Source organism: Xenopus tropicalis, chromosome 8, assembly GCF_000004195.4.
Source record: "Xenopus tropicalis strain Nigerian chromosome 8, UCB_Xtro_10.0, whole genome shotgun sequence".
NCBI lineage: Eukaryota > Metazoa > Chordata > Amphibia > Anura > Pipidae > Xenopus > Xenopus tropicalis.
Genome location: NC_030684.2, coordinates 131,445,581 through 131,589,759, shown reverse-complemented (window position 1 = coordinate 131,589,759; position 144,179 = coordinate 131,445,581). Strand labels below are relative to the sequence as shown.

The following is a 144,179-nucleotide window of genomic DNA, read 5'->3' as shown; positions in this document are numbered from 1 at the left end:
CGTAATTTGGATCTCCATACCTTAAGTCTACTAAAAAATCAATAAAATATTAATTAAACCCAATAGGATTGTTTTGCGTCCAATAAGGATTAATTATATCTTAGTTGGGATCAAGTACAGGTACTGTTTTATTATTACAGAGAAAAGGGAATCATTTAACCATTAAATAAACCCAATAGGGCTGTTCTGACCCCAATAAGGGGTAATTATATCTTAGTTGGGATCAAGTACAGGTACTGTTTTATTATTACATAGAAAAGGGAATCATTTAACCATGAAATAAACCCAATAGGGCTGTTCTGCCCCAATAAGGGGTAATTATAGCTTAGTTGGGATCAAGTACAGGTACTGTTTTATTACTACAGAGAAAAAAGGAAATCTGTTTTAAAATCCTCAATTATTTGATTAAAATGGAGTTTATGGGAGGCGGGCTTTCTGTAATTCGGAGCTTTCTAGATAACGGGTTTCCGGATAAGGGATCCCAAATCAGTATCTGGTGCAATGCTGTAATCCTGACTGAGATATCATATGGGATATCATAACCTTAAGTCAGGGGAAAGCCTTTCTGCATTTACAGTGGACATATCTCCTGCTAGACAGTTAGGGCGAAGACATACAGAACAACTAGTAGCAGCTACTTTTTCATGGCAACTAAACACCAGAAAATACCCTGCCATACCCTGATAAAACACATGTAGAGACAATTATCAGTAAATGATCAGCATTGTCTATTTTAGTAACCACGAGAAATAGCTGCTACTAGTAGCTCTGTGTGTCTTCACCCTTAAGCCTTGCAGTCTTCCCATGATATAGCAGAACGGACAACAATGCAGAGGCCCAGGAAGAGCAGATACTTAATCAGGTAACCACAGCAATGGATTTTGGACTATATTGGTTCAAGACCCCATTTAAGTGTTTGACTTTGGCCTCCATTGCATATAATAAGGTTACCTCTATTTCATAGCCAGCAACCCACCTCCAATCTTTACTGTAAGGTCCTCAGACACCATACAGTTGCGGGCAGCCAAATCTCGATGAACGAACTTCTTTGCAGTCAGGTAGGCCATGCCATCGGCTATTTCTCCTGCCATCTGAATCATTCGCTTAAGAGACGGCTGGTTACCAGGGTGGTTATTCTGCAAGTAAGGTTTTTAAGTGTTGAACATATGTTACTCTACAAGATTATTTGCATTCATTTAATCCTCCCATAAACATATATATTGTGCTATTGTGTTGTACATCTTAAGGTGCCCATACATGTGCAGATTCGCTCGCTTGGCGAGGTCGCCAAGTGAGTGGATCTTCACCCGATATCCCCACCTAAGGGTGGGCGATATCAGGGAACATGTAGGCTAAGTCAATCGTTTGGCCCTGGGGAATTATAATGGCGGCAATTGGGCAGTCGGTTCGGGGACCGCATCAATGAGCCAATGCGGTCCCTGATCCGACTGAATCTTTTAACCTGCCCTATCGATATCTGGCCAATTTCAGGCCAGATATCGGTCGGGGATGGCCGTTGTTTCTGCTCCTACACGGGCCGATAAGTTGCCCAATCCGTCCAAGGGATCGATATCAGCAGCTACAATCTGCCCGTGTATGGGGACCTTTAGAGACACCATATTGTTTGCCATGAAAGAGATATCCAGTCCTTTGTGGCAGATAAGTAATAGGCCAGCAGCAGTTTTATATGATCACAATCCTATTCAACGGATATCTAAGGAAGATGCCTCAGAAGAGCCAAATACTATGATAACATTCACTTTTATGAATGATAGCAAAGCAAATATACAGGGCTTTATATTCCCCAGATGGGATATTTTACAAAGGCACTAACAAACACAAATAAGGGAGGTACAACTATATTTCAACTATTGGGCAATGTGTGTCACATGTAGTCAACATGAAGTCAATACCTGCACAAACTCTTCATATTAATCCTTTTACCAAAATGAAAACAAACAAGTAGGATAAAAAGCCATTACCTCCTCATCTGGTCTTAAGGAACGTAGGTAGCTCTTCAGGTCTCCCCTTGTCATCAACTCCATGATCACCAGAGCAGGTTGCCCCTGAGACACCACTCCCAGCAATCGAACCTACAGAATACAAATAGCTTTATTCGAGTCACTGTTCCTTAAAAACAAGGATAGTCAAGGCTGAAACTGCAACATGAACCACATTTATAGAAGCACTGGCTGTCGCCCTTTCAAAACCTACATGGCCCTTTCCCTGGATTGAGTTGGAGCTTCTGCAAGGAACCAATGGAATAGCAGGTAATCTGGTGCCACTGTATCTCTACAAACCTTATTGGTTGTATTTAAAGAAGAGGAACATTAGTCACCACGTACAGGTTATTGACTGGGGTGTCTTACAAACTGGCAATTCCACATTTTTTCGGGTTCCTTGGTTGCTATGGGTTGGTTACATGGGTTACTAGAACTGCTAGAAAATGTTATTGTAAGCTCTACGGGGCAGGGACCTCCATCCTCTTGTGCCTTTGACTCTTACCCTCCCATATAGATTGTAAGCTCTACGGGGCAGGGACCTCCATCCTCTTGTGCCTTTGACTCTTACCCTCCCATATAGATTGTAAGCTCAACGGGGCAGGGACCTCCATCCTCTTGTGCCTTTGACTCTTACCCTCCCATATAGATTGTAAGCTCTACGGGGCAGGGACCTCCATCCTCTTGTGCCTTTGACTCTTACCCTCCCATATAGATTGTAAGCTCTACGGGGCAGGGACCTCCATCCTCTTGTGCCTTTGACTCTTACCCTCCCATATAGATTGTAAGCTCTACGGGGCAGGGACCTCCATCCTCTTGTGCCTTTGACTCTTACCCTCCCATATAGATTGTAAGCTCTACGGGGCAGGGACCTCCATCCTCTTGTGTCTTTGACTCTTACCCTCCCATATAGATTGTAAGCTCTACGGGGCAGGGACCTCCATCCTCTTGTGCCTTTGACTCTTACCCTCCCATATAGATTGTAAGCTCTACGGGGCAGGGACCTCCATCCTCTTGTGCCTTTGGCTCTTACCCTCCCATATAGATTGTAAGCTCTACGGGGCAGGGCCCTCCATCCTCTTGTGCCTTTGGCTCTTACCCTCCCATATAGATTGTAAGCTCTACGGTGCAGGGACCTCCATCCTCTTGTGTCTTTGACTCTTACCCTCCCATATAGATTGTAAGCTCTACGGGGCAGGGACCTCCATCCTCTTGTGTTTTTGACTCTTAACTTATTGCAACTGTATCTTGTATTTATTTGTATTTATTGTTATACTGTGTATTTATCTATTATCTTAATAACCCCCTGTTTGTATTAATGTATTGTACTGTACAGCGCTGCGTACATAAGTAGCACTTTATACATAAAGATATACATACATACATACATACATAGCCGACATTTTTACTTAGCTCTCCCAGACTTACCACATGGTGGCACAGAAATGCTTTCATGACAGATGCCTCATTCAGGAACTCAATGCGCTCCCTCGTTGTTGCCAGTTCATTTACGGTTTTCAAGGCCACTCGGGTTACCGGTTCATTCTTGACAATGTCCTTGGCGACGCCCTCATAAACCATCCCAAAAGAGCCTTGGCCCAGTTCTTTGATGATAGTGATGTTCTCTCTTGGGAACTCCCATTCATCTGGAACGTACACTGTGGTACACAAGACATCTAGTCACACCTTGCATACAAGGAGAAGCCACCATATTGCATTCTATTACATCGCAACATCAACAATCAGTGTAACACTCCTAGTTATCTAGGGTGACTGTATGGTTACAACCTACAAACTACTGTCCAATCAAATTCCTTTTAGAATCCTGTTTGGCTGATCATGGCATCACTTTCACTAGGCTGAAAGCACTGCAATATACTATGGTCAAAAAGTCAATTATAACTCAATGGGGGTTATGGGCAGTGACATGGAGATTGTGGCCAGCCTGAAAGACAATGGCAGCTTAGGCAAGACTAATATTAAATGACGAGCCAGAATGTATCCCTACAAAGGCTGGGGTGGCCAATAAAAATAAAATGGACCCTTTATTATAAAGTAGTTACAACAGAAGCCATTTTTAGTGGTGAACAAGAATGCCATGATTCATAACTTACTGTCAGAAGCACTAAAATACTCTGGATTTACAGAAGCATATAATGTTCCATTGGGGTATCCATTGTTGTTCCTGTTAGGGAAAAAATAAACATATGATGTCAACATGTATTTATACAATAACTGTGAACATTCCACCTATGTGGCTGCTGTATACCCAGGGCTGTATGTTTGTATCTCTGCCCTAGGCACCGGGCTGGATCAGAACCTGTCTGAGGAACAAACAGAGCCATGCAGGAAGATGAAAGAACTATCAGTAGAACCTACAGGCATTGGGACTATCTTTATATATTCATCCTACACCTTTTGTTAGTCAAATATATATATATATATATATATATATATATATATATATATATATATATATATATATATGTATATAACAAGGTTTAGTTTCCCCTTCATACGTCCCAGTGTATGGAATGTGGAGAATTCAAAGACTTCCCAAACCAGACTGTCTGCAACTCAACAAAAACAGCTCAACATATTTAGAATTTTTACAATGTATCCAAAAACACAATTAAATAAAGTGTAATAAAATTTAAAAAATTTTTTTTTGAAATGTCAAGGTAAGAATTTGGCTGAAGACCAATATCCAGACTAGCATTCCCATTAATTTCTAATTACAGGTATGGGATGCCATATATGGAAACCCATTAGAATTACAGAAAGGCCATCTCCCATTATAAGCAAATAATTTTAATTTTATAAAATGATTCCTTTTTCTCTGTAATAATAAAACAGTACCTGTACTTGATCCCAACTAAGATATAATTACCCCTTATTGGGGGCAGAACAGTCCTATTGGGTTTATTTAATGGTTAAATGATTCCCTTTTCTCTGTAATAATAAAACAGTACCTGTACTTGATCCCAACTAAGATATAATTACCCCTTATTGGGGGCAGAACAGCCCTATTGGGTTTATTTAATGGTTAAATGATTCCCTTTTCTCTGTAATAATAAAACAGTACCTGTACTTGATCCCAACTAAGATATAATTACCCCTTATTGGGGGTAGAACAGCCCTATTGGGTTTATTTAATGGTTAAATGATTCCCTTTTCTCTGTAATAATAAAACAGTACCTGTACTTGATCCCAACTAAGATATAATTACCCCTTATTGGGGCAGAACAATCCTATTTGGTATTCAATATTTAAATGATTTTAGCAGATTTAAGTTATGGAGATCCAAATTACGGAAAGATCCCTTATCCGGAAAACCCCAGGTCCCGAGCATTCTGGATAACATGTCCCATACCTGTACTATATTATTATCATTAGTATTTTTATTATTATCTCTAGGTTTAAGCCCAGTGTTGGATTGGACTGAATGAGTAGGAGACATAGCAGCGACCCGAAAATAGAACACACAGATCCATCTCGCTATGACAAAGTCGGAGCGGGCCGGTCTGCGCTAGAGACATGGCATTTCTCTGTACCTTCCTCTCCATCTGGCAAACCTGTCCCTATTATTTTCAGAAAACGAAGGAGCTCTTAGTGTAAACAGCCCTTGTTTGTTTTCACTTCAGAATTGATTGAAGGTGCTTTATGGGCCTCTGAATTGGCACGTACACACTTATTAACCCCTCGCTGAGCAACGTGTATAGGGTAACACCTAGAAACCTGGATCTAAAGCTCTATAAGGAATGTGATAATAATAATAACTACTTATATTCATGTATACATCCTAAGTTGATATAATTTCTCTGAAAATTCAAAGAATTTTCTCAAGGTTGTGAAAATTGTTTCATCAGAACAAGCTAAGAAAACCCTATGAGAATATGTATTCGCCTAATGGTAAATGCATGAAAAAGTATAGCATGTAGTTAAATATATAAAAAAGATCTGCAATAAAGAATACCAACAATAAATAGGTTTTAAACACATTGGCATATAGTTGAATGTCATAAGCCAAGTTATTTGTCTTTGATGGGTTGTATAACAGGAGGCGTTATACTTACCCTTTTTTATTATAAAAGAATATGAATACGGCCAGAAACGCAATGACCACCAAAAGAATAATGGGCAAGACTTTGAGGAGTAGATACAAGTTTTCAGATGGTTCCTCTGCTTTTAAAAAAAAAAGAAAAAAAAGAGAGAAGAAATAGATTCATTATAGGCAAAAAATCAAAAATTATTATTATTATTATTTATAAAGCACCAACATACCCCGCAGCGCTGTACAATAAGCGGGTTCCATACATTGGACATACAGAGTAACATATAAAGCAATCAATAACCGATACAAGAGGGGAAGAGAGCCCTACCCAAAAGAGCTTACACTCTACATTATTATTATTATTTATAAAGTGCCAACATATCCCGCAGCGCTGTACAATAAGTGGGTTACATACATTGGACATACAGAGTAACATATAAAGCAACCAATAACCGATACAAGAGGTGAAGAGAGCCCTGCCCAAAAGAGCTTACAATCTACATTATTATTATTATTTATAAAGCGCCAACATATCCCGCAGCGCTGTACAATAAGTGGGTTCCATACATTGGACATACAGAGTAACATATAAAGCAATCAATAACCGATACAAGAGGTGAAGCGAGTCCTGCCCAAAAGAGCTTACAATCTACATTATTATTATTATTATTAACATTTATTTATAAAGCTCCAACATATCCCGCAGCGCTGTACAATAAGTGGGTTACATACATTGGGCATACAGAGTAACATATAAAGCAACCAATAACCGATACAAGAGGTGAAGAGAGCCCTGCCCAAAAGAGCTTACAATCTACATTATTATTATTATTATTATTATTATTTATAAAGCGCCAACATATCCCGCAGCGCTGTACAATAAGTGGGTTTTATACATTGGACATACAGAGTAACATATAAAGCAATCAGTAACCGATACAAGAGGGGAAGAGGGCCCTGCCCAAAAGAGCTTACAATCTACATTATTATTATTATTATTATTATTAACATTTATTTATAAAGCTCCAACATATCCCGCAGCGCTGTACAATAAGTGGGTTCCATACATTGGACATACAGAGTAACATATAAAGCAATCAGTAACTGATACAAGAGGTGAAGGGAGCCCTGCCCAAAAGAGCTTACACTCTACAAGGAGAAAGGGTTGAGACACAAGGTGTGGGAATGGGCATGACCAGAGGTGTGAGAGGTGGGGCACAGGGTGTTGCTAAACTAGATTAGGGTAAGCTTCTCTAAATAAATATGTTTTTAGAGATCTCTTGAAGGCAGAGAGATTGGGAGAAAGTCTGACAGTTTGTGGGAGCGAATTCCAGAGAAGGGGGGCAGCCCTTGCAAAGTCTTGAATGCGAGCGTGTGAGGGGGGAATGAGAGAGGAGTTGGGGAGCAGGTCAGTAGGGGGGTAACAAGCGGGTTGGATGGTACCTAGAAAAGTTCAGAGATGTAGGGTGGGGCAGAGAATTGAGAACTTTTAGGGTGCCAGGGGTAACCAACTTACCAGGACCAAGAATGAAAAATACCATTGGTTCCGTCCACGATCCATTCCCAGCCAACGAGGTGGCTCTGATACGAGCCGAATAATTTCCAGGTTGAAGCAATGTGAGATGGACACCTTTATACCGCTGGAATTGTTGGCGGGACACACACACCACAGTTGGAGGCCCTTCCTAAGAAGAGATAGCTGCTTAAATGTGTGTGAAAGCACAAACCATATTCCCTTTACCAGTGAAAAATTAAGCAAGGCTCCCCTTATTATGCTACTGTGTCAGGTAAAGAACAAGAGGAGTCCTAAGACCCCCTTGAAGTGTCCCCGGCATGTAAATGTGGTACCCAGTCCTTACCTCATGATCACGTTTGTACTTGATCTCGTATTTTAGGATTAGTCCGTTGGGATTTTTTGGTTCTTCCCACTTCATCAGGATAGCATTTTTCGCTGTGACCTCCCAAGTGATATTCCCAACAATGTTATCAGCGAGAGCTATTTGGAATTGAAAAAAAAAAAAACATTCTAGGGGTAGGTCCAGAAAATACAAATTTACACTCATTCAATGTCCACAAAATGGATTAACCTAACAGGTCGCTTTCCTCTGTACTTTCTCTATTTCATTACTGCCCCCCCTTATATATATTTATATATAGTGACCCCCCCCCCCTTAACTGCCCCTTCCCCAGTGTAACCAATCCCAACTGGGCCAGCCTTTCCCCATAACTGAGCCCATTCCCTTTATCAGCTTAGTCGCTCTTCTCTATACTTTCTCTATTTCATTACTGCCCCCCCCTTATATATTTATATATAGTGACCCCTCCTTAACTGCCCCTTCCCCAGTGTAACCAATCCCAACTGGGCCAGCCTTTCCCCATAACTGAGCCCATTCCCTTTATCAGCTTAGTCGCTCTTCTCTATACTTTCTCTATTTCATTACTGCCCCCCCTTATATATTTATATATAGTGATCCTACCCCCCTTAACTGCCCCTTCCCCAGTGTAACCAATGCCAACTGGGCCAGCCTTTTCCCATAACTGAGCCCATTCCCTTTATCAGCTTAGTCGCTCTTCCCTGTACTTTCTCTATTTCATTACTGCCCCCTTATATATTTATATATAGTGACCCTACCCCTCCTTAACTGCCCCTTCCCCAGTGTAACCAATCCCAACTGGGCCAGCCATTCCCCATAACTGAGCCCATTCCCTTTATCAGCTTAGTCGCTCTTCCCTGTACTTTCTCTATTTCATTACTGCCCCCTTATATATTTATATATAGTGACCCTACCCCTCCTTAACTGCCCCTTCCCCAGTGTAACCAATCCCAACTGGGCCAGCCATTCCCCATAACTGAGCCCATTCCCTTTATCGGCTTAGTCGCTCTTCTCTATACTTTCTCTATTTCATTACTGCCCCCCTTATATATTTATATATATTGATCCTACCCCCCTTTAACTGCCCCTTCCCCAGTGTAACCAATCCCAACTGGCCCAGTCTTTCCCCATAACTGAGCCCATTCCCTTTATCAGCTTAGTCGCTCTTCCCTGTACTTTCTCTATTTCATTACTGCCCCCCCTTATATATTATAACCATTATAGCATCTCATTAAAATGTCTAGGACAGTGAATAGGAATGCCCCCCTAAATTTCAATTTAGCTGGCTTTTAGGCTGGACCTCCCTGTAGCAACAGCACTGTGTCCCCTAGGAGGGAAGCCCTGCAGTTTGGTAACTACTGAACTGTACTGTTTAGGGATATCAGATTTGGGGATGTCTAGTGGATGCCATATTTCTTGCCTCAGGAAAGGCATTCTCCAAAGTCAAACTGTCACTTTATTGGGCTGGTTATCAAAGTTATGGTAGTATGATGAAACAGATAACAGATAAGATGCCATGACAGATCAAGATCTAATATTGGTTGGTCACAGACTGTTTTACGTTGGGTGTTCTATCTGGATAGCTTCTCCGCTCCACATTACAAACAATTCACTTCCCCAGCTCACATTTTCATCTTTCCTAGACACCTTCTCTATAAACTAACTTATAATATAGATCTATTTCATGCCCTTTAGAAACAGCAATGGTCAAGTAGTTCAGTAAATTTAGTAATAGACCTTCTTTCAAAAGAAGGTGGTCTTTGTCTAGTCATAGACCTTCTGCACAAAACCAGTTTTTAACTAGCAGATCAGGATTATGGGTAGTGATGCAAATATTCCTTTACAAAAATAGTAAATGAAGATATGAAATAGGAAATTTCAACTATTGCTTTCAGATCAGTTAGGAATAGAGAATATAAAAGAATACATACGGTCCTGCATGGTTCTAGCAAACACAAAGGTGGCTGCGCTGCACCCGACAATCTCTGCAGCGTGGTTGCAGGCATGAATATCGATCCGATACTCGGTGAAGTGTCTCAGATTTGATATGACCATCCTATTTAGAAAGACCTTGTCTTTGTAGGAATAGGGTTTCGAGTCGACCCCTGTGTGGTTAATGGTATGGCTCACAGTTCCTTCTGGAAGGGAAGCGTTGCCAAGGACTTCGGGATTCATTCCTGGCACATCTCTCCGTCTCTTTGGAGCCCTGGAATGTTGGAGCAGAGGATGGTTATTAGTAAAAAAAAAACAGGGGTTTTCGGGCTTCTACTAATAGATCCAAGGATCCTGTTCCATTTATATAAACAATAGGTTTATAGAAAACATTGAATAAGATAAACGTTTACTGGGTTCTTTTTGTTTCTATTGCCAACAGGGCACTGGGTTACACAAGATACAAATTAATGACCCTTTACTGTTTAGTGACTCAAAGGAAGCCCCAAATATCTTATCACACAGCACACCAATAGCCTAAGCAGCATTTTGATGTGGGTTAGACATACCTGCAGCGAATAGTAACATAAAGTTGAGAAAGAGCAAGAATGTCCCGAGACAATAAAAGAGCTATCTAAGAGTTCATCTAAGTGAATGATGGGCTTAGATAGACTGATCTGAACCTTTAGCAATGGGTAGACTGTCGCAGTAAAGAGAAGGTAAGAAATGTAAGTACAGGTATAGGACCCATTATCCAGAATGCTCGGGACCAAGGGTATTCCGGATAAGGGGTCTTTCCGTAATTTGGATCTCTATACCTTAAGTCTACTAAAAAATCAATAAACCATTAATCAAACCCAATAGGATTGTTCTGCCCCCAATAAGGGGTAATTATATCTTAGTTGGGATCAAGTACAGGTACTGTTTTATTATTACAGAGAAAAGGGAATCATTTAACCATGAAATAAACCCAATAGGGCTGTTCTGCCCCCAATAAGGGGTAATTATATCTTAGTTGGGATCAAGTACAGGTACTGTTTTATTATTACAGAGAAAAGGGAATCATTTAACCATGAAATAAACCCAATAGGGCTGTTCTGCCCCAATAAGGGGTAATTATATCTTAGTTGGGATCAAGTACAGGTACTGTTTTATTATTACAGTGAAAAAAAGTGAAAAAATTATTTGATTAAAATGGAGTGTATGGGAGCTTTCTGTAATTCGGAGCTTTCTGGATAATGGGTTTCCGTATAAGGGGTCCCTTACCTGTATAATTAAAAGCTTCTAGGGACAAAAACATTTACTACTTCTGTGTAGTTCAAAAACATCTATTTATTTGGAGGGAAGGGGAGCAGAAAACTAACCTATTGCTAAGCTCGGCTCTCTTGTACCTTGAATTGATAGTTATGGATTAGGTGTTGTTGGTCAGAAAAGGGTGGGGGCACATCTCTGTTAAACCTTATTATTACTGAAAAAAATGCATCTGGCCTATCATAGCCACAAATCATCCCAAGACCACCATTGCCACCCCATGACCACCATTACTCTGGTAAAGAAACCCCGATACTGACTATAGTAATGACATAAGAGGGAAAGCAAGGGAAATCCTTTCAGGATGCTGAAATACCTTTCATAACATGATATTTTACAGTTTCCAAGAGCATTTTCTCATTTAGACCCCCCTCTGACTTGTCCATTACCCCTTAAGTATAAATATTCAATTGCAATGTTTATAAACCACATTTTACCACATTTTTTCCCATTTCAGAGACTATTATATACAAAAGAATTCAGTAAAGACTTAAACATATCACTATATATTTTTTCCACCCAAGACAATTCAATAACCATTGTGGAAAGGTTATCCATTAGAATGTAAGGCTAATGCCAGATGTGGCGTTTTTATGCTGCGTATTTTCTCCGCCTAAAAACGCCGCACAAGCCACACAGCCCCTGACTATGGCATTTTTCAGCCTAGTACTGGTGACGTAGCAAATCCCGTTTCCATGGTGCTTATAGTGCGAAATAGTAAAAACCGCTGCGTATTTCCTGCTAGGTCTGGCAGCTGCCTTTGTGTATACATAGGAATAGCTTGCTGTGCAAATAACGGCGTATTTCGGCAAACGCATGAAAAGTCCGTGGTAACGCGTTTTCTAGCGTATTTACGCATAGTGTGTTTTCCATCGAGACTGTTTAAGTTATTTCTATGGACGATGATATTGTGCGTTTTTCAGCCGCCGAGAGAATTCAAAAATACGCAGCATAAAAACGCATTGTCTGGCATCAGCCTAAGAGGTTACAAAAATCTCAGGATAATAACCCCTAGAAAATATAATCAGATATACAGCAAGGACAAAATATACTGAGATAACATACAGCGTTCCCAGAAAGCAAAGGCAAGCAAACCCATTCCAATCCATTGCAGTCAAGCACAGCGTGGTTATTAAGCTTATAATATAATTCTAGCCACCAAGTACTTCCCCCAGTTCTGCCATTTTCAAGATATAGTCAGATCCCACCACAAAAATGTCCCAGATCCAGAGTTGGAAGAGGCGTAGCGGTGTGTGACTTTCCATATGTCATCCTTTTCAGAGGAGACCATTTTGGTTACAGTAAAATCTGAGGGTCTGCACTGAAACATACTTCAGTAAACACCATGTAGTCCAATAAGTATGGAAATAGTTAGGAATCACCATACTGCACCTCTGTGGCACCTATAATACATAATAAATTTTGACCAAATCCATCATTTTTTGATTTGGCTGCATACTAAATGTTCCACAACATATTTTTGTAAAAAAAAATGTGTTGGTCAGGCTTGTAAATTATAGACAACAGGACCGACCCTGTTGAGCACTCAACTGAAGCACAGTTCCTCAACATGATCTTCTCCTAGGTTGGGGTGGAGGTGGTTTAGATGTGTGCCCAGCTACTTCTACTTATGCCACTGGATATTATAAAGCACCATGAGAATTGTATAGAGCTCGTCTTTGAACAAACACCAGAGCAGCAGGGCTAGAAGCAGAGAAGCAGCATATGGAAAATGGCAGAAGCAGAAGAAGAAGCAGCAAGCCATTAACCAGTGGGTTTAACCGTTTCTCTTGTGGTCAGGATTCCATAGGATGAATGGATATACCACAAGTGAAAGAGTTAAGGCCACTTGATATGCAATATCTGTCTCACCTCTGATTGTCCTTGTTGATTAATGTCACTTTCCAGGGTGGCCTATAAGCAAATACATACACAATTATAAATGGAACCCCTGGGGCCAAGGACTATGACCCTTAAAGGGGTTCTGTGCACTGTTGCTCAACTGTCTTTACTATTATTGTTGCTGGCCTACAAATCCCTGTAATACCAGCAACATCATGGTGGTATTCCTTAAGCAATATTGCTTGATAAAACTTTCCTCCCGTGCCGGTGACACCATTTTAAATGCATACAATGCTAAAATAAGTATTGGGGGAATCTGGCTCCATGTTCTAGGCTCCTGCAACTGGAAGAACATGTTTCTATCACAAAACGACTGAACAGTTCTTCCCTCTGATGTCTGTTTACAACGTAATATCATAAAGCCAAATAATCTCCATATGTAAGATAAAGTAAAGTGGCATAGGGCTAGTAAGTAGAATTCTCATTGGTGAATTCTATGGCATCTGGAATCATGTTTAGCTCTTGTCCTAGTGGAAGAGTTTTATAGAGTGTTAAGAACGTCAAACGTTCAATGGAGGTGTCCAGCATGTTGGCTTTGAGACCATACCCTTGTCTGTTTCTTTGGGAAACGTCTTCTACTGTGATACATAAACATAAATTGGGCAAGTTTCTTAATATTATTAATTTTGACTGATATTGACTGAATAAACCAGCATACAACATTTGAAGAGAGAAAAAAATCACCAGAAATATGGTATTTTGGGATTTTTTTTTTCTTCAGAATTCTTTTAGGCCACTGTAAACAATATCAAGGACACAATGACATATTACGTTGATAGGAATTTGAAATTACAAATGGAGTAGAGATCTGATGGAGATGTTCTGCACTTACTTTGGGATGAAGATAGTGTTCCGCAGGAAGTTCTCAAACTTTTTCTGAAAAGAGCCTTCATCCATCTCGGGGTGTAGGCCTCCATCCTTCTGACATGGGCAACACTTATCCTCTGTGTCCTGGTTGGGATCTTGATTGCCATTGTCATCATTGTCAAATCTGGTGTCGGCACTGCTGGTTGGCAGCTTCAGACCTGCAGGAAAAGGTGTTTGCAGAAGACCTCAAAGTGACACCATCAGAAAACTAAAAGCTAATGTTAGCAGAAGTAGCACACTTGGCCGAACATGGGCATGAAGCTTCTCTTACCCCAACAACTCCAGGCCCTCCTGGCCAGACCCACAGTTTGGTAACTATGGGTCTGGCCAGGAGGGCCTGGGTTGGGGTTAGGCTAAAGGTTGGTTTGGAGGAGGTACGGAAAGAATGCTTATTTGATCTCATAAAAACCCTGAAAAGTGCATTTTGAAGTTCAGCTAGAGTGATATTTGTGGCTGGATGACTGATACACTGAGTTAAAAGGGAACCTGGTCATGTGTTGGACCTTTAGGGTGAAGACACACAGAGCAACTAGTAGCAGCTACTTTCTCACTGCGACTAAATGCCAAAAAATCCCCTGCCATAGACAATACTGAGAATTGCCTCTGCTAAAACGCACGTAGACACAATTATCAGTAAATTATCAGCATTGTTTATGTTTGTAGCCATGACAAGTAGCTGCTCCAATTGCTCCATGTGTCTTCAGGCTTAGGGTGAAGACACACTCGGCTACCTGTAGCAGCTACGTTTTCAAGGCTACTAAATTCCAGAAAATCCCCTGCCATAGACAATACTGAGAATTGCCTCTGCTAAAACACACGTAGAGACAGTTATCAGTAAATGATCAGCATTATTTTAGCAGCCGTGACAAGTAGCTGCTACTAGTAGCTCTGTGTGTCTTCACCCTTAAGAGGGGCTTATGTCTAACAGCCCTTTATCTAAAATGTCCTGTTTTTAAGGTGGGTGGGGTAGTAATATGTGTTGATAGGTAAACCCATTATAATTATAACTCCATGCTATGTAATTTTGGTCTGTTGCTGTTATACACGAAGGGGCTATTCCAGGCGAATGGAAACAGAACAGCTGGGAGGGAGATTTGTTTAGGCATCTAAACTTGAAACCTTATGTTTCACATGTAATCATGGCACAAATATTCTAACCTATAAATCATTGCCTCTCAAAGTGTTTTAGCATGTATTTGCTCTAAAGAGGCCTCTGTTATTTTGGAAACAAATAAGAGTAACTATTCTTGGGTACAAAACATGCTCAGCGGGAAAGGGACAAACTAGCCAAGGTAATATAGGCAGGGTTTGCTCAGTAGGCTCAAATGTATACCAGCCCATAGTAGCCTTGCAGTCAATGTTAGGGACTCAAATTCACACACTGTAATGTGATATAATATCCCATTAGATTAAAGGTATTCACAAGTACACTCTGCTGTACTGTGTGCCTGACCAGGAGACAACTGGGCACCTTGGGGGTCAGAGCCTCTGATACCACTTGGTTAGGGTTCAGCCACTAACTTGGGTTGCCAAATAGAAATTTCACCATAAAAGTTAAATCTTAGTACCGGTATAGGACCTGTTATCCAGAATGCTCGGGACCAATGGTATTCTGGATAAGGGGTCTTTCCGTAATTTGGATCTCCATACCTTAACTCTACTAAAAAATCAATAAAACACTAATAAAAAAAAAATCGATAAAACATTAATTAAACCCAAAAGGATTGTTTTGCATCCAATAAGGATTAATTATATCTTAGTTGGGATCAAGTACAGGTACTGTTTTATTATTACAGAGAAAAGGGAATCATTTAACCATTAAATAAACCCAATAGGGCTGTTCTGCCCCAATAAGGGGTAATTATATCTTAGTTGGGATCAAGTACAGGTACTGTTTTATTATTACAGAGAAAAGGGAATCATTTAACCATTAAATAAACCCAATAGGGCTGTTCTGCCCCCAATAAGGGGTAATTATATCTTAGTTGGGATCAAGTACAGGTACTGTTTTATTATTACAGAGAAAGGGAATCATTTAACCATGAAATAAACCCAATAGGGCTGTTCTGCCCCCAATAAGGGGTAATTATATCTTAGTTGGGATCAAGTACAGTTACTGGTTTATTAATACAGAGAAAAGGGAATCATTTAACCATTTAATAAACCCAATAGGGCTGTTCTGCCCCCAATAAGGGGTAATTATATCTTAGTTGGGATCAAGTACAGGTACTGTTTTATTATTACAGAGAAAAGGGAATCATTTAACCATTAAATAAACCCAATAGGGCTGTTATGATCCCAATAAGGGGTAATTATATCTTAGTTGGGATCAAGTACAGGTACTGGTTTATTAATACAGAGAAAAGGGAATCATTTAACCATTTAATAAACCCAATAGGGCTGTTCTGCCCCCAATAAGGGGTAATTATATCTTAGTTGGGATCAAGTACAGGTACTGTTTTATTATTACAGAGAAAAGAAAATCATTTAACCATTTAATAAACCCAATAGGGCTGTTCTGCCCCCAATAAGGGGTAATTATATCTTAGTTGGGATCAAGTACAGGTACTGTTTTATTATTACAGAGAAAAGGGAATCATTTAACCGTGAAATAAACCCAATAGGGCTGTTCTGATCCCAATAAGGGGTAATTATATCTTAGTTGGGATCAAGTACAGTTACTGGTTTATTAATACAGAGAAAAGGGAATCATTTAACCATTTAATAAACCCAATAGGGCTGTTCTGATCCCAATAAGGGGTAATTATATCTTAGTTGGGATCAAGTACAGTTACTGGTTTATTAATACAGAGAAAAGGGAATCATTTAACCATTTAATAAACCCAATAGGGCTGTTCTGATCCCAATAAGGGGTAATTATATCTTAGTTGGGATCAAGTACAGCTACAGTTTTATTATTACAAAGAAAAGGGAATCATTTAACCATGAAATAAACCCAATAGGGCTGTTCTGCCCCCAATAAGGGGTAATTATATCTTAGTTGGGATCAAGTACAGGTACTGTTTTATTATTACAGAGAAAAGGGAATCATTTAACCATTAAATAAACCCAATAGGGCTGTTCTGCCCCAATAAGGGGTAATTATATCTTAGTTGGGATCAAGTACAGGTACTGTTTTATTATTACAGAGAAAAGGGAATCATTTAACCATTAAATAAACCCAATAGGGCTGTTCTGCCCCCAATAAGGGGTAATTATATCTTAGTTGGGATCAAGTACAGGTACTGTTTTATTATTACAGAGAAAGGGAATCATTTAACCATGAAATAAACCCAATAGGGCTGTTCTGCCCCCAATAAGGGGTAATTATATCTTAGTTGGGATCAAGTACAGTTACTGGTTTATTAATACAGAGAAAAGGGAATCATTTAACCATTTAATAAACCCAATAGGGCTGTTCTGCCCCCAATAAGGGGTAATTATATCTTAGTTGGGATCAAGTACAGGTACTGTTTTATTATTACAGAGAAAAGGGAATCATTTAACCATTAAATAAACCCAATAGGGCTGTTATGATCCCAATAAGGGGTAATTATATCTTAGTTGGGATCAAGTACAGGTACTGGTTTATTAATACAGAGAAAAGGGAATCATTTAACCATTTAATAAACCCAATAGGGCTGTTCTGCCCCCAATAAGGGGTAATTATATCTTAGTTGGGATCAAGTACAGGTACTGTTTTATTATTACAGAGAAAATAAAATCATTTAACCATTTAATAAACCCAATAGGGCTGTTCTGCCCCCAATAAGGGGTAATTATATCTTAGTTGGGATCAAGTACAGGTACTGTTTTATTATTACAGAGAAAAGGGAATCATTTAACCGTGAAATAAACCCAATAGGGCTGTTCTGATCCCAATAAGGGGTAATTATATCTTAGTTGGGATCAAGTACAGTTACTGGTTTATTAATACAGAGAAAAGGGAATCATTTAACCATTTAATAAACCCAATAGGGCTGTTCTGATCCCAATAAGGGGTAATTATATCTTAGTTGGGATCAAGTACAGTTACTGGTTTATTAATACAGAGAAAAGGGAATCATTTAACCATTTAATAAACCCAATAGGGCTGTTCTGATCCCAATAAGGGGTAATTATATCTTAGTTGGGATCAAGTACAGCTACAGTTTTATTATTACAAAGAAAAGGGAATCATTTAACCATGAAATAAACCCAATAGGGCTGTTCTGCCCCCAATAAGGGGTAATTATATCTTAGTTGGGATCAAGTACAGGTACTGTTTTATTATTACAGAGAAAAAGGAAATCAGTTTTCAAATTCTGAATTATTTTATTAAAATGGAGTCTATGGGAGACAGGCTTTCGTAATTCAGAGCTTCCTGGATAATGGGTTTCCGGATAAGGGATCCCATACCTGTATGATGAAGGCAATAGAGATCGAAGAAAAGTTTGATTTTTTTTTTTTTAGTTCTTGGTTAATAAACTGGCAATTAAATGAAGTCCAGACGTGGCTTTGGAAACAAACAGGAGATTCCATGATGGCATCAATCATGTGCTCCAGTCACAGTGACCAATAGCAAAGTTACACAGGTCAGGGCTTGTGTTTGTCCTATTGAGCAGTAATCAAATATGTTATTTCTCTGTTATATGACGGCAAACATTTTGACTATTATTCACACCTTATGTTGAGTATTAGATACCTTGAGTTGAAAACAGACCAAAATGTTTCCAGTACCAAATGCGTTTTTCTTATAAAGAGGGACAAATTGCCACCGTAATGCTAACCATGGAACATCTGCCTTCCTATTCGTTCATGCCAGATCTGTAGCTCAGAGTGAGATCAGGAAATGCACCGTAATCTGGCTCAGTTCCTGCAATTAATCTAGCTCAACCTGAGCAGGGTCATTAACGCTATTTATTCATTTAATAGCAAGGAGAAATAAAGCTAACTGAGAAAAAGATTACCAGTCAATGTCATTAGAAGGCATTGTATTCACATTTATTTCAGGAAAAGCAATTAAAACAAGAGGGTTGGTTGGTAACACGTACCATGAACTATCTTAATTCAAATCCACCAGAGACCAAGACCCGTCGCAGGATATTTACTGACCTTTTGTACAATAGTTATTCAGGTAAAGTTCCTTATCCTCCACCATCTGCTGCCACAGCACCAAGTAGTAGGTGAGGTTCCCATTGCGCTGAGTCGGCGGCTTCCATCGAACGATCAAGTGTGAGGAAGAGTTGGACATAATCATGACGTCCTGAGGGACAGTAGGGGCTGCAGGAAAGAGATGAAAAATGTAGACATTTTAATAAACATCTCATTTGGGCTAACTTGTGGTATCTCAGAACCTTTGGTTGTCAATGACCTATCTAGAATAAATAAATGTCAACATGATCAACATGGACAAAACCGAGCTGGTCATCTTCCCACCCTCCAACCCAGTTTCCCTGCCTGACATCACCGTCTGTGTGGAAAATATTAATATAACCCCAGTTCCACAAGCTCACTGTCTAGGAGTCACATTTGACTCTGCTATCTCTTTCCCACATTCAAACACTCTCTAAATCCTGTCGGTTCCACCTCAAAACATTGCACGCATTCGACCTTTCCTCACTCATGAGACTGCCAAAATTCTCATCCACGCCCTCGTCATATCCCGCTTAGACTACTGCAACTCACTGCTCTGTGGGCTTCCCCTGTCTAAATTGACCCCACTCCAATCCATCATGAACAGTGCTCATACACCTCTCCTCCCGCTCCACAAGTGCCAATCCTTGCACTGGCTGCCTGTCATGTACAGGATTCAGTTCAACATTCTTGTACTCACCTTCAAAGCACTCACTGGTGCCGCACCCCTCTATTTAACCACCCTAATCCCCAAGTACACCCCCAGACGTAACCTTCGCTCTACACACGACCTCCTTCTCTCCTCCTCACTCATCACCTCCTCTCACTCTCGCATCCAGGACTTCTCACGCGCTGCACCCATCTTCTGGAATGCTCTTCCCCGTCCCATTAGGCACTGCCAGACTCTCCAAGCCTTTAAACGGTCTCTTAAAACTCACCTTTTCACTCAAGCCTTTATCTAAACCCCCAAACATTCACTAACCACTGGCTTTTACCTCTCACTCCTCACTTACTGTCACTTTACACACCTACATGAACTCCAACGCCATGCTAGTTACCCTGGCCTTAAGTCTCAGCCCTCCCTTTTAGAATGTAAGCTCTTGCGAGCAGGGCCCTCCCCCTAGTGTCTCCGATCCTCATCCAATGTAACTGCAAACCATTTTTGTGAATCGTTTATATGTACATGTTAACTGTTATGTCTTTTGTACCCCTCTATTCTGTAAAGCGCTGCGTAAATTGATGGCACTATATAAATAATAATAATAATAACCTGTAGAAATTAATTGACTTGCTCTAATCTACAGATGTAGCATGAAGTGTTGCAAATAGGCTTGCCATCAAATGTTTACCACGTCACGTGACAAGCTTATTTTTAAAGATGACCGTGCAGATAAAAAGCAGCAGTAGGTCAAATTAGGCAGAATAGAATATTTGGCCATCACATCAAGATTGGGTTACACAGAGGACTCATGCAAAGTCAAAAGCCGCAGATTAAATTCATGATCTTGAGCAGTAGGACTTTCCACTCCATTTGACGGATACGTGAGCATCCAATCAGATATTGACCACAGAGAAAATTGATCAAGAGATGCCAGGTTAGCAGCCAATGTCTTCCAGTTTATGGGCACCATTAAACTAGTGTCAATCTCATGGTCTGGTCACAACATAGAACAACATGACCAAAGTATACAGTAGTCTAATGGTCACACCTAGCATAGTGAAATATGGTATTAGGCCATCTTCACCAAGAGCCGCCATTGCCAGGGCATTATCTAGTTTAACTCCATCCGTGTAAAAGTTTGAAGGGATAGCCTTAGCCAATCATGAGCATAACTAGTATCAAAAGAGATGATTGGTTCTTAGAATGAAGAAAGGATCATCTTAGGTAAAGCGGATACTGGACTCTGCTTGGTGTCCTGCCCATAGTATCAATTATGGGCCTCTGTTTTTATGTTAACTATCTCATGTCTAGATGCTATCGCTACAGTACAACTCTATCTACACATACTGTAGCTTGCTATATCCTGAGCTGCACCCTACATCTAGCAGTTACACCACACTTCATTAGAGCTATATGTGTTTATTGAGTGTTAATTGGCTTTCAACAACTGCTCTCCTCTTATCTTAATTGATTATTTCCCTTCTCACAAGAGAGAAAGTATGCTTCCACTGCATAAGTAAGAGGAATGTCACCACTTATAGGGATGTTATAATGACCAGCTATCGATCCTGAAAGAAATGAATGAGGGTGTGGATCTCATTGCAGTTGAAAATAATGGCACCCCTTTAATATGAGATAATTAGTTGGTTTATAAGAAATACAAAAGCTCCCGCCCATACACACAGTCAAATTGTATAAGACACATGAAAAAAATTAATTGTACCCCAAAACAATGTAAAAAAAAAACCACCCTTGATCAATTATAAACTGCCCAACTCTCACAACAGTTCATGTCACTTTGCTCCCAAGCCATTTATATCAAGTTAAATGGAAAGTACCAGCTTTGAATACCACTCAGAGGCAGAGGCTCTTCATAGAATCTAGGAAGGCACAGAGCAGTTAATGATGGAATGTTGGCTGAAAGCTATTTAGGATGAGATATGGGAGTATATGCTCCCCTTAATGTCAACAGGATTGAGATTTGGGTGCTCCCTTTAAATACAGCAGGATAACTGATCCAGCAAGGATGTTTAACCATGATGGACCACAAAGTGGTCCCAAAACATTTATTTAACTACAGCTCTAATGATGTAACCAGTCTTATATTTACTTACTACTTACAATCTGTCAAACTATATCTGATTCATTGCCTACCCTGTACTACATCAAGTTTGCAACAATTGCTGTGCAACACCCCTCCACCAGTCTCTCTATAGCTCCTGGTTTCCTAGGAATGTTGGAAGTTCTTTGTAAAAAAAAAAAAAAAATAGGCTAGAAGGTATAGTAGAGCATAATAGCAGCAGTAAAGCTAAATGGTGGCATAAACACTGAGCAAACCTGACAAATTGGGTTTGGGAACTGTCTATAGACTGAATAGTCTTAGTTTTATCAAGTGATCACCACAGCTGAAGACAGAACTTCCCACTGACTATAACCATGGAGAAGCATGAAGTAGGACTGGGTTTTTATTTATATAGAGCAGTGATCCCCAACCAGTGACTCAGGGCAACATGTTGCTCCCCAACCCCTTGGGTGTTGCTCTCAGTGCCCCCAAACCAGGGAGTTATTTTTGAATTCCTGACTTGGGGGCAAGTTTTATGAATGAATAAAAACAAGATTTCCTACCAAATAAAGCCCCCTGTAAGCTGATAGGGTGCATAGAGGCCCCTAATAGCCAATCACAGCCCTTATTTGGCTCCTCCATGAACTTTTATGGTGCTTGTGTTGCTCCCCAAGTCTTTTTACATTTGACTGTGGCTCACATGTAAGAAAGGTTGGGGATCCCTAGACTAGAGGATACGACAAGAAGCTAAACTGTGTTTGCACATTCCAGAAAAGCACAATATATGCCAGTCTCTACAGTCAGATACAATAACTGTAAATTGGAACTTTATAAATCTGTATAAAAAAAAGTTGTCCAAAGATGTATTTGCACTACTCATAGGTTGTGCTCTTAGTAATCCTGGTGGGAGTAATATAACACTGTCTTGTTTCTTGCTGTAATAAGCTATTGGAGATAAAAGTCTCCTGTTCAGGAGGTAAAGAGTGCATTAAAACAACGGTGGCCCAGTGGACACATTTCCACATATACTTGTCAATGTAAGTGACTTTTAAGTACAAAATCATGATAACACTGTACTTCTCATGTTTACCTGAAGATATTTCATTTTCTACAAGCGTTTATTCTTTCCCTACCTGCTGGCCTTGTTCGAATATAGACAACATCACTTTGTGCCCCAAACTTCCGCCCATTCTCTTCTGCGGTTAGAGTAATAGCTCGAACGTATATGGCATATTGGACCCATGGTTTGAGGTTTGTCAGGGTAACGCTGGGCTCTTGCTCATTGTTTAGCGGCAGCTCCACATCAACTACATTCCAACTGTTGGCCCCACAGGCATCTTGTCCCAGGTACTCTGTTATATTCTGGAATGGCCTAGCACAAACAAGATTTCCATTTTTATGGATATAACAGACAATGCTACAGCAAAAGGAAAACTAATATCTTGCTTACAAGTCATATTATTTATTATAACAGTTCATCCTTTGTAAGGTCATGTGAGCAGGGTCCCCTGGTGGGATTTTTATTCTGTAAACCTCTTTGTTTGTTATATGTTGTGGAAAAGGCTTTAGTGGCAAACACAATAGATCGGGTTATGAAAGGGTTTGATGCCAAGAAGGTAAAAGTCCACCTGAACTTGATGGGTGATTAAGCGACTGTCCTGGTTGCCATTTTGGAGGCAAGAAGGATTTGTGTTCCCCTACAGGAAGATAGTGAATTCAGTAGATACTTGATGATGACTTACGATTCTTTGTAGTGTACGACAAAGCTCAGCAAGTCATGGCCAGGAGGCTGATAACGTTCCCATTTTAGGTTGATCCGATCAGCTTCTGTCCAGTTGCTGACAAAACGCAGAGGGCGAATGTTGCCTACAAGAGAAAATCCGATCTTGATTATTCAATCATTCGATTGGGGCCATAAAAGAAGAACTAGATTAGAAGGTTAATGAAAGTCTTGTTATTTAGTGAGAGTAATCTCCCTTAGTGGATAGTAAATTTTAACTGAATATGGTACTTTGGCCAGTGGAAGGGGCAGAAAGAGTCGGTTTTGTTAACATGACTCACAGGAAGCCTGATCTCCATTGGTGCGTGGATTGATATCAGCTTTGTTCTGCCTTCCCCTGGTTCCAGTGATCTCTTCCATGTGGTAGATCTCAGACAGGCACAGCTTTGGGTTGAAAGCAAAATACAGTTTTCCAACAGGGATCGAAAGACTCTCGGGGGTCCAAAGCTGCAGAAGATTTTGGTTGTCCAATATATACAAAGTGTAGTTCCTGGGAACAAAAGAATATTGTACATTGTACAGAAAAGACTATTATAAACATGCTGCTCCTTGAACCACTGTCTAGGTTATTCCCAGTAACACAAAGCATAAAACCCAGCCGAAAGCTTAGGAGTTGCCACCATGGCAAGAGAGCACCACTCTTTCAACCATCTTTCTACCTCATATCTGTGGTGCTCCCCTTGTACAGCCAAAGCCCATCCCTTTATTTCACCAAATCTAAACCCATCTAGTTGAAACTTTCCAAAACACTTCATGACTTAGAGATAGCACCAACACACCACTACACATGGAAACCTATATTTTGCTTTTTCTGATTTAAGGTCAACAATAAAGGGCTATGGCTGCCCTTCAGTCTCTTACCCATCTACCATGGTGTCCCCTCGGATCAGCTTTAGGTTTTTAAAGAAGGATAAAGAGACAAGAGCAAAAGAGTGCTTTATCTTCAGAAAGCCAGTGATGGTTTCAATGAGCCCCAGACTCTGTTGCAACTCAGAAGCCAAGTTGTCTGAAAGCAAAAGAAATGTTAAATGTATAGATTTAAAATCAATAAAGAGTGGTTATTCTGATGTGTAGACTATAGGCCTCCAGAATATTGGGTTCTACAGTTCTACAGGACGGCATAGTTTGTGCCAAGGCACAATAACAATTTAGTGGCAGGGGCGGGTTTAAGCACATACAGGGTTGGCTACAAGCCTCTACTGTAGACCATAGATTGCATATTGGTGGTAACCCCTTGCCAATTTCATTTCTTTCTTCTTCTATGCCTTCATCATTTATTATTATTACAGCAATAAAACATGAGAAATACGTACGTCCTCTGCGAATGTTGAGAATCAAGTTTCCCTCAATGTTAGTGCAACCAGTCAGCTCTTTTGCTGCTTCAAGGGAGTCTATAACTTTGTTCCCAGCTTTACACGTCTTCGGACAAAGTCCCTCACACTTATGGCAGAAGATACTGCAGAAGAAAAAAGGGGAGATGCAACTCATGGCTTAGGGGACAAAACATGCAATTACAAAATGCTTTCATGATGGCCTTGCTACAATACGCAAACATGAAATAAACCCAAATAGGACTGTTCTGCCCCCAATAAGGGGTAATTATATCTTAGTTGGGATCAAGTACAGGTACTGTTTTATTATTACAGAGAAAAGGGAATCATTTAACCATTAAATAAACCCAATAGGGCTGTTCTGCCCCCAATAAGGGGTAATTATATCTTAGTTGGGATCAAGTACAGGTACTGTTTTATTATTACAGAGAAAAGGGAATCATTTAACCATTAAATAAACCCAATAGGACTGTTCTGCCCCCAATAAGGGGTAATTATATCTTAGTTGGGATCAAGTACAGGTACTGTTTTATTATTACAGAGAAAAGGGAATCATTTAACCATGAAATAAACCCAATAGGGCTGTTCTGCCCCCAATAAGGGGTAATTATATCTTAGTTGGGGTCAAGTACAGGTACTGTTTTATTATTACAGAGAAAAGGGAATCATTTAACCATGAAATAAACCCAATAGGGCTGTTCTGCCCCCAATAAGGGGTAATTATATCTTAGTTGGGATCAATTACAGGTACTGTTTTATTATTACAGAGAAAAGGGAATCATTTAACCATTAAATAAACCCAATAGGGCTGTTCTGCCCCCAATAAGGGGTAATTATATCTTAGTTGGGATCAAGTACAGGTACTGTTTTATTATTACAGAGAAAAGGGAATCATTTAACCATGAAATAAACCCAATAGGGCTGTTCTGCCCCCAATAAGGGGTAATTATATCTTAGTTGGGATCAAGTACAGGTACTGTTTTATTATTACAGAGAAAAGGGAATCATTTAACCATGAAATAAACCCAATAGGGCTGTTCTGCCCCCAATAAGGGGTAATTATATCTTAGTTGGGATCAAGTACAGGTACTGTTTTATTATTACAGAGAAAAGGGAATCATTTAACCATTAAATAAACCCAATAGGGCTGTTCTGCCCCCAATAAGGGGTAATTATATCTTAGTTGGGATCAAGGGATAAAGGCACTGTTTTATCATTACAGAGAAAAAGGAAATAATTTTTTTAAAATTAGACTTATTTGCTTATATTGGAGTCTATGGGAGACTTTTCCTGGAGTATATAAGGTCCCTAGTACTTCTCTTGCACTCTCCTAAGACTTATTGGTGGATCTGTGAATCCAGAACTGTTGTAGGTAGGGTCCTATTTAATGGATAAGGAACTTGTACCTCATAAGCCTAGAACCCTATGTTGAGTTGCGTCTTTGAGAGCAAATTATGTATTTACATGGCAAATGAATTACACCAGGATCCTTCTCATACCACTAATAGTAAATGCAGTTAACAACTGCAAAAAAGCCTTGTAATAGGAAAGGGAAGGGTTAATCATGTTGAACACCAGTTTTACGCAATACGGATGTTTGCTGATCTATTACAATTGTTTGCTCTGGCTATTTTGGTCCCAGATCAGGTAAGTCCTAGATAAAAATAGAACATAAAATGTGACAAGTGTTATTTTTATTGGCTAAGCGTGCCAGAACTTGGCTTTAGCTAGGTAAATAGGTATAGACACACACAAACCTGCTATCGTTCCTTGTGTACCCAGATGGGCACTCGGACAGGCACCGGTTTTCGAAGATGACAAACTTTGTAGACTCGGAGTTCTCAGACTCCTTGAGCAAGTTGCCACAATAAGCCTCTTCGATGCAGCGCCAACCTTCATACTCAAAGGTTCCAGGTGGGCAAGAGGGAAGGCACTGATCATCAATGTAGAAGTTACGGCAAGCCACACAGGCACGAGGATCTCCAGCCTTGTTACAGCCACCCAGGCACTCAGGGTGGCAACATTCGCCAGTGTTGGAGCAGGCAATGTCTTCTTTACAAGGGCACACTGGGAAAACAAAAGCATGATGTCAGTCAACCAATATATAGGATATATAGGATGTGGCCTTGAACTCATGGAAATATTTAGTTAAGTCATTGGTTATTATGGAGGAAAGTCACCCAAACATGGCTCCCAGCAGAGCTTCATATACTTATCTAAGGTTCTGGATGATGTTTGTTCTTTGAAAGATTACCGATGGACCAGGAGTAGCTCCACTGATATCGGAAGCAATGTGACACTAGTACTCAACTCTATTCAGGCCTGAGAAAAGCCCACTGGAACTCCTGGGGGACCCAAGACTTTATCACCAAAGAGTGATGAGCTTATGCACCCCAAAAATGGTTACATCAATACGCCAAAGGTCTATACATAGTTTCGTCACAGTGCAGCTCAGTGACCAGAAGAGTCTTTTGCAAATATCCTACAGAAAAGCAGAGGAAGGTATGCCGCTTCTCTGAATGGGATATTTCAGTAAATTCTTAATGAAGCAGCAAAGACAACCTTGAAGGCCTGGATCATTATTGTTCTAAGGGCGTTGAACCAATAGGCTGGAACTAGGGTCCGTTTTCGAACTGGCCAGTCCAGTTTTCACAAAGGCTGTTGTTAGTTTGAAGTGGACTGGCTGGAATTCAGAAGTTTGAAATCCAGTCAGGACTCTATTAATTTACATGGCAGTCAACCAATCATTGGGCACCACATCATATCCCACCACCTGACGCCGCAAACCCGCCCCGTAAATGCCATCATCTCAGCCCCCCAACCTCATTAGTGCCCCCTGATATCACCCACGTAACGTTCAGAAGGGGATAGTTGCCAACCCAACAGGTACAGTAAGCTCAGTATATAAAACAAAGTATTTCTAGCCATATTTTTGTTTTAGACTTTAATACTAGGCACACTACTTATGGCATGAAAATTATCAATGTTCAGAAAAGAAATCAGATGTTTCGGCCTTTTTGAAATCCTTCATCAGAGCAAGAAATAGAGATACAGACAGACAGCCAGGTAGATATTTAAGATAGATAGATATATAGATAGATAAAGATAGATAAAGATAGATATAGATAGATATAGATAGCGATGGATAGCTATATAGCTAGATAGATAGAGATAGATAGATAGCGATAGATAGCGATATAGATAGCTAGATAGATATTCTGTAGATAGCGATAGATAGCGATATAGATAGCGATATAGATAGCGATATAGATAGCTAACTAGATAGATATATAGATATAGATCGATAGATATAGATAGATATAGATAGCGATATAGATAGCTAACTAGATAGATATATAGATATAGATCGATAGATATAGATATAGATAGATATAGATAGATATAGATAGATAGCGATAGGGATAGATAGCGATATAGATAGCGATATAGATAGATGGCTAACTAGATAGATAGATAGATAGATAGCGATATAGATAGATAGCTAACTAGATAGATAGATAGATAGATAGATATAGATAGATAGCGATAGGGATAGATAACGATATAGATAGCTAACTAGATAGATAGCCAACTAGATAGATAGATAGATAGATAGATAGATAGATAGATAGATAGCTAACTAGATAGATAGCTAACTAGATAGATAGCTAACTAGATAGATAGATATAGATAGATAGATAGATAGATAGATAGATAGATAGATAGATAGATATAGATAGATAGCGATATAGATAGCGATATAGATAGATAGCTAACTAGATAGCTAGCCAACTAGATAGATAGATAGATAGATAGGATAGATATAGATAGATAGCGATATAGATAGCGATATAGATAGATAGCTAACTAGATAGATAGATAGATATAGCGATAGATAGCGATGATATAGATACATAGCGATAGATTGATACATGATAGATAGATAGATGGACAGATGGATAGATATAAGAGTAAGAGAGATCAACAAGTTGGTAAAGCCCTGACTTCAACTTAAATTTAGGTTTCCCTTCCTCTCATAAGTGTAATAGAATGTAATATTCCTGCTGGCCAGGATGCGTGTCCATGGAAATAGACTAGTACCCATTTATTTTATCAGAACCAGCTCAGACTGAAGGTGATCAAACATTGACACAGGCTGTGCAAACTCCCCGAGGCAATTAGATTTGCGTTTTAAGTCGGCAGCAACAGAAGGATTCCATCATCACCCGGAAAGCAACTGAATCTACAGGGCCAGAGCAAAGCGTTATATGGCATCAAAGAGGAATGAACCCAGAAACCTTAGGAACATCTGCTGGAAAGCTGTGCCATTATGAGAGTGTTGGAGAGTGAAAATGAATGAAAGTGAAGGGGGTGACTTGCACTATTTCATAGTTAACTAGAGGCCATTTATTAATACTTCCCATACATCAGACTGGGAGCATTTGGCTCAACAAGTTCTCTTCCAATCCATGAAGTTCCAAGGAGATACAGTAAATGAGATTACATAGCCATACTTGACACTGACCACCATACTAAAAATGTAAAATTTATTGGCTGGTACTTGTAGGTAGATTGTAGGTAGATTCAATGGGCCGATATCAGGAAGAAATTGAGTAGGCGTGGCCTATAAGAAAGGGCAAATAAATAAACAAAAACAAGTCCTATGGATGCAGTATCATATGATGCATTATAATCTGAAGATACAGAAGTCCCTATCTATGTATACTGTATAAACACATATATTTACTCCAGCCAATAAGCCTATAGTACAAGCTCTGTTCACCTTTGAGGGACTCACTATATTATTGGAAAGAAGGTTGAAACTGTGTAACTATATTCCTCTATTCCCCAGAGGCGGTTGGACTGTTTTACTCCAAGACCCCCCTTGGAAGTTTAGCCTTTGGTAAGGGCCCCTTTTAGCTCATAACAAGGTTACAGATATAGGAAAACACTGGTCATTGGAAAAAGTCATAGCTATAAGAATATATAAGACAGCAAAATGAGATTTCACCCAAATATCACTATAACTGACCTTCAAATTGGGCTTTCAGATGTATCTAGGAGAGTATACAGGCTTCTAACACTAAATGGCCCTCAGGCTGAGCCCCCTACCACTGCTCCAAGCCAACCCAGATCCACATTTTGGGAACCACTGCTCCATACTAATATCTTTTATGTTCAGGGTTGGACTGGGCCAGTGGGAACAAGGGGAAAGAACCTAATGGTACCACTGACCCACACCTGTTCCCACCTGCAAGTGTGGTTGTTGCCCAGTTGCCATCGCTCCCCTGCCGCCCTCCCTCCCCTATCATTGTGACCATAGCATAAGGTACATGCGGGGGAAGAGGCGAGTGGTGGGGGGCCCTGGGTTAGAGCCCCGGTGGGCCATGCATACCCTGGTCTGATGCTCTTCGTGTTATAGGCCTTATGCTTATCACATATTGTTCCATGTTGAAAGAAATTTACTGTACAGTATTTACAGTTAATACTTTATCATAATTACTTGATATTTGAGAAGAAATTTTTAAATCACAGAGGACAGATATGGGTACAGGAATTATTAGTGTTATTAGTGTATGGGAGAAGGATTTGGAAATTGGGGTATCTGGAGGAGGAATCTCCACCTACGGCTGATGCATTAATGATTTAATATTGTGGGATAGAGGAAGGGTGGAAAGGACTTAAATATAACAATATATAAGAAGATGGGATTGTCTTTTATAGATTGTATTTCAGAGGAGAGGACCAATATCTTAGATCTGCCCAGTACACAAAAAGAGCCATATTATCACATCTACACATTTTAAATCTGATCCATTCAGTATGGCTCCTATAGTTAATAGTGGCTGAGCAATGTGCCCGGAGTCAGTTGATAAGATGTAGAAGGAAAAACTGTGCTGAGCGGAATTTTCCCTATTGTTTTAAAGTTGTGGTTCAACCTTAAGCTAAGTTTTAGTATGTTATTGAATTACCTATTTCTAGCATCTTTACAATTGGTCTTTTTTTTATTATTAGTTTTAGTTTTTTCTTCTCTTTCCAAGTAGATTGTAAGCTCTACGGGGCAGGGACCTCCTTCCTACTGTGTCTCATACCACATGGCACTTATTCCCTGTGTATTTATATATATTTATTGTATTTATTTATTATAACACTTGTCCTCCCTGTGTGTAATTGTGTATATTGTAAGATTGTACAGCGCTGCGTACCCTTGTGGCACTTTATAAATAAAGTTATATATACATACATACAAATGGGGGTCACTGACCCTGGCAGCAAAAAAACTACTGCTCTGTAATGCTACAATTAGTTTCTTTTGCTTACTTTCTACTTAGGCCTTCCTCTATTCATATTCCTGTCTGTCTTTCAAACAACTGCCTGGTTGCTAGGGTAAACTGGACCCTAGCAACTAGAGAGCACCTGATTTTCCAAACTGGAGAGCTGCTGAACAAAGAGCTAAATAAATCAAAAACTGCATATAATAAAAAATGTAAACCAAATGCAAATTGTCTCAATTAGTACTCACTAATTGAAACTACAAGTGAACCCGGCCCACAATAGATTTTTAATACATAGACACCTGTCATTTCCTGTACTACATAGTGAAACTGAAAGTACAGGTATCAGACCCCTTATTCAGAAACCCATTATCCAGAAAGTTCCGAATTACGGAAAGGCAATCTCCCATAGACTCCATTTTAATCAAATAATTCACATTTTTAAAAATGATTCCCTTTTCTCTGTAATAATAAAACAGTACCTGTACTTGATCCCAACTAAGATATAATTACCCCTTATTGGGGGCAGAACAGCCCTATTGGGTTTATTTCATGGTTAAATGATTCCCTTTTCTCTGTAATAATAAAACAGTACCTGTACTTGATCCCAACTAAGATATAATTACCCCTTATTGGGGCAGAACAGCCCTATTGGGTTTATTTCATGGTTAAATGATTCCCTTTTCTCTGTAATAATAAAACAGTACCTGTACTTGATCCCAACTAAGATATAATTACCCCTTATTGGGGCAGAACAGCCCTATTGGGTTTATTTCATGGTTAAATGATTCCCTTTTCTCTGTAATAATAAAACAGTACCTGTACTTGATCCCAACTAAGATATAATTACCCCTTATTGGGGGCAGAACAGCCCTATTGGGTTTATTTCATGGTTAAATGATTCCCTTTTCTCTGTAATAATAAAACAGTACCTGTACTTGATCCCAACTAAGATATAATTACCCCTTATTGGGGGCAGAACAGCCCTATTGGGTTTATTTCATGGTTAAATGATTCCCTTTTCTCTGTAATAATAAAACAGTACCTGTACTTGATCCCAACTAAGATATAATTACCCCTTATTGGAGCCAAAACAATCCTAGTTGGTTTAATGTTTAAATATTTTTTTAGCAAACTCAAGGTATGAGATCCGAATTACAGAAAAACCCCTTATATGGAAAACCCCAGGTCCCGAGCATTCTGGATAATGGCTCCCATACCTGTACTTTCCAGCATATTATTTTGGAAACAAAACATGGGGCTAGGAAGAGGCTATTAATTAATTTACCCTTCTCAGTTAAGCCCATACATAATGGATTTTTCCTGAACTCAAGGAAGGGAAGTGGAGCTTGTTTATATGGAGCTCATTATGTCTATTTAAACAAACTCTTCTGATTACAGGGGGGGAAGAAGGAAGTAGTAAGTATGTCTATGAAGATTTTCATTCATCCAGGTCATGGTATATCTAGTATAAATAAATTTAAAGCAACGGGACTTGTTTGGTAATAGTATAGTAAGTGTGAAAACAATGATCGGTTAATTTTCTACAATAAAAACAAATATAAAAAGTATGTTTTTTTTTAAATTAATAGAATAGGCAGAAATCCATTTTAGTTTTTTCATATGTAACATAGATGCATATATATAGGTGTATATTTCCCCTTTAGCCTTTACAATGGCAGAAGGGTCGATTATGTACTTTAGAAACACAATGGAATTAGGATTTGAAAAAAGCAAAAGAATTCCAAGGGTTTTAAGCAACTCCATACACAGACATATTCAGAACATATGTCACCCCCGGTCCTATAATAAAACTATAGCAAAACCTTCCCCTCAGTGTGTGAAGAGTGCCGCCAGGTCTGGACTGAGACCCAAAATAGGTATTTCCACTACACAGAGGCCCAAACAGCCCCCCCAGCCCAATAAATAGTGACTGTTTATGGCATCTAACAGCAGCCCCTCTGGCATTTGCCAGAATTCATAGATTGCTAGTTTGGACCTGAACGTGACTCTGCAAAACCCCCATTGCCCCAGGTCTACTCTATGCTGGGATTAAAGCTTAATTCACCTTGGTGTAAGAGTTCTGAAAGGTCATTCCCATGACTAAGTAGCATTACGTGCCTAACGCCTGGGAAATAAAGGAGAGAGAGAGGAAGGCTTGGCGTGTCCTGGTGTGGATATCCAGATAGGTAACACATTGCAGAGAAGCCAGTAGTACCTTATAAACCCATTGCAAAAAAATGACCCAGAGAACTGTATAGAGCTCCATGCAATGGCGTATGGTACATGTACTACGGCAGTGCTACATTGAATTAGTGTTATATTGGGGTTAAATTTCCCACCAGGAAACTCTAGACAAGGGTGGCCTCTAAACTCTCTACTATTTTATTAATGGACTTTCTTTTCCGTTGTACCTCAGACACCCCTCTGCCCTTCTGCTAGACAGGACTTTTCCTGTGGCATCTCTCTGGCCGGAAGCCTCCTATCACTAGCCCTGGTCCCATCACTGTAACCCTCACTGCGGTACAGCCACGGCTCTAAGCCAAACAAACTCCTGGATGGGGTTCAGGCTACCCATATTCACTGGCGTGCCTTACTTGTACACCTAGTGCTCGCTTCACTCCAGCTATCTCTATCTCATCCTACCTCTATAGAGAACTCCTGAGCCAGGTCCCTCCAGCCTATGTTCATCTGAAAGCTGAAATATCCCTGGACCCCAGCCTTGGGCGGGGGGTTCCCCCTTTTATACCCAGTTAACTCTACTACCCCTAGTAGCCAGAAACTATAATGCACCCATTAACCTATAACTCAACTTACTGCCACCTAGTGGCCTAATTACACTATAACATGTTATCTATAATGATTATTCCTAACACTTATTTAACCCTATACTGGGGAATTACCAATAATTTGGGCACCCTTACAGTCCATTCCCCCCTACAGGCTCCTAAAATGCAATATATAGAGTACTTCAGTAAGCCACAATGGGCCCTAACATTCTATTTATTTTCGAGTGCCACTTCAGCAGAGTACCAGGCTATACATGGAAAGGGGGTCCTAAGGTGAAACCCTTTCAGTAGCCTAGCTAAGGAGCCATACTGTTGGCAGGGACTTGGATTAGCGGGCGGATTTTTTAATACATGTATATATATCCCGGCCTGGGATGACTGTCCCGCTACTACTAGTTTAAAAGTGATGCATCCAGGTGTGAGCTACCATACTGTGAACTGCTAAATAGATTTACAGAATTGCTTAATATGAAACTTATCCATGCTAGGCAGATATGTACTGAAGGGTAAGTGATTAAACACTTTCATCACATCTGTAGTATTTTATGAGCATTTCACATAGATGAGCTAACAAAGAAAAAACTAATCAAAAGCTAAATAAAGCACTGTAATATCCTATTTGCTATGTAACCTTGCTCAGTAAGCTGCTGTATGTGTAAAGAGCCACTAGGGGTCGCTGTTCCCCACTGATGTTTCCCCGAAAATAAACACACGATTTGAATAAACTGAGCCCGGGATAAGCTGATGGCCCTAAATTTATACTCTTGCTTTAAGGTAGGATTGGTACCTTTTCTGGAAAAAAATATCAGCATTCCTATATTTTTCACTTATTTTCCCTATTAATAACATTGGCATCAAGCATCATTTTTACTGGCCAGGCCAGTAAAGTACCAGCCAGGTGACAAACCTACTTGAAGGTAAAGCATAGGATGGAACTTTTAGTGCCCAACACAAGGGGCCACATTTACTAAGACCTGATTTTTTTCTGGGCTTAATGGTATAAATTCGGAGTAACCACGATCATTTCTGAAGTTCTAAAATGTCACGAAAGTGCTTTTATTGTTCGTACGAAAATATCGCAATTGTGTTCCGAAAGTCACAATATTTTCGTGCTGAAAAGTTTGTTATGCCACAAAAACCTTTCTGGCTTTGGAAGCCTTCCATAGGACTCAATGATACGCCACAGATCAAACCTGGCAAAAAGATAGTCCCAAGGAAAGGGTAACTAAATCGTTTTCCACTTTGGGAAATCCCGAAATGTTGTATTCTTTGCACAAAGTACGTTTTTTTCGTGGAAATTTAACAAAAACCACGGAAAACTCGTGGAATTTTAACAAACTTTTGACATACATTCCAAAATGTTCTATAAGTTAGAAGAAAGTTAGAATACATACGAAATAATCTCAAAATTGTTTAGTAAATGGGCCCCAAGGTGTTGCTATGAGAAGCACTTTGTGCCACATGCAGCGGGCAAGGTTCATAGCTGGTTGCTGTACAGCAGTGGGTCTCAAACACTTTTAGTTCAAACTGCCTTTGGATGCTCAACCTTTGGTCATGACCTCCCACGGAAGGTCCAACTTTTGGTCAGGTTTCCCTTAGCTCATGAAATGGGTTCAGATATAAAAATATGAGTTTATCAGTTTTTCAGTCATAAATACAAGAATATCTAGGGCATCCAATACATATACCTATTACACATACATATTTCCCCAAGATCTCACCTTCTAACAGGCTTTTCAGGTGTATGTAGAAGGGTAACGAACCATTATCCCTTATTCTGGTTTTCAGGCTGAGCCCCATTTTCCACTGCTCTAAGCATCCCCCCCCCCCACCTGAGAGTGCAGCCCCACAATTTGGGAACCACTGATCTAGTGAGACCCTATGTGACTGCTTGGATCTAAGCCCACCCTCTGTTCCATACACCAATGTTCCCTGCAGACCACAAGAATAAGTACTGGGCTCAGTTCCTTCTGTTTACTTAATGACATTGTATATAGTGTAGTATCATATTTGCAGATGACACTAAACCAGCTGTGGGTATACTTGCTTAACTGCAGGCATTGCTGAATTATAACTAGCACATCCACTGATAGATAAAGGCTTTCCATGGATATAGAAGAAACTAGAGGGTAGCAATTTGTCCATATTTGGTTTCTTACAAGCGATCACTCTCATACATTGTTGACAGCACCAAGTGGCTTACCTTAAGCTTTCTTACTATTTGTACCTCAAGGAAACACCCTTTCTGCTGGTAGGATACATCCACTTCATGTAGGGTTGGCAGAGGATGCAGTATGGCAGCTTCTACATATATGGATGCTTACAGTAGAAAGTTCTCTGTATTGCAGTTTGAGTGGCCATATCTAATGCAAGTTTCTCTGGTGAGGAGGCAATTAAGCTCCATGAGCTCTAGCACTAAGGTGCGAAGGGTAAGTGAACTCCCAAGTGACCAATAACACCATGTATAGTCTCATTCTCTCATTGGCTGCACCAATGGTGGATTCAAAGGACCCATTCAATAACCCATCCTGTTATGCTACCAATCTGCTCCAATCATTACATCCCTGACAACCCCAATTCCTCTAGGCCAGGGGTCCCCAACCTTTTTCACCCAAGAGACACATTCAAATGGAAAGAGTTTTACTTCTGTTTAAAGTCTACGGCTTGGAGAGTCTTCTAGACCTCTTCCCCATAATGTATGAGTAAAACTGGCCATACAAGTAGGTGCCCCCTTCAGACCCAGTCAGCAACTTATTGGCCCGTGTATAGGACCATCATCCATATATCAATAGGGCAAATTTGAAAATCTCATCTGGCTAGGCGGCCTTGTCACATTGATGTGGTCATCTTTTCACAGGTCTCCACGGCCTCCATTATGGTAGGCAAACCTACTGTCAGCACAGGGTTTTTGATTGCTACAGCTTTCCCTGAGAAGCCCATGGAGTTAAAACAACCTGGCATACTGTGCCATTGCCTCAGGCTTTAAATAGCAACAAGAAAAGCCAATTAGTCCCTATCCACCTTCAAAATATTTCCCAGTCTGCTCTTCTGTTCTTTGCATGGAAACAGAGAAGACACACAAGCCAATAGATTTAATGAGGTGCTTTCATTAGTGCTAATTGTGTGCTTATTGCACAAACACTGTGTTTTCTGAAGGTCCAGTGGAATGAAGAGAGAAAACAGAGACGGAGAGATAAGACCTCGGTGTTTACAGTAAACACCAGAAGCACGATCGCGGCCATTTTCAGTAAACACCTAACCTGCTGCCTGGATGGATCATATTACCAGGTCCCGTCCATGCAGCAGGAAAGCAGTAACTTATTGCTGTTTAACAGTGTGAATATACGGGACATACAACAGCAACATTTACCGGTTACACCAGCCTCCGAGGCTGATAGAACACTTTCATGTCTAGTGTTTAAAAGGAATAATATCAGTGTCGGACTGAGATGCCAGGGATCCACCAGAAAACCTTGGACCGTAACCTCCTCCCTCAACCTCTTTATTCTCCTATTCTCTTTTCTCCACGTACTATACTCTATTCTAACATCTGTTAAGTCTTTGTTCCCATACAGAAATATGGAATGACCATTAAATGGCCAAATAGAAGCAAGAGGGCCCACTGACAACTGGGCCCAACAGGGGTTTTCCTGGGATCCCGGTGGGCCAGTCTGACACTGAATATCATATTAATGTAGAGTTTATTTACCTAGGATCAGGCAGTATTCTATAAGAAAAAAGTTCCTAATTACGGAAAGGCCATCTCCCATAGACTCCATTATAAGCTGATAATTCTAATGTTTACAAAAGATTCCCTTTTTCTCTGTAATAATAAAACAGTACCTGTACTTGATCCCAACTAAGATATAATTACCCCTTATTGGGGGCAGAACAGCCCTATTGGGTTATTTAATGGTTAAATGATTCCCTTTTCTCTGTAATAATAAAACAGTACCTGTACTTGATCCCAACTAAGATATAATTACCCCTTATTGGGGGCAGAACAGCCCTATTGGGTTTATTTAATGGTTAAATGATTCCCTTTTCTCTGTAATAATAAAACAGTACCTGTACTTGATCCCAACTAAGATATAATTACCCATAATTGGGGCAGAACAGCCCTATTGGGTTTATTTAATGGTTAAATGATTCCCTTTTCTCTGTAATAATAAAACAGTACCTGTACTTGATCCCAACTAAGATATAATTACCCCTTATTGGGGGCAGAACAGCCCTATTGGGTTTATTTAATGGTTAAATGATTCCCTTTTCTCTGTAATAATAAAACAGTACCTGTACTTGATCCCAACTAAGATATAATTAATCCTTATTGGGGGCAGAACAGTCCTATTGGGTTTATTTCATGGTTAAATGATTCCCTTTTCTCTGTAATAATAAAACAGTACCTGTACTTGATCCCAACTAAGATATAATTACCCCTTATTGGGGGCAGAACAGGCCTATTGGGTTTATTTAATGGTTAAATGATTCCCTTTTCTCTGTAATAATAAAACAGTACCTGTACTTGATCCCAACTAAGATATAATTACCCCTTATTGGAGGCAAAACAAGCCTATAGGGTTTAATCAATATTTGAATGATTTTTAGCAGACTTAAGTTATGGAGATCCAAATTACAGAAAGATCCCTTATCCAGAAAACCCCAGGTCTAGAGCATTCTGGATAACAGGTCCTGTACCTGTAGTATTAGGAAATATCTTATTGTGTATCCAGAACATTCCTTCTCTGGATGATTGTATTTTATGATACGCACAAATGAGTTGGATTGTACTCTAATTCTAATTGTCCTTTTCAATGAATGGATAAGGCATTGGTAGTTCTTTTAATTTCCCCATACACGGGCAGATTGTAGCTGCCGATATTGGTCCCTTGGACCGATTCGGCAGCTTATCTGCCCGTGTAGGGGCAGAAACGAGCGGGCTGGCCGACCGATATCTGGCCTGAAATTGGCCAGCTATCGGTCGGCCAGGTTAGAAAATCCAGTCGGATCGGGGACCGCATCGGCTCGTTGATGCAGTCCCCGAACCGACTGCCCCAGTGCCGCCTACATAATCAACGATCGGATTATTATTTTTTTTAACTTCAAGCTCCCCGATATCGCCCACCCGTAGGTGGGATATCGGGGGAAGATCCGCTCGCTTGGCGATCTCGCCAAGGGAGCGGATCTTACCGTGTATGGGGACCTTAAGTGTGAATTGATACAGTACCACAACTTCCTATCAAGTGTTGCGTGGCCATTTGAGTAAATGGCTAAATCAGTTTGAGAAAGCTGTCCTGTGTATGTGCAAAGCCAACTAGCACCTTAATCATTTTCAAGTTGGCACATGTATGGCCTTTTCAAGCCTGCCCCTGCCTGGGTACCTTTAGACTTTTCTGCATTATTCCTAGTAACTAGTAAGCAGGAACCCATCTGAACCACTAAAAAAATATACAAAATTATTACAAACTGCACCCACAACAAAACTTTTTTACCTTTCTGGCAGGAGGTGGATGTCCAACAGCGAGACTCCATGTTTCCATTGATAGGGGTCTTTATACAAGATTCCCCAGAGTCACGTATTCCGGGACAGACATCAGCGCATTCCTCTACAGGCTTATTTCCTACAATGTAGTTGTTCTCCACCGACTCTGACAACAGGCTCCAGTCTATGGTGGAAATGTGACACAGTTCTTGGTTGCGTTCAATGCGCACAGCCCCATTCAGGATGTTTGTGAGGCTATGGAGGCCAATGTCTCTTAGGTGGGGCATCTCAAAGATCACCAGCGAATAATGAAAGAAGAGATCTGTGCCTCGGATGATGGACAGGTTGGGGAAGAGGTCCCGAAGACTCTCCAAGCCATAGACTCGAAACAGAAGTAGGTATTCGGTGATCATGGTCAGGCGTTCGAAGCGTAGGCCACGGAAGTCTTCAGGTTTGGTGCTAAACATGAGCAGGATCTGCAGGTTTCCCTGGATGACCGTACAGTTCTCCAGCTTGCGGAACTGGGACACATCGTTGCGGATGTCCATGCTGCCACAAACTAATGGAAAGGAAGACAGAAAGGAACATGTTTAGAAGATATTTAGGTCTAATTCTTTTTTTATATTTTCATTTTTTTTTTCCAAAAAAACAAATGAAGAAAATACATGTAATAAACAGTTCTTTTTATTTGTTTTTATATACATAGCCAGGACAATTAACAGATAGGATCCAAGAGTTCTGCATCATGCAGGGAAGGTGGAAAGGAGGTGACTACACTAGGAAGAATAACCAGGGACACTATAGATAACAAAAAGATGATCCCTAACCAAAAACTAACAAGAATAAGTCTACCATGGAGGGCAATTACAGTTGAATTTGGGTTGATATTTTAGATATTCTTGGAGCCACAGCTTTATGACTGATGACACCAGAGTTTTTCTATGTCATGAGCTGGTTATGAGCTTTGGGTGGCATTGACCAAAAGTTGACCATCCAAGGGGAACTTGATTTGAAAAAGACAGCTACTGCTCTATCTGCAAGTCTCAATCTCAAAAGGACTGTACAACTCAAAGACCTTGGGCCTGCTTTTATGGCCCTCAGACCTATCAATGATTCTACTGACTTCAGCTTTACAAAACAGATTTTTTTCCCCTTTGAAGTCTAAATGAAGGAGCAACATTTCTAAGGAAGCTTTGGATCACACCAATTCTTAAAGACACGTTTCCAATCTCACTGTAGCCAAAACAATAAAAGGAGGTTCAGGACAGTGGGTAACAGAGCATGCAACAGGGACTTAGAGATCAAGGTGTCCTAAGCAGTAATGACATAGTAAGCTAATAATTAGTTAGAGCCGAGTATTACCGTAAGATGACGTTATTGAATGAATCATTATTAGTGGTGCTTGCGAAGCAAAGCATCACTATTATCTCACAGGCTTATTATTATTATTATTCTTCCGTACAAAAGTTTGGCACGGAACTTGCCCCGCACGGTTTGTCGTAGACCCATGAGTTAGGTGTCAAATCGTGCGGCCTATTCGGGAATGGGGTGCTATGTCTTTTCTAAGGGGTTGGCGGTTAATTGCCCCTGCAGGGGGCAATTAACTGGCCCAAAAATCCCATAGACTTAACATTGAGGCCAACTTTGACGGATTGTAGCGCAGAGAGGGAATTTTTTAGAAACGTGAAATTTACCACATTTTAAGAGGTTTGCAACCTGTGTCAGAAGATACCCCGCAGAAGGGTATAAGTTTTACCCCCGGGGCAAGAGAGGTCCCCAAATTTGCCCCATTGACTTATAATGGGGATTTTGGTAAATAACTAGTTCGTCGTAGACCCATGAATGAGGTGTCAAACCATTCGGCTTATTCGGGAATGGGGTGCTATGCCTTTTCTGAGGGGTGGGCAGTTAATTGCCCCAGCAGGGGGCAATTAACCACCGTTTGTTGTAGACCCATGAATGAGGTGTCAAACCGTGCGGCTTAATCGGGAATGGGGTGCTGTGACTTTTGGGAGGGGTGGGCAGTTAATTGCCCCAGCAGGGGGCAATTAACCACCGTTTGTCGTAGACCCATGAATGAGGTGTCAAACTGTGCGGCTTATTCGGGAATGGGGTGCTATGCCTTTTCTGAGGGGTGGGCAGTTAATTGCCCCAGCAGGGGGCAATTAACCACGGTTTGTCTTAGACCCATGAATGAGGTGTCAAACCATGCAGCTTATTCGGGATTGGGGTGCTATGCCTTTTCTGAGGGGTTGGAGGTTAATTGCCCCAGCAGGGGGCAATTAACCAACATTTGTCGTAGACCCATGAATGAGGTGTCAAACCGTGCGGCTTATTCGGGAATGGGGTGCTATGACTTTTGTGAGGGGTGGGCGGTTAAATGCCCCAGCAAGGGCAATTGTCACAGAGAACTGAAGAAAACATTGTAATATTGGGGCACGAGTTTTGCCACGGCAAGCACCACTCACATTTTCTTCAGGAAATGTACCTCTCTAGTTCTGTTTATTATTTACATGTATCTTGTATAAAAGGAAGTCTCGAACCCATTCAACCATCTGTTTGTATATATGGCAGGTCCTACCCACATTTCTAAATAAAGAATTACAGAGGAATGTTTTGTGAACACCATAAGCAATACTGCACTGGCTAAGGCAAACAATATGGTAGCACAAAGTAAGCGATACTCTCATATAGGCTCATACTGTACCATCATACTGTACCATCTATAGCACCTCCACCCATTTGTATATCTATTTTACACACACATATATAATAAAGTTGTGCTTCAATAAGGACCCTGTTAGATTCATATGGAAAATGTTATCAGTTGTAGAGTCAAGAGGCATGCAAACAAGAGGCAGTTACAATTACTCACCAGAGATTGGTTACAAAATTTGCCTAATAAGTATTATTTTACAGCAGTTACTCATACCCAATCTTTTCCTATTCATACAGATCTTTACAGGTTACCAGACTATTGTGCTTTCAGGTCTGTAGCTGATGGAAACTAAACATTGTTTATAGGTGTCCTCTTGGTATCATCCAAAGAAACATTCAACATGTTTTTGCCACATACATTGAGTGGAGGGGTTCTGGGTAACAGGATTTGGGCTTTTTAATCAATTAGCCATGATGGTCCCTGTCTTGAGGCTTTGCAGTTGAATTTGACCACTCTAACTGCAAACGTTCTTCTGTTCTCCAATAGAACATCCTCCTAAGCACAGTCTGAGAGCAGGAGAAATTTCTGTTTGGGGTAGAACAGTGCAGAAGGAAGCACTGATGTTTCTTATCATCCTGTTCTCTTTTCCCAACACCTCTGGCTCACATTCCTACTATTTACTTTTATTATTTTCCATGTTATTAACTAGACAACCATTGGTCCTGAATTTTACTTGGAGACACTAGGGCATTTATCAACATAGGAGATAAATTGCAAAAGAGCAGTTGGAACCAGCTTTGAAAAGGTCACTACACGTTAGAAAATGGTCGGATTGGCTGCTATGGGTAACTGCAGCAGGACAAGTTAGTCCCTATATTCATGAATCAGCCCTACTGTAAGCAAGGAATATATGTAAAGATACTAACATATGAAATGTATTGGGTTCATGTAAGGTGGCCCATTGGTCCCCACCAATATTCTTGTACTATGGATATCAGTTAGTTTAGGGATCAGCCATGCTGGAAATCTTTTCTACCAATATACCATATCTGCCAGTAAAAGGTGTAAATGGAGCCCTGGGCATGCCATGTTCGGCCCCTCATATGGTATCTGTCTGTTCATCCCATGGCCTGCTCAGTTGGATACCTATGATGTTCGGCCTGTATGGCTGCACAGTTAAAAGGCAGTGCACAGGAACAAACCCTGCATCTATACCCTGGAGAACACATAGACAACTTGTAGAAGAGTCAGAAGGTGGTTCGAGTTAAGTCTATGACTTTTGTCCCATATATCGTGTTATACTGGAAAGGTTATGCAACATGAGGGGCAAATTGAGCTTAATGTTATGTCAACCTATGGGAATTCTAAGGTCAAGAATGCAGTTTGGTCATTACTACAGAGGTGTCATTTATATTTACTATATGCTCCAAATAAGGCATCTCTACCGGCTTGTTTATATTGCTACTAACATAAGTTATTTTTGTGCCTATTTTTATCCATCTTTTAAACCAAATTTTTCATATTTACTCCCAATCAGTAACTTTACAAGCATCGACATTATCTCCAACCTTCTACAATGTATTTAGCCCCAAAACAAGACATGGACAAAGTGTCAAGATTCTTGTACTATGGAGAAATATTTACAGTAAACAAGAAAGTGTATTTGGATTGTAACCTGACGTTGAACCTCACACTGGACTAGAATTCTTAGCCTTCACCCTTATCAGAAAGGAAATTCCACACAAACCATGTCCTGGGTCTTTACATATTTACAGAACCCCTCAGAGACTTCTAATATCCTTATCATTTACAGTAGGGGTACATTATCCCCTATAATACATGAGTGATACTCAGAGTTCCCTGTATAACTCAGCCTGCAGCCTTGTGCCTTTATATGGTCTCAGAACCCCTCAGTGACTTCTAATATCCTTATTATTTACAGTAGGGGGTACATTATCCCTTATAATACATGAGTGATACTCAGAGTTCCCTGTATAACTCAGCCTGCAGCCTTGTGCCTTTATATGGTCTCAGAACCCCTCAGTGACTTCTAATATCCTTATCATTTACAGTAGGGGGTACATTATCCCTTATAATACATGAGTGATACTCAGAGTTCCCTGTATAACTCAGCCTGCAGCCTTGTGCCTTTATATGGGCACACAACCCCTCAGTGACTGCTAATATCCTTATCATTTACAGTAGGGGGTACATTATCCCTTATAATAATGAGTAATACATAAAGTATGATGCCGTGAAACATATTTCCTTTTTGTTTTTCTGTTTTTATCCTCACACCAGATCTGTTATTTTGAGTAAATATGACTAAAAATACAAGCATAAGCTAAAGTTTCTGAACCTAATTTTTAGTAAACACACACAGTGACCTGCAGAAGTATCTAGACCATTGATTGAAACCGAAACATTTTTTTTTTAAATTGGGAGAATATAAAATAAGAAACATATATAAAGAGAAAGCTGATGCTGGCATAAGCACAGTACTCCCCACACTTTAACAGAAAGAAGAAGCCCTATTATTCCCTAAGGTTGCTGTTCTCTTTAGGGCTCAAGTCTTGACATGAGAGCCTTATGCTCCAGGCTTCCACCATAGCCATCCATGGTACATGGTGAAGACCAAAAAGTCTACATAAAATATGGACAGAAACGGGTTACTCTATCCCTGAGCCAATTGGGAAATGTCCCCCTTTACAGACTGGGGACTTCCAGAGCAGTAGGGGAGTTTGGATCCCCCAAATGGAAAGTTCAAGCTGCAAAAGATCAGCAGGACAATGAGCCCAAACATAGGGCCAAAATAACAATGAAAGAACTTTATGAGCTGATTGTTCTGTCAGGGCTCCAAACAAGCAGATCTTAAACCAATTTGGCCACCAACACGCTGGACCAAATTAAGATGATCTGATCGTTCAGCTCCTGGGCAATCAATTAAATCATATAAAGGACCTCAACACCCATAAAGCAATAACATTACCCTTTCCCTCATTTAGTCATCCCTGTGACTCTCCTCTTGGGTGCATTTAGGTTCTTCTCTGCCTCTGGTAAAGGTTAATTCCATAAGGCTAAAGGCACAAATCCACTTTCAATAAACTTTATCTTTCAGAGGACAGAAGAAACAGAGCAATAAAGCCTCACTGATGTGGAACATACCATGGTGTTGGGGGTGGATAACAGGTGGTTCACCTTCTGTCTAACTTTTAGTATATTCTTTACCTGACAACTTTGTAATTGGTCTTCATTTTTTATATTTTATAGTTTCTGAATTATTTTCTCTCTTCTACTGACTCTTTTCCAGCTTTCAGCTGGGGGTCACTGATCCCGGCAGCCAAAAAACTATTGGTGTGCGAGGCTACAATTTTATTGTTATTGTTACTTTTAATTATTGATCTTTCTATTTTGGCCCTCCTCTATTTATATTCATGTCTCTCTTTAATACCACTGCCTGGTTGCTAGGTTAAACTGGACCCTAGCAACCAGATAGGTGCTGCAATTGCAAACTTTAGAACTGCTGAGAAAGGTAAATCATTAAAAAACCACAAATAATAAAAAATGAAGATGAATTGCAAATCATCTTAGTATAGCACTCTACATTATACTAAAAGTTATTTTAAGATGAAATACCCCATTAACTAAAGCTCATAGTTTCTCTTTTGGGTTGAAGACACACTGAGCTACTAGAAGCAGCTACTTTTTCACGGCTACTAAACACCAGAAAATCCCGTGCCATAGACAATACTGAGAATTGCCTCTTCTAAAACACATGTAGAGACAATTATCAGTAAATGATCAGCATTGTCTATTTTAGTAGCCACAACAAGTAGCTGCTACTAGTAGCTCCGTGTGTCTTCACCCTTAACAGGCATTGCACTTCAAGTATGTGTTATCCCTTCCTGATGCAGCAGAATCAGGTTTCCTTCTGTTAATTGCCTGGCTTCTGCTACACAGTTTCAGGAGTCAGAACCAGCAGTGCAAAGAAATCTAAACAGCATCATAAACATATAACAAAGGAAAATGATCTTAGAATCTTTATGATGGAAGCTAAAACAACCCAAGGCCATCCCTGATGTTGGAGACACCTATGGACACAACAGGCTCCCCCCACACCAACGCCTGCGACACGTATAAAGGCCTGCGTTTATTTCTACTAAAGGCGAAAAGTGTTTTTCACTTGCACAAGCAACTTCTATATTTAGAATTGTAAGTGTAAGTACACACATTAGCAGTGTCCTTATGTCTGCTCATGTCCACATCGCCAGGCCGGGCAATCTCTATGCAAAGCGCTGACCGGGTCAAATTTGGCTGGGCTGCAACCCCCAGCGGCCCATAGCTTAAATTCCAACATCAGGAGACTCAGTCTGTAACAGAGCTTTATGTTAACTACAGCTAGGAGCCGGTCAGCCAGAAGAGCAGAGTAGCACTCATGTATTATAAGGGATAATGTACCCCCTACTGTAAATGATAAGGATATTAGCAGTCACTGAGGGGTTCTGTGCCCATATAAAGGCACAAGGCTGCAGGCTGAGTTATACAGGGAACTCTGAGTATCACTCATGTATTATAAGGGATAATGTACCCCCTACTGTAAATGATAAGGATATTAGAAGTCACTGAGGGGTCCTGTGACCATATAAAGGCACAAGGCTGCAGGCTGAGTTATACAGGGAACTCTGAGTATCACTCATGTATTATAAGGGATAATGTACCCCCTCCTGTAAATGATAAGGATATTAGCAGTCACTGAGGGGTTCTGTGCCCATATAAAGGCACAAGGCTGCAGGCTGAGTTATACAGGGAACTCTGAGTATCACTCATGTATTATAAGGGATAATGTACCCCCTACTGTAAATGATAAGGATATTAGCAGTCACTGAGGGGTTCTGTGCCCATATAAAGGCACAAGGCTGCAGGCTGAGTTATACAGGGAACTCTGAGTATCACTCATGTATTATAAGGGATAATGTACCCCCTACTGTAAATGATAAGGATATTAGCAGTCACTGAGGGGTTCTGTGCCCCCCATATAAAGGCACAAGGTTGCAGGCTGAGTTATACAGGGAACTCTGAGTATCACTCATGTATTATAAGGGATAATGTACCCCCTACTGTAAATGATAAGGATATTAGCAGTCACTGAGGGGTCCTGTGACCATATAAAGGCACAAGGCTGCAGGCTGAGTTATACAGGGAACTCTGAGTATCACTCATGTATTATAAGGGATAATGTACCCCCTACTGTAAATGATAAGGATATTAGCAGTCACTGAGGGGTCCTGTGACCATATAAAGGCACAAGGCAGAGTTATACAGGTCTGGTAGCTCCTAATATTTTTATATTTTAAAATCAAAAGCAAATTATTTCTTATCCTACACATTTAATGAATCATGTAACTTCATTAAGCATTGATATTTAACCTGACAAAGAGAAATATTCTTTTTATCTTCCTTCAAAAGCAAAACATGTACCTTTTTATATTTCTCCCCATTATAAATACAAAAAAAAAGACAAAATCCTATTAGATCAGTGCCCTCAGTATGTAAGCTGGTACTGTATATAGCAGCGCAAGTGTACACAGTACCTGCCAAGGCATAAACACAAACAGCAGCACAGTTTCTATACATCAAAGATTTGAGAATTAAATGTAAGGGTTCAGAATTTCAGGACATAGATTGCAATGAGGTTCCTGTTCTGAAGAGCTTACGATCTCTAGATCACTGGCAATTCTATATTTTTGAATACCAGTTTCCATTTAGATAAAGGGCAACTAAGCCTCTCATTTCAATACTATTCCTTTACACTGTAGCAAGAATCAGGTTCTTGAAAGTTATAAATATTACCCAGAATTCTCTTTGTGGTTCCCCTGTACAGATGCTTTCTCTTTGGTTAATTAAGGTGTAATTAAGGCACCTAGCAGGCAGGGATAACCCCCCCTAGTGTAGCAGCTAAAGGGGCGAGGGTTCCATTCTGATTTGCCATGGGCAAGTCTAAGGAGGTTCTAGGAGACTGAACTGTCGCAGGGGCCCCCCGAGGACCAGCACTGGAATCAACTATATAAAATCTAATAGAAACAATAAAGTCAGACTTACAATGCGTTGCGTCTCCGTTAGTGTTAAATACAAGCAAGATGAGCAGCACTCCCTTTAAGCAAGAGGGGACCAGGAGGGAACCTTGTCTGTCCATGATAAGAAGATGCCAACATTAAAAAAAAAATCCTCAGAATATACAAATATTCTTATAAAAAAGGTACCAATTCAGGGCTTTATGAGCACGACTGGTAACGATAAAAGGGGGCCTGTAGATCTGGGGTACATTCTTTATGGCACAAGTGTAGGCTAAAGGCAGAGGCTTCAGTGCATTACAGGCAGCAGCACGTCCCTGCCTTGCAGTGTTAATGAATAGCAGTCAGGGCTGGGGGAAGCTTTCTGAGCACCTGTGGGAAGGGGGAGGGGCTTAGCTAACCTAGGGCCCCATCTGAGACAGCAGGTGTATTGCAAGCATGCCAGGCAAGACACGCCCTCTGCATTTCTGATTGGCTGGGAGATTGGATGGGAGCCAGCCCCACGGCTTTCGGTAACAAGCCCATGCTGCTGTGCAATGCCAGCTCTGGCTATGATCAGGGTATGAGGCAGCTACAAACTTGGTGCCATTGTTAGTTGACCCTAAATTAGTGGAATTCAATTAGAGGCCCCACATGGCATTATATCTGTACATTCCTTTAATGAACTGACAGTGTGGAATTGTGAATGGGGGCTTTTTAAATCTCCTTAAATCTATGTGGGCACAATATGGTCACAAAACCCCTTAGTGACTGCTAATATCCTTATAATTTACAGTAGGGGGTACATTATCCCTTATAATACATGAGTGATACTCAGAGTTCCCTGTATAACTCAGCCTGCAGCCTTGTGCCTTTATATGGGCACAGAACCCCTCAGTGACTGCTAATATCCTTATCATTTACAGTAGGGGGTACATTATCCCTTATAATACATGAGTGATACTCAGAGTTCCCTGTATAACTCAGCCTGCAGCCTTGTGCCTTTATATGGGCACAGAACCCCTCAGTGACTGCTAATATCCTTATCATTTACAGTAGGGGGTACATTATCCTTATAATACATGAGTGATACTCAGAGTTCCCTGTATAACTCAGCCTGCAGCCTTGTGCCTTTATATGGGCACAGAACCCCTCAGTGACTGCTAATATCCTTATCATTTACAGTAGGGGGTACATTATCCCTTATAATACATGAGTGATACTCAGAGTTCCCTGTATAACTCAGCCTGCAGCCTTGTGCCTTTATATGGGCACAGAACCCCTCAGTGACTGCTAATATCCTTATCATTTACAGTAGGGGGTACATTATCCCTTATAATACATGAGTGATACTCAGAGTTCCCTGTATAACTCAGCCTGCAGCCTTGTGCCTTTATATGGGCACAGAACCCCTCAGTGACTGCTAATATCCTTATCATTTACAGTCGGGGGTGCATTATCCCTTATGATACATGAGTGATACTCAGAATGGCTCTGTATAATTATGTTGAGTATCACAGTACTGTGAGTGACCCTGCCGCTCTGTATAAAGATGGCGAGTATCACAGTCAGGGTCAGACTGGGGGGTACAGAGCCCACCGGGGCTCCCGCCCCAGGGGCCCTGCAGGTGCCCCCGCCGGCCATGTCCCCTAACCCCCCCCCACTGCAGGGGCCCCCCTAACCCTTCGCAGGGTCCTCCACCGATGTCGTCCCCTGAGCGTGTGTACATTTAATGCGTCAGGGGAGGAATGGTCGGGCAGGGGAAGTGCCGGCAAGGGTCTTGGCTGGGCAGCCGGGGCCCAGTCCGACCCTGATCACAGAGTGCCTATGCTGCCCTGTATTATTTAGTACTTCCCCAGGCAGAGCTGTATTTGGCAGGGGGGCAGGTGTAGAAGGCAGGCACGTGCCTCTTGGGACGGGGAGGCAATTGGCCGAGTGCCAGGACACTGCTGGCTTTGTAACATTTTTTCCGCACAGCCTTGTTTTGGGTATTCCAAGCCTAAATATTTACCCTCTAAACTCTGACTGTAACGCATTTTTCAGGGCATGTCAAGCACCCAGCTTGTTTGTAAAATAACACATTAGGGAGACACCCTCGGGGCAGAACAACAGCCTGTATATACATACATTTCTACTTCCTCTGGAGGAGCGAGAAGCCAGGCAGGAATTGACTGAGGAAAATGTCTGCCTCAATCACTTTTCCAGTGAAAGCGCCTATAAGTTAATAAGGGATGGGCAAGATGGTCCAGTTCTGAATGGTGGTTTTGTACTCTGACATTTTAGTTTGACCATGGCATTATGGTTACATTTAGTTAAAGAGGTGGTTCACTGTCAGGTTAACTTTTAGTATGTTACAGGATGGCCTATTCTTTACAGCTTTTCAATTGGTCTTCATTTTTTATGTGTTATAGTTTTTGAATTATTTACCTTTCGTTTTTGACTCTTTCTAGCTTCTAAATGGGGGTCACTGAAACCAACAGACAAACAACTATTCGTCTGCGAGGCTACAATTTTATCTTTATTGTTACTTGTTATTACTTTACATTCTATTTTTGGCCCTACTCTATTCATATTCCTTCCTGTCTTTCAAACTACTGTCTGGTTGCTAGGTTAAATTGGATCCTAGTAACCACATAGCTGCTGAAATTCCAAAGTGGTGAGCTGCTGACAAAATTCAAAATAATAAAAAAAGCGCAAATAATAAAAAATGGAGACCAATTGTAAATTGTCTCAAAATAGCACTCTCTATATCATACTAAAAGTTAATTTTAATGTGGACTACCCTTTTCAAGAAAAACTATACTCCTTAATAATGTAGGTCTCTATAAATATATATCTCGTCAAACAGCCCATATGTAAAGACCCTGCATGTAACTATTCAATTTTTCATAAAAATATACTTTTTTCATTAGTATGTGCCATTGGGTAGTGATAAATAGAAACAAGCCAAAGGGAACGTATACATGCTAGGCCCCATCAGCCAATGAACGGGCAGAGTTCTGCCTTTTGCTCCCACACGACTTTCTGTTACAGTTAGAGCTGCATTATTTCTGGTCATGTGATCTCTGAGGGAACACACAGCCCATCACAAAATGGTGGCTTAAGGGAAAAGATGTAAAAGGGCAATATTTACTGATATATATATATGGTATGAGTCTTTAATAGGCCACTTAATATGATATAAACCATCTATTGGTTTAGTATTCATTCTGGGGGTATAGTTTTCCAAGAGAAAGTACGAAATGAAAAGAAAGCAGAGACATACACTTTCCTCCAGTTTTTTTTCCCAGAATTCTTATTTTTCCCAGCATGGCACCATATTTGCAGGATATAAGCGCCATATCAGTGCAATTTGCCTGCAATGTGTAGGTGGAGGGGGGAGAAAAGCAGTAGGGCAGGTTTAGGTGTATGGATGCAGAAGGGGGAAATAGTTTTGAAAGGCAGTATTTACTGTAAACAGAGCTGGATATGGACCTTCTCCTTGTCTTTGCCTGGCAGGGCTGGAGAGCCAAGGCATGTCACTTACCGTGGAGAGACATGTTCCTGCAAGGAGACATCTGGGATTACATCAGGGAAGGGATAGTCCATCTCTGGCTCTCTAGGAATTTTGGGAGCTGCAGTTTAACAAGCAATTGGAAGGTCTCATCCCACTGGGCTCCAAGGGACTCAGATCTTCAAGAATCTCTGTTGGCTTTCTCACAGCCAACCAGGGGAGAATATAGAGGTAAAATCTCCCAGAATCCTGCAGGGGATACTCTGGTTCATTGCCTGGGTTTCATAATGCAGATATTTATTACCTTGGAGTCTTATCTGTCAGCATATGTTTGTTCAGCAGGTAAAAGCACAGCCAGCAAGAACATAACATGGGACACTTACCATAGAAACCATGCCATTGTGGTCATTTATTAAATTGCACAGTTGCACATACCCCCTCAATGACTGATGCAAACTCGGGGCAATATAAGAGCCCTCGCCTATGTAGAAAATACGACCCTGGCTGGAATCAAACTCCGGACCCCAGCATTATTGCAGCAACATATAATAGTAGGGATGCACCAAATCCTGGATGTGGTTTAGGATTCAGGCAAATCCAAGTCTATTTCTGAATCCAAACCCTTAAAATGTTGTGACTTTTGGTTGCGTTTTTTTTTAACCCTTCCTTACCCTTACCATTTATTATGGTGAGGAAGGGCATATGCGAATAAGGGTTCCGATTTGGTTCGGGATTCAGCCAAATCATTCATGAAAGGTTCAATATTCAGCAGTGGCTGACTTGGCATACACGTATAAGGCAAAACCGACCAAACTGCTGGACCAAATCAGAACACACATATATACAGTATATATTGCTTTCTGTATATACTCAGTACAAATCTATTGGCACGTGGCGCAAGTGTAAAGGGAAGCTAAAGGAGTGCTCTGTGGGTGGCTTGGAGGGAGACACAATTAGGAATAAATACATGATTATATTCCTCCCATCATAATTATTTTATAATCCAAAACATCCTCACAATATAACAACATAAAACACTGTAATGTTAATAGGTGCTTTAATGTGCCCTTTAATGCCTTATACTAGGTGGAAAACTCAACCTGTTGTTGTTTCACCTTTGTTTTTCTCTAACATTTAGTAAGATTTATTATAAATAAATGCGCCCAACAGTCACTCTCGCATCGCTGATCAGCAACTTCCTTATCGGTCACCTGGAGGCACCTCTGCGTCGTAAATCAGTCAGGCACGGCAAAAGGAAATATCACATGCCTGGCTTGAAAGGAAAGTATAACGGAATTATAAGCAAAATTTACATTCCTTTTATTGTCAGCATGTGACCCTGACAATGGCTGTACACACAGAGATATTGGCTGATAGAGAGATAGATAGATGATAGATAGCTGATGATGATAGATAGATAGATAGATAGATAGATAGATAGATAGATAGATAGATAGATAGATAGAAGAAAATAGTAACAGCAATGTAACTAGAACCTCCTGGGCCCTGGTGCAGGGTGTTCGGCCGGGCACCCCACTCCATCATGAATGCATGTTTTCTCTCTTCCGGAAGATGAGGCCATTAGGGGGCATGGGCCCAGGTGTAATTGCACCCCCTGTAGTAACACCCCTGAATAGTAATAAGTGGCAGGCATTGAGAGAAAGAGGGAATAGGAAGAGAGTGGAAGAGAGACATTATGGCTGTTCCAATATAATATGTTAAATTTAGCCACTAGTGGTCTCACTGTGGAGATAAACTCTGGAGTATTCAAGCAGAAGGAATTGTGGGATAGAAGGAGAGGAGATGGGGCATAGAAAGGAAAGGGAATTTAAGGATAGAATGGCAGTGGGTTGGAGGATAAAACAGAAAAGAAGTTAAAAGAGTTGGAGTATAGAAGGTACAGGAATTAATGGATACAATTTGATGGGACAGGAGGATAGAAGAAGGAAGCTTTGGCAATATAAAATGGCATGGGGAGAGAGCAACAAAGAGATGTGAATAGCGGAGAAAGCAGAATGGTTTGGGGCTGAGGGGAAGAAGAGCAGGAACATCAGGACAAAACGAGAATGTAAAAATAGAGTGATGCTAGAAGTGGGGTATAGGGACTGATGGGAAGAGACTGAAGATTGAAGGGAAGAGTCTAGAGCAGGGGTGTCAAACTCAATCACATAAGGGGGCCGAAATCTAAAACACAGGCTAAGCTATTACTGTACAGTCAGGCACAGTCACTGCAGTCAGGCGACTGATGCTGCACAGTCAGGCACAGTCACCAGGGGCCACATAAACAGCCAGAAGGGCCGTATTTGGCCCACATGTGGTCTAGTGGATAGAAGGACAAAGGTTTGGAGTAAAATGGAGAAGGATCATGAAGGATAGAATGGTGAGATGTTATAAATGGCGAAAGGGTTAGGGAAAAGAGTTGGAGAAGGGGGGATTGGATAAAGGAAGGGGATTTTGAGGCCAGAGGTCAATAGAATATAATGGAGCAGTAACAGAGGGCAGAAGGAAAAGTGACCAAGAAAAAAGGAAAAATAAGGATGGAAAATAGAATGGCAGAGGATGAGGGGGACTGGGGGATAAAAAAAAGCAGAGAAGGGCAAAGCAGAAATGGAAGGGTTAGGGAAAATATCAAAAGTAGCTGGAGGAATGAAGGGGAAGGCCCAGACTGGCAATATGTGGGTTCTGGGAAATGGTATGGTGCCATAGACAGTCACTATTTATTGGGCCTGTGGGGGGCTGTTTGGACCTCTGTGTACTTCAAATGCCAGGGCCTATTTTGACTCCCAGTCTGGGCCTGGGAAGGGGTTAGGGGAAAGGCTTAGGAAAGGGTCTGGTCGATAGAAGAGGCTGAACTATTAAAAAGATGATTCTGAACAATAAAAGAGCCAGGAGATTGGAGAGTAGGAGGGGATAGGGAGCCTAACAGGTGCAGGGTTTGAGTGATAAAGGGTGGCTGCTTACTGGCAGATACAGAGGCACTGTCCGAGTGAATAAAAAGGGAATAGCCTGGAACATAGTATATATATATATCCATGTACTAAGGGGTTAAACTGTACCAGAACAATTACCCAAAGCAACCAACCCATGATAAAAATCAGGGGCACCTCTTATAAAAGCAAGTTGCCTGGCTGCATTAAAGGGGAACTCCACCCAAACACAACTTAAGCTTTATGAAAAGTAAACCTAATTTTAAGCAACTTTGCAATATCCATCAGTTAAAGAATATGCAGCCTTTTCATAATTTTTCATGTAATAATATGGTTTGGAACAGTTCCCTAAGCCCCGCTTGGGGTTTTATCTGACGGGCGTTAGGACCTTGTGGCTCTCTGAGCAATGGAAAGGCTCGCTTGGAACCAGAACCGTCTGTGTTTGTTGTTACATGATTATCAAGTCGTTTATCTGGACTTGGGCTGATGTCTGACACGTGATATAAACGCACAAAGTAAATAATAACGCTCTCTGCACTGCTCCAGTTACATATTAGGGCTGATGGGTTTTGGCTTAAGCCCATCACTGAGGTCCAACTTTACTGTCAGGGTCCCCCTTGCCTCATATCAAGCTTAGAGATTCGAGAAACCATTGTTGTATCAGCCATTCCGTCACAGCGTCAAGTATCTATAACTGCAAAGAGGTGATAGGCTGAAATTCTTCCCCCCCACCCCCAGTCTAACCAATTTCACCCCAAAACTAACCAAATACGAACTCAAAAGCAACATAAGCTGAATTGGGTCTTCACATTAGGTTCATTTATATCTCACTGCCTCCCTCTAATGTTCTGCTTCAGTCACTGCAGGAACTGCAGCAACGGATAAGGATACTGATATTAAAAAGAACAGAATGTTTACTTCCTAACATCCTAATAACAATATCAGTGCATAATTAAATGGCAATAAAAAATATATACAGGCATGGAAAGTACAGGTATTGGACCCCTTATCCGTAAACCCATTAGAACGTTCCGAATTACGGAAAAGCCCTCTCCCATAGACTCTGTTTTAATCAAATAATTCACATTTTTAAAAATCATTTCCTGTTTCTCTGTAATAATAAACCAGTACCTGTACTTGATCCCAACTAAGATATAATTACCCCTTATTGGGGCAGAACAGTCCTATTGGGTTTATTTAATGGTTAAATGATTCCCTTTTCTCTGTAATAATAAAACAGTACATGTACTTGATCCCAACTAAGATATAATTACCCCTTATTGGGGGCAGAACAGCCCTATTGGGTTTATTTAATGGTTAAATGATTCCCTTTTCTCTGTAATAATAAAACAGTACCTGTACTTGATCCCAACTAAGATATAATTATCCATTATTGGGGGCAGAACAGCCCTATTGGGTTTATTTAAAGGTTAAATGATTCCCTTTTCTCTGTAATAATAACACAGTACCTGTACTTGATCCCAACTAAGATATAATTACCCCTTATTGGGGCAGAACAGCCCTATTGGGTTTATTTCATGGTTAAATGATTCCCTTTTCTCTGTAATAATAACACAGTACCTGTACTTGATCCCAACTAAGATATAATTACCCCTTATTGGGGCAGAACAGCCCTATTGGGTTTATTTAATGGTTAAATGATTCCCTTTTCTCTGTAATAATAAAACAGTACCTGTACTTGATCCCAACTAAGATATAATTACCCCTTATTGGGGGCAGAACAGCCCTATTGGGTTTATTTCATGGTTAAATGATTCCCTTTTCTCTGTAATAATAAAACAGTACCTGTACTTGATCCCAACTAAGATATAATTAATCCTTATTGGAGGGAAGGTAGTGGATTTGAATTACGGAACTACCCCTTATCCGGAAAACCCCAGGTCCCGAGCATTAGAGGTGCATAGAGACCCCTAATAGCCAATCACAGCCCTTATTTGGCTCCTCCATGAACTTTTATGGTGCCCGTGTTGCTCTCTAAGTCTTTTTACATGTGACTGTGGCTCCCGAGTAAGAAAGGTTGGGGATCCCTGGGTTAAGGGATTCATTTGCCTTTCTCCCAACATAAACCCACCGAAATATAAGGAAATCCCAGCTAAAGGCCAGACAGCAGGTACTAATTCTTATTACGAATGTGGGTGCTTGTCTCAGAGTGGCGTTTTGGAACGCAGATCACCATGTTTTTAACCCAAAATATAGTTTTTCCCCAGTTAAATTGGGAATGCACCAATATGGACACAAAAGGCTTAGGGGCACATTTACCAAGCAATTTTTTTAAAAAATGACGATTTTTTTTCCCTCAATTTTTCCTAAATTGTTTCTTGAAAAAGTTTTTTGGAGGTTTTCCCCCAAAAATTCGATTTTTTTTTCAAATAACTCCAATAGTTTGTGATTTAGTAATTATTAGTTAACTTTTTTTTGGCAAAAAAAAATCAGCAGGTTTGATCTGTTCATTGAGTCCTATGGAGGCTTAGAATAGTAGGGGAATAGAACAGTCAGTGACAGCCTGCCCTTGACACATATTCAATTTTCATTATTTTCTGTTTCACCCGGTTTCAAGGGGAAGTTAAGCCCATCATTGTTTTCGATTTCATCCAGTTTCAAGTGAAACTTAAACACATTATTGTTTTAGGGCCAATAGTCCTTTTTCCAACGTATTTATGGGCTCATGTTGGCTGCAATGTGACAATAAGTACCCAACATAACATCCGTTTCGGTCAAACCATTGACTGTGTTTCTGTGCATGCAATTTCTGATGTATTAGTGTTGGAATAGTGGCACTTCTGTTGGGCAGCATTGGCCACATTATCCTCTCATTCACTTGGCGCAAGGCAGTGGTGGCCATTGGTGAAACGTGATTTCCCTGTGTCAATACCTGTACTTACATGGACATCACATCGGAGTATGCTAAATGGGTGCACTGGTGCTGACTCCCTGCAGGTTGCTAAGGAGCAAGTATGGGTGCAAATACCTTTCTGAGTGTGCTGCACCCAGCTATTGGTTCCTGCATCATAAATGAGCCTTCTCATGTGTGAAGTTAGCTTTCCCTTTAAAATAAGACTATATCTGCTACATCTAATACGGAAACACAGAGAATGAGTAATGACATAGGTTCTGCTCCGACAAACCATTAGAAAACAAAGAGATGGAGATATGACGTGGGTTCTGCTACGACACCATCATGTGTTTAAATCTTCCTCTCGGTCAGGTGACAGCTTTTTGTTTGGAACCACCCTTGTTTCTTTACCGTATAAATATTTCTATAAACAATTATACAATAAATCTAAAATCTCGCCAAAAGCAGCCGCTCTCTAATCTCTAATGTAAATGGAAAAAGTGCCCCAGTGGGACCTGCACCCCCCCCCCCCCAGTCCAACCCTGATGGTTTCCAAACCCATTATTTTACATTAATTTTTGTTCAGGTTTACTTATCCTTTTAATGTAATTACACAAGTATGGATAAAGCCCCAACCTACTCCTCTTGGATAATAAACAATAAGAACATTATTCATTTATTTAAAGACATATAATTAGGAAGATCACGCAGCAAATTCTCTTTGCAACAGTCTTCATTATCTGCCATAGGTATGTCCTTTTCTCTTCCCTTGGAAACTGCTGGGTGGGCACAGGAATTCCTTTATCTTCTCATTGGATATTAAAGTCATGTGACCTGTGACTAATAGGCAAATTACTTCAGGGCCCATGGAAAGATTAGTCGTCCACGGTTAAATGTTCTAATGCAAATTCTTTCAGTGTAGCGCCCCAAAGAATTTGCACCACTGCAGTTCTAAAATTGCCCAGTAGGTGGCAGGGGACCCCATTATAAAAGGGAAAGCCCACATGTGCTAGAGGTCTTTCCTGGGACCTCACCGGGAGGTGGTTGTAGGTCTGTGTAATAGCGAGTAGTCACTTTAGAAGTGTAAGTTAGGTTTAGGGGAAGTTAGTCGCGCAGTTGATTGCCCCACCGAGGAGATCAGAAGGGTTAGTACCCTGCAGTAATTAAATTGCCAGAGTAGGGATGGAAGTGGGTGAGCTCCAGGGCAGGTAGTTTGCCAGGGAACAAGACCCCCCCCCCCCGCTGAATTGCCTGCATTGGGAATAAAGCCATCTTATGGACGTGTGTGACCTCCAGGGAGGTGTCTTATTCGATACTGGAGGTTGGATCTGGCCATTATTATCCAATCATTTTGCAATCATTTTTTTCAGGTTTACTTATCCTTTTAATGTACTTACACAAGTATGAATAAAGCCCCAACCTACTCCTCTTGGATAATAAACAATAAGAAGATTATTTATTTATTTATTTATTTAAAGTCTTCATTATCTGCCATAGGTATGTCCTTTTCTCTTCCCTTGGAAACTGCTGGGTGGGCACAGGAATTCCTTTATCTTCTGATTGGATATTAAAGTCATGTGACCTGTGACTAATAGTCAAATTGCTTCAGGGCCCATGGAGAGATTAGTCATCCACGGTTCTAAAATTGCCCAGTAGGTGGCAGGGGACCCCATTATAAAAGGGAAAGCCCACAGGTGCTAGAGGTCTTTCGTGGGACCTCACCGGGAGGTGGTTGTAGGTCTGTCTAATAGCGAGTAGTCACTTTAGAAGTGTAAGTTAGGTTTAGGGGAAGTTAGTCGGGCAGTTGATTGCCCCACTGAGGAGATCAGAAGGGTTAGTATCCTGCAGTAATTAAATTGCCTGAGTAGGGATGCAAGTGGGTGAGTCAGGGGCAGGTAGTTTGCCAGGGAGCAAGACCCCCCCGCTGAATTGCCTGCACTGGGGATAAAGCAACCTAAGGGCGTGTGTGACCTCCAGGAGGTGTCTTATTTGATACTGGAGGTTGGATCTGGCCATTCTTATCCAATCAGTGTGTCATATTATTGATATTGGTAGGACAGCAGCTGCTTGGAAGTTACTAAAGAAGTTTATATGGTTCTCATAAAACATCCAATGGTCCTGGTCATTTACTCAAAGTGCAAGACTCCAACCGCCCAGAAGGTTCCCTCCCAGATGGCAAAGTTAAAGGTAACAGGGTGGGGCAGAAGCTGGGAGTTGCTCCATAGTGGCCAGTAGTCAGAGGCCTGTTTGGGATAGTTGCACACAGCCCCCACACACACACATTCGCTTCACCTAAGCCAACACCTAAGGGTGCGCTACATCAGCATTCGGATTATGGTTTCCAAAACAGAAATATTCTATATTTATTAAGCACAAAAAAATTGAAAAACTGATGTAACCCCTATTTGGCTGTAAAACAGTCAAACCATGGCTATGCCTTAACAATGGCCCTATGCTGAGGCAACAGTGCCTGTATGGAAGGGTACTTCCAGCTACTTTCCTCGGTGGAGCCGAAACTGCTCATGCTTCCTTCCCTCTCTATCTCACTTTCCTAGAGAGTAATCTACAAGGGTAACTATCTAATTGGTCCTCAATCATGGGGTCCCTGTCCCCGACTTCTCTAGAGTCAAGGATGGTTTTTGTATTTTTATTTTGAGAGTTGAGCGCATGATACATGATACGAGTTTTTTACATTCAAATTTGTTTTTATAAGACATTTGGGGATAAGGACCCGACATAGTGTCCGTTTGGGTTGCTGACGTGCAAGTTGCTGAGCCGGCAGTTCCCACTCTGTATCTGATCCATCTGACAGCAAACAAAGAGAAGGAGACATGACGCGGGCTCTGCTCCGACACCATCACACTTCTTTCTTTACTGTATAAATATTGCTATAAATGCTTTGTGCAAAAAGGAAGAAATAAATCTAAAATCTTGACAAGAGCCGCTGCTCTTTAACCTATTGGTTTGCTGGTTGGAATACAGATGGGCTAGTTTCCTAAGTGAAAGCGATTTAGGTTAACTATTTTTTTTCAGTTTCAGAGCTATTTAAGTTTTTATTAACTGCCAATAAAATGAATGTTGTAACAACGGCACCACCTACTGGTCATTTGCTGTAACTGTACAGACAGAGAGATTTCCCTTCAGAAGTAAAATAGAGGAGTGTTTGGATGTTGCTCTGCTCAGGAAAGAAATCAGAAGCCTCAGATGCCCTTTCCCATCTCCTTGCTGAGCAGAGCAACGTCAGAACTCTTCTCTGTATTCCTTCGGAAGGTATATCCCTCTGTCTGTGCAGTTGCAGGAACTGACCAGCAGGTGGTGCTGTTGTTACACAATTCATTATATTGGCAGTTTAAAAAAACTGAAATAGCTCTGAAACCGAAAAAAATAATTCACGTAAATTGCAAAAGTGCTTGTAAAGAACCCTAAGAAATTTTACATTACATTTTTTAAAGGTTTACTTTACCTTTTAAAGTTTCAGTTGAAGTGAGACCTAAAAAAGGCTTATAATGCTTTTGGATAACAAGTAATATGTATATAATGTTAACGTAAGGTTATTGTAACCTTATGTAAATTGCTTAACTTTCACAACACGCCCGGACCCCCTTCTGAAGCAGATTTTCATTGGGCCCGGCACAACAGCCCCTCTCTCCTTCCCCTGATGTCTTATTTAAAGGCATATATTTGCAAGGTCCTCACATCAGATTTTCTTTACCTGTTACCTGTGCTACATACGTCCCTAGACAGGGTCGGACTGGGCCACCGGGACACCGGGAAAATACCTGGTGGGCCCCAGCGGCCCAGACTCGACCCTATTGCCGCTCCCTTTGGCCTCCAACGTCCTCCCCTGACGCGTTTCACATACGCGTTTTCAGGGAGGACGTTGGACAGGGGCCCCTGCGGGGGAAGGGGGTTAGGGGTGAGCGGCGGCAGGGGCACCTGCAGGGGACGCGGCCGGAGGAGGCACCCCCCAGTCCACCCCTGTCCCTAGAGAAATTTAATTATCTTCTCATTGGGCGTTAAAATCATGTGATCTTTAATAGTCACACTGCTTAGAGGCTGCCTGTGTTGCTATAGCCATATTTAGAAGCCAAATAGCACTCAGCAGTATTTGTATGACTTTGGGGGCTCATTTATTGAGACCCCGGATGCCAGTGCAAGTACCAAAGGGCATAAAAACACCTTAGTACTCAGTAGCAACCATAGAGCAGCAGCTGGTAACTACAGGGCTCCATAGCATCCTGTGACCTCCAGCATGACTGAATTAGGGGGTGAGGGGGGACATTATACCAGTAGACCTTGAGCTGGTTACCAGTACAGCCCAGTATTGTCCACGAGCAGTTCGTTTAGATCATTCCTTTGTTTAAAATTAATTTCAAATTGAGTGTTATATGTGCGGTGGCCTAAATTGGGCTGATCATCTACTGGCCCATCAACCTGCCGATGTGCTCCTTGTATAAAAAGATTTTCTAACCTGATATCTGGCCAGTTGGGCAGGTTCATTGGTGGGACCTATACACTGGCAGAAATGGCTGAAGGGGATAAATAGGTATCTTAAATCTGTATGTGCATTTACTGAAGAGGTTCCGTTTAAATATTGGGAAAGGAATTGTTACTGTGAGAGCTGTGAGGTTGTGGAATTCCCTCCCTGAACCAGTCGTGCTGGCCAGCAGTTAGGCAGGTTATATATAGGCATTATGGTTGAACGTGATGGATGTACGTCTTTTTTCAACCTAACTTACTATGTTATTTTTAAATGGAACAAATCTAGAATTTACCACATCCCACTACTTTTTGATATGGATTGGGTGGAATACATATGTTTCACTGAGCCAAATTACAGGTAGATGATAAACTGGCCAATAAAAACTGCCAGCTTGATCCCGGTAGATAGGGATGTAGCAAACCTCAAAAAAAAAGTTCGCGAACATGTTCGCGACCTTACGCCAAATATTGTGAATATTCGCGAACTTTGCAAACCCCATAGACTTCAATGGGAAGGCGAACTTTAAAACCTAGAAAAGCCATTTCTGCCCAGAAAACTGATTTTAAAGTTGTTTAAAGGGTGCCACGACCTGGACAGTGGCATGCAGGAGGGGGATCAAGGGCAAAAATTTCTCTGAAAAATACTTTGTTGACACAGTGTTGCGTAAAACCGCAAAGGCAGCTGGCAGACCTAGCAGAAATACGCTGCGTTTTTTGCTATTTCGCGCTATTAGCACCATGGAAACGGGATTTGCTGAAAAACGCCATGTGTGGCTTGTGCGGCGTTTTTAGGCCGAGAAAAAACGCAGCGGAAAAACGCCACGCGAACCCAAATTGCGAACATACGCGAAAAGTTTGCGAACTTGTGAACTCGCGAACACCCGATGTTTGCGCGAATTAGTTCGCCGGCGAACAGTTCGCTACATCTCTACCAGTAGACTGAGTAGCTTATTGGCCTGTTTATAGGTCCCACTGCCAGGCCAGATATGAGTGCCATTGTACGAGTTAATCTGGCCATGTATGGCCACCTTTAGACCCTTTTGTGTACACAAGAGATGCTATATTTCTGATTGCACTCAGATCTGAGCATTCACATTATGATTTTATCCACTGTTTGGGCGCCCCCTTGGCAGTTTTAGGCTATCGATGTGCAACTGATAGACCCACACACACCATATTTTCTTAGAAAATGTTAACTTTTACTGTGAATAAGAGAAAAATGCAAGTTTCACATAAAAATAATGGCTTATAAAAACCACCTGTTTCAGCAGAAATAAAATAATTGTAAAAACTCAGGGGGAAAAAAAAAACAAACCACGCTTATGTATCCAGGAGGAGGATAACGTCATTAATAAAATAAACTCTTTATGAGGAAGGAATACTGCTTTCCCCCTGGAAGATTTGGTAACATGCAGCTGTCACATGATAATATATAATGTCACTGTATTAAAGTAAAAAGCACTCGCTCATATATTCCTGTCCGGACGCCGTTTGCCATGCTGCTGTTGATGAAATCAAAGACGTCTGCCCTCAGGCAGCAAAGGGTTAAGCCATGCCACAAACTCGGATTTTGCATTCAGTTAATTAACCTGGTAAAGTTACATGCAGGTTCTTAGGTTTGGTGGGGGGTAAGTAGGCGGCCCTCTGCCCCCACTTGGCTCCCTCTAGCAGCAATGGATCTTCAGGCTTCGTGGTTTCTCCATGGGGCCCATCTTTGAGGGGCTTCCTCTAGATTCCTTGGACGGTGCATGCTTGAGGATGGAGGTGCTACTGAGTGCAGTCAAGAACAGCTGCTCAAGCGTCTGCGTAGAAGTGTCACGGGTTTGGTTTTCTCGTCCTCTTGGTCACTTTCACACTGCCTCTGAAACAACATAACACAAGGTATTGTAAATATCAGCCCAAAGTCAACTCAATGTATGTTGTGAGCCAACCACATATTGTTTTTGTGAGGTGCAGGGCCACCATTTTGTTTCTTTGGGCCTCCTTTTGAGCAGTCTTCTTTAATACAGTTCCTCATGTTGTGGTGACCCCCAACCGTAAAATTATTCCTAAGACCATCGGAAATATATGTGTTTTCCAATGGTCTTAGGCGACCTCTGTGAAAGGGTTGTTCGACCCCCAAAGGGAACCCGACCCACAGGTTGAAAACCGCTGATCTAGGTCTTCCTAAAGGAAGGATTGTAGTGTATTTCCAGGCGACCACGCCTGCTGATGTGACCTGAACTTACTCTGGTTTTGTTGGAACGTTCTGTCAGTGGAGATGTTGGTCTCAGAAGATCCCCACTGTAAAACTAAGTTTAATACAGAAATGTGTGCAATGAATTAAGTTTCCATTGGTTGTAAAATATGATCCTAGGGTCTTATAGAGCGAGAAAGGGAATTCCAAAAACTGTCACTGCATTGGAGAAGTCCTGAAGGCCTCCATGATATGATGTTATGAAAGTAAAGAATATAAATATATAGTATCTGTATATATAATGGTGTTATCAGAATAGAGTTGGTACTGAAGCCTAAGAGATGGGTTCCTTAGATATATGTGGAGGAGGGGAGGCTATTAGTGAACCTTTTGCCCCAACAGACAGGTCTAGTGGAGTGGAAAGTACCTGAATAGGAGATACTGAGTGTGTAGTTGAGAGATAAGAGGACAATTGAGAAATAATACATGTTTAGAAGGCATCACAAAGGTCAAGAAAAATAAACCAAAGAGAAAAGTCCAATAGATTTTGCAGAAAGAATTTAATTGGCCAACTTTTGTCAGTGCTGAGTCAACAGAGTGTTGGAAGTGGAAACTAGATTGTAGCAAGAACATCTGCATTTATGGAGTGCAATTATTATTGTTCAAAGGATAAAACTGTTCTCAAGATGTGTTACAGCCCAGTTGGTCACTTACCAGTTCTTCCTCATCCTTCATTGGGTTGCACAGCAGCTTCATACGACATAGCCTATTACAGGCTGATACCATGTTGTAGGAAAGCTGTATGGAGAGGCAAAGAGATCATTTTAATATGAAGTGCCCTAATCTAGATGACACTGGAAGGGTTAGGATGCTGGGAACTGTAGCTAAAAACAGGTGGAAGGTTAAAGAATAGGGTTTGATGGAAAGTATGAAAGGAATCTCTCGCCTAGCACTATCACTTGGAGAAACTTATACAGATAATTCACTTTTGGCTTGGCTATGCTCTACTTCTCTCACCTTCCACTTCCGTCTAGCATTAAATTTCTTAAAGTTCTTCATGTTGATAGATGAGCGGCTCCTGTTCACAGCTTGCTTCCTGTTCAGTGGCTGTGGGGAGGGACACAAAAGGAACTCTAGTACCAGTCATGATATATTTCCCTCACTGCAGGGAGAACTTTCTATAATGTCTTCCCATCCTTACATCATCACATTCTGCAGCAGAGTTCTGTTATAGTGAGATTGAATCTGTAGCTCATCTGCCATACGGGCTAATGTTATATCAAGTGCGATGTTTGCTCCTGGTCTTAGCAACCAATTAGCAGGTAGCATTTACTACTGGTTATACATGTTATTATGTAAACTCTGGTGTCCACAAGCTTCAAATAGAAAGAAGGAAGAGCTCTTCCATCATTCTGTGCTGAGGCTGTTGGATTGGATTTGGCATAAGAAGACTTTGGGGTTCAGGAGAATAATAAAAGGGGTCAGTGGGTAGCCATGCTCAGTGAGGTGAAGAAGGGACAGTGGATTATATTTTAGATGATTATTCAGCCAAACTTTGTAGGTATCTACTGCAACCAAAAAAGACACCATGGCACGTGTTTTATTTAGCCCCCCAAATAATGGAATTCACACCTAAGCACCTTCATGGCCTACAAATGAGGGAGAAAATTAACAAATTTTCTGGTGAGATGTAGGTACCCAAAAAAGCAAAAGAGTATTAAGACTAAACCTGGGACATACCTATGCACAATGTAACAATATCACAAGAGCAGGGTCGGACTTGTGGGCCCCGGTCCTAGAGGGCCCCGGTGGCCCAGACCCGACCCTTGCCGGCGCTTCCCCTGTCTGACTGTTCCTCCCCTGACGTGTAAAATTTATTTGCGCTGGGGAGGACGTCGGGTGGGGGACTCTGCGGGGGGAGTTAGGGGACGCAGCACACATGAATCTTGTTTATGTAGGAGAAACAATTCAAAAACATTTCACTTGGCCATACATGTCCCAAGCCAACTGAGATTCCAGGTAATCGACTTTTTGTGGATCTTTTTTATACATATTGGGGTACACTAATTGGATTGTAACCTCTATGGGTGTTGTGCTTCGGGGGAAGGCCCTGGTATAGTACACTCCCTCCCAGGAGCGTTTAAGTATTTTTCTGCATGTGATTACCAGGCAGGCTTGAGAAAGGGCAGGAGAAGAGCCAAAATGGTGCCTGGTCTTTGCCCTAAATAAAATACTTTTCACCTTTGTAAACGGAAGTGCCGCAGCATCATTCTTTCTATATGTTCTGTTACCCCCTGGCAAGGGTCCAAGCTGCCTGAAAACCCATCCAACAAGGACAAGTTAAGGTGGTTGATGCTCTCCTGATCACTAAAAATTCAGTATATTAAACCAAGGCTGCAAGTGGTGTAAGCAATAGAGCACCACCCTATTGCTCTGAATTTGAAACATTTTTTGCCGTGATACTTCCCTCATTTCTGTTCAATATACTTGAGATATACAATATACTTGTTCAATATACAGATAAAAACCAAAGAAAACGGCATATCTGTCTAGGGAACACTCACCTTAATCCATGGGTGGATCAGACACTCTACGGCGGTCATTCGGTCCCTACAAAAAACAACATAGGCATTTCACTGGTAACCTCAATATGTCCACTCCCAGATGTACTGAAAGAACATAAGAACCCATGCAACCGAAGCCAACATGTATGTTCAGTTGGTGGAGGATGCGGGAAAATCTCCCTATACCAGTAATTCTCAACCTTCCTAATGCCGTGACCCTTTAATACAGTTCCTCATGTTGTGGTGACCCCCAACCATAAAATTATTCCTAAAACCATTGGAAATATGTGTTTCCGACCCCAAAGGGGTCGCCACCCACAGGTTGAGAACCACTGCCCTATATGATTAATCACCAATCACCAGTCATTTTGGAAGAAGCTTGACTTAGTGGAAAGTATATCTTAAGGTCCATCAAATTAAACTACTATTAAACTTTGTTGAGATAGATGTAAAACAGTGTACAAATGAACCAAGAAATGTTTGGTCATACCCCATACCTAACTTCCGTTCATAACAAGCCTTTATAGTCATAAAGACTAGAAAGATTGTAAGCTCTATGGGGCAGGGACCTCCATCCTCTTGTGTCTTTGACTCTTACCCTCCCATATAGATTGTAAGCTCTACGGGGCAGGGACCTCCATCCTCTTGTGTCTTTGACTCTTACCCTCCCATATAGATTGTAAGCTCTACGGGGCAGGGACCTCCATCCTCTTGTGCCTTTGACTCTTACCCTCCCATATAGATTGTAAGCTCTACGGGGCAGGGACCTCCATCCTCTTGTGTCTTTGACTCTTACCCTCCCATATAGATTGTAAGCTCTACGGGGCAGGGACCTCCATCCTCTTGTGTCTTTGACTCTTACCCTCCCATATAGATTGTAAGCTCTACGGGGCAGGGACCTCCATCCTCTTGTGTCTTTGACTCTTACCCTCCCATATAGATTGTAAGCTCTACGGGGCAGGGACCTCCATCCTCTTGTGTCTTTGACTCTTACCCTCCCATATAGATTGTAAGCTCTACGGGGCAGGGACCTCCATCCTCTTGTGCCTTTGACTCTTACCCTCCCATATAGATTGTAAGCTCTATGGGGCAGGGACCTCCATCCTCTTGTGTCTCTGACTCTTACCCTCCCATCTAGATTGTAAGCTCTACGGGGCAGGGACCTCCATCCTCTTGTGTCTTTAACTCTTACCCTCCCATATAGATTGTAAGCTCTACGGGGCAGGGACCTCCATCCTCTTGTGTCTTTGACTCTTACCCTCCCATATAGATTGTAAGCTCTACGGGGCAGGGACCTCCATCCTCTTGTGTCTTTGACTCTTACCCTCCCATATAGATTGTAAGCTCTATGGGGCAGGGACCTCCATCCTCTTGTCTCTTTGATTCTTAACTTATTGCAACTGTACCTTGAATTTATTTGTTTTTATTACATACAAGTATTCAAGGCAGACAATGAGGCTGCTTGTGTCCACTTTGAAAATTGTTGATATATCTGCATTAATCCATCAGCCAATAAGAGGTCAGAGTGCTTTATATGCTTGCTGTGTACCTTGGATCCTTCAGCAATAGCTGCCGTATGAAGTCCTTGGCCAACTCGCTGGTCTGTTTGAAGATGCGGTCATCGAATTCATAGCTCCCTGCCACGACATTCGTCAGTGTCTCTTGGTCTGTCTCACCTTGAAAGGGCGACAAGCCGCTAAGCCTGGAATGGGAGATACACATGGCTAAGCATTATGGGTAAAACAGCACAGTCTCCAAACTGAAGGATCAATTTCTAGGAGGTTGCCCAGTCTGAGGGCTAGATAAATGGTTGAATGGCTGATGTTTTCATATGTCTGCCTCCTTGTTATAATGTATGGCAGACCCTGGGAACATGTTGTCCTTCAAATGGTGCCTGAACCCTGAACCACCTAAGTCCCAGCAAAATGTCCGCATTAGTAACCAAAAATAACAGTATAATACTTACAAGATATATGTGATGACTCCGATACTCCTATGAGACAAAAGAAAGAAATAAGGACTTGAAAAAAAAACATCAGATGATTCAAATATTCTAAAACCATATCTGTCCCTGAAGGTGGCCATACATTGGCTGACTGGGTAGTTATTGGCCAATTTGTTAAGGCCAATTATGATTATGGGGCATATTTATTATAGTGTCTAAGCCTACATCCAACAACCAATTAGATTTGAACGGTCACCTGCAAATTAGAAAACCACAGCAAAGATCTGATTGGTTGCTAAGGGGAACGACACTGGTGGTGTTGGTTTTTACTAGGGATGCACCGAATCCCGGCATGTTTTTAAGGATTCGGTTCTGGCCAAATCCGCGGTCCCGGATTGAATTAGAATTCAAAAAGGGTTAAATGGGCAGGGAAAAAATTATCGCCAACATTTTTAACCCTTTCTGATCCTAATCAGCATATGCTAATTAGTATTTGGATTCGGTTCAGGATTCGGCCGAATCCTTCTGGGTGGGTTCGGGGGTTTGGCCAAACCCAAAAAAGTGGGTTCGGTGCATCCCTAGTTTTTACACACTATAATAAATATGTCCCTATGAGGAGAATCTGTGGTGTCTCTCGCTAATGTGCAACCCATGTGCTGAGGACAGGCCCCTAGGGGTGATATAAATGCCCAGAAGGTTGGGCAGTGTGGTTAACATGAGGGGAAACTGGCCAATCAAATCTGGGCATGCATGGCCAGCTTAATCATAGATCTAAACATAAGAAGGTAATAGATACATACATGAAATAATGAAACCACATGACATGCTTGTTGACAGGCATAGCCTTAAGGTGGCTATACAGGGGCCGATTGTAGCTGCCGATATCGGTCCCTTATCGGCCCGTGTAGGGGCACAAACGACGGGCCTGCCCGACCAACATCTGGCCTGAAATTGGGCAGATATCAATCGGGCAGGTTAAAAAATTTAGTTGGATCGGGGACCGCGTTGATGCGGCCCCCGAACCGACTGCGCCTATTACCGGCATCCTAATTCGTTTGGCTCCAGGGCCAAATGACCGAATTAGCCTGAATTCGCCTGATATCACCCACCCGTAGGTGGGGATATCGGGAGAAGGTCCGCTTGCTTGGCGACATTGTATGTATGGAGACCTGTATGGCCACCTTTAGGCATTAAATGGAAGAGATAGTAGACTGGTACTTACCACATGTCAGTTGGGGGACCTAGTGGCTCGTAGTTTATGACCTCAGGAGCTGCAGAATTAGGACACCAAGTTAGTTACAATAAGGGTCAAAATAAAAGGCACTAAGTTTGCCCAGGAGCAATAACCCATAACAACCAATCAGCAGGCAGCATTTACTGGTCACTGTTAAAAACCAAACTCCTTATTGGTTGCTATGAGTTACTGCTCCTGGGCAAACCTTTTATTACATATGGGGGTATAAGTTTATAGGTGACTGCAAGTGTTTCTCAGTTGTGAACCAAATAAATGCACTCATATTTAACCTTTCTTTCCAGAAATGATTCCTGAATCACCAAAAGTTGAGCCTTGAGCTATGTTATATAGGCAACAGGACCCATTATACCTGCAAGCGTATACAATCATATGTCATTCATACATTGCTGCTCAGTCACTTGCAGCAATGTATGAAAAATTGCATAGGTTTAACCCTGCTTTATCTAAATAAACCTAAATAGAAAAATGCCATTTTATAAATTAAGGGCCGCCTCCTGGATTCACGATTACGATTCACAGTGCACACAAACAACCAAGGGAACGTATACATGCTAGGCCCCATCAGCCAATGAATGGGCAGAGTTCAGCCTTTTGCTCCCACACTACTTCCTGTTACAGTTAGAACTGCATTATTTCCTGTCAGCTGATCTCTGAGGGGGCACACAGCCCATCACTAAATGGCGGCTCAAGGGAAAGGATGTAAAAGGGCAATATTTACTTATATATATATTCCAGTTTGGCAAGATTCTTTAATAGGCCACTTAATATAATATAAACTGTGTTCATTCCGGGGGTATAGTTTTCCTTTAAAGCGTAAGAAGGCATACAAAGGGTGTATTTACTCCTCTTATAGCAGGGATCCCCAACCTTTCTTACTCGTGAGCCACAGGCGAATGTAAAAAGACTTGGGGAGCAACACAAGCACCATAAAAGTTCATGGAGGAGCCAAATAAGGGCTGTGATTGGCTATTAGGCAGCCTCTATGCACACTATCAGCTTACAGGGGCTTTATTTGGTAGGAAATCTTGTTTTTATTCAACCAAAACTTGCCCCCAAGTCAGGAATTCAAAAATAACTCCCTGGTTTGGGGGCACTGAGAGCAACATCCAAGGGGTTGGGGAGCAACATGTTACCCCTGAGCCACTGGGTGGGGATCCCTGTCTTATAGTATAGGAAGTGCTGTACCATATAAACCCCTGCTTAACTGTTCCAACACCAATCATAGTTGCACTTTAGAACTACTGATCCCATCATCCCTAGCTGGGTCTTTAATGGTTTGGCACCTTCAGTGAGTCCCTGAGCAGCCGTACCTATATATTGGGGTGTCCCACACAGGCTTTTAAACACAGTCCCATCTTCAATCTTCTGAGCCAAGCCGAAGTCTATGATCTTGATCTTGGGATGGGGCACGTCTTTCTGCAGCAGCATAATGTTTTCAGGCTTGTTGGTGAGAGAGAAAACAGAATGCAGGTCAACGGCCGGATGAAAACATTGTTACCCATAATTCATATACCTGGGCTTTCATTGGCGGTGCCAAGGGGGCTTTTCTGTATGCAAAAGTAAGATTCAAAGGTAGTTGCATAAAGATGAAGATGAGGAATATTGTTTTTTTAATGTATAATATTATATATGCATTAGAGTGCATGATATTAACCCAGGGAAGCTGAAAATACTAAATCACAAGGTGAACTCTTCCTATTTGTATTAAATTTAGCCCCTCATATGAGCAATGCCTATACAGTATATTATTGAATTTGTAGTTTATTCACCTGATAAGTCACAGAACTCTTCAATGATTTATAATATCCTTATCATTTACAGTAGGGGGTACATTATCCCTTATAATACATGAGTGATACTCAGAGTTCCCTTTATAACTCAGCCTGCAGCCTTGTGCCTTTATATGGGCACAGAACCCCTCAGTGACTTATAATATCCTTATCATTTACAGTAGGGGGTACATTATCCCTTATAATACATGAGTGATACTCAGAGTTCCCTGTATAACTCAGCCTGCAGCCTTGTGCCTTTATATGGGCACAGAACCCCTCAGTGACTGCTAATATCCTTATCATTTACAGTAGGGGGTACATTATCCCTTATAATACATGAGTGATACTCAGAGTTCCCTGTATAACTCAGCCTGCAACCTTGTGCCTTTATATGGGCACAGAACCCCTCAGTGACTGCTAATATCCTTATCATTTACAGTAGGGGGTACATTATCCCTTATAATACATGAGTGATACTCAGAGTTCCCTGTATAACTCAGCCTGCAGCCTTGTGCCTTTATATGGGCACAGAACCCCTCAGTGACTGCTAATATCCTTATCATTTACAGTAGGGGGTACATTATCCCTTATAATACATGAGTGATACTCAGAGTTCCCTGTATAACTCAGCCTGCAGCCTTGTGCCTTTATATGGGCACAGAACCCCTCAATGACTGCTAATATCCTTATCATTTACAGTAGGGGGTACATTATCCCTTATAATACATGAGCGATACTCAGAGTTCCCTGTATAACTCAGCCTGCAGCCTTGTGCCTTTATATGGGCACAGAACCCCTCAGTGACTGCTAATATCCTTATCATTTACAGTAGGGGGTACATTATCCCTTATAATACATGAGTGATACTCAGAGTTCCCTGTATAACTCAGCCTGCAGCCTTGTGCCTTTATATGGGCACAGAACCCCTCAGTGACTTATAATATCCTTATCATTTACAGTAGGGGGTACATTATCCTTTTTCACACATTAATACTGTAATATGGAATAGACAACAAAGAGCTTTGCGGCTGCAGCTCAGTGTAACATGTATCAGATTCTTTTATAGAATGTTACTAGACTTTCTGCAGCCACCAGGTGGCAGTACAATACCCATTGCTGACAAAACCCAATATGGGCAAAACATGTGTTTCCAGCCACACAAATAATTCAAGTAAAACAAGACATTCTACCTTCAGGTCGAAGTGAGCAATGCTGCGGGTGTGCATGTAGGCCACTCCTTTCAGTATCTGCTCCAGAAACTCTATGGCGTCCTCTTCCGACAGGGCTTCCTTCTCAGCAATGAAGTCGAAGAGCTCGCCGCCTCGGATCCTGCACATGGAAACCATTAGGGATTAATTGTAGTCTCTACCAAACTATTAGCCTTGGGCAAGGCGGACAACTATTGCCCGTTATGAAATTCTGTAGCTCAGTCTAGAGCAGTGGTTATTGGACTTTTTCAGTTTAAGTTTCCCTTTAGTCAGGTCCCCCTATAGTAACTTACAAGGATATAGATATAGGAAAACATATACAGTATCAGTCATTCAGCCACAGTTCCAATAATATCTAGGACACCCCCAAATCTCACTGAGGAGATGGGGCGGGGTTAATCCTCAGGCCACACCCACTACATTAGTTGGGCATCATATAAAAGAAAACTGTCCTTAAATGAGCTAATATGTCACGAGACTGTAAGTTAATTAATAACGATATTACGTGAGAGAAGTACCTCTTTTTCTAAAGATTCACTTCAGCATTAAAGTTCCCCTTACTGTTTGTAAGAACCACCAGGGGCCCGAGTGATTGTGAAGGTTCAGCTTGGGAACCCTTTCCCCACCCCAGCCGGGACAGAGAGCAGCTAAAGACTACTGAAAAAACAGTGTTACCGTTGCTTAGAATACATTAATCGGCAACATATTAAAAATGGAAGTTGTACTTCCCCTTTAATTTCTATGTCGGAAGGCAATACATTTTTTTGCACAGTATGTTATCATGTACTGTAAGTGCAACCCTACATATAAATAGCCCCATGCAACAAATCCACCATGCTCGCATTACTTTTGCCTTCAACAATTACAATTTATTTTCCCTGTAGTTTATACCAGACCCCACAAACAGATTCCAGCTGCACAAACACCCACCCACCCATCCGGCCTGTTTATTTACATCATTCAAAGCCAAAAAGAAGATCAGTGTGTGAGCATATTTTAGAAATTTCCTTGCTTTGTGGAGCAGAAAATAAACTGTGCAATGGGAGAAACAGCTGGCGCTTAGCAGGGCAAGAGGCCTTGATCCGACACCGGAGACATTGTGGCTCATTTATCAACAATGGGCAAATTTGCCCACGGGCAGTAACTCCTAGCAACCAATCAGTGATTGGCTTTTTTCAGCCAGCTGCAGGTAGAACAATAAATGAAGTAGTTTAATTGGTGCCATAGGTTACTGCCCATGGGCAAATTTGCCCACTCAATGACCCCCGTTCCTTTTCAAAAATACTAATAACAATAGTAACCCAACAATAGTAACCCAACTTACTATGATATCTCTGAAGGATTTGGGTGCTTCTCTTCTAGCTGAGAGAGCAATGGTGGAGAATGCCCCTCCATGAGCTTATAAAAGGGCCCTTGGATTTGAAGGGGGAGAGGAGTTGCCATAGGTTACTGCCCATGGGCAAATTTGCCCACTCAATGACCCCCGTTGCTTTTCAAAAATACTAATAACGATAAGATATTTCTGAAGGATTTGGGTGCTTCTCTTCTGACTGAGAGAACAATGGTGGAGAATGCGCCCCCATGAGCTTATAAAAGGGCCCTTGGATTTGGAGGGGAGAGGAATTCCTCATTCATTAGTTAGGCATGCCCCAGGGAAGGCTGGGAGCTTCCTGTAGTCCAGGGATGTCAGGTAATTTCCAAGTTAAATGGGAAGGAATGCCAAGGTTCAGCCTCTTTGTACCTGACTAGCAAGAGGGGTTGGATGGTGATGAAGAACATAAAGTAGGAGGCCTCAAGGTAGGTCAGGGATCCCCAAACAGTGGGTCAGGAGGAACATGTTGCTCCCCAACCCCTTGGATGTTGCTCTTAGTGGCCTCAAAGCAGCTCATTTTTGAATTTCTGGTTAGGAGGCAAGTTTTGATTGACATTACACTAGGTTTTTATGCAAACAGAGCCTTTTGCAGGCTGCCAGTCCACATAGGGGCTATTAAGTAGCCAACTACAGCTCTTATTCCTACCCCCAGCAACCTTTTTTTATGCTTGTGTTGCTCCCCAACATATTCCATTTAAATGTGACTCACAGGTATAAAAGGTTGGGGATCCCTGAGGTAGATGAAGAGCTGCAAGGAAGGACTATTGTGTATGCTAGATCCTGTAACAACTCACTTAAGTAGTGGTAGATAGGACTAGGGTAGTAAGTTGAACACCCAGAAGCTCCACCGAGGATAGTAGAAAGGGTTAGGACCCTAGTCATCACCCACCAGCTTAGGAATCAAAGTTGATTGGCTCAGAAATAGAGAGATTCCTAGTGCAGCATTACTGTGAGGGCCTTATACTCTGGGGCTTGACTAATAGTGAGTGGACCTACCTCTGGCTCTACTGGGAGTTGCCGACTGCCAGGTCTGTGACAGGTATGGGTCAGCAGCAGTGTGCCAAATGGTGTTACATATATATATCAAGGGGAATATGGAGGATGATAATGTCCCTTTAAGAGAGAGAGTACAGAAAGGAGAGGCGTATGGGAGAGATGTCCCAATGCTCACAAGCCCAGGAATAGAACACGGAGGAAACATGATCGCATACAACTGCCAAACCAATCAATAATGCCTGCTGGAACAGCTCCTTGCTCTCCATAAAATAATTTGCCATTCAGATCATCTCCAGTATGCGGATTTATCTTCATACAATATTGATTAGAGGTCCTAACCATTCGTTTTATGGCCGCTCTAAAATAAGCCTGGCATCCCATAATCGCACACTTACGGCATGTTTGCGGACACACGGCTCACTCGGATAAACCAAATGTCACACTGCTCGAAAACGGAGATCGATTTCTGTGTTACATTTGCAGATGAGGATGATGATGCTCATTCAGCCTCTGGCTGGATTTCAAAGACCTAATCTGACCCCTCTTTGATTCAGTAGCCCTACAGTAGCCTTTCTGAGAAACTTCCGTGGGACACCAATATCTGTATATGGGTCCAAAATGATGGCACCCCTTACCAATAATGATATTGATGAGGACAGTGGTCAAGGACCATATAATCGGATGTGTCTGGACTGGCTCACCTCCTAGGTTGCCAGATTAGGAAAAAGATCTCCTTGTTTGGTGACCTTGCCAAACAAGTGGATCTACCTGTGAAGGGCTAGATTTAGTTATGTACAACTGGTCACATGACTCCCAATCCTCTGAGTTTGCATTATTTAGGGTACTGCCACACGGGGCAGATTCTCAGCCTGTGGATAAAAGCAGGCCGATAATCTGCCCCTATGCTCAAAAAAGCTAATTGATGTGCCTGCACTTGGAGCCATTGCGTTGACCCTTCATGTGTCTGGCCCAATGCAATGGGTCTGGGTCAAGGGTCCTTGCCTAGGGTGGCAGCTTGGAATGGGGTGATCCTTGGATGTCTCAAAACTAAATTTTAGTCCAGCCCTTCTGTGAAATCTGGCTGCTGAAGGGGAGTATGATGAAGAACAGTGGGTACCACTTACAGTTCCAGGATCAGCACCATCTCGGCTTTGCTTGCAAAGACATCGTGAAGCCTCATAATGTTCGGGTGTTCCAGCTGCTGCAGGATAAACACCTCCCTTTCCACCTGGTCCCGGTCGAGACCTAGGCGGCTGCCTTTACATTTCCGTGTCTTTATAAACTTTCCGGCATAATAGGTCCCGGTGCTTTTTTCCTTGCATTTCTTCACCTCTCCAAAATGACCACTGGAAAGAGAGAAGGGATCAGAACTGTGTATTGAAGTGTATTGAAAATGAATTGTTAGAAACCTGAATACAGATTTTGTGCAATAATATGGTCTAGCTGTACATAGACTATCCAGGAGGTCCAGCTTGGTTGCCAAATAAGCAGATCTTTGCCCAATTTTGCCACATTCTAGGCTAATATAGGCCTACGCAGATTTGTCAGTTGGACAATGTAGTTGCCCGTTAGATATCTTAAAGCTTATTAAACAGATATTGGTTGGGCAGGCTGTCAGTCAGTACCCATACATGGGCCAATAATGTGCCATCTAGGGTTGCCACCCAGCCAGTATTGGACCGGCCTAGCCAGTAATTTTCCAGCTATGGCCAGCGCCGGTATAACAAGTTTATCAGCAATATAGTTGCCAGTAAATTTGTAAGGGCGGCAAGCCTTCCTATGGATCTCACCTTTCCCTGATCATCGCCCTTTTAATCTAGAAGCCTGCCTCTGCCCCGCCCAGCCTGCCCGTCCCTCCCCCCCCCCCCATCTGCCAATTCCCCATCATCACTGCCCCTCAACCTAAAGACCAGTATTAATGGGGTAGAAAGGTGGGAACCCTAGTGCAATCTTCGGTCTGGAGGAGCAGCTTATATTGGTCATGCATGGCCAGTTTAAGTGAGAAGACACACGGAGCTACTAGTAGCAGCTACTAAGAGTTGCCTCTGCTTAAACATGTAGAGACAATTATCAGTAAATGATCAGCATTTTCTAATTTAGTAGCCATGAGAAGTAGCTGCTACTAGTAGCTCTGTGTGTCTTCACCCTAAGTGTGAAGACACACTGAGCTACTAGTAGCAGCTACTTTTTCAAAGCTACAGCTGTAGCCACGGTGGCAGCCATTGAAGCACAGGCTACACAGTTGATAACAGATCCGCTGTGCATTGTATACTACAGAGTTTATCTGTTACCTGCTATGTAACCTGTGCCTTTTCTCCTTTTTTCAGCTTTGAATGGCTGCCCCCGGGGCTACACAGCAGCTTGTTTATATAATCTATAGTAACGTTTTGGAAGCAAAGGCACCAGTTTTACCAGCTATGGGCAACAGTACTTTACATTTTAATTACTTTGATATTTTGGTGTTACTGTGCTATGTGCCAGGTTCAGGCTGCATCCACTTAATAGATATAATATATTTATACATGTAATTTACTACTGAAAGTCATATCTGTCGGCGCTATCCACTTCACTGCTTGCCTGACAACAGAAGCTATGTTTCAGTTCAATGCCTTGCACACTTCCGTTCTTCTCCTTCTGCTCGGGCCTATTAATCACATCGAAACGGCATTGTGGAAATGGGAGCCGTGGCTAAAGAAGAGCCGACTATACAGAAAGCCATTTCTGTAGGTAGCTAATAATAATCATCAGGCACAGACGGGTCTATTTAATATATTCTGCATCTCAGGGCCTAAGGCACCATGCCCAGCACCCAGACCACGTGACTGCAGCAGGTTAGGAGCACAGGAGAAGTGGTTAGCCAGTGAGTGAGTGTGCAACAACAACAGGAATCTGAAGAGAAACATTTCCTGTTTTTTATACCCCCCCCCCCCCATTGTTAGTGAGGTTTCCCATCTGAGAGGTTTTATCTGTACAACATATAGAAAGAATATTCTCAGTCTCCAGAAATCCCCCCCACTGCCCCTCACTGCTGCTGTCATCACTAAACCTGACTCTCTGCAAATCTAAAGGCCTGTCTGAATAGCATGAGATATGCTTTATCCCCCCACCCCCCCATCGACTATTCATAGCAGATTATTCAGAGGCTGCCAGACTGCTGATCAAAGACTTCCAACTCATAGCATTCCAGATGTGGTTGGAATACCACCACCTACGTCCATGAGACTGTGATTCTTTAACTGTAGGATTGCCTCCAAAGGAAGGGAGCCAGAGCCAAATATCTTAATATTTCTAATATAGTTAGTTAGGCAAAAATGCAATCTATAAAGGCTGGATAGTGTAACATAATAGCCAGAACACTACTTCCTGCTTTCAGCTCTCTAAGCTCTTAGTTAGTCAGTGACTTTAGGGGGAGGCACATGGGACATAACTGTTTAGTTAGTTTGTGAGCCCGCATGTCAGATTCAAATGCAAACTAACAGAACAGTTATGTCCCATATGCCCCACCCTCAAGGCACTGATTGGTTACTGACTGCTAGGAGGAAGGCGGAAGTAGTGTTCTGGCTATTATGTTAGACATCTGCCATCTTCAGCCTTTATAGATTACATTTTTGCCTAACTAACTATATTGAAAAATGTTTTTATTATGCACAGTCTGTCTATTTTACCCAGTTTCATTTTTACACTGAATTGTTCCATTAAACCAGTGGCATAACAATAGAAGAAGCAAACTTTGCAGTGGAGGGGAGGCCCAGGAAACAGGGGACCCCGGGCCGTGGGGTCAGCTTTCTCTATTGTTGTGGACAGGGAGCTATATGCGAGTGGATTGGGGGGATGAGAGACAGTGAGTGGAGGGAAGGGGCTGGTAGGGTTTGCTACTCTGTGCCGGCTCCTCCGAAGATTGTTTTTGCAGGGGAGTTAGCCCAGAGTAGTTACGCTGCTGCCTAAGGGTGAAGGCACACGGCCTACTAGTAGCAGCTACTTTTTCACAGCTACTAAACCCTGCCATAGACAATACTGGGAATTGCCTCAGCTAAAACACATGTAGAGACAATTATCAGTAAATGATCAGCATTGTCTGTTTCTGTAGCCGTGACAAGTAGCTGCTACTAGTAGCTCTGTGTGTCTTCACCCTTAAGCAATAACCTTGTTATTACTTTGTCTATTACCTGGGTCTGACCAGGGCCTGAACTAGGGGTTGGCAGCATAGATGCCCATGGTGCAGCGGAGTGGGGGGCACAGGGTGGAACTGAGGCAAAAAGAAAGGTATGTGGTTGCAAGGGGCTTGTGAGTGACATGAGTGGTGGGTTTGTGAGTGTCAGGATTGATGGGTGCAGGGCCTTGGGTGCCAGCAGAACGTGGTCTGACCACGAAAAGGGAACCTGAACCTGAAAAGTCTGTAGATTTCTCGTTTAGTGGGTGTGAAATATAAAGTTCAGCAGCTGCAAAAGGCAAAAGAGGCTACAGAATCACGAACAATAGTTCTGTTAAACCATTATTGTTTGGAAGAAAGGGAAGCCGAAAATACCTGGCAGTACAGTTATAAATCATTACAGGGAAACCATTGCCAAGACCTAGTTCCCGTTAGAAGATGCTCTTTTAGGGAAAACACATGTGGGTTATATTCTATCCTCATAGTTATGTGTTTAGTTAGTACAGGGAGGTCATAAATCGCCCCTCTCTGGTGTAGATCATTTCCATGTTTAGTACTACTGAGCTTTGGTTATGGGGCTTTATCTGTTTTTTATCCTGTATTTTCCATTTGTGGTCTGGTTTGTGCCTACTTCCTCATCTCTATGGTTGTCAATCATCTCTATAGTATGTCACGTGACCTTCCTGATGCTTTATAAACTCAGACCTTTATTGTTGGATCCACAGTCAGTATGTAAAGCAGCAATAAATGTGGGGTTCCCCGTCTGTACATAGTCCCGCCATTTTGTCCCACTTCCTGCTGCTTTCTTTCCCACACTGCCCTGTGGAATAGCGACCAATCAGCAGTTAGGCTGACCTGAAGCCTGTCTTTGCTTGTGTGACTGCAGAGCTGTGATTGGCTATCCCTGCTTTTGGCAGGGATCATTAGGACACACCCACCCCTCATTTGAAACAGGGACAAGGACCATAGCAGATCTATAGGGAGCTCCAATAAAGGGGCCATTTTATAAGATAATGATCATTTTTAGCCCAGAATGAAACCAGCACCATATATTATTCATTATTGCCTTCAAGACTTTCAGTTATGCTATCTTTGACTCCAGAAACAATGTAGCATATGCAAGCTGATTAACTAATACCTGGATGAGAACGGACTTCTGCTACATTGTTTAAGGGTGAAGACACACTGAGCTACTAGTAGCAGCTACTTGTCACGGCTACTAAACCCCAGAAAATCCCCTGCCATAGACAATACTGAGAATTGCCTCTGCTAAAACACACAGAGACAGTTATCAGTAAATGATCAGCATTGTCTATTTTAGTAGCTACGACAAGTAGCTGCTACTAGTAGCTCTGTGTGTCTTCACCCTAATAAGTCAGAAAACAGTAAAGGATAAACAAATACTGCTTTCCGTTGCAATTACATAACCATACAACCACTGGACACTTTAGTTAATATGTACCCAGACGTTACTTAGAATCACACTATGAAAAACAACAGGTTTCCACGCATGCATGAATATTATGCCGTACAGACATAGGATTTTCCATAGGATTTTGGCTGCGGGTGAAGCTTTGGCCATTAAATAATTCAGCTCCGAATAAATGATTCATATGGATTTTCGAGGGAAGAATGTTAACAAGTCTCTGGGCTCAAGAGTGCTTAGTAATAGGAGCCAATTGATTTCATTCGCATCAATATGTATCAGCGCTTCATTCTGTATAATAGTGTAACATTGTCAATGAGGAGATATATACTGTATAAATCCCCATTCATGCTGGCAGCTGTGGCTTTGCAGCTGTCAGCTGCGTATTCTTGGTACAGGGAAGGCATGATTTAGTACAGACCATTTCTGCCTGCCTCATTCTATTCACCTGCTTGAGGGTAGTCCCACTAAATTATTGGGGGTGTGGGGGCTCCAGCAACTGTGCCCTGGGCTCACTGGCCCAAAACACACAATAAACAATGCCCTTATAAAATGCTTTCTAACATAAACTTCATGGCCAGCCCACCCAAATGTATACAAATATACAGAGAAGGAATGTTCTCTGTGCACACAAAGGCATCCATCAGCCTGGAACTTAACCTGGGGATTTTGGCCCCTCCTCTACCCAGACCACACCCCTCCTCTGCCCAGACCACACCCCTCCTCTACCCAGACCACACCCCTCCTCTACCCAGACCACACACCCCCTCTACCCAGACTACACCCCTCTTCTACCCAGACCACACCCTGTTCTACTCAAATAACACTAAGGGGCTGATTTACTAAGACACGAATTTGAATCCGAATTGGAAAAATTCCGACTGGTAAACAAACTTTTTGCGACTTTTTCGTATTTTTTTTATTTTTTCGTTGCCTTTACGATTTGCGCAAAAAAAACGCGAGTTTTTCGTAGCCATTCCAAAAGTTGCGCAAAATCTGCCGATTTTTTCGTAGCGTTAAAACTTGCGCGAAAAGTCGCGCCTTTTTCGTAGCGTTAAAACTTAAAAATCGCGGCGTTTCGCGCAAGTTTTAACGCTACAAAAAAATCGCCAGATTTTGCGCAACTTTCAGAATGGCTACGAAAAACTCGCGTTTTTTCGTGCAAATCGTATTGGTAACGAAAAAGTCGCGACAATTTTCCGAAAAAATCGCAAAATACCGATCATTACGAAAAAAAACGCAATCGGACGCATTCGGCCCGTTCGTGGGTTAGTAAATGTGCCCCTAATTCTCCTTCAACCACACCCAATATACCTGTCACCCCCTCATGTGGTATTAAAATAGATAATATAGATATTATTCAGGAGGGTAGACTGGTCTGCACACAGTAACCTATACCCTCATACTGAATAGCAATATGGCAGCTCCCCCATTAGGCATTCCCTATTGGTACAAATGTATTTCTCTCCGCCATTGTTCCTCACCTGCCCAGCTTCTCCAGCAATTCATAGAGGTCCTCCACATTTTCATGCTTAAATGAAGTCATATTGGGGTTGAACACTTCGTCTTCCAAGTGGATTATATCCTCATATTCCTCCCCCTGTGAAGACTTGGGAAGAGAAGGCAGAAACAGATGAGAATAATAAAAGCTCAGCGAGTGGCTCTGATCCCTCAGTGCGGTTATCTGGCGCATCTCAGCCATTAGGCCATTAGCTATAATTGCGGGGCTTTAGCAATGACTCTCACAGTACATTCAGCCTGGGATTAAAGAGGCCAAACAAATGTGTTTTGTTCCAAACCCCCCATTTCTACATGTGACACACACTAATCTCTCGTACGTTTCCTGTTTTCCATTTCAAAGGCCGAGTCCGGCTCTTATCTCCCTCTAATTATTTGTACAGATCCCCCAAACAGCAAAGCCTTCAATAGCAAACACCCAAGGCTAAAAATGCTAAATAATGTGAGTTTACTAGATCATGTAAAAAATCCTGAGGCTCTTTGCTGGGCTGTTCTGACTGCAAAGTAATTGCACGTAAAGGGAAAATAAACTATTTTTTGACACAAGCGTGTTCACTTGGGATTATGTAGGAAAGGAGCATTAGCACTGTATGAACTTCCAGTAGTAACTATTATTATCATTATTATTAACATTTATTTATAAAGCGCCAACATATCCCGCAGCGCTGTACAATAAGTGGGTTTCATACATTGGACATACAGAGTAACATATAAAGCAACCAATAACCGATACAAGAGGTGAAGAGAGCCCTGCCCAAAAGAGCTTACAATCTACATTATTATTATTATTAACATTTATTTATAAAGCGCCAACATATTCCGCAGCGCTGTACAATAAGTGGGTTACATACATTGGACATACAGAGTAACATATAAAGCAACCAATAACCGATACAAGAGGTGAAGAGGGCCCTGCCCAAAAGAGCTTACAATCTACATTATTATTATTATTAACATTTATTTATAAAGCGCCAACATATCCCGCAGCGCTGTACAATAAGTGGGTTACATACATTGGGCATACAGAGTAACATATAAAGCAATCAATAACCGATACAAGAGGGGAAGGGAGCCCTGCCCAAAAGAGCTTACAATCTACATTATTATTATTATTATTAACATTTATTTATAAAGCGCCAACATATCCCGCAGCGCTGTACAATAAGTGGGTTACATACATTGGACATACAGAGTAACATATAAAGCAATCAGTAACCGATACAAGAGGTGAAGAGAGCCCTGCCCAAAAGAGCTTACAATCTACAAGGAGAAAGGGTTGAGAGACAAGGTGTGGGACTATAAATGTGTTTTTACTCAGAAATGCCACAGATTGAAAGGAAACCATGTTACTCTAAGGAACCATTTCCCAGAATCCATTAGGCTCACAGTGTAAGGCAACACCTCCCTCACCTAGTTTCATTGTGAAGTGATGGATTCTGGGACTTGAAGCACCTCAGCCTTACATAGTGGTTGGTGTATAGATTCTCTGAAAAGACCTAATAAAAGGCACTATGTTTGCCCAAAAGCAGTAACCCCTAGCAACCAATCAGCAGGTAGAATTTGCTGGTCACCTGTTAAAAAAAACCCATCTAATTGGTTGCTATGGGTTACTGCTCCTGGGCAAACTTAGTGCTTTGTATTACACATGGGGGCCTAAGTCCCAAAGTCCATTACTTGATAATGGGACAAGGTGAGGGAGGGGTTGTATTATACTATGAGCTTAAAGGTGCCCATACATGTTAAGATTCGCTTGCTTGGCGAGATCGCCAAGCGAGTGAATCTTTACCCGATATCCCCACCTATGGGTGAGCGATATCGGGGAGCATGTAGGGGGGGCCCTGGGGCTCGTTGTTGCGGTCCCCGAAGTGATTGCCCCATTGCCGCCAATATAATTTGATCGTTTGGCCCTGCGGCTTGAGTTGCCCATACATGGGAAGATCCAGCTCGGTGCCTGATGTAACGGCCGGTTCTGTCTGATCGGATCATTTGGCGGTGACACCACCACACATAACAAAAGGCCATAGAAAGTCACTACAACCACTTCCTTCTAAAAGTATCATCTCATTTCATTCACTCCAGTAGGAAAATCCCAGTCCTACCTACTTTATTGATTTTACTTTACATTTAATTTGATAAAGTAATGCTAAGGAAAGGGTCCAAGTGAACATATGAAGGACATATGAAGGTATAATGTATAATGCATTTGATTGTACAACTGATGTGACCATTCTGAACACCAGGGTGAATGACATCAGGGGCATTAGGGACCCTCATTGCGATCCAATCAAAAGGCATATATACAGCCAACTGAGCAAAGGTTAAGAACCACCCTGGGAACGTACTGAAGCCAAGATCAAGCCTTCAATCTCAGATGTTCTCTATGAATGCCAAAGCCTCCAACCTCATCATGAAACACCCAGGATGGCAATATACACCTACTTTAATCTTCAAGCTCAGAGAATTCTCATTGGCAGCTGATAATACACCTACCTTAGAGCTGTTGCTATAGACTGTGCTACTCAGTCTCCAGAGAATACAACTACCCACTCAGAAGGAGGTTCGGAGGTAGACATGTCCAATCAGGCTTTGTATCCATTTCAAAACAGATTCAGGGCTCCTAAATGGAACCTAATGATTGGACTATTACTCCAGACACCTGCTTAGTCCTCCGAGAGGAAAGTCCTGTCCTCCAAAACAATGATGAAGCACCAAAAGAGCACCCCGGATCAACATCTGAGATATTCTGTAGAAGGACTGAGAGAGAGCTGCTTCTTTTATTCTCTGAGTTCATGAAATGCTCTTTGTGTTTCCTGGTCACACCTGGATCCTTTCTCTCCATCTGATGGTGGGGAATGGGTGTGGGAATCCCCTACGGGCTACTGAAAAGTATTTCTTAGCTCATCATCAGACCAAAAAACACCCAGTTCAGCTTTCAAACTAACATGGCGACGGGGTTTACTGAGAACCATAAAAATAAATTTACAAGCTTCACAGCTTCTTGTCTGCCGGGAGTGCGTGTCATTTACTATTACTGACTATTTTCTTCCCATGCAAGATATATATATATATTCTGGCACTAGCAAAAGCTTCCCATTCTAAGAATGTTTTATCTGTTTATAAGAATAATACTTTGGAACGGTTGCCACAATTTTGCCCCTAGTTTATAATGGTAATCGCTACCTTGGGGCTGGTCAGACAGTTTCGGTTGAAGAACCCCCAAAGGGAAAAATGAGAAATGCTTTAGTAAATAGTGTATTGAGAAACCAGGTACATTCTTTCTTTATGAAACAAACATGTGACGGGCATATCAAGTGTGTCTGTGGTGGCCCAATTAAAAATATCCTTGCGGGACTATACAAGGTACCAAAATCTAGAACAAAACCCTAATACACTGCCCATTACAATGAAAAAAAGAACAGATAGTAAATTAATCCTATGAAGAAGACAGCTTTTAGCAAATCTTCCCTAAAGGCCAGAAGAAAACCCTTGAAAACTGAGTACGCCTAATGAAAAACCTGGAGAACCTAAAATATAGGTGCCCATACACATGAAGATCCTCTCGCTTGGCAAGGTCACCAAGCAAGCAGATTTTCACCCTACGGGTGGGCAATATCGGGGAACATGTAGGCTAATTCGATCGTTTGGCCCCAGGGCCAAACGATCAAATCATAATGGCGGCAATGGGGCAGTCGGTTCGATCCAGGCCAGATATCGGTCGGGTAGGCCCCTCGTTTCTGCCCCTACACGGGCCGATAAGCTGCCAAATCGGTCCAAGGGATCGATATTGGCAGCTACAATCAGGCCCTGTATGGCCACCTTTAGGTGAAAGGAAAAAGGCTCAAACATTTTCGAAGAGTGATTTTTGGACATAAGGGACCCCGGAATACCCCTGAATAACAAGCTGTAAAAGTCTGAGCAGAAGAACAAGGGCCGACTGTGAGTCAAGAACAAAGAATCCAGGCCTGAATGAAAGAAAAGGCTCCTTAGAATGTGAAGGAACTGGAAGAATGTCTGATTAAAGAAAAGCACTTGGGGGAATCATCTGAATCAGACAGAAATTCTGACCTTTTTGTTCAGTAGATACAAGTCGTGGTAGTAAGTCCCCATGTTGCTGTGTTCTAATAACTGTAATTTATATTTTTGCCAGATTCTATTAAGGAATGGTGCTCAGGTCCAGACCGGGACACCAAATAGGCCCTGGCATTTCAACGCACAGTAGCCCTAACAGCCCCCTTACAGCCCAATAAATAGTAACTCTTTAGCTACAGATGACCAGTCTGGGCCTGATGGTGCTCCTCATTATAACAAGGCCTTTTATCCATAAATCCCCATGTTTAGTCTAGTGCTTCAGAGTAAAAATAATATTTGTGTTGCCCAAGTAATACTGTCCTTCTAGCATCTATTAGCAAATTCCATAATTTCGGCGTTCCTTCTTTAATAAATTCACGGAATGTCTCATATGCATCTGCTTTGACTGCCATTAACCGTGAATGTACTCCAGCTTTCAGTGAAATGAGCTCTAAATGATGCGCTAAATGATGCGTAATGCACCTGCAGCGGTGTATGAGATAGTAGGTGAAAGTACAAAAGGCAATTTATTTACACAGTTACCTTTGGTGATGGGCGAAATGGATTTGTGGCGAATTTCTGCGTTTCGCCATTGGCGGATTGTTTAGTGAAACGGATGAAAACATTTGCCGCGAAAAAATTCGCCGCACGTCCAAAATTTGTCGCGGGCGCCAAAAAAATAGCTGTGCGACAAAATAATAGCCGCGGGCGACGACATAATAGCCGTGCGACGACATAATAGCCGTGCGACTAAATAAAAGCCCGGGGCGACAAAATAATAGCCGCAGGCGATATTTTTTTGCCACACAACATTTTCGCCGTTTCGCAAATTTTTCGCCATTCCGCGGATCTTTTAAAAGATTCGCAAATTTTTCGGCGAAGCTAAACGGATACAGATTCGCTCATCACTATTTATTACTATTCTTGTAATCCCATTCAACACTGAGGCTTTTGATGCAGGTAAGCTCATAAGGGTGGGTTGAGTAGGACCTACCTTGGCAATGCCCATAGTTACTGTAAGGTAGGGAGATTTACCCCACATGGGTTGGTTATGGTGACCATCTCTACATTTTCTAAAGCTACAAATCAGGATAAATGAGGTTTCACCCCTATGGGGAATGGTTCCCACTGTATGAACATCATTGCAAACATCCAGTTTACTAACCCGTGGGGGATATTTCTAAATTGGCTTCATTTTGTAGTTTCAAACATACCGCACTAGATACTGAACCCTAATGTGTGAAATGCCTGAGCCGAAATCATCAGTTATAAGTCATTAATACAAATAATGCACACTTGAACAGATTGAAGGTTGGACATAATATAAGAAGACATAGTTCACTGGAAAAGGCAATTATGCTCTGAAAGGTTGAAGAGAAGCGAGGAAGAGCAGCAAGAAGATGGATGGCAATAATCATGACTATGCCACACAGAAGACCCGATGAGAAGACATTCTGGAGAAACATTATTCATTGTGGGGACATTTGTATCTCCTGATTATTCTGTTGCCTAATAGAGTATCTATACTCTATGGTTTCTACAAGTGATTTTTAAGACAAAGCAGTCACATAGGGTGATACAACAGCATGCAAATGGTGTCCGAGCAGAGGCAGCGAATCAACAGCTGCACTGGGAGTTGAGTGCTAGCAGAAAGGTTTGCCACTCAGCTGGCAAGATAGAGCAAGGCTGGGCTTTTTTTTCCCCAGTAAAGGCAACCCTACTGCCAAGGTGATGGTATAAGCCATGCCTGCAATTACGGGAAGGTTGGTGCATGTGTATGGGACAGTGCATCTCAGCAAGATGGTGGCATCTCCATGCATTCATCTGCCCATCCCATAGCTACGTAGATAGGGCGACCAACAGTTTTGACAAGTACCAGGCCAAACTGCTGTAAATAGAATCAATATCTACATCAATGATCCCCAACCAGTGGCTCAGGGGCAACATGTTGCTCCCCAACCCCTTGGATGTTGCTCCCAGGAGGCTCAAAGTAGGTGCTTATTTTTGAATTTCTGTCTTGGAGACAAGTTTTGGTTGCATAAAAACAAAGTATAATGCCAAACAGAGCCTTCTGCAGGCTGCCAGTCCACATAGGGGCTATTAAGTAGCCAATTATTGCCCTTATTTGCACCCCCAGGAACCTTTTTCATGCTTGTGTTGCTCCCCAACACTTTTTCCAAATGCGGCTAATGGGTATAAAAGGTTGGGGATCCCTGATCTACATGGTAAGAAGTTGGGTCATTTATAGTTGTATGTATAGCATTTTACATTAGGGTCCAGTGAGTCTGACATATTATTTAAACCAATGGTGCAGTCATATACACCTGGACCTGTGTTAGAAATATATTTTGTCTACATTAGGCAAAATGAAAACCATGGTCTATTTGCACTTTTTTTGAATAAGGGCAAATACACCATTGTTTTTATAGAAATCAGTATTTGTCTGTCCCTTTCTGCGCTACTAGTTCTGGTTCGAGGAAAGATCGGCTGTCTGCAACACAGGAATGGGCCCTCGGGGCAGAACTGAAAGTATATCTGTCATTCCAGAGGCAGAGGCTTTAAATTCTTTGACAAATACAGGGCCCTAATGGTGGTACTGGGAATGTTGGGAGCTTTATGAGGAAAGAGTAGCCACGTAGTATCGCAACATGGCATTAACCTCTCTGCTGCTGCTTAGACATAAAACTACATAGTGGGCAATAAATAAGCAGCAGGCCTACTGCCCAAAATGCCAGGTGCAGTTTAATGTGAGTTGGCACTTGGAACAGATTTGCTGTAATGGCTTTTATTGATGCCATAAAGTCACCAGATGCCCTTTCATGTACAGCAAGGCCGTAGGGGAATCTCAGTTATCTTGATCTCATTGCTGGAACGTGGATGTCAAAGGACTTAAAATTCCAGACGAGGTGCTGGGAGGCCGTGCATTTGTTGAAAGGAAAATATATCTTGTTTTCACTAGCGGGGTTTAGTTTCCCTTTGGTTACACTGAGAACTTATCTGTTCAGTACATTAAATTTCAGACATATAAATAGGACTTGATATATTGCTTTCCATCAGTGAGGTATTAAACAGACAGCTACCATCTTGGGTGCTCCTCTATGGCTATTACAAAGAATGGATAAGCCTAGGCAAGCAATATTCATGTATAAATACAAATACATGTAGAATAATACGATGTGTGTGTTAAGTTTATTGTAAAATAAATGTTTGGTATCTTGTAGATCAGGGAGGTCCAACTGGAGGACCATGACCCTTCCTAGGGACCCCATCTCCTGCATGGAATCTTCTCTTTATTAGAAACCTTTGGGCCTGTGATATTATGGATAAATGGAAAATTTTGGCTAAAATGTTATTGTTGGATCTTTCGGCTTTATGGTCGTCCTTTCTACCGACCGGAAAGTACAAAGACTCTCTGGTCAAGAAAGTGATGACAAGACAAAAGTCTTATTTCTATTATTATTTTCAATTACTTTTGTTTTCTCCCAGTGGACAGGGAATGGGTCTATCATTCAAGAAAGGGCCCAAATTGCACATTGAAAAGAAATAACCAACTTCAAATTCTTGTAGAATTTCACATGTTCACTGTGAGATTAAGTTCTCCATAAGAAATATTATAGATGACACTTAGCTCATCAGTTTGCTTGATGGTGTCCTGGTATCTCTATTAGAACCCAAATAAAGATATATAGAATAATTGGTACTAGTTCAAAGGCCTTTTCTGCTGAATAAAAGAAGTTTGGCCCAACTTTACTTTACTGCCTAATACAGTAGTTTTATTCATGGCTTTCCTGTATGGTAGCCTCATTGCTAACCAGTAGAACATTGTTGGTGGGTTGGCACCTATGTTATCCAATCACGTTGAAGAATAACTGTTACTACTTCAAAGGCCTTTTCTGCTGAATAAAAGAAGTTTGGCCTGACTATAGGGGCATATTGACCTTTACTGCCTGATACAGTAGATATTTTTCTTCATGGCTTTCCTGTCTGGTAGCCTCGTTGCTAACCAGTAGAACATTGTTGGTGGGTTGGCACCTATGTTATCCAATCACATTGGTGTTCCAATTCATCCAAAAATGTTCAGTTGGGTTATCACTCCAAACTAATCCCTGTATTTAGATCTAACTCCCAGCATTGGTTCCTTCCCCAGTAACAGTAATCATTGGATCAGCAAGAGGAGCAAACACAGCTGGCAGCTAGAGATATCATGCACAGCAAGCGATAGAGCATGTGATTAGGGCAGCCCCCCCTATTTGTTGCCAAAGGAATGCCTCCCTGCCAACAAAAGGGTTATCCAAAGCAGTAATCAATCATCATGAGCGATGCCCAGCCAATAATTCCGTGTTGTAGGAATTGTTCCTTAAGGAACACTCTCACCTTGGAACCTCCATTGGGGCTTCTCACCCCCATGTTGGCAGGATCTGGAGCCCTGCCACTCTCTGCCATTGGCTGGAAATACAAAAGACCCAGTGTTAGACCACCTAACCATCCGGTGATGGTAATTAAACTTAGGGGGCTGTTCCTGCTGAATTGTGCTTAGTACAGGGGAATCCCTATGCTGCCATAGTTTTATGGTATCTCTCTGTACAGGCTATGAGCAAACTTAGGGGGCTGTTCCTGCTGAATTGTGCTTATACAGGGGAATCCCTATGCTGCCATAATTTTATGGTATCTCTCTGTACAGGCTATGAGCAAACTTAGGGGGTTGTTCCTGCTGAATTGTGCTTAGTACAGGGGAATCCCTATGTGCCATAGTTTTATGGTATCTCTCTGTACAGGCTATGAGCAAACTTAGGGGGCTGTTCCTGCTGAATTGTGCTTAGTACAGGGGAATCCCTATGCTGCCATAGTTTTATGATATCTCTCTGTACAGGCTATGGGCAAACTTAGGGGGCTGTTCCTGCTGAATTGTGCTTAGTACCGGGGAATCCCTATGCTGCCATAGTTTTATGATATCTCTCTGTACAGTCTATGGGCAAACTTAGGGGGCTGTTCCTGCTGAATTGTGCTTAGTACAGGGGAATCCCTATGCTGCCATAGTTTTATGATATCTCTCTGTACAGGCTATGGGCAAACTTAGGGGGCTGTTCCTGCTGAATTGTGCTTAGTACAGGGGAATCCCTATGCTGCCATAGTTTTATGGTATCTCTCTGTACAGGCTATGGGCAAACTTAGGGGGCTGTTCCTGCTGAATTGTGCTTAGTACAGGGGAATCCCTATGTGCCATAGTTTTATGATATCTCTCTGTACAGACTATGAGCAAACTTAGGGGGCTGTTCCTGCTGAATTGTGCTTAGTACAGGGGAATCCCTATGCTGCGATCCCTGTATAGGCTATGAGAAAACCTAGAGCAATTGTGCTCTATAATGAGGGTTAATTTGGCTGCTTAAACCATCATGTCTGGGTGTTGCTAGACCATGTCCTATGTTGATGTTTTGTAATGGAAATGTAACATATTAAGAGGGCTATGGGATTAAATAAGGGAGATTGTAGCCAGTCTGCCAGCAAAAAAACAATGGCTACTTAGGCAAGACAATGCTTTCATTGATGCTTGGGAGAATAAAAATAATTATAAACTAAGCCCAATAAAAATGAGGGTACTATACAGTGGGCCATTAGGCATCATTCCCAGTGCTATTCTCATTTGCTTTGCATCCTCACTGCCCTAACAGTCTGTGCCATGTCTCCCAAATATATAATTGCCCTTCCTTGGCGCATCTTGTCTCCATATCCCTCATTATATATTAGTTCTCAGATACACGACACTAAGCTATGAATCCCCCGGAGGCGATGGCAGCCTGGTATCCAGTTCCAGCAGAACCCGACGGCTCTTATGGCAGCAAACAGAAGGCAGACAATTAGCTGCGAGTGAAACCAGTAAAACATCCAATTGAGCAATTCAGCAATATACTCACGCTTCCAACTCCGCTGCCACTTTCAGAACATGATCACGGGGTCCCCGCAGCTCGGAGCCAGCACCGCTCAACTGATCTTAATATTCTGTGTGCCAGTCACGCTAATCTGAAATCTGGGGGGAGAGAAATAAAGTGCATCACTTCTGCCCTAAGGCCACCCCAAACAAAAGCCTCCCTAAAGCAATATCCTATAACAAACTGGATGGTGCTGCCTCCCCAAATACAAATATTACCCTCCCTCTATAAATAATAACGGAAATGATGGAAAGGCCATCTCTCATAGACTCCATTATAAGAAAATAATTCTAATGTTTAAAAATGATTTAAAAGGTAAAACAGTACCTGTACTTGATCCCAACTAAGATATAATTACCCCTTATTGGGGCAGAACAGCCCTATTGGGTTTATTTCATGGTTAAATGATTCCCTTTTCTCTGTAATAATAAAACAGTACCTGTACTTGATCCCAACTAAGATATAATTACCCCTTATTGGGGGCAGAACAGTCCTATTGGGTTTATTTAATGGTTAAATGATTCCCTTTTCTCTGTAATAATAAAACAGTACCTGTACTTGATCCCAACTAAGATATAATTACCCCTTATTGGGGCAGAACAGCCCTATTGGGTTTATTTCATGGTTAAATGATTCCCTTTTCTCTGTAATAATAAAACAGTACCTGTACTTGATCCCAACTAAGATATAATTACCCCTTATTGGGGCAGAACAGCCCTATTGGGTTTATTTAATGGTTAAATGATTCCCTTTTCTCTGTAATAATAAAACAGTACCTGTACTTGATCCCAACTAAGATATAATTACCCCTTATTGGGGGCAGAACAGCCCTATTGGGTTTATTTAATATTTAAATGATTTTTAACAAACTTATGTTATGGAGATCCAAATTACGGAAAGATCCATTACTCGAAAAACCCCAGGTCCCGAGCATTCTGGATAACTACTACTAATAATGATAAATGTGATTTGTTAAACTCTTCTACTTTTGGTACGTCTGACTTTCCCTCCATTATTTGCTCAGCACAAAATGATGGCTTTTAGTAAAAATTGTTCAGCTTCTCAGAAAAAGCAAATGATTCCCCAGAAACAGCAAATGCAAAAAAAAAAAAAAAAAAAAATACAAAATATGGAAGAAAAATTAATTTCCCTGGCAATGATCTCTGTGTTTCGGTACCATGTATTTTACGTTTCCAGTTTCCACTTTTTATACGGCGCCGTGTGTTTACTGGCAATGTAATCAAAGACACTCGGCATGCAAATGGTTAAAATAATGATTATTTTGTATGAGTAAAAAGCATTCCTCTAGCATCCATTCTCTCTATGGAGTCAGAATCCTCTTGTTTTCTGGGCCTTAAGTAAATATGCAGTCAATCATCCATGGGATGGCCACTCTGCACTACTCCCATTGGTTACTGGAGGATTACAGATGGGTGTTCCTATTGAATGTTAAAAACATTTACTGCAGTATCTGGCACAGCCTGAAATACAGTGGCTTGCAAAAGTATTCGGCCCCCTTGAACTTTTCCACATTTTGTCACATTACAGCCACAAACATGAATCAATTTTATTGGAATTCTACGTGAAAGACCAATACAAAGTGGGGTACACGTGAGAAGTGGAAGGAAAATCATACATGATTCCAAACATTTTTTACAAATAAATAAGTGCAAAGTGGGGTGTGCGTAATTATTCAGCCCCCTTTGGTCTGAGTGTAGTCAGTTGCCCATAGACATTGCCTGATGAGTGCTAATGACTAAATAGAGTGCACCTGTGTGTAATCTAATGTCAGTACAAATACAGCTGCTCTGTGACGGCCTCAGAGGTTGCTAAGAGAATATTGGGAGCAACAACACCATGAAGTCCAAAGAACACACCAGACAGGTCAGGGATAAAGTTATTGAGAAATTTAAAGCAGGCTTAGGCTACAAAAAGATTTCCAAAACCTTGAACATCCCACGGAGCACTGTTCCACCGATCATTCAGAAATGGAAGGAGTATGGCACAACTGTAACCCTACCAAGACAAGGCCGTCCCCCTAAACTCACAGGCCGAACAAGGAGAGCGCTGATCAGAAATGCAGCCAAGAGGCCCATGGTGACTCTGGGGGAGCTGCAGAGATCTACAGCTCAGGTGGGGGAATCTGTCCATAGGCAACTATTAGTCGTGCACTGCACAAAGTTGGCCTTTATGGAAGAGTGGCAAGAAGAAAGCCATTGTTAACAGAAAACCATAAGAAGTCCCGTTTGCAGTTTGCCACAAGCCATGTGGGGGACACAGCAAACATGTGGAAGAAGGGGCTCTGGTCAGATGAGACCAAAATGGAACTTTTTGGCCAAAATGCAAAACGCTATGTGTGGCGGAAAACTAACACTGCACATCACTCTGAACACACCATCCCCACTGTCACATATGGGGGGGCAGCATCATGCTCTGGGGGGGCTTCTCTTCAGCAGGGACAGGGAAGCTGGTCAGAGTTGATGGGAAGATGGATGGAGCCAAATACAGGGCAATCTTGGAAGAAAACCTCTTGGAGTCTGCAAAAGACTTGAGACTGGGACGGAGGTTCATCTTCCAGCAGGACAACGACCCTAAACATAAAGCCAGGGCAACAATGGAATGGTTTAAACCAAAACATATCCATGTGTTAGAATGGCCCAGTCACAGTCCAGATCTAAATCCAATGGAGAATCTGTGGCAAGATCTGAAAACTGCTGTTCACAAACGCTGTCCCTCTAATCTGACTGAGCTGGAGCTGTTTTGCAAAGAAGAATGGGCAAGGATTTCAGTCTGTAGATGGGCAAAGCTGGTAGAGACATACCCTAAAAGCCTGGCAGCTGGAATTGCAGCAAAAGGGGGTTCTACAAAGTATTGACTCAGGGGGCTGAATAATTACGCACACCCCCCTTTGCAGTTATTTATTTGTAAAAAATGTTTGGAATCATGTATGATTTTCCTTCCACTTCTCACGTGTACCCCACTTTGTATTGGTCTTTCACGTGGAATTCCAATAAAATGGATTCATGTTTGTGGCTGTAATGTGACAAAATGTGGAAAAGTTCAAGGAGGCCGAATACTTTTGCAAGCCACTGTATAAATCCCTTTACTGCAGTATCTGGCACAGACTAAAATATAAATCCCTTTACTGCAGTATCTGGCACAGACTGAATTCAAATGTCTTAACTGCAGTATCTGGCACAGACTGAATTCAAATGTCTTTACTGCAGTATCTGGCACAGACTGAATTCAAATGTCTTAACTGCAGTATCTGGCACAGACTGAATTCAAATGTCTTTACTGCAGTATCTGGCACAGACTGAATTCAAATGTCTTTACTGCAGTATCTGGCACAGACTGAATTCAAATGTCTTTACTGCAGTATCTGGCACAGACTGAATTCAAATGTCTTTACTGCAGTATCTGGCACAGACTGAATTCAAATGTCTTAACTGCAGTATCTGGCACAGACTGAATTCAAATGTCTTTACTGCAGTATCTGGCACAGACTGAATTCAAATGTCTTTACTGCAGTATCTGGCACAGACTGAATTCCAATGCCTTTACTGCAGTATCTGGCACAGACTGAATTCAAATGCCTTTACTGCAGTATCTGGCACAGACTGAATTCAAATGTCTTTACTGCAGTATCTGGCACAGACTGAATTCAAATGTCTTAACTGCAGTATCTGGCACAGACTGAATTCAAATGTCTTTACTGCAGTATCTGGCACAGACTGAATTCAAATGCCTTTCCTGCAGTATCTGGCACAGACTGAATTCAAATGCCTTTCCTGCAGTATCTGGCACAGACTGAATTCAAATGCCTTTACTGCAGTATCTGGCACAGACTGAATTCAAATGCCTTTGCTGCAGTATCTGGCACAGACTGAATTCAAATGCCTTTGCTGCAGTATCTGGCACAGACTGAATTCAAATGCCTTTCCTGCAGTATCTGACACAGACTGAATTCAAATGCCTTTCCTGCAGTATCTGGCACAGACTGAATTCAAATGCCTTTGCTGCAGCATCTGGCACAGACTGAATTCAAATGCCTTTACTGCAGTATCTGGCACAGACTGAATTCAAATGTCTTTACTGCAGTATCTGGCACAGACTGAATTCAAATGTCTTAACTGCAGTATCTGGCACAGACTGAATTCAAATGTCTTTACTGCAGTATCTGGCACAGACTGAATTCAAATGCCTTTCCTGCAGTATCTGGCACAGACTGAATTCAAATGCCTTTCCTGCAGTATCTGGCACAGACTGAATTCAAATGCCTTTACTGCAGTATCTGGCACAGACTGAATTCAAATGCCTTTACTGCAGTATCTGGCACAGACTGAATTCAAATGCCTTTGCTGCAGTATCTGGCACAGACTGAATTCAAATGCCTTTGCTGCAGTATCTGGCACAGACTGAATTCAAATGCCTTTGCTGCAGTATCTGGCACAGACTGAATTCAAATGCCTTTGCTGCAGTATCTGGCACAGACTGAATTCAAATGCCTTTGCTGCAGTATCTGGCACAGACTGAATTCAAATGCCTTTGCTGCAGTATCTGGCACAGACTGAATTCAAATGCCTTTCCTGCAGTATCTGACACAGACTGAATTCAAATGCCTTTCCTGCAGTATCTGGCACAGACTGAATTCAAATGCCTTTGCTGCAGCATCTGGCACAGACTGAATTCAAATACTTTTACTGTAGTATCTGGCACATTAAACATTTTAAATGCCTGGATTGCAGTATCTGGCGCAGGTGCAGCCTAAAAGAGCCATATAAAATTGCAAATATGATATTTAGAAACCCCAGCCCTCTCACTACAATAAACTATAACTCCCAGCATACTCATTGTGCGTATATTGCAATTTAGCCCATCTGAAGGTTATTACAGCAGCACAATTGGTGACTCTCATTCCCTCAGCCAACAAACAGCAGCGTTATCTCCCAGAATCCTTCAGTGTATTGAGGGTCCCGCTCCCCAGGGCACCGTGACAAGAGGCTCTTGTGTCCCATCTCTGCTCACTTGACTGCTCTCTTTGTAACCCTCACCCAAAGCTGGCACCATCCCAGACCTCACGCCCCTGCCAAGGGCCGGGTATAAATATCCCCACTGGAGCATCTGCACAATAAAGCGTCTCAGCTTTCCCTTTATCTGGGATATTTTTATCTAATGGAACCAGATGCAGAGCAGAGTCTGGCAACGCACACAGACACGGACTTCTTTATTATATCCCTTTAGGGCCCTTATACACAGGCACCACTGGGTCCCTTTCTCTTCTAATAGCAGGGTATCCGGGGACCTACCTCTCACTGTCCCATAATATACAGACACCAGGGCACCTATATATTCTCTTCTTCTAATGTATACAGATATGAGGGTACCTACTACTTTCCTTTTAATATACAGACACCAGGACACCTATGTACCCTGTGTATCCTTCCACTTACTACACAGATATGAAGGTGTAGTAGGAGTAAGGATTTCACTTTCTCATATCGCACATATATTAGGGTATGTAACATAAAGACTACCTTTACCTCCTCTTAAGGCACATACATATATCAGTGCACCTACCACCCTGTTAATAACAACATACAGATTACAGGGCACCTACCTATTCTATCTCTTCCTCATATCCATGTATCAGGTCACCTACCTCTTGCTGGCAAAAACCTCTCCACTCCCCTAATACAGAAGTATCAGTGTACCTACCCCTCCCCATCTCCTAATACACAGATAATAGGGCACCTACACCTACTAATACACAGATATCAGGATACCTACCTCTTCTAAATACACAAGCATTAGACCATGTCATCCCACTTCTAATACACCAACATCCGGGCACCTACATTCCCCCTTTTATAAATACACAGACATTACAGCACCTACTACTCCCTTTCGTACAACACAGATGTCCAGACACCTACCTCTCACTCAGTTACTTACCTCTCACTCAAACCTGAAGGATAACTTCATTCCTTTCATTCACAAACCAGCAGATTAGGGTCACCTACCTCTAACTTTTTCCTAGTTCCCAGCCAAGGGACAGTCATTGATTTTCCCAGCAGAGAGCAGATCCTGTGCCTCCCTAGGGAGCAGCTCCTGAATGTCCCATATCAGCACTGACTGTTCTCACACCCGTGGGAAGGGGGTAACTAGAAACCTAATGCCCCAGGCAATTCCGCAGCCCAGTAATACACAGAGGTGACTGCTGAACCTGAGTGTATTTGCATGGGATGGGCCGGATATATTTGTTTTATCTGCCCGCAGGCGCCTGTTTGCTGTCAGCTTTCTGACAAACCTGTTTGACCCCTGGTTCTGTTTATATATATATATATATATATTTTTTTTAAACATTACAGTCAAGAGATAACCCACAGGGCATCAGATAAACATATTCTTTATATCAATATCATTTATTTCTATGTAATTATTATCAAATGTATTTATTATCAAGACCACCAGATGGCGGTGTTGTGACTCTAGTCTATGGGGAACGTCTCAGCTGAGGATGGTAGCGCCCATATTTGTTTTTTTTCACGCAAAAAGGGTTTAATTTGGGTATTTTGGGAGTGGCCACAATTTTTGTGATGATTCCAATGAAATTGCAGGAAGATGTGAATGTATAACAGTATAAATGCACAGGCAGTGATGGTAGGCATACCCTACATTGCGTATTGTGCCCCCTGAGTTGTTACTGTATGCACTGTACACAGCCATTTGTCCCTGTTTAGGCCAGCCCTAATTATAAACAAAAACAACATGGGTGGAGCTTATTAGAAAGAGGGCATGGTTTAAGGGAGGCCAAGGGTGCAAGGTAGGTGTAACAGGATACAGTTAAAGTAGAATGGGGCATTGTTTTTGCACTTTTGTAGGTTCTGTAGGGCCATGTTGTGCAACTGAAAGTCAGCCCCAGTTTCCCCAAAGGGCTCAGCATTTGTATGACATCATCATGCAGTCATGACATCATCATGATTTCAAGAAAGACTCTGGTGGTCTTGGACTGAGGGAGGTGGAAAACCCAATTAAAGAGCCCATCACTTCAGCCTCACCCCGCCCCTTCCTGCCAGCTAAGGGCCCACTGCTCCCCATAAATACCAGCGCCAGTACAGTTTAGTATTGCGCAATGCATTCTGGCCCCCTGGCCACATCCCAACGTAGCCCAACAGGACTACTGGTGATGTGGCCATTATTTATAATAATAAAACCAGTGGAAATGTGTACTAAAGATATGCTGGGAAATTGCTTATATTTCATTTCAATAGGCAAAAAACAGCTCCCCTTTAAAATCATGACGGCCTCTCCCATGCCCCTTGTCTCTTCTGTGCCCCAAATGCAAGATTTTACATTTTTTACATTATATTTAATATATATATATATGATATATTTCCCCACTAGTTTCCTATGGGCTGGGCGTGATGCTTCCTGCCGTGCAGATTAACATTTCTGGCACTAAATAGAACAGTTTCTTCCTGAAGCCACGGAAATTATAGATAAACATTTTTCTATAGAAATTATAATGCGATGAAATGAAAGGGGAGATGTTGTCACATAATGTTCCTCTGTTCAGGGCATAGACGATAACAGAATTAAAAGGATAGCTCTCCAGTTTTTGTTGAACTACAAATCCCATAATGCCCTGAAGGCCTTCAGCTGTTGCTGGGTGCTTGGACTATCCCTAATATTTTTCACTCTTCCTTACTACAGCTGCTGCCACACTAGGGATTCCCTATGTTCAAGGCCCAGAGAACCCCCCTTATTTTAACCCTGGTACCTTAAACCAGCTCTGTAAGTGTCTGTGTGTGTCTATGGGAGAGACCGCTTCACGTAGGCCTCTGGGAAACCAAGCATAGTGTGTCCCTGTGAGATATGGCTCTGTGGGTGTCCCTAGTAGGGATTCCCCCTCACCCCTTTAATACTAGCCACATATAGAATCTGCATCCTACATGGCTAATTAGCAATTAATCTATATGCACGCTGCAGACTGAACTGCTTTATGTGCAGCCATGCAGCATGGATTTAAACTAGACATGCAGGATTAGGGTTTCCACCTCTGCCGGCATTTGTCTCCGGGCAGGGGGCGTACAGTAATGTCATAGTGCAGGGAAGAAGCGGCCCGTTACATCATGGGGCAGGGAAGAGGCGGGACCTTAACATCAGTGGGTGGGGCTTTGATACGACCTGTCCGGTTTTCCTAATTATGAAAGCTGGCCGGACAGGTGGAAACCCTATGCAGGATTTGGATTCAATAAGGGATAAAGTGGCAACCCCTATTATTATTATTATTATTAACATTTATTTATAAAGCCCCAACATATCCCGCAGCGCTGTACAATAAGTGGGTTACATACATTGGGCATACAGAGTAACATATAAAGCAACCAATAACCGATACAAGAGGGGAAGAGAGCCCTGCCCAAAAGAGCTTGCAATCTACATTATTATTATTATTATTATTATTAACATTTATTTATAAAGCGCCAACATATCCCGCAGCGCTGTACAATAAGTGGGTTCCATACATTGGGCATACAGAGTAACATATAAAGCAATCAATAACCGATACAAGAGGTGAAGAGAGCCCTGCCCAAAAGAGCTTACAATCTACATTATTATTATTATTATTATTAACATTTATTTATAAAGCGCCAACATATCCCGCAGCGCTGTACAATATGTGGGTTACATACATTGGACATACAGAGTAACATATAAAGCAATCAATAACCGATACAAGAGGTGAAGAGAGCCCTGCCCAAAAGAGCTTACAATCTACATTATTATTATTATTATTATTAACATTTATTTATAAAGTGCCAACATATCCCGCAGCGCTGTACAATATGTGGGTTACATACATTGGACATACAGAGTAACATATAAAGCAATCAATAACCGATACAAGAGGTGAAGAGAGCCCTGCCCAAAAGAGCTTACAATCTACATTATTATTATTATTATTAACATTTATTTATAAAGCGCCAACATATCCCGCAGCGCTGTACAATAAGTGGGTTACATACATTGGGCATACAGAGTAACATATAAAGCAACCAATAACCGATACAGGAGGGGAAGAGAGCCCTGCCCAAAAGAGCTTACAATCTACATTATTATTATTATTATTATTAACATTTATTTATAAAGCGCCAACATATCCCGCAGCGCTGTACAATAAGTGGGTTCCATACATTGGACATACAGAGTAACATATAAAGCAATCAATAACCGATACAAGAGGGGAAGAGAGCCCTGCCCAAAAGAGCTTACACTCTACATTATTATTATTATTAACATTTATTTATAAAGCGCCAACATATCCCGCAGCGCTGTACAATAAGTGGGTTACATACATTGGGCATACAGAGTAACATATAAAGCAACCAATAACCGATACAAGAGGGGAAGAGAGCCCTGCCCAAAAGAGCTTACAATCCCCCTGTTCTTAGGGACCCACTTTGTCCTAATCCCTCCAAGAGGGAATCTCTGAAACTACCAAAGCTGTAATGATAAACTCACTGTGCCTCGCCCTGTCACCTCCTACTAGGCCTTGTAGAGTGCAAGCTCTTGGGACACACTCACACAGAGACTCTCTATATCCTTTCCAACCAAGCGTAAGGGTTAAACACTATTGGGCAGCAGGAGCTGGCCCTTATCTGCTGTCAGATTCAAGGCCCATGTGTCAGAGCTGGCACCGGGAGCCCCGGAAGGAGAGACAAACGACCGCAACCAACAGAACTAACAGAGGCCATTCTGTCCTGCGTCCCTGAGCCAGCGCTGATAGGAAATCAATAGCCCGTGTAGCTTTGTGGGAAGCAGCTGATAAGCCTCCTATCTGCCCGCTGCATTCATTCCAGCTGCTCCTATACCCTTACATACACTTACAGATGCTAAAGGGTAAGTATCACTAAGGTTATATAGAAATAGAAACCACTACTCTGCTTTCAAGATCAACTTTTCATTGACTTAATATAACTATTAAGGAAAGAATAGATTATGATTTTTCCTTTTGCTTTGTGACTAGTCGTTTTGCTTGCAGATTCAGCCTTGCATAAGCTGCTTTTGTTTCTAAGTATGTCTGGCTAAAAGCTTATCACCTCCCATAGCCCTCCTATTATGTTATAATTCCCTAGCATGACCCTTACTTTTCCCCTCTGTAGCCCCCCATAGCCAGAGCAAAGCAAGTCAAGAGTATAACCAAAAGTAGAGGTCCCACAAGATATTCCCACACTCCAGCTTTGGTTGGCACTATGGTGCATGGTCAGGCCTAAAGCAGTTAGAGATAATAAGGAAAGTCACGGTTTTTAGACTTTTTTTGTTCAATCACCCCAACACTTGGCCAGGGCTCCCCATTTCTCATAATAAGGTTACACAAATATGACGTAATAGTATCAAGGATATTCACGGCAGCAACAATGGTGGCCATTATATTTCCTTTAACCTTCAAGCTGGGCTGCCAGGAGTATATAGACTTCAAATACATATTTTCCCAAATGGTAACCCAACTGGCCTTTAGGGGGTGCCTTTCTGACCATTGCTTCAGTCCCCCTTTGAGGGGACAACCCAACAGTTTGGGAACCACTGCCCAGACTTTAAAGTAAGTGATAATGGGGCTCTTTAAAGTAAGTAGCATAGTAACATAGTAAGTTGGGTTGAAAAAAGACATACGTCCATCAAGTTCAACCATAATGCCTATACAGTATATAACCTGCCTAACTGCTAGTTGATTCAGAGGAAGGCAAAAACCCCATCTGAAGCCTCTCTAATTTGCCACAGAGGGGAAAAAATTCCTTCCTGACTCCAAGATGGCAATCGGACCGGTCCCTGGGGCAACTTGTACTACAGCTATCACCCAAGTATGCTTGTATGATGCCTTTACTTGTCCTTTAAACATTTTTTAGACGTTATTGCTCCATATTCTATCTCCAGAAGACCCCAAGACCCAAGCATTATGGATATTAATGTGCTATACCACCATTTAAATTAGGCTATAGCTTCCAACACATCTCCTTGTAGATTGTAAGCTCTTTTGGGCAGGGCTCTCTTCCCCTCTTGTATCGGTTATTGATTGCTTTATATGTTACTCTGTATGCCCAATGTATGGAACCCACTTATTGTACAGCGCTGCGGGATATGTTGGCACTTTATAAATAAATGTTAATAATAATAATAATAATGTAGATTGTAAGCTCTTTTGGGCAGGGCTCTCTTCCCCTCTTGTATCGGTTATTGATTGCTTTATATGTTACTCTGTATGTCCAATGTATGAAACCCACTTATTGTACAGCGCTGCGGGATATGTTGGCGCTTTATAAATAAATGTTATTAATAATAATAATAATATCGTCTTGTAACCCAGCCAAACCGTATAACTGTCTATGGAATCTATTTCTGTATTCTCAGCCTGTTCCCTGTATCAGCACAACGTGATTTTTTTGCTTTGCCTAAAAGCTCTTGGAGATAAAGTGTTAGCCATTACTTGGTAAAATCCCTTGAAAAAAAGCCATTTCTGCAAATATAAAGGATGTTTCCTTGCACAGAGCGGTGGGAAGCGAGTATGTGACAGTCTGTGAGTGAGGATGAGTAGGAAGTCCATTTGTCAAATGCATTTCCTTGTTTGGGAAACGTGATATAGAAGCTTGGGTAACAGAACTTTCCTACCGGGGGCTGATAATGCCCACTGCTCTGTTATACAGATAGCTAGAATCTCAGCCATAAAGCAGGGCAGGACTGCTGCTTACAATGGGGGGATCAGATAGGATCTGTGCCACTGTGACAGAATGCTCTGTTATACAGATAGCTAGAATCTCAGCCATAAAGCAGGGCAGGACTGCTGCTTACAATGGGGGGATCAGATAGGATCTGTGCCACTGTGACAGAATGCTCTGTTATACAGATAGCTAGAATCTCAGCCATAAAGCAGGGCAGGACTGCTGCTTACAATGGGGGGGATCAGATAGGATCTGTGTCACTGTGACAGAATGCTCTGTTATACAGATAGCTAGAATCTCAGCCATGAAGCAGGGCAGGACTGCTGCTTACAATGGGGGGGATCAGATAGGATCTGTGCCACTGTGACAGAATGCTCTGTTATACAGATAGCTAGAATCTCAGCCATAAAGCAGGGCAGGACTGCTGCTTACAATGGGGGGGGATCAGATAGGATCTGTGCCACTGTGACAGAATGCTCTGTTATACAGATAGCTAGAATCTCAGCCATAAAGCAGGGCAGGACTGCTGCTTACAATGGGGGGGATCAGATAGGATCTGTGCCACTGTGACAGAATGCTCTGTTATACAGATAGCTAGAATCTCAGCCATAAAGCAGGGCAGGACTGCTGCTTACAATGGGGGGGATCAGATAGGATCTGTGCCACTGTGACAGAATGCTCTGTTATACAGATAGCTAGAATCTCAGCCATAAAGCAGGGCAGGACTGCTGCTTACAATGGGGGGATCAGATAGGATCTGTGCCACTGTGACAGAATGCTCTGTTATACAGATAGCTAGAATCTCAGCCATAAAGCAGGGCAGGACTGCTGCTTACAATGGGGGGATCAGATAGGATCTGTGCCACTGTGACAGAAGTCTATAGAAAGGCACAGTGTTGATGGCCTAAAACTAATGCCACGTGAGAAGATATGGTAACCCAAGACACAGATCACTGGAGGTATCACCAAACTACATCTGGAAGGACAATACACACAAGCATGTTGCAAAGGTATTTTGCTATCCACGATTTTGAAAGGATAGTAATTGCTGTCATCACTGGACTAACTACTGAATCAGCCCTACTAGCCCTGTTCCCTTCCTTCCCATATTACACTACTGACTCCATCTTGCCTTGCATTCCTCTACTCATACCCCTACCCCTATAGCAGCACAGCTATCTAACCCAACCTGAAGTACCTGCTGCTTTGCAACTTGTCTGGAAAGGCTGTAGAAACCCATACTCCTGATATAAACCTTACAGTTGGAATTGATATTTATAAAGGTTAGAAAGTACATAAGATTTAGCCCTGATATTTTCATCTACAGGTACATTGTCTGGTCTGTCTCTCCTGGGGCTATGTGAGGACACATCAAAAGATCCAATAAAATCACGTACATCTACTAACTTAACTTATTTAACTAAAAAAACTCAGAATGATATCTGATAAATAATCTTAGCATTGCATTGGATCATAATTCAGCCATCATTATTACAATGGACCATATTTCACAATTTACTTGATGTATTTAGTTTACTGAACCTAAAACCCCAAAACCCCCACCCCAATCTGGTGCCCAAGAGCCCAAAAACTTTTTGATCACTAACACCATCTTGGTGGGGTAATATGTAGGACTGTTTTGCAATTTGCTATGATTGTAAGCTCTATGGGGCAGGGACCTCCATCCTCTTGTGTCTTTGACTCTTACCCTCCCATATAGATTGTAAGCTCTACGGGGCAGGGACCTCCATCCTCTTGTGTCTTTGACTCTTACCCTCCCATATAGATTGTAAGCTCTACGGGGCAGGGACCCCCATCCTCTTGTGCCTTTGACTCTTACCCTCCCATATAGATTGTAAGCTCTACGGGGCAGGGACCTCCATCCTCTTGTGTCTTTGACTCTTACCCTCCCATATAGATTGTAAGCTCTACAGGGCAGGGACCTCCATCCTCTTGTGTCTTTGACTCTTACCCTCCCATATAGATTGTAAGCTCTACGGGGCAGGGGCCTCCATCCTCTTGTGCCTTTGACTCTTACACTCCCATATAGATTGTAAGCTCTACGGGGCAGGGACCTCCATCCTCTTGTGCCTTTGACTCTTACCCTCCCATATAGATTGTAAGCTCTACGGGGCAGGGACCTCCATCCTCTTGTGTCTTTGACTCTTAACTTATTGCAACTGTACCTTGTATTTATCTGTATTTATTGTTATACTGTGTATTTATCTATTATTATCTTAATAACCCCCCGTTTGTATTAATGTATTGTACTGTACAGCGCTGCGTACATAAGTAGCACTTTATAAATAAAGATATACATACATGCATACATACTTCCCTAACAAGGAAGCTGAATGCCTTCAGATGATCTAGTCTAGGTTAAGAGAAGGTCAGTGTCCTTGGGTAAAGTACCAATGATGCTTTTTTTAAAAAAAAAATATACATTACAAAGGTCTGTTTAGTAAACATTAGTCACTTCAACACCTATTTATACATTTTAGGCTGCTGAACTGGTTTGTCGGCCTTGGAAGCTTGAACAATGGCCAAAAACTCATCTAAACCATCCAGAGGAGTCACTGCCTCGCCCTCTTCATCATATCTGCTTCACCCTAATGTAATGATCAGGGAAAGTCCAAATGACCATACAAACCAGGTACAGGAGAGATGTTATTAGATGGGTTGGGTAGAAAAGACAAGAAACAAGATAGAAAGTACCACAACAAGTCAATGTCAGAAAGAGCTTTAAAAAAGGCAATAAGAGCACAGAATGATGGGGAAGAACAGAAAGGTCCATGATATGGAGAGGGTATGAACTTTGGGAAAGGGGACAGGATTATTATGGGATAATAGTGGGCATTATGGGGGTGAGGGACATATAGAGGGTAGTTATGGTATATTGCCAGATAGGAAACGTATGGGATTTTTAGCTAAAATGAGGGTTATGAAGGTAGAGATGGATTGAAACAGGCCTCTTAGGGGTGTATGTCATAACAGGGGCAGCCTTTGTACAAGTCTGATGGCAAAAGACAATTTAAGCTAACTTTTCATTGGTAGGTAACTAAAGTTAAAGGTTCACTTCTGTCTCTCATCCTTAGATCAGGGAGTTCAGATAATCTAATGGCAGCAAAAGCCGATGGCAGAGGAAATAAGCTGGGCTTCCATGCTACTGCTTTAATGTCTGCATAACCCCCTGTGGTGCACTGGTCCAGATCAAAAAACATCAATTATCCATTACACTGGGCCAGATCAAAAACCATCATTTATCCATTACACGGGGATCACGAGGATAAGCTCCATCTCCCACACTTGTGCATTCCACTGAATTTAGCAGGCAGTGTGCCCAGAAATCCCTTACCGCTAACAGTTCTACAGTAAGGCTAAGACTTTTACCTAGGATTCATACTATAATAGAGGTGTAGCTGCTACTTACTGCTATTATCACTTTTGTATCCTATCTAGAGGGTAGAAGGAGGCATCAAGACTGGAACAATAGGAAAACACCACTCAGTCTTAAATTATTAGTTGGACTGATGTGATGACCCGGTCTAAACGGGAGGGCAGACTTGAAATTAGTGCCCAACATATGAACTGAAAAGCAGATTATGTCTCAACTCTCACATACACGCAATGTCACAAGGATCCATCATGCTCTTGGGTGTGAATGACGTTAACCACAAGCTAAGGCCATAATAACTATTGAGACATTATTCCACAACACTATAACAAACCCATGTGATGAAAAGAAGTTCCTGTGCTGAAAGAATTAATGGCCAATGGAGTGTGTTAGTCCCCCAGCAGTGTTTAAACTCACAGAAAGGAGTGGTCACAGGTCTGCAATGATTGGCCCTCAGATGATGTTGTCTCAAGCAAATCAAAACTCACAACTGGAACACTAGGAGAGGAAGTCAGATCCGGATTGCCTGAAACAACAAAGACAAGTCCATTGTTATTGTTGATAAATGATGTGTGTACGAATAAAATATGATGGATATGTTGGCTTGTATCTGCATGAGATTGAAGTAGGTGGCAGAGAAAATCTCATTTAGAACTTACTCAGAACATATAAGATCATTTAGAGCAGTGCTGTCTGATTTTGCAAACCATAGATCAATTAGCAACTCTTTGTTTGAAGCCAACATTATTTGTAAACAAAGATGTTATACAAATAGGGCTCAACCTTGGGCATGTTGGGGGCCATAATGCTTGTGCTGGGGCCTTCAGTTGGACCAAAGATCAAAAGGAGAAGGGATGCAAAACAGAATATTACACAAGCAGCAGAGGAATAATGACGGGCAGTTGGATGTGGGTGGGAGACAATAATCAATGTGGTAGAAGTGAAGCAAAATGTTTCATTGTATGGGATGAGAGAAGACAATATTGACCAAAGGTGAGTAAAGGAGGGTCAAGAAGAACATGAGTGGAAAAGGATAAAGGATGGCTGAATGGGCTAAGAAGGATAAAAATGCACCAGAGGAGGATAGGGGCAATAGGAATTGCATGAAGATATGAGCAATAGAGGTGATAAGGAGGGACAAGAGCACTGGAGGTGCACAAGAGGAGAAAACCATCAGAAGGAGACCAGGATTAAAGCAATGGAAGGGCATTAAGAGGATCCCAGAGCAAAGAAAGTGGAAAAGAGGAGACCAGTGCTAAAGGGAGTCAAAATGAGCCAAGAAATGCAAAGAAGTGGAGGGGAAAAGGAGAAACATGATGCAAAGGGTCAGGAGAAGGCAATTAAAGTCATTGTGAAAGAAAAAAGCCATTAAGATGGACAATACTGGTGGTCTTGGGAAACCAATGGTAACAGAGCAGGGCATCAGATAAGGAGAGAAAGGTGGGCTTAATTTGAGCAAGTAGAGGAGTAAGAAATAAAGCAGAGAGTACCAATATCTGTAAAAAATGAGGAGGGGAAGCGAACAGCGAAGGGGCCCAGGCTGCTGGCATGCAGTTTAGTAAACACACTGTTGGCTTATGTAACGGGCATTGCCTGTGGGATATTTTTAGTGTAAACCTGTTTCCTTTCTTCCTGCTCTGTCAGTACAAAAAGTCAAATAATGGAAGCCAACTGATCCTGTTTTGTAAACCGCCCAAAATAATTAATGCCTGCAACATTTTCTGTCCCGGACAAGAGATAACAGATAGATTTGTAACATCATTAACCTTAACCTCCAGGGGAAAAACAGGAAAAGTCATACATTCAGTTCCAGCGAGAGCTGCAAATTGTGCACAGACTCATGGTCATGGCGGCCCTATCCCAAGCAGCTATGGATCTACCGGGCCTCGGACTTCATCCTATTAACTGCTATGGGTCAGTGTAAATCAGTGTCATCATAGTCCCACTCTTCATGGGTTATGAAGTCAATTCAGTAAAGGGCTATACGGCTCATTACTTGTTTAGCAGCTTACAATTGTAGGCATTTTCATTTCATTCACTAAGGTATTTAACAAAGGAAGAGGAAATTATTGTTGTAGTAACTAGCACAATGATATCATCTGTCAGATTAGTTGTTATTTGGCAGTGCCTACCTATTCATTAAAGGGCTGGTAAATAGAAAAAGTCATGTCTTTAAGCTTGCCTCAGTACATATATGTGGGATTTCACCCGTACAGAAGCTCAACGCAACTATAGCTTTTCCCTCTGCTTTCCCAATATTTTGCCTTTGGTGTGACCAACACTTGGGTCTCATCCTCCTCTCTTTGCACTAACAGATTGGTGGCAACTGTGTGGGTGTAGGATCATCAATGTGGGTGTAGGATCATCAGTGTGGGTGTAGGATCATCAGTGTGGGTGTAGGATCATCAGTGTGGGTGTAGGATCATCAGTGTGGGTGTAGGATCATCAGTGTGGGTGTAGGATCATCAATGTGGGTGTAGGATCATCAGTGTGGGTGTAGGATCATCAGTGTGGGTGTAGGATCATCAATGTGGGTGTAGGATCATCAGTGTGGGTGTAGGATCATCAGTGTGGGTGTAGGATCATCAGTGTGGGTGTAGGATCATCAGTGTGGGTGTAGGATCATCAGTGTGGGTGTAGGAGTTGCAAACTGGATGGTATCACCAACCGAGCAGGTCATCAAATGATACTGCCAACACCCTTCTCATACTTCTCAGACTACCCTCTATTATTTAGGGCAGGGATCCCTAACCTTTCTTACTCAGGAGCCACAGTCAAATGTAAAAAGACTTGGGGAGCAACACAAGCACCATAAAAGTTCATGGAGCTGCCAAATAAGGGCTGTGATTGGCTATTAGGGGCCTCTATGCACCCTATCAGCTTACAGGGGACTTTATTTGGTAGGAAATCTTGTTTTTATTCAACCAAAACTTGCCCCCAAGTCAGGAATTCAAAAATAACCAGAAGATACAATCATTACAACCTGTACCATTAGCCAGTCACAGAGTTAAGGTCCCCATAAACTTTCAGATCTGCTCGCTTGGCGATGTCGCCAAGTGAGCGGATCTTCTCCCGATATCCCCCACCTACGGGCGAGCAATATCAGGAAATGTGTAGGCTAATTCGAATTATAACAACGGGTATAGGCAAAGTCGGTTTGGGGACTGTATCAACGAGCCGTTGCGGTCCCCGATCCGACTAGATTTTTTTAACCTGCCCGATCTATATCTGGGCGATTTCAGGCCAGATATCGGTCGGGCAGGCCCGTCGGTAGTGCCCATACATGGGCTGATTAGCTGCTGAATCTGTCTAAAGGTGGCCATACACGTGGCGATCTGACGATGTTTCGTACGACCATCGGTCGCACGAAACATCGTAAGATCCGCCACACACCATTCAGGGCTGAATCGGCAGGTAAGGAGGTAGAAACAATAGGATTTCTACCTCCTTCTGCCGATTCAGCTCTGAAGGGAGAATTTTGGTCAGGCGCCTTCTATGGCGCCCGATCAAAATTTTCAAACTGGTCCGATCGGCGAGTCGTCCGATATCAGCAGCTTCCTGCGATATCGGTCGACTCGCCGACATGCCATACACGCACCGATTATCGTACGAAACGAGGTTTCGTACGATAATATCGGTGCGTGTATGGCCACCTTTAGGGACCCATATCGGCAGCTAGAATTGGCCTGTGTATGGGCACCTTTACTAGGTGTCACTTCTGAAGTTAAAGTAACAGGAGAACTGTACAGCAATGTGTTATCTTTCCTATCAGATACCTTATCTCCACTCATTCATTACATATTAACTAAACTCATATCTGCAGTTTCTTAGGACATAGAATTGTTCTCATTCCAAAAAAAAAAGATTTGCTTTTAATATCAGATGCCCATGTACTGTAGTTATAGTTTTTCTGAGCTTTTATTGATCAAAACCAGGGGGCGACAATAGCAAAGATCCCAACCAATACTTAAGGTCCCCATACACGGGCCGATTCTAGCTGGCGATATGGGTCCCTTAGACTGATTCGGCAGCTAATCGGCCCGTGTAGGGGCACTACCGACGGGCCTTACCGACCGATATCTGGCCTGAAATTGGATAGTTTTTAGACTTAATTCAATATGGTGCGGCAGCAGATATAGGTGGGCTAAAGTTCTCCAAAAAATATTGGTTGTAGCAGGGCACACTTAGTTGTGGTGGGGGCTGGGTCAAAATAAACCTTGTACATCCCCTTCATTTATAAATAGTAGGATTGTCCAATGTTTTGGCCTTCATCTGAAAGGCTGCAGGTTGGGCATCATTGATATAACATGTTAGGACTTGTTTCCATTTTGTCCTACCATACAAAGAACTCTAAATGTGGCCATACAGGGGCCTATTTTAGCTGCAAATTAGAGTCGACATTTTATCTTCCTATGTATGGGCACCGTCATCTGGCCTAATATTGGGCCTTAAGAACCTTATGCTGAATACAATTCTGTGTGTATAGAGCAGCGATTCCCAACCAGTGGCTCTGGAGCAACTGGTTCCTCACCAACCCCTTGGATGTTGCTCCCAGTGACCTCAAAGAGGGTGTTTATTTTTTAATTCCTGGCTTGTAATCATGTTTTGGTTGCATAAAACCAGGTGTTTTGCCAAACAGAGCCTCCTGTAGTCTACCAGTCCATATAGGCCACAAGGCCAAATGTTGCTTTGAGGATTATGGCTACAGGATACAAGGAATATCTAAATGCCAGTAACATTTGGGAAATAAACATGTGGGTTTATTAGTATATGTTTATTTGTGTAATTGTTAATTTGATTTCCCCTTGAGGCTCACAATTCCATGGGAAAACACTGCTATAATATATGGAACTTCAGAAATGCAGATAGAACTGCCCTAGTCCCATAGGAATGTCTGGGTGTTACACCATCTCATTAACAAAGTTAATCAGTCCCCATGTATTTGTTGCTGGGCCCACACTTCCTTCCAGATGCCAGACCCCGGCGCAATCTGTCCCCTTCCCCAGGAACTAGATAAAGCAAGAGTTCCGTTCATTAGGCTTTGGGAATGGAGCAGGGGGGAGATGGTTTCCAATCATTAAAACACTTAAGGGAATTCTATAATCACTGAAAGAAGGAAAAAAACCTAAAGCAACGAGGTTTCCTTTCATGTCCATCCAGAGTCAGATTCTAATATACATCCCTCCAGTAATCTTCTGTCAGTTGCTCAGTAGAACTCCTTCTGTTACTTTCTGTGACTTTTTTTTTGGCCAGTTATTGTGCTCGGATCAAGTTATTGGGCACATGGCCAAGTAAACCAAGGTATTTTGATGGATAATCACATCTATACTATTAGCCAACCAGCTGCTAGATTCTACTAATCTTATTCAGTTAGGATGCCAATGATGGGCTACTAAGTATCAGCCAGGATAGGGACCTGGCTGCCTTTGTCTAGTAGCTGTTAAACCTCTTACTTCAGGGTAATGCAGATTCCAGGCTTGTGAAATAAAGACATCATGGGAACAAATAGATAACAATCAGGACAATCAATAGACACAACCTATTGTATATACAAGGGCTGTGCGGCTGTGATTGTGACATATTCTTGTGCAAAAACCTGAGAAACCAGCAGGCCTAAGGGTCCCCATACACGGGCCCATCCACTCGCTTGGCGATGTCACCAAGTGAGCCGATCTTCTCCTGATATCCCCCACCTATGGGTGGGCGATATCGGGAGAATCCAGGATAATTCGATCGTTTGGCCCTGGGTCCAAACGATCGAATTATAACGACGGGTATAGGAAAAGTCGGTCTCGTTGGCTCGTTGATGCGGTCCCCGATCCGACTAGATTTTTTAACCTGCCCGACCGAGATCTGGCCAATTTTAGGCCAGATATTGGTCGGGCAGGCCCATCGGTAGTGCCCATACATGGCCCAATTAGCTGCCGAATCAGTCTAAGGGACCAATATTGGCAGCTAGAATCGGCCCGTGTATGGGGACCTTTAGGGTAAGAACTCACGGAGCAGTTCAGCCGCCCATGATAGATCTCTGCTATCGCGGGCAACAAACCACTCCGAAAAGGCAACAATAGTCACCTGTGGAAAGCCCTTCTCATCGATTCGTTTTCCGAAGCCGGAGCGGTTCAGTCGTCCGCGATAGCAGAGATCTATGGCGGGCAACTGAACCCCCTCGGTGGGGTTCTTACCCTTAAGGTGGCCATACATGGTAATAATTGCTTGTTTGGCAAGGTTGAAAAATGAGTGAATCTTTTCCCCAATATGCCCACCTTGGATGCGTGATATAGTGCTAGTGTGATGGTTTGGCCCTAGGGCCAAATTATATGATTACAATGAAGGGGATATGAAAGACCACATCAATGAGCTGATGCAGTCCTCGATCTGAAAAATCAAACCTGCCTGATCAACATCTGGCCAATATAGGGCCAGATATCAGTCGGGGAGGCCTGATGGAGGGCCGAATTGGTCTGAAGGACCCAAATCAGCAGGTTAAATCTGTCTGTGTATGGTCACCCTTAAGGTGGCCATACACGCTAAGATACGCTCGCCTGGCTAGGTCGATTCAGGCTAATTCGGTTGTTTGGCCCATCGAATTAGAACGTCGGTACTCGGCGTAATCGGTTCGGGGGCCGCATCAACGAGCCAATGCGGTTTCCCGGTCCGACTAAATTTTTTAAACTGCCCGTTCGATATCTGCCCGATTTCAGGCCAGATATCGGTCGGGCAGGCCCGTCGTTAGTGCCCATACACGGTGTATGGCCACCTTTAGTCTTAAAATGACTTCATCTCTACAATTCCCATTATCAGGTAAGGGCAAGGAAAGGTAAATTCACTGGGGGGGGGGGGGGCTAGTGACTTATTGCCTCTTTTTCATGAAGTTGAATCTGTGCAAGTGCCATGCCTGACCTGATGAAGGGGATTGCTGGGAACAAGAAGGAAAATGGTGGTCATCTGCCCTACCACAAACTACCACTGGGAATTTTTAAAGAAGAAGACTGTCAGCCAAGGGTATGGGGGTATTCAATTAAAATCACTGAGGGGTTACTAATAAATTGCCCCCCCCTCAAGTTCCCTTTTTACATTTACAGGGTCCTTTAAAAGAAAATCTATTTATTTACTGAGCTTAAGCCAAACACAGATATCAGTCTGGTTACAATGTGGTCAGTTTAATATAACATTCACTTGCTCCCCTGCTGATCATGTACAACAGTTATCTTTGTTCCAGGTATTTGCCCGAGGGAGGGGATACAGCTTTCCCCCCTCCCCTGGTATAAATAAAAATCAATAGCAAGAGGGTGGGTTATTGGGTTCAGATGTTCCTGTTTGGGCAAAAGCAGCAGGAATCCACAGTAACATGGTTTTGCTGCACAGATTGTTATTATTGTGAAGCTGGAATTCTAGAGGAAGAACAGAGAATAACAATAGATGGAGGGGAATTGCACAGTAGGGAAGGTTGTACTGGAAGGCATAGCTCTCAGCACCCAATGCCTTACATGTAGGACTACATAGAAACAAGCAGTGGGGCTTTATGGGTTTCTCCCCACGGCATCTCATCTTGGGCTTGGGATTACATTCTCATTTAATTGTGTTCAGTATTTCTGTGGGGGACAGACCCATCAGAAAATGGAGGGTTCCCTGGTTTGTCCAACTGCCAGCAGGTAAACCCACAGGGGGTCATTTATAAACACTGGGCAAATTCGCTCCTGGGCAGTAACCCATGGCAAAAAATCACAAGTTTGCAATGCATTCTAATCACAAATTGGTTACTGCCCAAGTGCAAATTTGTCCAGTGTTTATAAATGTGCCAGACAGAGTGGATATTCCAAATAAGACCTCTTAACCAAACTACCATTCCTCAAGTGCCCTCACAATGTAGATTAAGAACAAAGTAAAGGGGCTGGTAGAACAGGAATTACACCCTTAATTTACAAGTGACCCAGGACCAGACATCAATTTCCCATGCCCCTAGACTGTCCACTTGCAGCTAGCTCCCCATTGCTGGTTCCACTAATATAAGAAATAAGGGGGAACCCATCACTGTCCCTTAATTCTAATACTATAGATACAGTGAGATTGGGTTGCAAGCTGTTACTAGTGGTTCCATCAATAATGCAGGCTGCATGCCCCAAGAGTATAGGGTCTATTGCTGCCCCTATCAACTAGCCACCCTAGGCCTGGGGTTTTGTGGCCTTCCTACATGGCAGGGCCTGATAATACCTATTATATATATATCTATAACATGAGCCTTTTGATGGAGGAGGCCCCGACATGCCATAAGGCCAGCCTTTGCTCATCCTACAAACCAGTCCCTGTAGGAACTCTCCTGTCCAGATCACAGCTGCCATATAATAAACTCTTGGTGCCAGAGAGCCTTGTTTATTTGTCCCCCTGGAAGCCAATAAAAACATTTGTTAGAGAACTGCTTGTAGTCATTTTTGTGTTTGTATATTTTCTTCAGGCCATTTTTGGACTGAAGACCCCCCTCTTTCCCCATTTGCAGTTCAAAGTTTGTTCATGGCCCCATTGGCTCAAAATAAAATGATGGTTGTATAATTGTGACCCCAATATAAGGAGCATCCAAGTAAGAAAATAAACTCTCACCCCAAATGGCATGTAGGCTGGGCGCTCCCACTGACTGCTTTGGCCCAGAAGTCGGAGGGGAGGGGGAGTTCACATTCTAAACACAAAAGATATTATGAAATACAAACTATTTTCTTCTTGGAAGGCATTTCCCCTGAGTGAAAACATGCTACCAAGCCAAAAGTTTTTTAAATGTGCAATTATTTGCTTCTGGCAATTCATGAGTTTGGCTGCACAATGGGAAGGGACCCAGGCACATTATACATTATGGCTAAACAATTGCCAGAGAGCTGAAACCTTGTGAGAAATCTGTGGGACATTGGAACAATGTGACTTTCTACTCTGCTTGAACTCCTAATGCAGCTGCACTCAGGGAAGGTTAATATAGTTATTTAAGGTCTGCTCGTAAAGGTTTTTATGGGAACGAACATTCTTTGAAAGAATTCTGACGCCATAAAGAAGCCATAGGTGTTGTACTATGTTTGTCCCACTTACCTTATCTGCGCTGCCTTAGCCAGACTCGGCCTGGCTCATAACTGTTATAGGGGTGCTCAGCCTCTGGGCCTGGGTACCCCTGGAACTATAGCAGGGTGACTGTTACCCCAATGTTTCTATATATCTGTAACCTTGTTATGGGCTAAGGGGGCCCAGCCTGAAGGCCAGTTAGGGGGAGATTTGGGGTGAGTGCTTATTTGTGCCCTGGGTACCCCTGGAACTATAGCAGGGTGACTGTTACCCCAATGTTTCTATATATCTGTAACCTTGTTATGGGCTAAGGGGGCCCAGCCTGAAGGCCAGTTAGGGGGGGGATTAGGGGTGAGTGCTTATTTGTGCCCTGGGTACCCCTGGAACTATAGCAGGGTGACTGTTACCCCAATGTTTCTATATATCTGTAACCTTGTTATGGGCTAAGGGGGCCCAGCCTGAAGGCCAGTTAGGGGGGATTTGGGGTGAGTGCGTATTTATTCCTTACTTCAGAACAAGTGCTTAATCTAATTATTTTTCCTTTTAAAAAAGCAGGCAGCTATGATATGATGGAACAGGCACACAATGCACTGACAAATGGCTCTTTGCACAGACAAGGTGACATGTGACATTGCCTAAATAGTTCCTGTGGGTTAGACTGACACATAATAGCCAGGCTGTGCCCAGCTGCCCTATGGAACATGATCGCGCCGGCTGCACTGTAGGTAATTCTGCATAAACCTTCCCAGAAAGAAAAGGTCAGTTTAAAGCCCTCTGTCTAAATTGCAGGCTCTATTTAAAGTCGTATTCATTTCCTTAGCAGTCACTTGTGGCTTTCTGCTCGAGTGCGGCCGTGTAACATCTAAAGAGAAAATCTTGTCTGAATTACACGCATGGGGGGGGGGCTGCTAGCCCTCAGGAAGCCCAATGTACTCTCAGTAGCTGAGTACAAAGCAGCGGAAGAGACAACCTGCAGAGATGGCCCACAGAGAGGTCAGGCCAGTGAGCGGCACGTAAATCCATGTAATCAGCATCATTACCGCCAATGGGACGCCGACACTGACAACAGGCTTGGGTTTGTGCAAAATAGAAAATACGGTGACTAAATGCTGTGCTGAGATGGATAACCGCATCCTCTGGTCCGTGCTGTTGCTAAAGGGCAATTATTATTATTAACATTTATTTATAAAGCGCCAACATATCCCGCAGCGCTGTACAATAAGTGGGTTTCATACATTGGACATACAGAGTAACATATAAAGCAATCAGTAACCGATACAAGAGGTGATGGGAGCCCTGCCCAAAAGAGCTTACAGTCTACAAGGAGAAAGGGGTGAGACACAAGGTGTGGGATTAATACTAAAGATGAATATGATTAATTGTCCCTGCCATATTGGTTATGTCTATCCTGCCCGAGTCAACTGTTGTTAATACAGGGCATTAGCCAGGGTCAGACTGGGTTGACAGGGCACCAGAACCCCCAGACGGCAGCCCCAGTGGGCCCCAGACACCCCAGTCCAACACTATAGCAGATAATTCGGGAGCGCAACCCTCTGTTAGCGCACCCATAAGGGTGTCAGGTGTAAATACTGGAAGAGCCCCACCTTGTATGGGGATCAATATACAATAGCAAATTAATTCAGTAGCAAAATATAAACCATGCAAAAATGTGTTTATTAGTGCATACAAACAAAGCAACATTTCAGGCCCCTCCCTCTCAAGCTTACAGTGCACCAATTAGTGTTCAGGTTTTAAAAGGTTGTGAAGTGGGTGGAGAATAAAAGGCCCTCCCTTTCCCTAGTGATGTCATAATCAAGTTCGCCAACACTGGTGTTATCTAACAGCTCTTCTGCATCCCGCCATCTTGGTCTGCTGTCTAAACAAAGCCCTGCCCAGTCGGTTGCATCCAGGGTTGGAATGGAGGGTGCAGGGCCCACCAAGGCTCCCGCCCCAGGGGCCCTGCAGGTGCCCCCGCTGGCTGCGTCCCCTAACCCCCCCCTGCAGGGGCCCCCCTAACCCCCCACAGGGTCCCCCACCCGAGGTCCTCCCCTGATTGCTCATAAATTTAACGCATCAGGGGAGGAGCGGTCGGGCAGGGGAAGCGCTGGCAAGGGTTGAGGCCCACTAGGGCTGGGATTTTTCCCGGTGTCCCGGCGGCCCAGTCCGACCCTGGTTGCATCCAATAAATGCCCATGCCGAATGAACAGAAATGGGCTTATCCTAAAAAATGATGGCAGATTAGGGAAATTTTTAATGTACAAATGAACTTCATTTTAGTGGATTGTGATTATTCCAATCGTCTGGGAGAGACTGGGATACATACGTGCTACACGCGTGACATGCAATCAATCCAAGGAACATAAGGTCATGATGAGCGGATCTATAAAAATTCCACATAATCAGCTTTTGAGTTTTGGCTCGTTATTATCGGTGGAATAATGACATTCTGTACTATATATAACACGCCCATCATATAGATTTCCTGTTTCCTTAATGCCACGGGGCAGGGGAACCGAGAGCCAATGCTATTGGGCAGAATGTAAACACAATGTGCCACTATGTTCTTTCCTGGATCCCCACCCTGCAGATTAAAGACCCTAAAGGGACAATATACACCTCTGCACAACATAACGTCCATAGTATTTTATATTCAAGGCAACAATTAGAATTATAGAATTAGGTTATAGAACAGTGAAAGGTAAAGTATTTTCTTCTTCCATGTTTCATGATGGCAACCATGCCAGGAAGAGACAGCTAAACCATAAAGAACTCCTTATGTGCAGCTCTGAGGCACAATCTGCATATGGGGAGCTGTGGGAAGGAAAGGGCTTGTTTATACAGAGCTCATTATCTCTCTTTTAATGAGCCCTACTGATTACAGGAGTTGGGAAGGGAACGTAGTACAGCTCGAAACAGTTACAGCTCTACCATCCCTTCTCCTTGTAACATTCAATCTTCTCTGCTCTATTTGCCAAGGCTGCACAGAGGGAATTGTAAAGCTAATTTACACTGACATTGTAGTTAATGCTCCAGTGCAAACGTGAGAGTTAAGTCAGATCCTCCTTTCCTTCCATGAACCATTGGCTTCCCATCTTTGCTACCTACCAAACAAGCAATGGGCAGTGATATGGCTGATATACAGCAGGAAACACACCAAAATGGCAGCTGTGATTGGCCTATCAATCATGAACCAATCACAGCTCACAACAATTAGATGCAATAGGTTCCATATACACCTAAAGTAGAAATACGAAAAGGACTAAGTGAAATTGTCCTTGGCTGGGGGCAACCCCCCTGGAAGGCCAGTCCAACCCTGTCTGAAGGGAAGTCACACATACCTTTCTTCTAAAATATGAGAACATATAACCATAGTTGAGGTTGCCAAACGTTTTAAGTTCAAGCTGCATTTGAAAGTTCAACCTTTGTCCATGGTCCAACTTGAAGGACCAGTCTTTTTGATCAGGGACCTTTTAGCTCTTGAAGTCAGTACAGATATAGGAAAACATTGGCACATCAGCCATTCAGTCCTAGTTCCAATAATATACAGGGCAGCAAAATAAATATTCATCAATACTTTTACCCTAAATGAGCTTTAGGGACTTCAGGTGGCATTCAGGAGAGCATTTTCTCCAAAGGTTCTACATTTCGAGAACCACAGAACCTTGTGGAGAGCATTTTCTCCTAAGATTCTACATTTTGATAACCTTAGAACCTTGTGGAGAGCATTTTCTGCTAGAGTTCTACATTTTGAGAACCTTAGAACCTTGTGGAGAGCATTTCTCCATTTCTCATTCTAACTGGCCTTCAGGCTGAGCTACCTCTGCCCCTGCTGCAAGCCCCCTCAGGGGAACAGACCTACATTTGAGAACCTTAGAACCTTGTGGAGAGCATTTTCTCCTAAGGTTCTACATTTTGAGAACCTTAGAACCTTGTGGAGAGCATTTTCTCCTACGGTTCTACATTTTGAGAACCTTAGAACCTCGTGGATAGCATTTTCTCCTAAGGTTTTACATTTTGAGAACCTTAGAACCTTGTGGAGAGCATTTTCTCCTAAGGTTCTACATTTTAAGAACCTTGTGGAGAGCATTTTCTCCTAAGGTTCTACATTTTAAGAACCTTAAAACCTTGTGGGAGCATTTTCTCCTAAGGTTCTACATTTTGACAACCTAAGAACCTTGTGGAGAGCATTTTCTCCTAAGGTTCTACATTTTGACAACCTTAGAACCTTGTGGAGAGCATTTTCTCCTAAGGTTCTACATTTTGAGAACCTTAGAACCTTGCGGCGAGCATTTTCTCCTAAGGTTCTACATTTTGAGAACCATAGAACCTCGTGGATAGCATTTTCTCCTAAGGTTCTACATTTTGACAACCTTAGAACCTTGTGGAGAGCATTTTCTCCAAAGGTTCTACATTTTGAGAACCTTAAAACCTTGTGGAGGGCATTTACTCCTAAGGTTCTACATTTTGAGAACCTTAGAACCTTGTGGAGAGCATTTTCTCCTAAGGTTCTACATTTTGAGAACCTTAGAACCTTGTGTATTAGCACTCTGTTAGCCACAAGGGTCCATAGGAGGAAGGTAGGACATTAATATGAAAACTTGCCCTTTAAATGCTGGATTGGAATACTTAAAAAGAACAGCAGAACCAGCTAACCCTGTAATCCCGCAGGCCGCTAACAATAAAACTAGAACATTTCTCACTTTCAATAGCCACAGTTTATCTGTCACTTTAATGAACGGCAGAGCAAGAGCAGGCAAGCGAGCGCTATACATGGACGACAGAGATAATCTGCACGGCTCGACGACAGACACCAGAGCCACAGATCTTCGCACATCAGCGCTGGATATGATTTTTCATCCAAGTTTGGTATTTTCAAGAGATACAATGGATCCGTCTCCAGGGTCTGCGCTGAACAATCGCCTCTTTTTTTGTCTTCTATATTAGGAAGAGACTTGTAGAATTCCTTCACTGGGATGGAATGGAACCATTAAGAGAAGACAAGGAGGCGGCCATAGACATTTCATACATTCTGCGAGGTTTCCCCGCTGAGAAGGCCCATTTTTTTCAGGGTAAAAATAAGTGCCGCAATAGAAGGAGCCAGGTATTCATTTCAGGCAAGCACAGCAGTTTTATGGCATTGGGATGCTAAAGGTCACATAGTTTGACTTTTCTCCATCATATTCCACTAACTGTCCGTGTCCAGATATCATCAATTTGCTTGTCCCTCCTGCTTTCTGTGAAGATATTATTGAGTCAGAGTGCACATTCAGCTGTGGGTAAGCTGGCATTGCCTCAAGAGAGAGCCACTAGCTCACCCATATTAACACCCATGGCCCCCCTATTGTGTTATAATCACCTCACCACAATTTAAAAGCAGGACCAACAATGGAGGTGGACAACCTGGAGTCTACAAACCAATGGCCGGTGGCAGGTCAACATTGAAGGGCACCCTAGGCAGAGGGCTAAATTGTGTGACCTGCTCCTCAACAATCACGCTGTGATGAATAGCGGGAGTAACAAGGTTCATCTTCCCCACTTGTCACCATAGTGTTTAAAAATCATGTTGCAGGGCCAGGGACTGAGCACTCCTTTCCTGTTACCAAGGGCCGGACTAGGGGTACATGCCCACTGCCCTCCCCATCACAGCGCCCAAGGCACGTGCCTCTTCTGCCTACCCCTAGTTCCGTCCATGTCAGAGGCCCAATCAAATCAAGGGGCCCAGACTGACGTCAAAGGGGGAGCATCTCACAAAAGGGGTCAAAAGGAGGTGGGGTTTGGGCAGGTCAGGGTGGGGTTTGGACAGGTCAGGCTGGGGATTGGCAGGCCAGGGACATGGCCAAATAGCATATGCATCAGCGTATGGGGCCCCCCTATTCCTCTTGGAAACCCTGCTGCTAAGCTTTAACACATTAATAGACAAATTTATTGTTTCACATTGTGTTCCTGCTATTGACAGCAGTGACAGCAGCAACTCTTCTCTGCATAAAATATCCATTTAATATGGCTCCTTATCTACCCCGTCTCCATATCGGCCAAGAGCTGATGGCAATCTATACAGAACCGCACCACTGATCCATACGAATGTACAAATTCTCCTGAAAAATCAAATAGGGTGATAAAAACCCAATATAAGGAAAGGGTTCATTTCGACCCATCCATCATGATTATTAAAGCTTTTGACTTAACTAACATTGATTGCCTCGGCCAGGGAAAGGGGCAGCGGAGAGGCTTCTGGCAGAGAGATTGCCAAGATGTGGCTCTCAGGGATCTGCGCCGGGCTCCATTAATCACTTCAACAGACTCGCCAATGCTGATAAACTGCAAGTCAAGGATGTTTCCTCGAAACCGTCTCAGGATACAACAGATGCAGCATTATGCAAAGCTCAGCGCTATTGTATTAATATTATATATGTCAGGAAAGAATATGTTAGTTTTATATAAAGGCTTCTTTTCCCTTACATTACAGGCTGTTCATCTTCTTGGGTTCAGGCCCTGTTTGCAATCTAATATTTGGGTCACGCTTACCTAAGCCATGGGAGGGGGGGCAACTGGTTAGACCCTCGGCCCCTGCATGATTCTAATAGTTACCCTTCTACCCTGGGCAAGGGATAGAGTCATCGAGGATGCCTTACCAATTTAAACCCCAAAGTCATTTTAAAGTGCCACACTTGCCCAGAATACCTGTTGTTTCTGACTGACAGCCCCCCCAAATGATACAACATCATGCTCAGTATGACCAAGAGACCATTAAGGGTTCTTTCTATGGGATAAACAAGACAATGTAACACAATAGGAGGTCTCTAGCAGGTAAACAGGAGGGTTGTGGCCAGGCAGCCAAAGACAACGACAGCAAAGGTTAAAACTGCAGCAACACCTTTATAGAGACCAGAGGGAGCACAGCAATAAATGCAGAAAAAAATAATATATCATATAATATATCTACATAAAACAAAAGGCAAAAAGTAAAAATGAAGATATACAGGCCTTTTCAAAGTTAATATTTATGTGAAAATGGAAACATTTTAAATCCAATTCTTCTGTTCCTAATTCCCCATGATCACTAGAGAGCACCAGTCTACCTGATACAGTAATGAGTTCCTTTTCAGCCGGTGCAGCAGAATATCCAGTCCCCCGTGGGCAGACGCTGGCCAAGCTGAACTACTCCCCAATCCCACACACCTGCCTCGCACTGCAGAACCAAACACGGAGATGTTTAGTATTCTGAGAGTCTCTCCGGAACAGCACGGATCTCAGTGATTTCCTTCTAGCGGAGCAATCTCAGGGGACGTATGGGAAAACGCTCTGCTCATGGAGGGGCAGTAGTTTGGAACAGAATATTCTTGCACAAGCTGATTTCTTGTGAATGCAAAAGAATGGGTAGTAGTGTACACTATATAGCCAAAAGTATGCAGACACCCCTTCTAATTACTGGAATCAGCTATTTAAGCCTCAGACATCAGCGCCTCTATAAAATTCAATAGGGAAGGCCCTTCCCTGTTTCAGCACAAAGTAAAGGTGCCCATACACTATAAGATCCGCTCGCTTGGCGATGTCGCCAAGCGAGCGGATCTTCACCCGATATCCCCACCTACGGGTGGGCGATATCGGGTAGCAAGTGGCTTTTAAAAAAAATAATCCCTGGGGCCAAACGATCGGATTACATTTGCGGCCATGGGGCAGTCGGTTCGGGGACCACATCAACGAGCCGATGCGGTCCCCGATCCGACCGGATTTTCTAACCTGGCCGATCGAGATCTGCCCAATTTCAGGCCAGATATCGGTCGGCCAGGCAGCTCTGTTCTGCCCATACACGGGCCGATTAGCTGCCGAATCGGTCCAAGGGACCGATATCGGCAGCTATAGTCGGCCTGTGTATGGGGACCTTAAGGCCCATACAGGAAGGGCTTGATGAGATGGGAGTGGAAGAACTTGACTAGCCTGGACAGTGCCCTGGCCTCAACCCAACTAAACCCCTGTTGTATGAATGGGAAAGCTGATGCAAACAATGCCAAACGGCCCAACATCGGTGCCAGGGGCATTTTTGGCCCCAGAGCCACCCAAGGTGGCTCCTCCGATGCTGCTCCCCTCAACCCCCCTGTGTGCTTACCTTTACAGTGCTGGAGGGGGTCCAGGGGGGCTACAACGCTAATGTAGAGAATGCAATTGTGTCCTCTGCACTTACCAGCTACCTGGTAACCTTAGGGGAGCTGCTGCCTGAGGCGAGCTTCTCAACTTGTCTCATGATAGCAGTGCCCCGATCGGTGCCAGCCTCCTACTCATGAATGGAAGCAAATCCCACCAACAATGGTCTAAAATCTAGTGCAAAAGCCTTCCTGGAAAAGCAGAGGTTGTTTTAGCATCAAAGAGAGGACCACCTTCATTTTAATGCCCAAGGAGTGGGAATGAGGTGTCCACATTCCCTTGGTCATATAGTGTAACTCCTCAGCTGTAATGCAGGGTAGGACTACTGCACAAAGCAAGGTCTGTATTTTTTATGATGGGTGTGAAATGTCTATAGTGGCCGGCACAGAGGCCTGACTTCAACCCAATTTAACCTCCGGTGGGGAGGGAGGCTGAACTGGAACACCAATACGAGCCAGGCATGATCGCCCAACATCAGTGCCAAACATCTTCCTTATGAATGGGAAGCAAATCCTATCAACAATGTTTAAGCACCTAATGGGAACCTTCCTAGAAGGGTAGAGGCTGTTTTAGCAGCAAAGACTGGACCCACTTCATATTAATCCCCTTGGTTTGACATACTGAACAGGCTGGTGTCCACATACCTTTGAACACAAGCAACTATCATGTGATCTCTGAGGGAGCACACAGCCCATCACAAAATGGTGGATCAAAAGCAATATTTATAGATATATATATTCCAGTTTAGGTTTAAATTAATATTAATATGACATAAACTATCTATTGGTTAAGTATTCATTCTGTGGGTATAGATTTTCTTTAATTATCCAATGAGAGATGTGTTGATAGGAAATATTATTTTATTCTCTCCAATTAATTTTTTTTTTTTGGGGGGGGGGTCAATAAAATGAACCAGTGTTTGGTCATTCAGGAGATACTAGAGCTCATTTATCAACACTGGGCAAATTTGCCCATGGGCAGTAACCCATAGCAACCAATCAGTGATTGGCTTTTTTCAGCCAGCTGCATGTAGAACAATGGTTGCAACAATTTGATTGGTTGCCATAGGTTACTGCCCATGGGCAAATTTGCCCAGTGTTGATAAATTGCCCCCACTGTGTCTTAATATCTTGTGCTGGCCCATTCCCAGTACCCTCCACCAAAGATAGTTGAGAAGCAAGTTATATCAGATAGGGCTATGCTGGGCCACTGGTAGAACAATGGTTGCAACAATTTGATTGGTTGCCATAGGTTACTGCCCATGGGCAAATTTGCCCAGTGTTAATAAATGGCCCCCACTGTGTCTTAATATCTTGTGCTGGCCCATTCCCAGTACCCTCCACCAAAGATAGTTGAGGAGCGAGTTATATCAGATAGGACTATGCTGGGCCATTACCTTTAAAAAGTAAAAGGTCAAGGCGGCTGTGTTTTGGTTGCTTGCACGTCACCCGCATCGTCCCCTTCCCAAGGGCAATTTGACGCCACGACCATAGAATTTCTAAGAAATCATTTTAGCAGCATGTTCCAACTGGATGTTTTTCTGCAGTTAAAGGGCAGGGTGACTGTTTATTGAGATGCAGGCGGAGAGGGAGACGTGGCCGGGCAGGGGGAAACAGCTGGAATTTAATACACAAGTTCACGGATAAAATCCAGACATAAATGAGCCCACGAAGGTCATGAACGTGGGATGAGGGTCCGGCGGAAGGGCCCCCATATGACGGAAATAAGACACGCATACCCTCTATCAAGGGAAACCATTACACAAGATTGAGGTATTTGCTGGAGGTGCTACTACAACACCGCAACATGCTACACAACCGGTTTGCCAAGTTCTTTCTCTACAAGAACAACTACAGTGCCAGCGAGTTCTTCAACTACTTCACAAACGAACAAAACACCACTTTACACATAAAGGAATCAGATAGCGAAACAAAGGACCCTCGTTGCCTGAAAGCATGAAAATGGGGCAAACGGAAATCCCTGAAATAACATTGCTTTGGTTAATTAAAGGGGAAAAAAACCTGTAAAAAAGGTTGGCAGAAACTGCTGAGCACTTCTGTAATCTGATTGAAATAGCTTTAACAGTTTCTTAATCTCTAACAAGCCCTGCCATAATCCCTGGAAGCTTCTCCAATCACTGACATTTCCCTATGCTCATTGCTGCCCCCCTTGTCCCCCGGAACTTTTTTTTGCATGAGAAGGGGTCATGGGGTGCTGCACTGCTAGTGCAATAGTGCTAGAAGTGCCGAAATTCTGCTTTCAAAATTGGAATTAAATAATCAACTTTTTGAGAAGTTACCTCTGACAAACCCTGCTGTCGGTGCAGGGATTAATCTCCTAGATCAGGGGCAAACTTTTTGGCTCAGGGGCCACATTGACTTACAGACGGGCTGGGCCAGTGTTACGCCATTTTCGCTCATCAGTCCCAGATACCAAGTCTCGCGTGATGAGACTTGTGGAGTCGGCGGCCCAGATAAAAAAAAAAGACCAACGGGCCGGACGTGGCCAACGGGCCATAGTTTGCCCATCCCTGTCCTAGATGGTAGCCAATCCAATCAAATGTCTCCATCTTGCCACTATCATCAGAGCCAAGTAGTGTCAGCTCCCAAGGCAATACTACTTGCTACATGGGCCTACCATCATTCATCCACCCCCTCCAGTTGAGTCCTAAGGTGGCCACACATGCGGCGATTTTCGATCTTTCGTGCGACCATCGGTCGCAAAGATCGTTCCAATCAGCCGCTAACGTTCAGGGCTGAATTGTCAGATATGGAGGTAGAAACAATAGGATTTCTACCTCCTTCTGCCAATTCAGCCCTGAAGGCAGATTTTGCTCAGGTGCCTTCTATGGCGCCCGATCAAAATCTTGTAACCCGCCCAATCGGCGAGTCGACCGATATCAGCAGCCTCCTGCGATATCGGTCGACTCACCGACTTGCCATACACGCATTGAATATCGTACAAAATGAGGTCTCGTACAATATTATCGGTGCGTGTTTGGCCAGCTCTAGGCACTTACCATTGCCGACCCCTAGTTCTAGCCCTGACTGACATGTAACTGTGGGCTCTGGAGAGATAAAGCATGGTCCCCCAAGCCCCCCAGCAATGTGACAACTTCTGCAAATCCTTTCTGGATTTGATTAGACTTTGAACCTCTAGTAACCAGTAACCTCTTCTCAAGCTTTTATCACCCAAGGCCTCCCTTTATCGCCCAAGGCCTCGCCCATTTATAATAATATCAGTAAAACACAATTTGCACAGGAGTCTGCAAACATCACAGTTCTATACAGGGTAACCGCCTCTGCAGAAGTTGACACAGGGATCAGTGGAATCCAATATTTGGGCATTTTAACCCTCTATATAGAATTAGGAGGCTACTGCTCTCATGGAGCCTATTCCTTCCCCGTTGTATGCATTTTTCATGTTTTACTTTTTAACTAAAGTACAGAAAAGTACATTTTAACAGTTCTTAAACTAATATTTACCCTTGTGTTGTTGATGTGGAGTCCTAGCTGTCTCTGAGCAAGCCTTTACCCAATAATAGTTCCATGCCGTGTCCTAACCTGCCTGGATCATGGGTGCAGCTCTCTCCTCCCACAAGGAAAAGCTCTGCAGTTTGTAGTGAGGCCGAGCGATCTTTTATTGGAAAAGGAACCGGTTCCCAGAAAGTGTCCTTCACTTGGATACACCCACTGTGTATGAAACTGTAATCGCCAGTCGGGCCCAGTTCCAGCATTATAGAGACACACCGGCAATACTTACAATAAACTTGGCAGTCCCACGGGGCCTGTACTTTGTGTAAACACTTAGCCCTATCTACATAATTGCCCTTTATTACAGTCTGGATAATCCACAATCACATCTTCATTTTCTCTCCCAATTATTATTGTGTTTGAGGTCCCGTCACTAAATCTACTAGACTTGTAAAGTGAATATAAGGATGTTTTTGACATATTGGTTTCTATTGAACGCGTTGTAGTTAAACTATTTATAGGTAGGTAGACAGTGAATGGTTTGCCCCACAGGAAACTATTAAATCTAGTTTGAGCTTGCAGCAAGTAGCACGTCACATCAGCCGTGTGTATTGGACCTGAGTGCAGGGAGCACTCTCCTTCTTCTGTTATAATGCTATTTTTCCATGGTGCGCCCCATACTTCTTTCTTTCAACTCCACTTTCAACCTGCTGTAGGGTATAGATCTCCTTCTTCCATTTTCTTCTCTCCCATTTGCTCCTATAGTCCTTCCTTCAACTTCTTTCCCCTCTGTACTGCTCAAACCTATCCTTACTTTTTCTTTCTTCTTCATTCTATAAATCATTCTTTCCCCTTTCTCCCCTGTCTGTATATGGCCCTCAGAACATCCAGCTTTGAAACTCATAGGGCCACAGGGTGAGGTGGCAAAATGTCCAAGGCTATAGTTGAGTAGACTCCAGCCTCGGGCAGCCTGAAGATCTCTACTTTCCTGGTGGGCCAGTTCAACCCAATTATCCTCAGCTAACCACACCAAGTGGAAGATCTCCTGCTATCCTGGTTAGCCAGTTAGATTCAACTAACAACATGGTAGGATCTGTTTAGCCCAAGCTAATAAAACAGATCACTGTCAGTTTAGCCACATGAGTTGCTTTGCTGGTCTCCTGAATGACTTTATATCTGATGTTTCATGCAGACAGGTCTGCTGATGAAAGTAATCAGTGATTGATTTAATTACTGACTGCTTAAGTTTTAATTTTTAATAAACTTTTAGACCATGCACAAAGCAATATCAGGCCTATTTATTGAATCTGACCCTAATTTCCAATCATTTTGATTGTTGTGCAGCCAACATTAAGCTGGCCATACACTTAAATACCAATAATATAATATTAAGTGAAGCTTCTATACAAGTATGCATAGCCTACTTGGGACATCCAGGCACCAAAAAAATATAGGTCAAATGTTTGAGTAGACTACTTGAGTTGACTCATGGACAGCCTCCTGCTTTCTCCTGAGCCAATTCAATCCATTTAGCCTCAGCCAACCACACAATGGGATCCAGTTTCTCACCCTAAAGCTGGCCATACACGGGCAGATCCGCTTGCTTGGCGATGTCGCTAAGCGAGCGGATCTTCACCCGATATCCCTACCTACGGGTGGCGATATCGGGGAGGCATGTAGGCGAATTCGATCGTTTGGCCCTGGGGCCAAACGATCAAATTCTACACGCGGCAATGGGGCAGTCGGTTCGGGGACTGCATCAATGAGCCGATGCGGTCCCCGATCCGACTGGATTTTCTAACCTGATTTTCTAGGCCCCTTGGTTCTGCCCCTACACAGGCCGATAAGCTGCCGAATCGGTCCAAGGGACCAATATCGGCAGCTATAATTGGCCTGTGTATGGGGACCTTAAGACAGTGATCCCCAACCAGTAGCTCGGGAGGAACATGTTGTTCCCCAACCCCTTGGATGTTGCTCCCAGTGGCCTCAAAGCAGGTGCTCCTTTTTGATTTTCTGGCTTGGAGCCTATTGCAGTTTGCCAGTCCACATTGGGCTACCAAATAACCAATCACAATTGAAAACTGAAAGTGTTTTCATGCATGCGTTGCTCTTCAACCTTTTTTAGATTTAAATGTTGCTCACAGGGAAAAAAGGTTGGGGACCCCTGCCCTAAGATGATAAGATTCGGTTAGTTCCAGTTAAGCCACACGCAAGGAACCTAACAAAAACAAATCACATCGCTAGTCACCTGGATTTCTGGTGGTCCAGGCAAACAGAGCAGAAGAAGACTATCGCAAAGATTTTCCTGCCCAAGAGTATTTTAGTTTTTAAAATAACTTTGGAACCATTCAAACAGAGATATCAAGATATCAGGCCATCGTCCTCAGAAATGACCAAAATGTCCAAGCATTTTAGGGTGAAGACACATGGAGCTACTAGTAGCAGCTACTTGTCGTGGCTACTAAAACAGACAATGCTGAATATTTACTGATAATTGTCTCGTGTGTCTACGTTTTAGCAGGCAATTCTCAGTGTTGTCTAGTAGCCTCGAAAAAGTAGCTGCTACTAGTAGCCCAGTGTGTCTTCACCCTTAGGGCTCTGGTACACGGGGAGATTAGTTGCCTGCGAAAAATCTCCCTTGTTGCAGGCAACTAATCTCCCCGATATGACATCCCACCGGCGAAAATGTAAATCGCCAGTGGGATGGCATACGTGGCGATTTACATTTTCGCTGGTGGGATGGGATATCGGGGAGATTAGTCGCCCGCAACAAGGGAGATTTGTCGCGGGCGATTAATCACCCCGTGTACCAGACCCCTTAGGGCAGTGACACACCCTGCAATGCTATCCCACCAGCTAGAATGTAAATCGGAAATCGTGATTTGCGGAAGTGTCGCGAAGTTGCCTCTCAAGGCAACTTCAGCAAATCACGGACCCATGTATGCCATCCCACAAGCGATTTACATTCTAGCCAGTGGGATGGCATTGCGGGGAGATTAGTCGCGGCGCAACTAATTTCCCCATGTGTCACGGCCCTTAAGTGACGTGGCCAGCATTAGGCTCAGTTCAGATTACATGCTGCTACTGCAGCCATTTCTATCCATTAAATCCTAGAACATATCCATATAATCTCTGCTATCTCCCCATGCTGTAAGGTTTGTACATGAAATGATCTTTGCAGATTCGGTACAGTCTGGGGGAAAGAATGCTGCGCTGCTAGCGGTTGTGCGTCACTGGGCCGGCACAATACATAACAGCAAAGCACAATGGATAATACAAAGCACGATGATTTAAGAAGGTTTTGCTCTGTGTCTTCTATTGAAACAGCTGGTAACATTCTCAAACAAAATCATGCGACTGCTGAAGAATCGCAGCCCTAGGGAGCCTTTTGCACTGAAGCTTTTAAACTCTTAAAGAAGCGTGTCCTCTGTATTAAGGCTAATTCTTACACTAAAATAACCAAGATCACGTCAGCTAAACAGTAGCCGGCTCTCAGGAGGGTGGCCCTTTATAGATAATAGTCAGCTACATGGGATTCCCTGGAGCCCCACATTAATTATCTGTATTTATAGGGAAAATATAGTCTATGTCGGGTTGTCCCGGAGGAGACCAAGGCAAATGGGAAGGAGCTATTGTTTCCCTGTGACGCTACTGTAGATTGGTTCCGACTGTTGTGCTCGCTGAATATGTCTCTTTATATATTTATACTTATACCTGTGGGTGGTAATTTCTTTCCCAGAGTACAGGTATAGGACCCGTTATCCAGAATGCTCGGGACCAAGGGTATTCCGGATAAGGGGTCTTTCCGTAATTTGAATTTCAATACCTTAAGTCTACTAAAAAATCAATAAAACATTAATCTTATTTGGGATCAATTACAAGGTTCTGTTTTATTTCTACATCAAAAAAGGAAATCGATTTTAAAATTCTGAATTATTTGATTAAAATGGAGTCTATGGGAGACAGGCTTTCCGTAATTCGGAGCTTTCTGGATAACGGATTTCCGGATAAGGGGTCCCATACCTGTATATGCATCTATAGAAGGGGGGGGCACATAAAATCACTTCAACAAACAACAAAGGTTGAGCTGTAGCATTGTTACATTGTGAGCCCTCACTGGAAGTGGAGGTAGGGTGTGTAGTTGAGTAGTTCAACTTGTGCTATGACACTAAAGGGTCCTTCCTTTGCACTCTGAATTACTGAGGTAATAAGAGTCAGCAATACACATACAACAGGCATCAATGTTTAAGCTTACACATGTAGCCCCCATCATTTCAGATATCCATTGATGCTCCAAGGGAGCCCTATCACACAGAAATCCCTACTCTGGCGGGAGTTGGCCGGCAGCATCAGACTAGGGCATTACTTATCCACCAGGGCTGCGATTTGAAAGGACCCCGTCCCAACCTTCTGACCTCCTCCCTACGGCCGCATTGTGTACCTTTTGCCTCCTTAATTCTTCTAAATCAGGGGGCCCCAACCTTTCCAAAGTCAAATGTAAAAAGACTTGGAGAGCAACACAAGCACCATAAAAGTTCATGGAGGAGCCAAATAAGGGCTGTGATTGGCTATTAGGCAGCCTCTATGCACCCTATCAGCTTACAGGGGGCTTTATTTGGTAGGAAATCTTGTTTTTATTCAACCAAAACTTGCCCCCAAGTCAGGAATTCAAAAATAACTCCCTGGTTTGGGGGCACTGAGAGCAACATCCAAGGGGTTGGGGAGCAACATGCTGCCCCCGAGCCACTGGTTGGAGATATCACTGTTCTAAACTTTAAAGGGGTGGCTTGGGCAAGGGACTGGGCCTGGGCCGGCATGACCCATGAGGGACAGGGACCAGTATCCCACCAGCTCTGTTGCAGGGATATATTAACCTGACTACTTCTCCTTGGTGGGGCACACCCTGACTTCACTAAGGCATGGTTACCTCTGGTTACTACTAAGACATGGTTACCTCTGGTTACTACGAAGGCATGGTTACCTCTGGTTACTACTAAGGCATGGTTACCTCTGGTTACTACTAAGGCATGGTTACCTTTGGTTACTACTAAGGCATGGTTACCTTTGGTTACTACTAAGGCATGGTTACCTTTGGTTACTACGAAGGCATGGTTACCTCTGGTTACTACTAAGGCATGGTTACCTCTGGTTACTACGAAGGCATGGTTACCTCTGGTTACTACTAAGGCATGGTTACCTCTGGTTACTACTAAGACATGGTTACCTCTGGTTACTACTAAGACATGGTTACCTCTGGTTACTACGAAGGCATGGTTACCTCTGGTTACTACTAAGGCATGGTTACCTCTGGTTACTACGAAGGCATGGTTACCTCTGGTTACTACTAAGGCATGGTTACCTCTGGTTACTACGAAGGCATGGTTACCTCTGGTTACTACTAAGGCATGGTTACCTTTGGTTACTACTAAGGCATGGTTACCTTTGGTTACTACTAAGGCATGGTTACCTTTGGTTACTACTAAGGCATGGTTACCTTTGGTTACTACTAAGGCATGGTTACCTTTGGTTACTACTAAGGCATGGTTACCTTTGGTTACTACTAAGGCATGGTTACCTCTGGTTACTACTAAGGCATGATTACCTCTGGTTACTACTAAGGCATGGTTACCTTTGGTTACTACTTAGGCATGGTTACCTTTGGTTACTACTAAGGCATGGTTACCTTTGGTTACTACTAAGGCATGGTTACCTCTGGTTACTACTAAGGCATGGTTACCTTGTGGGAGGTAGGATAAGCCACAAGGATCATGGGCCCAGTAGAACCAGGGCCACCCAGGCCCTTTGGGATTTTTATGGTGGGACAGACCAACCCTGATGCAGTAGAACACAATTGACCAGCATTTTGGCCAAGGTGCAACGATAGAGAAACGTGTACAGCAGCTGCAAAATCCCAATCGGTGCTTTCATCCCTGGTAATTTCAGTTCCCCAGATGGGCTGAGGCACCATGATAACTTCATTTAATTCACAGACTAAATTACTAAATGGTGCATAGTTTACAACAGGTCCAGTAACCCATAGCAACCAACCAGAAGGTAAAAATAAAAAAGATAGGATAATAGATCCCATACCTATATCTCATGTTATCCTTTATTTATATAGCATAGGATATGCTGTAGCCTTTATAGAGATTATACATGATTCTGATCAATCCCTGTCCCAGTGGAGCTTGCAATCTATGGTCCCTAATACACTAATGTAGACAAATAACTTCAATTCTGCCCCCAGGCCAGACAAAGGACAAGATTCAAGCTTGAAGCAATTACAGAGGAATGTTTGGGAGGATTGCCTAAGGCCAGCGATTCCCTAAACCAGATGTTATCAGCGGGGAAAGGCCGGCACCGATTAGATGATCTGTAGCAAACAAGATGTGACCGGCCAATAAACACCCATATACCAATGGCCATCAAAGACTTGCATGTGTTGGCCAGCCTGAGGCCAGCTAGAGATGGGAAGGGGCGGGGCTACAGAAGGCTTTTCCTTTAGAAGTTCTACTTAGTCAAGATGATAGGGTAGACAGCCAAACATTATTTATGGGGTTTATATGCCATACATTAGCAGCGTTAGAACTTGTCTGGTTTCTATTACTCTGTATATAAATATTAATGAGCCTATCAGTTAAAGGGCAACTGATCCTGGCCTGATATTGAGACTATAGCTTGCCATAAAGCAAGACCGGGCTGCTGTTTTATTACTAGACAGGAACTAGAGAGAGAAGATAGCTGGAGGAGTGGATATGTACTCCAATTCACTGTCACTGGTCGATCTAAATTGTTTACATTTTCCTTGTGCAGCTGTCAGTCTTGCACCTTTTATACTGACTTCTAAACTGCTACCTGGTTGCCATGGCGATAAAGCCCTAGCAACCAGGTAGCCGTCTGGATGTCTGTATGGAAGGTGAATGTTAGAGACACAGAATAGAAAAATAAGCAGTGACAAATACAGGTATGGGATCCCTTATCCGGAAACCTGTTATCCAGAAAGCTCCGAATTACGGAAAGCCCGTCTCCCATAGACTCCATTTTACTCAAATAATTCAGAATTTTAAAACCGATTTCCTTTTTCTCTGTAATAATTAAACAGTGCCTTGTAATTGATCCCAACTAAGATTTAAATCATCGTTATTGGATGCAAAACAATCTTATTGGGTTTAATTAATGTTTTATTGATTTTTTAGCAGACTAGGTATGGAGATCCAAATTACGGAAAGACCCCTTATCCGGAATACCCTTGGTCCCAAGCATTCTGGATAACGGGTCCCATACCTGTACAAATAAAGGCAAAATAAACGCGTCCCATTCATTCTGGTATTTGGTTGCCAGGGTCATTGACCCCCAACAACATTAGGGCAAAAGCTGGGGTGAGAAACTAAACGTTTTCCTGTATCTGTAACTTTGTTATAAGGGGGTCCGGCCTGATACACATTCATGCTGACAGTCAGAAGGCAAAGTCACAGTGGGGGACACATTCCAGCAATGGGATTAGATTGGATCAAGGAGGCACGTGCTAGAATGTGACTGAGGGGGAACAGAAGCTCATCTTCCCTGAGATAGAATAATAAGGGCTTACAGTAAGGGGATGGCTGAGGGCGGCAGTTAGAGGTGGACTTGCTGGCAACCTTGCAGTCTATTAGAGTGTCTGCATCACTTTGTACTGAGATTTGTGTGATACTGTCTCTTTAAAATATACAGAAAGGAGTTGCAAATGTGACATTGTCCAGTTACTCTCTGTGAGTTTCCCCAGCGACTCGGCAGCACCGGTTAGAGGGGAACTTCACCTTTAAATAAACCTTTATTATGTTAAAGATGGACCTATTCTACCCCAAATTACACCCTAAGGCTGAAGACACACAGAGCTACTAGTAGCAGCTACTTGTCATGGCTACAGAAATAGACAATGCTGATCATTTACTGATAATTGTCTCTATGTGTGTTTTATCAGAGGCAATTCTCAGTATTGTCTATGGCAGGGGATTTTCTGGAGTTTAGTAGCCGTGAAAAAGTAGCTGCTACTAGTAGCTCAGTGTGTCTTGAACCTAAGGGCTGTGACAAACGGGGGTATTAAATCTCCCTTGTCGCGGACGACTAATCTCCCCGAAATGCCATCCCACCGGCAAGAATGTAAATGGCGGCACTGAGTATGCCATCCCACCGCGATTTACATTCTCGCCAGTGTCACAGCCCTAAGGCTAAAGACACACAGAGCTACTAGTAGCAGCTACTTGTCACAGCCACAAACATAAACAATGCTGATAATTGTCTCTACGTGTGTTTTAGCAGAGGCAATTCTCAGTATTGTCTATGGCGGGGTATTTTCTGGCGTTTAGTAGCCATGAAAAGTAGCTGCTACTAGTAGCTCAGTGTGTCTTCACTCTAACTGTCCTTCAGAGTCCCTCTTCCCCTTCTCCAAACCCCAGGGAAGGGCCAGACTGACAGTTTGGGAGCCACTGATTTATTCTAATCCTTCTTGGTCTTTCTGTTGCTTGTGACACAGGAGGCCACCAGGTTCCTTACTGTGTTAGTACATACAGGTTAACCCCCCCCCCCCCAAAATGACAAATGACCCACTTCCTTCTCCTTCCCCTCTCTTACCCCATCAGAACCTACTGCCCTTCCCTCTCTGACACAAACCCCATCCATCTGCCCCTGTCACCACCACTGACTGAAAGAATTTGCTAACGTTATAGTAATGTGTAGGGAATCCGCAGAAACCACAGCACAACAGGAATGATTGGTGGGGGGGGGGCAGGTTTCTGCAGGATTTACATTAGCCCCAGGCTTTTCTGTTCTCAGTTCTATAGGTCACCACCCCCTTATCAAGCCTTTGAACTCCCCCTGACAAAAAGCCAAAAGGTGACATTCCCCGGAAGAAACAGAGAGTGCAAATCTATTCCATTCATATCGTGCCCCCCCCCCCCCCCCACAGCAATGGTATGTCTCGCAACTTTCAACTACATACAGTCCCTTCCCATTCTCCCAGGGCCGGGCACTTTATATACGGTACCTTCCCATTCTCCCAGGGCCGGGCACTTTATATACGGTACCTTCCCATTCTCCTAGGGCCGGGCACTTTATATACAGTCCCTTCCCATTCTCCTAGGGCCGGGCATTTTATATACAGTCCCTTCCCATTCTCCTAGGGCCGGGCACTTTATATACAGTCCCTTCCCATTCTCCCAGGGCCGGGCACTTTATATACAGTCCCTTCCCATTCTCCCAGGGCCGGGCACTTTATATACGGTCCCTTCCCATTCTCCCAGGGCCGGGCACTTTATATACGGTCCCTTCCCATTCTCCTAGGGCCGGGCACTTTATATACGGTACCTTCCCATTCTCCCAGGGCCGGGCAATTTATATACGGCACCATCCCATTCTCCCAGGGCCGGGCACTTTATATACGGTACCTTCCCATTCTCCCAGGGCCGGGCACTTTACATACAGTCCCTTCCCATTCTCCCAGAGCCAGGCAATTTATATACAGTCCCTTCCCATGCTCCCAGGGCCGGGCACTTTACATACGGTCCCTTCCCATGCTCCCAGGGCCTGGGCACTTTACATACAGTCCCTTCCCATTCTCCCAGAGCCAGGCACTTTATATACGGTCCCTTCCCATTCTCCTAGGGCCGGGCACTTTATATACGGTACCTTCCCATTCTCCCAGGGCCGGGCACTTTATATACGGCACCATCCCATTCTCCCAGGGCCGGGCACTTTATATACGGTACCTTCCCATTCTCCCAGGGCCGGGCACTTTACATACAGTCCCTTCCCATTCTCCCAGAGCCAGGCACTTTATATACAGTCCCTTCCCATGCTCCCAGGGCCGGGCACTTTACATACAGTCCCTTCCCATTCTCCCAGAGCCAGGCACTTTATATACAGTCCCTTCCCATTCTCCCAGGGCCGGGCACTTTACATACGGTCCCTTCCCATGCTCCCAGGGCCTGGGCACTTTATATACAGCCCCTTCCCATTCTCCCAGGGCCAGGCACTTTACATACGGTCTCTTTCCATTCTCCCAGGGCCAGGCACTTTATATACGGTCCCTTCCCATGCTCCCAGGGCCGGGCACTTTACATACGGTCCCTTCCCATTCTCCCAGGGCCAGGCACTTTACATACGGTTCCTTCCCATGCTCCCAGGGCCGGGCACTTTACATACGGTCCCTTCCCATGCTCCCAGGGCCAGGCACTTTATATACGGTCCCTTCCCATTCTCCCAGGGCCGGGCACTTTATATACAGTCCCTTCCCATTCTCCCATGGCCGGGCACTTTATATACGGTCCCTTCCCATTCCCCCAGGGCCGGGCACTTTACATACAGTCCCTTCCCATTCTCCCAGGGCCGGGCACTTTATATACAGCCCCTTCCCATTCTCTCAGGGCCGGGCACTTTATATACAGCCCCTTCCCATTCTCTCAGGGCTGGGCACTTTATATACAGTACCTTCCCATTCTCCCAGGGCCGGGCACTTTATATACAGCCCCTTCCCATTCTCCCAGGGCCGGGCACTTTACATACAGTACCTTCCCATTCTCTCAGGGCCGGGCACTTTATATACAGTCCCTTCCCATTCTCCCAGGGCCGGGCACTTTATATACAGCCCCTTCCCATTCTCTCAGGGCCGGGCACTTTATATACAGCCCCTTCCCATTCTCTCAGGGCTGGGCACTTTATATACAGTACCTTCCCATTCTCCCAGGGCCGGGCACTTTATATACAGCCCCTTCCCATTCTCCCAGGGCCGGGCACTTTATATACAGTACCTTCCCATTCTCTCAGGGCCGGGCACTTTATATACAGCCCCTTCCCATTCTCCCAGGGCCTGGCATTTTATATACAGTACCTTCCCATTCTCTCAGGGCCGGGCACTTTATATACAGTACCTTCCCATTCTCCCAGGGCCGGGCACTTTATATACAGTACCTTCCCATTCTCCCAGGGCCGGGCACTTTATATACAGCCCCTTCCCATTCTCTCAGGGTCGGGCACTTTAAATACGGTCCCTTCCCATTATCCCAGGGCCGGGCACTTTACATACAGCCCCTTCCCATTCTCCCAGGGCCAGGCACTTTATATAGGGTCCCTTCCCATTCTCCCAGGGCCGGGCACTTTACATACAGCCCCTTCCCATTCTCCCAGGGCCGGGCACTTTATATATAGCCCCTTCCCATTCTCTCAGGGCCGGGCACTTTATATACGGTCCCTTCCCATTCTCCCATGGCCGGGCACTTTATATACAGTCCCTTCCCATTCTCCCAGGGCCGGGCACTTTACATACAGTCCCTTCCCATTCTCCCAGGGCCGGGCACTTTATTTACAGCCCCTTCCCATTCTCCCAGGGCCAGGCACTTTATATACGGTCCCTTCCCATTCTCCCAGGGCCGGGCACTTTATATACGGTCCCTTCCCATTCTCCCAGGGCCGGGCACTTTATATACAGTCCCTTCCCATTCTCCCAGGGCCGGGCACTTTATATACAGTCCCTTCCCATTCTCCCAGGGCCGGGCACTTTATATACGGTCCCTTTCCATTCTCCCAGGGCCCAAGATGTAGAGAATTATAGTCTGAGACAATTTGCAATTGGTCTTTATTTTTTATTTGTGTCTTTTTTTAATTTCTTTGTTTTTTGTGCAGTAACTATTCAGTTTGGGATTTCAGCACCTATCTGGTTGCTATGGTCTAAATTACCCTAGTAACCAGGCAGTGGTTTGAATGAGAGCCTGGAATATGAATAGGAGAGGGCCTAAATATAAATTTAAGTAATAAAAAGTCACCACAACAATAAAAGTGGCTGCCGGGGTCAGTGACAACCCTATTTGAAAGCTGGAAAGAGGAAGAAGAAGAAGGCAAATAATACAAAAACTATACAAAGTAAAAAACAAAGACCAATTGAAAAGTTGCTACTATAACACACTAAAGGTGAAGTACCCCTTTAATATACAGTACCTTACTACATCCCCAGCACTGAGCACTTTATACAGAAAATGAGCAGAGAGACTTTCAGTGCAATTCTTATAGAATCTATAGAAGCTGTACCAGAGAGATTTACTTTACCTAACAATTCCCTACTTTTGTAGCTTAGCATGTCGCACAGCCACACAGAAGCCAGTGCGGTCTGCAGCAGGCACCTAATAGAACTGCATTGGCCCCGGCAGGTGTGAACTGAGAGGTGTTAATTGTTGCACAAACTGCCGGAAAAGAAAGAAAAGAGCAATGCTGAGTGCCTGTTGGCCAGCAGCCGGGCGCATTCCGCGGATAGTTCTCTGGGTGCGCAGTGGGATAAATAGCCTAAAATAGGAATTTGGCACAGAACTGCCCATCTCTGTGTTGCTGCTGCTTCTACAACAAAAATGCAAAAACTATGTTTTTAACTCCTCGCTAGCCAGGGAGGATTCTAAAATCTCTGTGTAGATTAAAGGACAAGTAACACCAAAACATAAAAACTGTTCAAAGTGTCAACCTGGGCCAATCACATTAGTCCATATTAGTATAATATATACTTGCATAGGCTACAACATGTGCTACTGAAAAAGGTGGCCCTCCAGTGCTAGTTAAGCCACGCCCAGTATCCCCAGGGGTAAATAAAGCTGATGCCATTTGGCAATGTCAAATAAGCCCCACAGCCCTGGGCGGAGCCTGTTATCCCAGATATAACAATGGAAGCAATGAGCCCCTACCACACACCTTCCATCATACCAGAAAATGAATAATAGTTGTAAAGTTTGCCCACGTCTAGTAACCCATAGCAACCTATTAGATCGGTAAATGCTTCTTGCTGATTGGATAATAGGGGTTAAAGGGCTTTGCACATATCAATAAATTAAAGACATTGTTAATCTCTACAATAACTTATTTTTTTTTATTATTTGCAGTTTTGAGTTATATAGCTTTTTGTTCAGCAGCTCTCCAGTTTTGAATTTCAGCAGCTATCTGGTTGCTAGGGTCTGATTTAACCTAGCAACCAGGCAGGCCTTTGAAAGCGAGACAGGAATATGAATTCTGAAGGGCCTAAATATAAAGATAAGTAATAAAAAGTAACAATAACAATAAAATTGTAGCCTCACAGAGCAATATTTTTTGGCTTCTAGGGTCAGTGACCCCCATTTGAAAGCTGGAAAGATTCAGAAGAAAAAGGTAAATAATAAAAAAAAAACTATACAAAATAAAAAAATGAAGACCAATTGAAAACTTGCTAAGAATATATCATCCTATAGCATACTAAAAGTTAACCTAAAGGTGAAACGCCCCTTTAATAGAAGCTGCAAGTCTTCTACAGGTATAGTAACCTATAGAATGGTTACTATGGTTACTATAGGTTACTAGACCTGGGCAATCTTTTCAGGATTAAGTACATTCCCTGCTATATACGTCTTCAGCCTTAAAAATCAACAACACTGGCGAATAGCTGTTTGTGTAGCTTGGTTCTGCCAAGGCAAGCAATATGACAGCTTTGACCCAGATACTGCTTGGTCAGTCCATGCAAGCATTCTGCCACAATGTGCCCACTGGTGCCAACGTACCGACAGCAGGTGGAGAATGCGCCCGGTGCTGAAGTAACTACTATAGGTTCTGTAGCGCTGAGAGAAATCAGTTGATTGTGAGAGAATGGGACCCCAATACCCACGAGGGGCTGCAAAGTGCTGCAGGGCCCCCAGAGCTACAAGCTACACAGCAGCCATTCAAGGGCAGGATGGAACTTTAGGGATATGAGTCTTTTTCCAACCTCAGCTACTATGTTACTGTGCAAGGGGATGTGGGCTCACTAACCCGAGTAGCCGAGCAGCAGAACAGGGAGATAAAGGGGAAGCTAAATCATAGATAAGAACCATAAAGATCCCGTTGCAGAATCAGCTATAAACATGTATTTATAAAGTGCCAACATATACTGCAGCGCTGTACAATCCAAATACTGACCCATGCCTTTCTTATTAGAGCTTAGAGAGATGTTTCCTTTCTCTATTATTTTATCTATGTAACTATCATCTATCTATCTATCTATCTATCATCTATTTATCTATCTTTCTAATCTTCCCCCTCTCTCTCTTTCATCTATATCTCTTGATCTATCTTTCTATCCCTCTTTTCTATCTGTCTATCTATCATTATTATTATTATTATTAACATTTATTTATAAAGGGCCAACATATACTGCAGCGCTGTACAGTCCAAATACTGACCCATGCCTTGCTTATTAGAGCTTAGAGAGATGTTTCCTTTCTCTATTATTTTATCTATGTAACTATTACCTTTCTATATCTATCTATCTATCTATCTATCTATCTATCTATCTATCTATCATCTATCTATCTATCTATCATCTGTCTATCTATCTATCTAAATATCATCTATCTTTCTAATCTACCCTATCTCTTTCTCTCTCTCATCTATATCTCTTGATCTATCTTTCTATCCCTCTTTCATATCTATCTATCTATCTATCTATCTATCTATCTATCTATCTATCATCTATCTATCTATCTAGCTATCATCTATCTATCTATCTATCTATCTGTCTGTCTGTTTGTCTATCTATCATCTATCTATCTATCTATCTATCTATCTGTCTGTCTGTTTGTCTATCTATCATCTATCTATCTATCATCTATCTATCTATCTATCTATCTATCTATCTATCTAATCTACTCTCTCTCATCTATATCTCTTGATCTATCTTTCTATCCCTCTTTTATATCTATCTATCTATTTATCTATCTGTTTATCTATCTCTTTCTCTCCCTCGATGTGTTGCCCTTGGCTGCAGTGTAAATGACAGTGACAGTCGGTTGCACCAGATGTAATAAAGCCCTCAGATCTTACAGAATTGCCTCACGTGTGCAGAAATGAAAGTGGAAGAGGGAGTGTGTGGCCCCCCAGTCCCAGCGCTTATGGGGGGACCCTGCAGCCCGACACACAGTATTTCATATAATACTACATACATAATGTAAGCAAGGAGTGAGTTCTGTACATACCCACGGTTCTGCTGCTCGGTTAGATCTCCTTCCTCAGGAGTGACAAGGGGCTTGATCCGTCTGTCTCTCCCAATCCCCCTGCTCAGCTCCAGGATCCCGGGGTGGGTGCTGACTGCTGGTCTCCCCTCTGCTCTGCACTCCCTGCAGCTCTGCAAATGGAATAATCACCTCCTCTCCAAAGTTTCTCTTCTCCAATGCTGCAAAGGAGGGGGCTGAATTTCTGGCTTTTGGGTATTTGTTGTGTGTGTGCAGCTGCATGCCAGACCTTGCTGCAGCCAATCTGATTCTGCCTCCTGGGGAGCCTGGGGGGGCAATACAGGCTGGGCTTGTGAGTGCAGGTAGGGAATGCAGAATGAGTGCAGAATGGGAGAGTCTCCCTAGCAGGGCTCACATGCTGTAGAACACAAGCAGGGTGCAGTATAAGGGGGGATCCCCATCCCAGACCCCCTCTTTCCCTGTCTCTGCTCTCACCCAGCTCGGGGGCTGCACCCACAGGAGCACAGGAAGCGAGTGTGCAACACTGTCACTGACTTTCATGCAATGCTTAGTAGTAAGGGAAACTGCACCGCGGCGATAGTGTGTGTGTGTGTGTGATGTAAGCCAAGCAGGAAGGGACTGGGCTATTAAAGGGAAAGTGCACCCTGTTACCCATAAAATAAACCATATTTATACAGTTCAATACATATGTCACATTGAGATGACCTTGAATCCAAAGTAATATATAATGCACTGCGCTATTGAGCACCCTGTATAGCAGGGGTCCCCAAACTTCTGACCCAAGGGCCCCTCAGACTGTTGGGGGGCCGGACCACCATCACCAGCACATCCCCCCCCCCGCCACTGCCACCGACTGTTCACATTACCTCTCAACTCTGCCCCCCGGCGCTACGTTCATTAACACTGAGTCTTACCTGTACCAGTTCCCCCCAGTCTGCAGTCTGTCCATCTCAGCTCCCCTGTGCTGCTCCCCACTGAGTCCTCTCCCCTCTGAGTCCTCTCCCCTCTGAGTCCTCTCCCCTCTGAGTCCTCTCTCCGCTGAGTCCTCTCCCCTCTGAGTCCTCTCTCTGCTGAGTCCTTTCTCCGCTGAGTCCTCTCCCCTCTGAGTCCTCTCCCCTCTGAGTCCTCTCCCCTCTGAGTCCTC

The 144,179-nt window shown here is 42.7% G+C and overlaps 2 protein-coding genes across 10 annotated transcripts in view; both read right to left on the bottom strand.

The window, feature by feature from the left end:
• insrr (insulin receptor related receptor) overlaps positions 1-48,532 on the bottom strand; it is a 51,113-nt gene extending 2,581 nt beyond the window's left edge. The window contains exons 1-19 of one of the 3 annotated variants that reach the window (XM_004917350.4): positions 48,194-48,532; positions 39,446-39,994; positions 26,647-26,956; positions 24,872-25,014; positions 24,420-24,564; positions 23,840-24,048; positions 23,521-23,644; positions 22,912-23,150; positions 19,035-19,202; positions 13,906-14,098; positions 13,044-13,085; positions 9,860-10,134; positions 7,914-8,050; positions 7,571-7,739; positions 6,077-6,185; positions 4,115-4,185; positions 3,429-3,658; positions 1,983-2,093; positions 977-1,136 (exon numbers count right to left, since the gene is read on the bottom strand). In XM_004917350.4, the coding sequence (XP_004917407.2) occupies positions 977-1,136; positions 1,983-2,093; positions 3,429-3,658; positions 4,115-4,185; positions 6,077-6,185; positions 7,571-7,739; positions 7,914-8,050; positions 9,860-10,134; positions 13,044-13,085; positions 13,906-14,098; positions 19,035-19,202; positions 22,912-23,150; positions 23,521-23,644; positions 23,840-24,048; positions 24,420-24,564; positions 24,872-25,014; positions 26,647-26,956; positions 39,446-39,994; positions 48,194-48,287 (3,478 nt within the window). In that variant the 5' untranslated portion in view covers positions 48,288-48,532. The remainder of the gene's footprint in view (positions 1-976; positions 1,137-1,982; positions 2,094-3,428; positions 3,659-4,114; positions 4,186-6,076; positions 6,186-7,570; positions 7,740-7,913; positions 8,051-9,859; positions 10,135-13,043; positions 13,086-13,905; positions 14,099-19,034; positions 19,203-22,911; positions 23,151-23,520; positions 23,645-23,839; positions 24,049-24,419; positions 24,565-24,871; positions 25,015-26,646; positions 26,957-39,445; positions 39,995-48,193) is intronic. The other 2 variants (XM_002938994.5, XM_004917351.4) reach the window with 2 other exon arrangements.
• A 14,545-nt stretch (positions 48,533-63,077) lies between these two features.
• On the bottom strand, positions 63,078-143,568 carry nek2 (NIMA-related kinase 2). 7 transcript variants are annotated; one of them, XM_012968175.3, is made up of 16 exons: positions 143,039-143,568; positions 107,809-107,917; positions 92,263-92,375; positions 90,725-90,796; positions 82,249-82,373; positions 76,313-76,534; positions 72,803-72,941; positions 71,151-71,280; positions 69,808-69,856; positions 68,607-68,633; positions 68,190-68,342; positions 66,641-66,686; positions 65,094-65,183; positions 64,791-64,874; positions 64,129-64,191; positions 63,078-63,761 (listed from the first exon to the last, which is right to left on the bottom strand). In XM_012968175.3, the coding sequence occupies exons 4-16, from the start codon at positions 90,791-90,793 to the stop codon at positions 63,681-63,683; spliced, it is 1,278 nt and encodes a 425-aa protein (XP_012823629.1). In that variant the 5' UTR covers positions 90,794-90,796; positions 92,263-92,375; positions 107,809-107,917; positions 143,039-143,568; the 3' UTR covers positions 63,078-63,680. The 7 variants fall into 7 exon arrangements, with proteins under 7 accessions (XP_012823629.1, XP_012823630.1, XP_012823633.1 ...); XM_012968176.3 differs by lacking the exon at positions 143,039-143,568 and adding an exon at positions 128,061-128,159; XM_012968179.3 differs by lacking the exon at positions 90,725-90,796 and having other exon boundaries at positions 143,039-143,566.
• Between the last annotated feature and the right edge of the window lie 611 nt (positions 143,569-144,179).

Coding starts and splice junctions, on each gene's coding strand:
- nek2 (XM_012968175.3), bottom strand. CDS start 90,793: ATGGCAGAGAGTGGCAGGGCTCCAGATCCTGCCAACATGGGGGTGAGA. Junction 68,634..69,807: donor GGTCCCCCAACTGACATGTG/GTAAGTACCAGT, acceptor TTTGTCTCATAG/GAGTATCGGAGTCATCACAT. Junction 64,875..65,093: donor ATGCTAGACGGAAGTGGAAG/GTGAGAGAAGTA, acceptor CTCTCCATACAG/CTTTCCTACAACATGGTATC.